General features: G+C 40.1%; 1 protein-coding gene across 1 annotated transcript; it reads right to left on the bottom strand.

Annotated features, from left to right (window-relative positions):
* Positions 1–23,295: 23,295 nt before the first annotated feature.
* Positions 23,296–113,458, bottom strand: cfap77 (cilia and flagella associated protein 77). The gene is made up of 6 exons (XM_060841223.1): positions 113,309–113,458; positions 113,027–113,126; positions 107,500–107,719; positions 69,057–69,162; positions 51,692–51,793; positions 23,296–23,418 (listed from the first exon to the last, which is right to left on the bottom strand). Exons 1-6 carry the CDS (start codon positions 113,456–113,458, stop codon positions 23,296–23,298), a joined length of 801 nt encoding a protein of 266 aa, XP_060697206.1.
* Positions 113,459–144,179: the final 30,721 nt, after the last annotated feature.

Below are 144,179 nucleotides of genomic sequence, written 5' to 3' on the forward strand. Positions count from 1 at the left end.
ATTTCAAACTGAATTAATGACAGATACAACTGTTTTATGCCGTTAAATTATTCACGGCAGTAAATATCATGTGCAATGTACAAAGTGTTTGCAGTTTGTGAAGGCGAGGTAGTGAGGGCTGGACTGTGGCCAATTAAAATCTGTTAGAGCGCATCTGATCCGGTTTGCAAAGCGAGACAGAGACAGAGAGAGAGGACCGGGAGCTCCCTGGGTGTGGGAGTCCGGCTGCCCGGGATGGGGGACGCTACAAGGCTGCACCAAGTCCCACACACACTGGGCCCTGGTTCAGGTACAGAAACTCTGAAAGGTTGGCGGTTTTCTGTTTGCAGCGGCTGGTTTCCTTGCCTTTAATTTTCACTCTTGACAGACATTCATTTATTTCATTTTAAACTCCTTGTCACTTGGCCTGAAAAATCAGGCGCCACAGAAACGGAATCACATTAGAGGCTGCTGCAAGTTTCAAAATCCATGTTCACACCAAACCTGTCCAACTTATTTCATCTGTTCGTTCTCTTACTCCCTCCCCTTAACGTTTCTTCTTATGTACCTACTCGGCTCTCCCTTTTGTTTTGTGTCTGCATTTTGAAAGGTTGGTTCCTGCCTGAACGCAAACGTTTCTTTACTTGGTGCACATCTCCTCGCGTCCGTGTCCTTGCTCTCTCCCTCTCCTCCCCAGCTCACACCCCACCCCCGCGCTCACTCTCAATCCGCTCACTTCCACCTCCTCCCCTGAGTTTCCTCGCCCAGGACAGGTTGTAGTTCTGTCTCTCCTGCAGTGCCACCTTCATTGTCAGCGCGGATTTGGTACATGTCCCTCCCTCGGGAGAATGAGGGGGTGTGTGTGATTGGGAGGCTTCTGGGTGTGTGTGTGTGTGTGTGTGTGTGTGGGACAGTGGGTGTGTATGGGAGGGTATGTGTGGGAGGGTGGGTGTGGGGGAAGGGTGTGTGTGTGTATGTGTGGGACAGTGGGTGTGTGGGGAAGGGTGGGTGTGTGGGGGAGGGTGAGTGTGTGGGGGAGTGGAGGTGTGTGGGACAGTGGGTGTGTGGGGAAGGGTGGGTGTGTGGGGGAGGGTGAGTGTGTGGGGGAGTGGAGGTGTGTGGGACAGTGGGTGTGTGGGGGAGGGTGGGTATGTGGGGGAGGGTGAGTGTGTGGGGGAGGGTGGGTGTATGGGGGAGGGTGGGTGTGTGGGGGAGGGTGGGTATGTGGGGGAGGGTGAGTGTGTGGGGAAGAGTGGGTGTGTGTGGGACAGTGTGTGTGTGTGGGGAAGGTGGGTGTATGGGGGAGGGTGAGTGTGTGGGGAAGGGTGGGTGTGTGTGGGACAGTGGGTGTGTGGGGGTGGGTGGGTGCGTGTGGGACAGTGGGTGTGTGGGGGAGGGTGGGTGTATTGGGGAGGGTGGGTGTGTGGGGAAGGGTGGGTGTGTGTGGGACAGGGTGTGTGTGGGGGAGGGTGGGTGTATGGGGGAGGGTGAGTGTGTGGGGAAGGGTGGGTGAGTGTGGGACAGTGGGTGTGTGGGGGAGGGTGAGTGTGTGTGGGACAGTGGTGTGTGGGGGAGGGTGGGTATGTGTGGGAGTGTGTGTGTGTAGGACAGTGGGTGTGTATGGGAGGGTGTGTGTGGGAAGGTGGGTGTGCGCGGGAGGGTGGGACAGTGGGTGTGTGGGGGATAGTGCGTGTGTGGGGGATGGTGGGTGTGTGAGGGATGGTGGATATGTGTGGGACAGTGGGTGTGTGTGTGTGGGGGACGGACGGTGGGTATGTGTGGGACAGTGGGTATGTGTGGGACAGTGGGTGTGTGGGGAGGGTGTGTGTGGGGGGGGGTGATGGGTGTGTAGAGGATGGTAGGTGTGAATGGGAGGATGTGTGTGGAAGGGTGGGTGTTGTGGGAGGGTGTGTGGGTGTGGGACAGTGTGTGAATGGGACTGGGAGTGGACGTGGGACTGGGACAATATCTGGGGTTGGGATTGGGGCTGGGACTGGGACTGGGAATGTGACGAGTACTAGGAATTTGACTAGGATTGGGAGTGGGAATGGGGCTGGAATGTATGTCATTAGCTGACATTTTGTTCATTTCTCCTATTTTACATAACTTCCAGGTTCTGTGCACTTGTATTGGTCTGCACATATAGACACATATCTGGCCAGTTATACCTGTATTTAATATTTTTGCTTTGACAAGAGGTGTACTTTTATCTGCAAATTATAACAAAACATCTGTCTCATTCCTATGTCTATAGCAGCAGTCTGAGCCTGCTCTTGTTGTAAAGAGGGGTTCAGAATAATTACTGTCACCTCATCACTGCACATCTCTAAGGCTCAGCTGGGCCTGGGATTGGGACTGGGATTGGGGCTCAGACTGGGATTGGGATTGGGATTGGAGCTGGGACTGGGACTGGGCCTGGGATTGGGGCTGGGACTGAAGCTGGGATTGGGACTGGAGTGGAAGTGGGACTGGGACAGCATCTGGGGCTGGGAATGGGGCTAGAACTGTGAATGTGACTAGTACTAGGAAAGTGACTAGGACTGGGAGTGGGAATGGGGCTGGAATGGGACTGGGACTGGGATTGTGGCTAGTACTGGGGCTAGGACTGGGAATGGGACAGCGTCTGGGGCTGGGATTGGGCCTGGGACTGGGAATGGGGTTGGGACTTTGAATTGGACTGGGACTGTGGCTGGGACTGAGATTGGGGCTGGGAATGAGGCTGGGGCTGGGGCTAGCACAGGGGCTGGGATTGGGATTGGGATTGGGATTGGGACTGGGGCTGGGACTGGGGCTGGGACTGGGATTGGGAATGGGGCTGGGACAGACTGTGACTGGGAATGGGGCTGAGACTGGTTGGGACTGGAAATGTGACTAGGACTGGGAGTAGGAATGGAGCTGGGATGGGACAGGGACGAGAAATGGGACAGTGTCTGGGGCTGGAATTGGCCCTGGGACTGGGAATGGGACTGGGACTGGGACTGGGGCTGGGAATAGGAAATAGTCTGGGATTAGGATTGAGGTTGGGGCTGGGGTTGGGAATGGGTCTGGGATTGAGATTGGGGCTGGGATTGTGGCTGGGACTGGGTCTGAGAATGGGGCTGAAACTAGGACTGAAACTGGGAATGGGGCTGAGACTGGGATTGGGACAGGAACTAGGATTGGGGCTGGGGCTAGGTCTGTAATTGGGACTGGGACTGGGACTGGATTGGGGCAGGCAACCTGGGCATCAGGCATTCCTGATGAAGGGCGAATGCTTGAAACGTCCATTCTCCTGCTCCTCAGATGCTGCCTCACCTGCTGTACTTTTCCAGCACTACACTCTCATCGACTCTGATCTCCAGCATCTGCAGTCCTCACTTTCTCCCTGGGGCAGGCAGCAGTGAGAGGTTCCGATCAGAGGAGCCAGCTCTGTCAGAGGAATGGGGAATGTTTCAAGCAATTCTCCAGTTCTCAGCTGAAAACTAGATGAACTACTCAGAAAACTAGAGTAAATGTTAGTAAACTGTTACCAGAAATGAAATATTTCACTAGTTATGCAGGTTCCCATAAGCACCAGCCAGCTCTGTCAATTCTGAGCTTCCTCCACTTGCTTCTAGCATGAGAATCAGCTTGGAACTAAAATTATTTCTAATCGGTATATTCCTTATTCCACAGATGCCATTTGCTGCTGGGCTGAACCTTCATGAGAGGCTGGGGACAGGTACGTATTTGATTTGTCACCTTTCCAGGAGGCTCCTTTCCTGACCGAGGTTTGTATATTTCCACAATGACTTTGTCATCTTGTCTGAAACAGGAACTGGTAGCAGCTCATATCTTTCATGAAACTGAAAGTGCTGCAAAAACCCAGCAGCTCTGGGGAGAGAAAGCAGAGTTAACATTTCAGGTCTAGTGACCTTCTTCCCAATCCTCAGGAAAGTGAACAACCTCAAACCAAAACCAGCCGAAATGTGACAGCTCTCAGCCTGGAGTCTACCTTTGGTCTAATTGCTGAGGTAAAGGCCAACACAGACGCAATAGGTTGCAGGGTCTTCAGGATCTCACTGGTTGGCAGCTCAGTGAATTTTGAAAACGGAACAATTTTTTTTTCAAATTACGAATCCAAGCCATATTTCCAAAGCAGATACCCTGATTGTAAATGGATCTTTTTTGATCCAATTACTGAGGCTCCAACCAATGGTTCCATATGAATAATGAACCAATATTGAGTGCAATCTTCCAGTTTCCATGACTAGGACCAAGTTTGCAGTTTGGAATTTCAGTTTAGCCAAGGATGAGGATTGAGGATCTTACTGAGGTGTCAGTGCCACTCTGGTCACCACATTGTAGGAATGATATGATTCCATTCAAGAGAGTGCAAAGGAAATTTACCAGGGCCTTGGCCGAATGGGTTGAGATATGGGAGAAGATTGGATTGGCTGGTGTTGTTTTCCCTGATACAGAAATAGAAAATTATGAAAGACATACACTAGATGGGTAGAAAGGCACTTTTCCCATGTATAGAGGTGCCAATCACCAGGGCACATGGATTTCAGGAAAGGAGGAGAGTTGAGGAGAAAGTATTCTACCCCGATTGTGGTGGGAGTCTGGAAGTCACCGCCTGCAAGTGCTATGAGTCACAAACGCCTGTAACATTTATGTATTTAATTTGAGATGATGAATCTGAGCAAGAAGTATTGAAAGACACATTCTGCTGCTTTGCAGTGCCAGGGACCCGGGTTCAATTCCAGCCTTGGGTGACTGCATTGAGTTTTCATATTCTCCCTGCATCTATGTAGATTTCTGTTGGATGTTCTGGTTTCTTCCCACATTCGAAGATATGCAGATTAGGCGGGTTAGCCATGCTAAATTGCCTGTAGTGTCCAGGGATGTGCAGGCAAGGTGGATTAGCCATGGGAAATATGGGGTTACAGAGATAGGGCCAGGGGCTAGATCTGAATGGGATGCTCTTTGGAAGTTCGGTGCGGATGGGATTCTGCAGTTGTAAAAAAAAGCAACAGTGTTGCTCGATCTAATGTCAATCACAGACTGGTTGGAAAAATATTTGGAATAGAAATGTGGAGAATGTTTTCATTGCTGTCGGGTATGGATTGCTCTACCAGAAGAGATGATGGGTGCTGATTCCATCAACAATTTTAAATGAAGTTGGAAAGGTATCTGGGGTTTGTGAGACAGGTTACAGACAAAAATTAGGAATATGAGATTAAGCATAATTGTCCTTTCAGAGAATCAGCATAGGCATCATTGGGTCAAATAACTTCTTTTCTCATGCAGTAATTATCCATTATTTCAGAGATTCTTTCTACAGACATCACAACTGTATAGTTATAATATCAATTTTGTAAGAAAATTGAATCTGTTTTTTGAATGGACAAACACAAAATGAGTCTAGATGTCACATAACTATGTTGTGGATTCAGTTAGCATTGGACTGGCCTGTACTTATCTCAAGGATGAAATCGCAAGACACCTTTTGAAATTGAATGAACTGAAACTCTTTGACAGAGATTCCTTTGGAGGTGTAAATAGCTCTTCCTAATTCATTACCTCCTGACAATGACAGCAATCCCAACTATTATAACTAAATATAGAGAATACTGGAAAAACCCAGCAGGTCTGGCAACATCTATGGAGATAGAAACAGATAACATTTTAAGTTGGTATGATTTTTGAAGAAGAGTCATGCTGGACTCAAAACTTTAACTCTGTTTCTCTCTTCACGATGCTGCCAGACCTGCTGAGTTTCTCCAACCTTTTTTTCAGATTTCCAGCATACACAGTGTTTTACTTGCAAATCCAAACTATTGGCTGTTGCAGTGAGAAATGTTAGCAATGTCAACCAAAAGATAATAGATGGGTCTGTATCTGGGGTCTAGGCTGTCTGATTCCTGATATTGAAGCAGGATGCAACCGTTTGGGATAATAGTCCTTTTAAGCTTTTGTCTGTTTAAAACAAGTTGTGAGCAACCAGAGGAACAACACTGAGAGGTGCTATTGAACAGAGAGGTGGAGGAAGGCAAACAAGCTAAAGGACTGCTGTATTGAACCAAGTTGCAGTTCCATAAACAAACTCTAAAGGAGCATTCAACCCCCCACCTCTTAGGACCTGTTCTGCTCAGTCTGATTGTGGGAGCAATCTCGATTTGACTACAGAAGCATCCTAGCTTCTGAAACAAAAACAAAACCGCTGGAGAATCTCGACAGGTCTGGCAGCATCTGTTGAGAGAGAAATAGAGTTAACATTTTGAGATTTTTGTTTTATCTCATAGGTTCTGAATCTGACTTCAAGTTTTCAACTCCTTTGCTTGGAAATAGAATCCTCAAACAAGGAACAGACCTGCAACAATCATACATTCTGATTTTGCATCCATTTTTATAAATACTGGACCTTTTATCTTTAAATGTTTGTATCCATACTTTAGCTAACACCTTTTTAAAAATCTAAATAATTTTCAGCAATGATTGTGCAATAAACTAACCTTTTATCTTGTTTAAAATTGCTGGCTAATTTAAAACTGAAACTCTCACAAACTATAAGGGCACTGTAAATCAATTACTGTATGCAAATGTGCATTAATGAACTACTCCAAGAACATGCCTTGTGTGGTTATATAAAGATCAGCAGGCCAATCAAGCTTAAAGCAAGTGGAGCAGACAGCAATAATTCTTTTTTTCAAAAATCTACAAGGCCTCCAAGGCATAGATCCAGAATGCAAACTGAAAAAACAGGCAACGACTTCTAAACAGAGGAGGAGAAATGCAGAATTAAGGCAAAGGAACTGGAGGCACATCTACAACAGGCAGGAGTTCTGTGAAAACTCAGAGATAGGGCATGTAAAAATGACAATGACGTTTAAGTTGAATGCCTTCAACTATCAGTTAAGGGGATTGATATTTTTGCCATATTATGCAGAATTTGAAATTGTATTGGGTTATTCTCAACCACTTATACCTTAGTGCCAAAATCAAAGATGAATCACAATATTTTAGTTTGGAATACAGTCTTTGCCAAATATTTTTCAATTATGACATCATTAATATTATTTTCTGTAATATTTATAGATAGCACTTTGATTTGTAATTGCAGTGTTAGGTGTCTGTCATTTAATGATTACTGAGTTTATTGGTGCTAGATGGTGGGGATTTTCACCTAATGATAAATCTTGCTGAAAGAAGTTATCGCCAATCTTGTGTCGCATGAAGAAGATGCTTAAGAAACATGGAAAACTAAGAACCAATTAAGAGACTTATTGAACACAAGTGCTAATACAAATGGAAAGATAAAGTTAAACTACATGCATTCACCTGCACTGCAGTAGGTATCTTTTGTAAAATTGTTTCCTGCCCTTTGTGTAGATCCCAAGCAAGCTAGTTCAGAAATTAATGTTGGACTGTAAAGCATTAAACAAGACCCATCTTTGTTGTGCAAAGCTAAGTGATAATCATTGGAGGAATACTTAGTCATTCAACTGATTGGTTACTGCTTTTAAAAAACATTTAAACATCACTTGTGATTGTAGAAGTTACAAGGTATTTCTTGTAATAGAGCTTTGCTCTGAAAAAGTCCAATGTAGCCATCAATGTTCTTAATTCCAATGTTTTGATCCTTACAAGCCACAATGGAAATACTGATAAGATGTGAGTTGGACATTTTACTATGGACCCAGACAGATCACTGTCATGAGAAATAATTAAATAATCATTGCACATTCATGTGTGGTCTCCATCAAAGGACCACTGGTTAGATCACACATGCCAGGCACACTGAATGCAGTGGGTAATGTACAGTTAAGTCCATGTATTTTTAATAAAATAATCCTGGTCTTTCATATTTAAGTTCTGTCCTGTCTGTTTCAGAAAGCAAGCTGATACACATTTACAGATTTATCTAATGATCACATATGGCAGGCTTTTAGTAAACATGGGATGACTGAGGATGCCCCCTCCACCACCCAATCTTCAATTATCGATTGCCCCAATTTCCAGGTGAGGCATAAATAGCTGTCAGTGCAGACCAGGGCGAGAGTCTGATTCTCTGGAACCGACAGAGTGAGTTTGGAAAATATTAGAAAATCTTGCACATTTTATCTCTGAAAATAACTTGAGACGGGACTTCCTAAACACGAATGAGATTCTAACCAAAAAAGAAGAGTTTATAGTATTATCATGGGTGGAACACCGCAGGTGGGGAATGGCAAGGTAGAGGGTTAACCTGGTGAAAAGCAAACTCGGAACTGATTTTAGGAATCATTTCTTTGGGGAGAGTGATTAATACCTGAAATTATGTCCTGGAGATGATAAATGGATGCACAACTTCTGGAGTCAGTTAAGGCAGAACATCAAAAATTATTTCAACTAGATCTCTGAATATATGAAAGCAGACACGGAATTAGAAATTATACATATTGCTTGGACTGCTGATCAGTCATACTTTATTTGAGCATTAAAGTCATTATAAACCCTAAGGGCCTCATTAGGAATGAGCACCTCAGGAACAGTAATGAAGATAATGTACACTGAAATGATAATGTTGCTATATTAGTTTAGTTGGAGTGGTATTAGAATAGTTATCAAGATTCATATGGCTGAACAATTCATATCTGCTTGTGAGAATTCAATGGCATGCCTGTAATATTTTACAATTAAATCTGTAGGCAATAGTATAATGATGTATGTCTTCTCTTATGCTATAACAATTTTATGATGCTATGATTTGTAATATATCATGCAAATCATGTCAGTCGTCTTCTAGGTTATCATAACTTCATTATCTATTTTACAGTCATAATTATTAATTATTGATTAAATCAGAAGCTAAATATTTTAACACTATTAAATGCATGTAGGCATTTGTCAAAGGTAGTTAATTACCTACTTCACGTGATTCCAGTGGTTCTTTTTTGTTTATTTAAAACATGCTGCTGACATAAACTCCAGCAGATGTTACATTTTAAGTTCAATAAAATGTCAAGCAGATGCTCTGAGTAAGGTTGGCACTGATAGCTTTGAAAATCACTTTACTGCACAATAGTTGATATCTTTATCTTTATATTTTGCAGAGCAATAATTTGCAGGTTACAAGTTTATAAATGAAGGAAAGCCAATTCCCACTTGACATGAAACGTATTAATCACAAGATGGGTTAATGCTGAACAGCAGAAACATTTAATGTGGTTGATGTCAGTTTATACATGTTTAACTTTTACATGAAGGAAACAGGTCCTTTGACACATAATTTTGTGGAAATCATTGTGTAGATAAAACAGAACATGCTAAGAGGTAAATACTTTCCAGCCAAGAGCATTGCATTCTCTTTTAAAAACATCTCTAACAATTGCTTCACGACTTGCCTTTTCAACTTTTCTAGTTGTGATAGTGGGTTCACCACGATATGTTTAACCCCTTTAGCCTGTTTGGTATTAAATAAAATCAGGGATGATCCATGAATTAACTCCATATATCCATCTTTGTCCAGTAGCTCTTAATATCTTTGACTAAAAAGACTTTATGAAACTCAGATTTAATATTAACAATAGATAAATAAATAGATCAAGTTGATTGACCATCAATTTCCCTTCAACTATATCTGAATGTATAAATTTGGAAATAATTCAATTTATAAACGGATAGGTTTTTGGGCAGCACGGTGGCTCAGTCGTTAGCACTGCTGCCTCACAGCACCAGGGACCCGGCTTTGATTCCAGCCTTGGGCAACTCTCTATGTGGAGTTTGCACATTCTCCCCGTGTCTGTGTGGGTTCTCCAGTTTCCTCCCACAGTCCAAAGATGTGCAGGTCAGGTGAATTGGTCATTGTAAAAATTGCCCATAGTATTCAGGGATGTGTATGTTTGGTGCATTAGTTAGGAGTAAATGGAGAGTAGTAAGGGATAGGTCTGGGTGGGTTACTCTTCAGAGGGGCAGTGTGGACCTGTAGGGCCAAATGGCCTACTTCCACACTGTAGGGATTCTATAAATGTGACTTTATAAGAATTCCTCATGAGAATTAGAAACAGGAGTAGGCAATTCAACCTTTTGAGCTTACTCTGTCATTTAACATGATCATGGTTGATCTTATGCTGGTCTCAACTTCACTTCCCTGCATGCTTTCCATAGCTCTTTATCCCACATTTCATCAGAAACATATCTATTTCTCTCCTGAACCTCTTGATTGATTCTGCCTCTGGCAGTGAGTTCCACAGATTCACAACCCTTTGGGAGAAGTAATTGCTCCTCATCTCAGTTTTGATTTGACCTCCTCTCGCTCTACATCTACGCCAACTTGTTCAAGACTGTCCCACAAGGGGGTCATCTGTTTAACATCCACCTTATCAATCCCCTTTAGCATTTACCTCAGTCAGATCACCACTCATTCTTCTAAACTCCAGCAACTACAAGCCTCAGCTATTCAAATGCTGCTCATATGATAGCCCCTTCAACCCTGGAATCAACTAGGTCAACCTCCTCTGAACGTCTTCCTGTGTTACCACATCCTTCCTGATGCAAGGAGACCAAAACTGGACACATTACTCCAGATGTGGTCTCACCAAGACCTGATATAATTGTAACAACACTTCTTTATTTTTATAATCATTTACTTTATATTCTTTACTTTTACAAGATTCTTTACTTTTACACATAGTGGAGAGAAGAGAAACTGCAAATCCAATTCCTCACCCTTCTGGATGTAGTACATGTGATTTATTTTTGGAAAGATGGATGTGTACATTTCTAATCTGCATTAGTATGTGGGCAATAATAGACTTTCGTGGGTTTAAATAAAGAGGATTGTTTACTCAAATACCCATCCTGGACGAATTGAAAACTACGTCAGTTACATGACTCTTTTAGAATGATACAATTAAAGAATGTTAAAAATCAGGTTATAATCCAACAGGTTTATTTGGAAGCACTAGCTTTTGGAGCGCTGCTCCTTCATCAGATGATTGTGCACCTTCAAATCCCAATTAACACAAGTGGTGTACTTCTACAAGTATTAAAACCAATTAATTGTTGAAATGTTTTTGAGTATCTACTGCAGCACCCTTCTCACTCTTGACTTATATTTCAGATTAGTTCTAATAGAAGGAGGTTGGATATCTGGATTGACTGCAGTGTGTTTTCGAAGTGATTTAACTTAAAAGAAGCCCTGATTTCCATGGACCACAGTTTTGCCAGGGCTTCTTCATGCCACAGTCAATGAAGTGCAGCCTTCAAGCAGACACTCTCCCCTCACCTCTGGAGTTCAGCTCTTTTGTCCATGTTTGTACTTGGACTGTTATAAGCTCAGGAGTTGAGTGGCCCTGGATGTCAGCAAGTGCTGCTAAATAGAACCATTAACAACCACTTCCATTGCTCTGCTGTTGATTGAAAGTAGATTAATTGGACAGTAATTGGTCAAACTGGATTTGTCCTGCTTTTTGTCCACAACCCGAACAACTTTCCACATTGTCAGGTAAATGCTCGTGTTGTAGCTGTACTAAAATCGCTTGGCTAAAGGCATAGCTCATTCAGGAACACAGATATTCAGAAATTCAAAGTATTATAGAAGTGTTGTCAGGGCCCATGGTCATTGTAATATCCAATACCTTTTAGCTGTTTCCTGATGTCGCTTGGAGTGGAGTGAGTTGGATTAATTGAAGACTGCTGTCTGCAATTGTAGGAACTTGACAACATTTAAAAGACATCTGGATGGGTATGTGAAGAGGAAGGATTGAGAGGGATATGGGCCAAGTGCTGGCAAATGGGCTTAGATCTGTTTCGGATATATAGTTGCCTTGATGAGCTGGACCAATGAGTCTGTTCCCATGCTGTATAACTCAATGACTCAGGAGGAGGCCAAGTTGGCATTCCTGGCTATAGTTGGATGTTTACCTTTGTTGGTGTCCTACATCATTGTGGATGGGGATATTTGTGGAGCTTCCACCTGTTGCTAGTTCTTTCATTCTCCACCACCGCTCACAACAGGATGTGGCAGGAGTTGGGGTGGGGGCGGAGAGGTCAGGAAGAAGATTGCAGGTTAGGAAGGCGGTGCTGAGTTCGAGAGATTTGACTGAGACAAATCCTGACCTCTCCGCCCCCACCCCACTCCTGCCTATCACCCTCACCTTGACCTCCTTCCACCTATCGCATTTCCAACGCCCCTCCCCCAAGTCCCTCCTCCCTACCTTTTATCTTAGCCTGCTGGATACACTTTCCTCATTCCTGAAGAAGGGCTCATGCCCGAAACGTCGACTCTCCTGCTCCTTGGATGCTGCCTGACCTGCTGCGCTTTTCCAGCAACACATTTTCAGCTCTGATCTCCAGCATCTGCAGACCTCACTTTCTCCTATTCTTGATATTATTCTGTGAAGGCCCAGGACTGGGATAAAATACTTTACCCCATTACTAATCCCATTACTAATCCCATTACTAATCCCATTACTAATGTCCATTGATACAGAAGGTAAGATAGATGAGGTCAAAAATCACACGGCACCAGGTTACAGTCCAACAGGTTTATTCAAAAATACTACCTTTCGGAGTGTTGCTCCTTCATCATTACAACGCACCAAAAGTTAATGTTTTCAAATAAACCTGAAGGACTATAACCTGGTGTCGTGTGGATTTTGACCTTGTCCAACCTAGTCCAGCATCAGCACCTCCCCATCAAGGCAGATGAGGATATTTCAGTATCTGAAGACTAGTTTCAGTCTCATGGTCAAAGGCAATTAAAATCTAATTGTAAGTAAATGCTGTTTCTTCACACTTTGGTGTTGAAGTTGCACAGATCATCTGAAAATTTGGCAGCTATTTTAACAGTTCATCAGTCTCCATTTAAAAAAGAAAATATGGTTTTAAAATGTGTGATATCTTCATGGCTCTACCGACATGGCAAAAATAGAACATTTTTACAAAGCACTTGGAATTATCTCGAAGCATGTAACTAAATTCTGGATTAATATTCCAAGGGCCACTCCAGAGAATGCGTATTCAAATCTCACTATGATCACTTAAGGATACTAATTTAATTAAAACAATTTGTCCTGATTTAAAAGAAACAAGCGATTCAAATCTAGTTCCAGAGAAAGCCAGCATAAAATGGTTGTGTCTACGATTCACTGATGCCCTTTAGGGAAGGGTAGGCTTTGCCTACATGACACAAGATTTGGTCAACAGTAACAGATTACAGAAGAGTTACAAGTGGTTTAGTTTAAAGGTTTAAATTAGTTGAGAAGTGATATTTCAAATATAAGTTACTGGATTGAGACACTAGTCCTGTGCACAAATTAATTGCTGAATTTTCCAGCAAGGATGGGGAAACAACAAAGTTTGGGAAAGGGACTGTTACAAATTGAATCCAGGATAGAAGATTTCCGTCTTACAACAACATTTATTGAAGGTCTGCTATGGTATATGAAAACATGTCAAGCATTATAGCACAATTAAATTGCATTAGTTTTAACAGTCACTTTATCATTAAAGTATGCCTTAAATGTTTTGTGTTATGTTCTTTTAGAACAACAGAAAGCAGATGTTAAATTCAGGTCACCATTCATTTTCACTTTTAGTAACAGTACTAAAATAGTTCTGTACTGATGAGCCTGTTTCCCCCTGGAGGAGAAGATTCAAAGACCTGGCCAATAAAAAAAGGAGGAAAATGACCTGAAAAAAATCAGCATATTTTGCATTTTCATAAAAGTTTGTGAATTGCAGATTGGCTAACTCCTCAATTTGACAACATTTCCCAGCTTCATCATCTCTTGACGTCTCAATGATCTTATGCATTGTTTATCAGAACGATTTTCTTCAGGGAAGTTCAGTGGTAATTTCTGAACTCTCCTCTGCTTTGGGGTGACATGGTGGCTCAGTGGTTACTTCTGCCTCACAGCACCAGGGACCCAGGTTTGATTCCAATCTCGGGCGACTGTCTGTGTGAAGTTTGCACGTTCTCTCTGTGTCTGCGTGGGTTTCCTCCCACAATCCAACGATGCGCAGGTCAAGTGAATTGGCCATGCTCAATTGTCCATAGTGTTTAGAGATATGTAGTTTAGGTGCATTTGTCAGGGGAAATGTGGAGGAATGTGTTTGGGTGGGATACTCTTCAGAGGGTTGGTGTGGATTTGTTGGGCTGAAAGGCATGTTTCCACACTGTAGAAATTCTAATTCTAATTCTTTGGGTCTTTAAGGAGACTGGACAAAAGTCAAACGTGCAACACATCGAAAAGCCTTGGAAAGGCAAGGCTCCTTGGCAATGCACTTGTTAGGTGATGAATGGTAGGTGTCTCCCTGAAGAACAATTGGAGGAAAATTGAATATGTCCAGCCAGAATTTTTTTTAAATCACCCTGTTTCAGTATGTTATGACACACCTCCATGACCATCACACCCTGAATTGGTGGACCCAAATCCAGAGTTTCTGGCCAGAGCTAGGGACAATGCCACTGTGTTAAAAGACTCATGTGTCTAGCCTGAGTTGAGAACCTTGTTAACACAGTCAATTAATGAAGACAGTAGTTGCAAACCACAGACTTGTGTTTTAATGACATTTTTGGCTCATTTTCTTTCAACTCAAAACAAACCAAGTGTCTGGTTGTTTCAAGGTCTCACAATGTTCTATTCCACTCTAATTTACTGTGTTAAGTACAGTGGTAAGACCAATATCTATTTAAAAGTTTTTGCATACTGGGTGTAACAATGAAAATGTTGAGCCAAAAAGTGGGTTTTAAACCGCAAATGTGGGTGATTTTGTTTGCACTGATAGTTGCAGGAAAGAAAACATACAAATGTTCAATGAGAAGTTTGGTTGAACTTGTCTTGGCTGAACCAAATTATTACCATCCTCTTCAGTATTGATTGGCAGTTTACTGGTGGGCATTGTCCACCCCTTCATGTGTGACTTGTTGTTGATGGGCACCACTGTTAATCCTCTTTTGTCAATAAGATGCTGATTCCTGCCATGGGTTTAACTACCTCTGTGATCTCTTATAAATTACTCCCAGTAGCCTCTACACATCACCTCCACTACCTTTGCTGCCGACTTCCCACTCTCCCTTGGATTCCTCCTCCCTTCAAGCCCTACTCCTCTCCTCCATGAAATCCCTCATTGGATCATTGGGGGCACTGAAAGGCAATCCATCGAAGGCAGTGAAGAGTTGTTCTATTGAGAATGTGTCCATTTGGAAGGATGTTGGGGTGAGGTATCTCCCCAACACGTGTCTCAGTGAAAAGGATTTCTGTGCTTGCAAGATTATTCAGTGAGAGGGCAGCATTCAAGATTGTAGAGTACAGCCAACAAGGTTTCTGTTTTGATGTTTTGCCAACAGTAAATGGAGTGCAAGTTGAAGGGAAGGGAGAAGAAGAGACACGAATGCAGTGCTGACAGAAATCTCTGATATGGTTTCAATAAAAAGGGTTAAACTACATGCCAGGATATTTGAATTATTTGGAACAAATTGTTGGGACATCAGGGTGTTCAATGGAAAAACTGAGGCAGTCTTGGCAAATCCCAGATGCCTAGTGACATTACTACGAGCAGAGTACTAATCCTGACATGTTGGTTAGTTGTAGAAGTATCATCAGAATGTGCTGAAGGTGCACTTCATCCGGGATGTGATTGGATGACAGCATTGTAGGTTTCAGACTTGAAAATTGTGAAATTGGTGTCAGGGTTGTTATTGCAAATTACAGCTGTAATCCGTGCTGTCAGATTTTGGATGGGAGCAATGAAAGGGTTATATGACTGGGTGAATATTTGGCATAGAGCAACAGTAAATGTGCACCAGATCCCATAACAATTCTTTGTGGACTGCATATGTGAGAGACAGAAACAGACGACAGGCTTACCATTAACAATTTCTTTGAGTTATGGGATCTTCCTCCACATCCATTCCTGCGTTTAGTTAAGTGCAGTGTACAATATTCACCCTGGCTACCACTTTGATCCAAGTAGCACTCTTGCACTAATTTCATGTAATCTCGACCTAAAACATCAAAGCTCCATCACTAACCTGAACCCTCTCTTTCCTGATATAATGCCAGCTATTGAGTAGGAATCAACATTTTTCCCTTTCCCAAACCCCAAGAGAAATTATGCATTTTGAAAATACCTTCAGCCTCTTTAAAGGCCAACACAAGCTCCATGTGCCATTTACTCAAAAGCAACTGCACTCCTATAAACATTGCCAATATCCTTAGCTAGCAGCCTTATTTAGCTGACTGTCCCAATCCCCTCCAGGACACCCAAGTCAGATCTCCAACACTGAAAGCCTACTCTTACAAGTCATCTATTTTCTTTGATGTTGTCTTCGACATTTGGGTTTTGTTCCCCTGTTTAGATTTGATGTGAATTTATTTACAGAGGGAGGCTGGCAGATAGTCTATTCCCACAATTGCTCTTGTGCTTTTTTGCTAAAAGCTGTGTGGAAACTGGTTTAAACTCTATCTATCTTGATGAAGAATTGTGGATATCAAATCATCCACTTATTTCTTCATGCCACATTTTAAACCTGCTGAAGATGGTATATTTATTCAAAGTAATTGTTTGTACTATGAAAGTACTTACACAAAAGTGCTGTTTATCATATGTTGATAGGAAGTACAAAGACTGTTATGAATGTAATGTTTTGTTAATAGGGCCCCAAGGAAATTTGTAGTGAGTTAGTCACAAAGGAGTGAATGTTCATCTTCAGCAGTCTCGGCAGAGAGTAGTGCAGACTGGAAGCACATTGCAGGATTCAGGTGTATTGAGCATTTGGAGCTACATAGTGACAGGGAGCAGTTGGACCACGTTGACTACGAGATACTTATTTGGGTTGTTTACCTGGCCAATTAGGAAAGCCCTGGCTGACCAATATTACCAGGAGATTTTGAATCCCCTCAGTCTAGTGGACTGACTCTGTACTGGCCGGGACATAGTCAGTGTGTTCCTGCTTTTTTTAGGGGGAAACCTGATTCCTGAATTGTTTAGCCAGTTTGTTAACTGGTATGCCTTCTTATTTGAGGACTGATTGCTAACTGCTTGATCCACATAGTCAATGTGTTATGGGTGTAATTCAGTTCTCATTAGGGAATTGTTGTTTTACTGGCTTTATAGCCTGTGTGTTACTCTTTTTCTCTTTTACTTTGAGAAATGGACTATGTTGATTTTGTGGCAAGGCTTAACCCTTGCACTCTGGGTTTCTTTTAATGTGTTTTCACTTTTTTGGTGTTTGGACTGAATTGGATTGAGCCCTTGTGGAAAAATACATCTTTCTAGTTGAGCTGGCCCTGTACAGGTAGGCCTGGCCCTTTGAGGGTGACTAGGCCTCTGTAAAGGCTGAACACCTGTCTGTATGCTGGAATGTGAGCTGCTGCATCCTGGGTAGGCCTGTCCCTTTGTATGGATCAGGCCTCTGAAGACTGAACACCTGTGTGTGTGTGTTGTGTGGACTCTGCCTTTGGGACTGGGCCAAACTCCTGTGAGTTAACTGCAACTTCACAACATACTGTGTTCCTGTGAGTGGGCCTGGTTCTCACTGTAAGGGGGTGTGCATTTGCTGCCTTCAGAAATGGACTCTGCCCTTAGCTGTGGACTTGGTTTTTAGCAATGGACTTTGCAGTTTGGAGTGGTCTCTATTTCTGACAATGCACTGTATACCAGAGTGGAGCCTGTTCCTGGGAATCAACCCTACATTTTGAAGAGAACTGTTTATGATAATGAACTCTGTCCCAGAAGGGACTCTGTTGATAATTGACTCTGTCTTGTTGCTTGCTGGGTTTATCACCTGCACTGTCTTGTGTCCCTGGGTCTGGCAGGTCTTACTGTGAGCTGGGAGGTTCAGAGGTCATCCTGAAAGCTGTCACCCTGAGAGTCGGAGGGTGAGTAGGCCATCCTGTGAACCTGAAGGTGGGTTGGCTGCCCTGAAAGCCGGAAGGTGGGTAGGCCGTTCTGAATGCTGTTGTCCCTAGAAGGAGTAATCAGGACGGGCTGTCCTCGAGGTGGTCAGGTGTCAGAGTGGCCGAGAGCCAGCAGGTCCGTAGGGCCAGGCTGAGATTCGTAAGGCGTGCAGGCTGCTCTATGTGCCATCATCCCAGGGAAGGGAATGGGCTGTCCTAGAGGTGGTTGGAAGGTGTCAGGGCAGTCCACAGGCCGGGTGGTGTTGGGGTTGGCGAGAGCCAGATAGTACAGAGGTGCAGACAGACAGCCGGAAGGCGGGTAAGCCGTCCTCAGTGCTGTCACCCTGGGCAGGTACTGGGGCGGGCTGTCCTAGAGGTGTCCAGAAGGTGGGTAGGCTGTCCTAACCACTGTCGTCCTGGGGGGGTTGGGGAAAGAAGACGGGCTGTCCTAGAGGTGGCTGGAAGGTGTCAGGTGATAGTGCGGACTGAGAGTGGTAGGGGCGGGCTGAAAACCCGTGTATGTGCTGGGAGGTGAGCATTTGGAGTGGACTCTGCCTGAGGCATCTGTGTTCCTGTGAGTGGGCCTGGTTGTCTGTGGGTAAATCAGGCCTCCATGGAGACTGAATGTGTGTGCGTGTGCGTGTGTGTGCACGCGTGTGGGTTGTGCATTTGCTGCTTTCAGGAGTGGACTCTGCCTTTGGTTGTGGATTTTATCTCTGACAATACAGTCTGCTTACTGGAGCAGACTCCATTCCTGGGAATGGACTCTACATTTTGAAGAGACCTGTTTATGGTAATGGACTCAGTAAGAGAAAGGACTCTGTTTGTTGGTAATTGACTCTGACTCTGTCTTGTTGGTTGTTGGGTTTATTACCTGTGTCTCTGGGTCTGGCAGGCCTTACTGTGAGCTGGGAGGCTCATAGGTCATCCTGGAAGCTGTCATCCTGAGAGCCACAGAGTGCGTGGGCCGTCCTGTGCACCATAAGGGTAGGTCGTTCTGGGCACTGTCATCGTGAAGGGGTAATCCGGATGGGCTGTCCTAGAGGTGGACAGAAGGTGTGTCAGGGTGGACCGAGAGCTGGAAGAGGCATTGGGGCGGGCTGCCTTAGTGAGGCAGGATAGTGAGGGATGGGTAGGTTGCTTGGGGGCCAGGGTCGGGGGCGTCTGTATTCTATGCACTGTTTTATCTAACTGGACTGTCTTAATTATTTGCGACTGTTACTGTTTTGTGGTGATTGTTAGTAGGATTTGAGGTTTGTCCTCATTTCCCTGAAAACTGGTTGAACGTGGAGGTTTGGTGTCTGGCTTTGCTGCTCCTCTCCCTTGTAAAAATTGCTGTTTCTCTGTATACAGCTGTTCATGTTAACTTTTTTCTAAGCTATTGTTTAATAAAATTAAAAAGTTACCAAGAGATTTAGAATCTCCTCAGTCTAGGTGACTGACTCTGTGCTGGTGGGCCACAGTCAGTGTGTTTGTTATTGCTGCTGTTGGTCTCCGCCAAGGAGAAGAGTTTCTTTTTCTTTAACTTCTGGTTTTCTTGTTTTTTTTTCCTTTTAATTTGAGCTGCATTCAGACGCACTAGCAGCTACCACCACCACCTCTGCTGTTGCTGCAGCCTGGGCCTGCTCCCACTGCTGCAGCCTGGGCCTTGACTACACCTGAATACTGTTGCTGCCTGGGGCCCCACTCAGGCTTAAGGATGATTGCTGCTGCTGCCCGGGCCATCCATTTTGTCATTGTCACCTGAGGCCCTTAAAGAAGAAGAACACTTATAAAGCAGCTCAACACAGTGAGCCCTAAGACAGCAGGCCCCAGCCACACCTATGCCGGAATAGCTGCTGCCTTAGGCTCGGCTGCTCCAGCCCCGGTTACAACCCCCAACCCCCTTCAAGTACCTGACCACATGCCTGGGGGCTAAGGCTTATCCCCATTCCACCATGACCATCAAGGCCTGCAGTAAGGCCATGGCTAGTGTGGTCAGCCCACTGGCCAACATCGCTGCAGCCCGGATGTACGGGAAGGTCATATTTTTCCTTTGAACCGAGCAGATGTTCCTTACCATTGACCCTTCGGAGGTCATAGCTCAGAGGGTCATGATCTCCAATGTTCTGCCTTTCATTGCCAGCGATGACCTTCTACCCCATCTTCAAACACTGGGGGAAATCCAGTCTGGTGAGCAACCGCTCTTGCTCAGTCTGAAGGACCCTGCCGTCAAGCATGTTTACTCCTTCTGGCACCAAGTTCATTTGCCTGGTCTGGGAGGATGCAACCGAGGGCTCCTTTTACCCTCCTCCACAAGGGCGTGGCCTTCCACATCTCCTGGATAGCAGGCTCTGCGTTGCCACTGGTGCTATGAGGTGGAGCATATAAGAAGGAACTGCCCCACCCAGAAGACTGCCCAGCCCACAATGGCAACCACAGGTGGCACCACTGTACCCACTCATCCCTCCCCCAAGACAACACCAAAGGCCTCGTCAGCGGGGTCTAAGCCAGGGGCTACTAAGGCCACCACTCCCAGGGAGGGGATGTGAGCATCTGGCCGGACAGAAGACGACTAAGCACATTGAGCCTGCCCCATGGAAGTACGTACAAACTTCCTTGGTGCAGGCCTGGTGAGGGTAAGGGATTTCTGTGCCCCTCCCTCATCCTCCCAATAACTGATTTTTAAATGTATCAGTGGTGGTTATACAATACTACATGAGCAGAGGATTTTCAGGGAGAGGTGGGCACTGCAGGGCATGGAGTGTTTTTATTTTGATTAAAGTCCCTGCCCTCCCCTTTCACCCTTTGATCACTCGGCATTGCCCTCTGAGAAGGGCACTGCTTGTCACTGGCCACTCCTGTGTTTCCTTTCTTCCTAGTGGTGGAAGATGAATAAAGACTTAGACACCTGTAGTCTTTCACTGTGTCTGCACACATACACAAATGTATAACCAGGAGATTGGAATCTCCCCTGGTTGTGAAAAAAGAACAACTTTTTATTTGATCACTCAGCATTGCACTGCGTGTCACTGGCCACTTGGGTGTTTTGTTCCTGATGGTGGAACATTTTTTTAAAAATCCAGAGATTTAAGAATCTCCTCAGTTTAGACTCTGTGTTGGCTGGGTCACAGTCAGTGTGTTACTGATGCTGTTGGCCTCTGCTAAGGAGGAGGGTTTCTTTTTCTTTCCTTCTGTCTATGGTAGACATTTAACTTTTGGTTTTCTTTATTGTTTTTCTGTTTCTTTTTATTTTCCTTTAATTTGAGCTGTACTCAGCTGCACAAGCAGCTAATACCTCAGCCTGGGCCTTGCCTACACCTGAATATTGTTGCTGGTGCCTGGGCCTGTATTTAAAAAAAACCCAGGAGTTGAACAGAGTTTAAAACAACGAGGAGATTAGAATCTCCACAGTTGAGGACAGATCTGAGTTGTCCCGCCACAGCCATTGTTATTGTTCACAAACAAAGGGTGATGTGGCGACCAGCCTCTGTGCAGTTATACCTCCTAGCATCCGGAAATGATTCTCCACAATGCATAAACTAAAGATTCTAAAGTGAGGACAGATTTTGCATTCCTAGTAACGCTTGTTCCTAAATTTTAAGCTGATGGATAGCCTACTGAATAGTGACTATTAGCTAAGTGTAATACAAAACTAAAAGGGATATATTACTGGAACTGTGATTTTATATTTTTAGCATACTAATTTGCTAGTTTTGTTAAACATTGTACTTGAATAATTAAACAAATTGAAACACACCACTTTAACTTTTGGCAATAGATAATGCAACTAGCAAGGTATTATTGCAATCCTTTTTCCAGAATTTTAGTCATTGTGTAAGAGTGCTTAGGTGACTGGACTATACACTGTATATCTAAAGATCATCAGGGAGTAAAAAGTGAGGTCTGCAGATGCTGGAGATCAGAGCTGAAAATGTGTTGCTGGTTAAAGCACAGCAGGTCAGGCAGCATCCAAGGAACAGGAAATTCGACGTTTCGGGCCAGAGCCCTTCATTCCTGATGAAGGACTCAGGAAATTCGACGTTTCGGGCCAGAGTCCTTCATCAGGAATGAATGGCTCTGGCCCGAAACGTCGAATTTCCTGTTCCTTGGATGCTGCCTAACCTGCTGTGCTTTAACCAGCAACACATTTTCAGCTAAAGATCATCAGGAGCCTACACAGCTTTAATGTGCAGATTTGTTTCTCACAGAACAGTGCATTGTCCATACAAGCTATGAATCCTTGCTCCAGCATTCCAATGATATGTCCAAAGGGAAGCCTTACAGTGCAGAATCATGCTGTAGATGGAAAGGAGTTGTGCCATGATGGTTTGGAGAAGCTGGCCAGTGGCAGATGAAGCTGTCATGAAGCATGCCCTGAGATGTTGGTAGTGGGTATCCAAATTGGCAGTTTGGAGAAACAAGTGGTGAGCTGCAGTGGGCAGGTAGCTGCCCTGATCTTCTTGTCAGGAATTCTCTTTGTTTGGTTTACAAGTGGTGGGCAGTAGGATTAGAGCCTGTTTATTAATGAGGTGAGATTCGGTGTTTGAATGGGAATGAGCAATAATCCCCATTAGTAGGCATCTTGTAGATCCCTAATGATAAACTCAAATATTACAAAATGCAATGACATGTTGAGAAACGTCTCATCCAACAGCTCTCTCAATTCTCCCAGAATTCCTTCCATAGCCTAAGCTGTCCTAGACCTGATAGCATTCTACTCACTGAATGTCTCAAAGTGCTTTACACCCTATGAGGTTTCTTTGAAATGTAATCAGTGTTCTAATGTACAAACAGCAGCACAGAAATCTGACCTCTAATAACTGTCTCATGTCACAATTGCATTGGGTTATTCAGCAAACTATTTGGGGGACCATATTTGACTATTGCCTGTTACATTTAATTGATTTCAGCATACAGTTGTAATCTTTCTGTAAATGTGGACACAATGTATGAATAAGTGTGTGCTTCTTCACTTCTAGTTAACCAGTAAACAGAATTACCCCATTCTTTATAATGGCAAGCCAAAGTACCTTCAGTTCAGTTTTGTCTTTATGGTTATTTGAGCACCCAATGTCCTCCTCACCTTTTCCTTTGGCCTGTCATGTGGGAACTGAGTTTACATAAGCTCTGAGTAATAGCATGCTACAGAATAATATTTTTTTAATTGATTAACTTAGGAGACCTTTTCTGGTAGTTTCCATCAGATTGTCTTGGATGTTAATGTACAGTAGATGATCATTTATTTTCTCTAAACAGAGGGATGAAAATGACGAGTTCCTACATACAGAATATTAAACTGAGTTTCTTCCTGAATCTAGTGTTGGATCTTGAAACACAACAGATGCAGTCTAGACAGCTAAAAGATTAACTTAATTCCAGTTATGTACTAAAATTGCTACATATTTCAAGCATTGGAAAATATGCACAATTACAATCCCTCTACTTAATTTGCAAGTTAAAGAAAACTATCAAGTTAGGTTGTGATTTATTCAAAGGCATAGACACCATGTCCATGGGGGCCACTCCTTGCTGCAGAATCCAACCAGTTAGCTTCAAGAGCTGCACGGCGAGCTTTCATGCTCCGGAAGGTATCTAGGTGAGGTCCTATCTGCACAAAACAAACCAAAGGAAATGTCAGAGGCAATAATCCATTTGGACAATATTTCAAAAACTATAGTGCCTGAAGCATAATCTCCAACCTCAAACCTGAAGAACATTGTCCAGAATCTGTGGCTAATCTAACTATTAGAGCAATGTTGTGTGGACAGCATGAACTGCAAGTTAAACTATTGATGTTTAGCTATTTTAAATTTACAAAAAAAACTTTTGAGTTAAAATAAATGACAGCAGCTTTAATTCAACTAATGCTCATGGAATGTTAGTGTTTGCTCTTGATCAACAATGCCCTTTAACGAAGAATGAGTCAATCTAGATTTGACCCTTCCTTCTTAAGAGGAAAGGTATTGATGGCATTTCTTTTGAACTTTGTTTTCCTTTACACCATATTTTAAAATCATAAATGGAGGGATTTCATCATCTTTTTTTCATTTTGACACATATCTTCACAAGAATTGGAAACAAAATACTAGTTCCATGAAAAGGTAGTTTTTTGTCAAAAATAATGAATCATGAAAATGAAAATAAATCCCGTCAGAAGTTTCATTTGGATGAAATGATTTATCTATATATCTTTAAAAGAACCAGATTACACAGAACAAAAAAAACAATATTTCTAGATAGAAAGTAGGAATAGAAACATAGAAGATAGGAGCAGGAGGAGGCCATTCTGCCCTTTGAGTCTGCTTCATCATTCACCATGTCCAAATCAATACCTAATCCTGCTTTCTCCCCATAACCGTTGATCCAAATTTGCCTCAAGTGCTATATCTAGCCGCCTCTTGAATATATTCAATGTCTTGGCTTCAACTACTACCTGTGGTTATGATTCCACAGTCTTACCACTCTTTGGGTGAAGAAATGTCTCCTCATCTCTGTCCTAACTACCCAAATCCTCAGACTGTGACTCCTGGTTCTGGGCATACCCAACATCCTCCCGGCATCTCCCCTGTCTAGTCCTATTAGAATTTTATAAGTCTCTATGAGATCGGAATGGGACAATTGGGTGCAGCCATTTGGGCACTGGCATTTTGGCGCAGTCGTTTGGGCACCAGCTGATTTAACGCCAGCCCATTTGGACGTTTTGGCGCTAGGAAGAAAATGTTGATTGATTCATCATCACTCAAAGGAAGAACTTTTAAAAGTTTTAAAACTGTAAGTTTATTGAAAAATAAAAACATTAAATCTGTTAATCACTAAAAACATTAAATCTGTTAATCACTAAAAACTGTAACTGTAATAAAGAAATGTTTTTAGTGCCAAAACGTCTGTCGCCAAATGGGCTGGCGCCCAAATAGGTTTGGCGTCCAAACGGCTGTGCCAAAATGCTGGCGTCCAAACGGCTGTGCCAAAACATACCAAACCCCTGTGAGATGCCCCCTCATTCATCTGGACTCCAGTTACAAAAATCCTAACCAAGTCAATCTCTCCAATACGTCAATCCTGCTATCCCCGGAAACAACCTGGTAAACCTTTGCTCAACTTCCTGGAAAGCAAGAGCATCCTTCCTCAGAAAAGGAGACCAAAACTGCACACAGTATTCTAGGTGTGGCATCACCAAGGCCCTGTATAAGTTGGAGGGAGCATTAGACAGATACATAGTATTGAATGTCTAAGTAGGACAAGATCAAACAGGCTAGAGGTAGAGTGGAGGAGAATGGCTCATTTGAACATAATAGATGAGTGAAAATGACTGGGTCCAGGATGTTACGCTGGCAGATCACTGCAGCGATATCTTGGGGCTGTAATGGCTGATCTCTGAAAGTGCAAGCTTTTTTTTAATATCAAGTATGACTTCAGGTATTGGAAATGTTTCCACTTGAGCCTTATGGACGTCCATTTTCTGAGGATTCCTTGACGTCATACTTCTAATGCTGCCTCAACCCAAAAAGCATCGACTCTCAGCTCTTGTCTGTAGTTATCCTCATGGAACCAGAATTGAATTTACACTAATGAGGTGTCAAGCAAGTGGTTCGGGTGGTCCTGGACAGTGCTACACTAATGGCAGATGATGGTACTATTAAAGGCACCATCCACATTGATGTTGATGGATGAATAGACAGCAAGATTAGTGTGTGGATAGGATGTACTTGGATATTTTTCTACCTACGCATGTGTCAAAATCATAAATGTGCTGCACAGTTTTGACTGGGAGGTGACCAATCCTGTTACACAGATTATTGCCATAATCCACACTGTCATTATAGTCAATGTGTTCAGCAGTTTCTGAATGTTATAAGGAGTGAAGTGAATTAGCTGGATATTGAACTACGTGAGCATGTGGCTACTTTAGTAGCCAGGTAGGAATATCTATATGATGATATTGGCTGCTTGCAAAACCTTCAACCCTGTTTCCCAAATTTATAGGCTGGAGTCCACCATAGTTCAGGAAGGGAATACCTTATGATGCTCCCCTCTCCTCCTTCCACGTTGTTCACCCCAGGTTATTTAAATTGTAATTACATAAGAATATCAAATTTCCAAGACTGTGGAGCACAGAAACAGGCCATTCAACACAAACACTCCATTCTGGTGTATATGTTTCAATTCAGCCTCCTCCAAATTACGATAGTGGCAATTACAGATTATTGAGTTTTAACTTCCATCACCTGATTGCATTATCTGAGACCACACACTTTTATTTTTTTTTAAAAAAAAGAAACACCAACCTAAAATGTGCTGGTTAGGTGAATTGGCCATTCTAAATTGCCCATAGTGTTAGATGAAGGGGTAAATGTAGGGGAATGGGTCTGGGTGGGTTACTCTTTGGAGGGTCGGTGTGGACTTGTTGGGCCGAAGGGCCTGTTTCCACACTGTAAGCAATCTAATCTAATCTAATCTAATTAAAAAATGGCTGCGATGTTTACCCAATCACATATTGAGGAAGTTTTGTGAAACAAAACCATTGGCACTGGAACTTTTATCTAAAGACACAAAACCAGGCAACTGATTACTATCAAGAAATTCACATCTTTTGTTTTAATCTGTACTAGTATGATATTTCACACATTGGGAGATGAAGAGCTTAGCAACCAGGTAGTCATCTTAGAAGCAGATTGAGTTAGACTCAGGAATACAAACTGAACAATATTTCAACAGCTACTTTTGAGTAGCAGAGAGAAAAAGAAAATGGATTTGTAAGCAAACACTGGAAGATTGTCTCTCACTCCTTCTCCATCTTGAAAATAACACCCAGTGAAAAACCAAGTGGAGAAATAACCATTCAACGAGAATGCAAAGGTATCTACAAACCTCGCTGTTGCTGAGGATACCAGTCAACAATCAAACAACAGTGGTCTTATGTTAAAACACTTCAAGGACTGGAAGGACTCTTAAACTCTGTAATCCTTATTCTCCCTGTCTATACCAGACATTCTATTGATAGTTATTATCCTTGTTTGTCTGTGTGTTTGATGCTGCATTTTTGTGATCTTTGGGGTTACGTATTAAAATTCCTCTTACTTTCACTCAAGAAAACTTTTATTATTGGCTCCTTCATTTCCAGCAAACTCTGTTTTAATTGAAGTATGATAACCACACACTAAAAAGAACCAAGAATATTTGTTGTGACTAACCAAGAGAGAGTTAAAAAGAGAAGTGATTTTCCCCTTCACACTTTGCCATAACATTCTAATTTATTTCATCTCATCCCATCTGCACTGACTGTCAACATCAAGTATGTACCTAGCTTCCCCTTAGAGTCATATCTATAGTTTCACATTGTAACCATTCTGTGTAAAACAAAAACTTGATTTCTTTATTAGATATATTAGCAACCATATTAAATTTATGATCCTAACTTATGGACATCCCTATAAGTTAAAACTACCAAACTCCTTTATAATTTAAGACTTCCACTAAGTCACATTTAACCTAGTTCTTTTTCTCAGAGTAAAGGGTCTCGCCTGCACATTGTGTTCTGATATTCATACTGATTATTATATGCACTTACATAATATGAGTATCCCTGACAAGATCCATGTTTATCACCTATCATAAAGTAACCCTCGAGTAGGTGATGGTGAATCACCTTCAAGCCTTAGTATTCTTTGTGTGATGGTGCGCCCACTGTCCAGTTAAGTTTTATAGTAATTGCACATAATAATTGATTATGAATAACTGGCAAACAGAGACTTAGATTCTGGTTCAATGAATGATTGGAATATTTGCAGAACCATGTGCAGAGAAGGAGTTTAACTCTTCAGTCTTCAGTAATTTGTTTTAATTTAGAAACCTCTAAAACACCTGGATAAACTTAATCTCTGATTCTGTGGATTAGTCATTCTCTTATTTCCTATTTTTTGCTTGGAAATCCAATTCAAAAATGATTGAAATTACATTCCAAAAGGGCCATAAATTTGTGTGTACTCTGACAATTTAAAACTCAGAAATTACCTCTGATGTTCTAAACAAAATCTCATAGAGATCTTAAGAGGTGCAATATTCAAATTATGAAATTTTAGTGTTTTTCCTTCCAAGCATGAACAAAGTAATCACATTTACAATGTCTATGATATCATTACAAGTTACACTTGTAGATGTAGGTGATCAGATTTGATAGAAAAGAAAAACATGCAGTAAAGAGCATCTTTCATGACTGAAGGATGCCCCAAGGAGCTATATTTTCAGTGCTGAACTTTTGAAATTTAATCAATGCTGTAATTTTTGAAAGCTATAGAGAGATAAGTTTAGAGGAATGGAGCATTACTCAAATGAAATGCTTACTGTAAAGACTTGGTTAGAGATAAAATAAAACTGCAGATGCTGGAGTCCAAAACAGACATGCAGGAGGCTGGAAGAACACAGCAAGCCAGGCAGTATCAGCAGGTGGCGACCTGAAGAAGGGTTACACCTGAAACGTCAACATCTCTATCTCCTGATTCTACCTGGCTTGCTGTGTTCTTCCAGTCTCTTACCTGTCTATACTGTAAAAACTTGGGCAAAATATTGATATCCTCCAAACTGAGCTTACCCATAATCTTCGAGCCCTTTATGTTCCACCACCGATATCATGTCACTGTGACAATCTATAGTTCTTAAAGTGTGCTCTAGGCATCACTGGTAGTGCATGAGGGTCGTCCAGGTGGTCAGAAAGCTGGTCCAAAATGCAGTTTCCTGATGTACATTAAGGCCATACAAGAGAACAGACTAGACTATCAAGTTCACAACCTTTCTTGAAAACATACTACCAGACCAGTTCTCACTTGCACAGCATGAGTTGTCATAAACAAAACCATATAGTTTATTTGCAGGATTTCTGTTACTATTGATTTTGATTAATTATTATCAATGTAAGACATGAATTAATTTTGAAGATTATTGTGATAATTTAACACAATGGAATCCTTTGATGTGTTCTTTGATGTGAAATATTAATGTTTGTAATAAGAAAATTCTATACTTTTGTTTCTGCCACAAATGAATAATTTATATATCATATTTAAAAATCCACAATATTTTATTACGTTTACTAGCAAGCATTTGATGATTTTTTTTGCAGTAGCAAGTTAAAGCAGTTGCGTAGGAACAGGGTGGGGTGGCCTGCAAGATCTTTCACCCACCTAAGTGGTTCGCAGATGAAACAATCATTCATGTGATTGTAGAAACAGTGCTGGTCATTTAAATAGTCAAGAGAAGAACATTACACCTTGTTCAATCTCACTAATTGTACTCCTTTGTTTTGTTTCCTCACCACATGAAAAGTGAATGAGTGTTGTCACAGGTTAGTGATATCTAGTGCAGCCCATGATACTGGAAAACAAACAAAAGGGAGGTTGGACTGAAAAATTATCAAGAACTCTCAAGAGCTGTTGACAACTTGTTAAAAATAATCACACCCACAAAACCTATTATAGTTAGAATCTTGTTCAGCAAGTGGTCCAGGTTTGTGTCAGAAAGCGTCACAGATATAGAGCCACTCTTATCACCAGTATTCCCTGCTGTGTCCACCATCTGCCACAATGTGTTGGTAGTTTCATAATATATCCAGGAAAAATCTAAAACTACTGAATTCAATTTCTTAGATGGACTGCAACATGGATACAACTCTTTCTTTTCTTCCTTCTATCCGTGTCCTGCATACCCCCCCATCCCCAAACTCCTGCTGCATGAAAAAGCAGCTTTTGGACAAACATTTTCCAAACAAAAACTGACAGGAAGATTGCAACAGTTACTTTTTTGATATAGAAATGCTCTGCAAAAATATGCACAAGGAGCTTAGATGCAAATTACTTAGAAACACATCACTCTACTACTTGACAGAATATAATGAGAATCACTAAATCTTTTATAAGGTCAACACTCCTCTTCCCAAGCAGCTGTCAAACAAAGAAATTCAGCAAAACCAAACTTCCATCGCCTCATTAAACTCAGCAGCCACGGACGACATGTTCCGCCATCAATACAAGTTGTTTTGTGTCAGTAATTTGCAGTAAAAGTCTGATCGAGGGCCTGTGGAGACTGGGGAATCATTAGCGCTCCAGGAGCGGCTCTGCTCCTAATTGGAAGCATTGGGCATTATCAACTGAGGATTTTCCTGGATCCCTGACAGCTACCGGTGCTGGAATGATTGCCCACTTGTCAGTGTAAAAGACCATTAAAAACAAACAATTTTTCTTTAATTGGAGGCTTGCGCTCGGAGCCCAGGTGAGAAGCCTCATCACTTTCTTTGGGCCTATTGATGATTATGGCTTACTTCAAAATCTGTCTGACAAAATTGAAAGGTTTTTCTTCTCACACTGGAAAGTGTTTTCAATATGACTACAAAAAGCTTGGCAGGTGATTTATATTTTTTTCCTCCAGCCTGCAAGGCCTTGATTAACCATCTGTATGTTCATACCACAAGTAGAACTGTTAGGTTTCAAAACTGATCAGCATTACTGAGGTGAGCAAACCAAATCAAGACTGTTTGACTCCAAATGAAATCTTTGCTGCCTTCAGGAGCCAAATGGACCACTATAGAATTGACCCTAAGACTACAGGAGGATACTTGGATCCAAATCCTCTCAAATTGAAGGAGAAATTGCTGATCAAGCTTGTGCTCTTTGACACCTCTTGCATTCCTGGTGAATCAGATGGCAAAGAATGAAGAACTGTGGCTGATATGGTCAAGTTCTTAATTATAAGGGAAAAATAATTTGGGGTGAAAATTAAATGGTATTGGTTCATATTGAGTGCAGAGATGATGGGCACTTGATTATCTTCAGCCAGTTTATCCAGCAAGATCAAAATACTGCTTGGCTGTAACTCAACTAACCACCGCAATAAATATATGAATGATTTTGGTACAACTGCATGCAGATGGAGTTAAAGAGCTTTCATTTTGAGGAAATTGTGTCAAAACAACACTGTTAAATAGACTTTGTTGTCTCTAAAGAAAATCTGACACCAAAAATTAAATGTCTGCTATTCCTATCGTGTGCTTTGTAAATTGTGTAATTGGAGAACTAACTAGCAACAGGCATTTACAGTAAAACGGTGTTACAAGCATGAACATTTAAAAAAGGGGTTAGGATGCCTGGTTTTACATTTTATGATAATAACCTCTTTTAAGCACAGTGAAAATGCAGCTGGATCAGTGCAGAATTCCATTAGTGCTGCATACATGTTAGTCATCACACTTCAAGCTGACAGTTAGCATTTCATTCCCTGTGTCAGCTTGTTAGTATATTGCAACAAAAATCTGGCTTTTCAATGAAATTGGAGGTTGTGAGAGTTGATCAATTATTCTGGAATCCACGAGAACTAGTGTGATCATTTGTAGGGCAGAACTGAAAGTTAGTAGAACTGATTCCACCAATTAAAGGATATAACTGGATGCAATCAGAACCAATTACACAAGTCCTGTCTATTTATAAAAACTTCAGCATTCTGCTTCTGTAACGTAGTGATTATCACGGTCAATTTTCTGTGAAATGCCCAGGTTTGACGTGAGATAGACATATTATAGGGGTCAAATGGCACAGTGGTAGTGTCCCTACCTCTGGGCTAGAAGGTCCAAAGCCCAATTACATTGGAGGTGTGTCACAACATGCCTGAATGGTTTGATTGAAAATATACACAAGAAGCTGAGGCAAAAAGGTATAAGGTGAGACGATACCTAACTGATTGTAGGTAATGTTATTATTTATCCTCAAAAAACTATAGCTTAAAGTCATCCTTTCAGTGACTATTCCTCTTCTTTATTTGAGAGAAGTTCTCAGTTTGCAGGCTGAGTGAAAATAATAAGAGACGGAGACATATTGCATCATGCCTCCAACCTCACTATCAGAACTATGATTTCCAAGGCTTCCAAATAGGGGGGCAGCATTGGACCTACTTCTGGAAGTGTGGTACAGGCCCACTATGGCAATGCAGTTGATTATGATATAATGTGATAGTTCCGTTCTTGTGCAATCTTGCATTATAAGAAATTGTGCAATTACTGCACCATTTAAACTAATGAGGCCTGAATTGCATTCATAGCCAATAGAGGTAAGAAATGTTCGTGTTTTACAAATAACAGTCCAAGTTCTTCAATAGCATTAAAGCCAATATTCATTGAAGAAACACACGTTATCGCAGAACCAACTGTACTCGTAAGAGGGAGAGCAGCTATTTACACTCTTGTCTCACTTATTCTGCACTGACTTTGCCCAAAAGACCAGCACCAGGGCATGAGTTCTCTACTCTATTAATGACGACTGACTTGACACTGACATTTTTTACAAACCCACCGACTCCCACAGCTACCTGGATTACAGCTCTTCCTACCCTACCTCTTGCAAAAATGCCATCCCGTATTCCCAATTCCTCCGCCTCCGCTGTATCTGCTCCCAGGAGGACCAGTTCCACCACAGAACACACCAGATGGTCTCCTCCTTTAGAGACTGCAATTTCCCTTCCCATGTGGTTGAAGATGCCTTCCAACGCATCTCGTCCACATTCCGCACCTCCGCCCTCAGACCCCACCCCTCCAACTGTAACAAGGACAGAACGCCCCTGGTGCTCACCTTCCACCCTACCAACCTTCGTATAACCAAATCATCCGCCGACATTTCCGCCACCTCCAAAAAGATCCCACCACCAGGGATATATTTCCCTCCCCACCCCTTTCCACCTTCTGCAAAGACCGTTCCCTCCGTGACTACCTGGTCAGGTCCACGCCCCCCTACAACCCACCCTCCCATCCTGGCACCTTCCCCTGCCACCACAGGAATTGCAAAACCTGCACCAACACCTCCTCCCTCACCTCCATCCAAGGCCCTAAAGGAGCCTTCCACATCCATCAAAGTTTTACCTGCACATCCAGCAGTATCATTTATTGTATCTGTTGCTCCCGATGCGGTCTCCTCTACATTGGGGAGACTGGACGCCACTTAGCAGAGCGCTTTAGAGAACATCTCTGGGATACCCGCACCAATCAACCACGCCACCCTGTGGCCCAACATTAGCTTCCCCTCCCACTCTGCCGAGGACATGGAGGTCCTGGGCCTCCTTCACCGCCACTCCCTCACCACCAGACATCTGGAGGAAGAACGCCTCATCTTCCACCTCGGAACACTTCAACCCCATGGCATCAATGTGGACTTCAACAGTTTCCTCATTTCCCCTTTCCCCACCTCATCCTAGTTCCAAACTTCCAGCTCAGCACTGTCCCCATGACTTGTCCTACCTGCCTATCTTCTTTTCCACCTATCCACTCCACCCTCCTCCTTGACCTATCACCTTCATCCCCTCCTCCACTCACCTATTGTACTCTATGCTACTTTCTCCCCACCCCCACCCTCCTCTAGCTTATCTCTCCACCCTTCAGGCTCTCTGCCTTTATTCCTGATGAAGGGCTTTTGCCCGAAACATCGATTTTACTGCTCCTCGGATGCTGCCTGAACTGCTGTCCTCTTCCAGCACCACTAATCCAGAATGAGCTCTCTACAGCCCAGAGGGTCTTTGAGGATTCCTAGAGACACCAGAGTATCAATAGCATAAGAAGTTCAGTGAAGGCTAGAAATATATTTCCCCTCATCTTACTCAAACCTTGATAATCAATGGGCATTTGGGTATTTAGATCCTGTAGCTAGACATACAGCTATGATCTTGCTCTTCCTCATCTCTGCTCTCATCTCGGTGCAAGGCCATATCAAGAGGCAGAACAGTAGTAGGATTGCTCTGAGATGCTGTAAATGCAATTCCAAGAGACCTCCCTGCTCACAGGCACAGTTAAACCCCAGATTGCTGTTTCTGTCAGGCACCAAGCAGCTGTTGACTTATGACTGGAGCTTTCTTTTTTTAATGAGAATAAGAGGATGTTTCCTGGTATGAATGTATCAATTACTTATTTCTGGAACATTTCTAGCACTGCTGATGTGGAAATGGCCCAGCTTAGAAATAAAAGAAGCTAGTTTGAGTGGTCATGGGTTTTCTGAACATATTTTTAAAAAAACTTATTATATTGCTCTTTTGGGTTTTATTACTTTTTGTATAATGCACACCACTGTCCTGATTGTGAGCAGATTGTAACATTTAGTTTCATTTTAGAACACTTTTCTAGCTCAATTCCATGTTCTTGATGGAGATCTCTCTTTTTAAGTTAATCATGCAATAGCTGAGGAAATAGCACACATTTAACAGTTCTGAAAGGACCAATGTCAACAGAGAAATGTGAGCATTGAACCGTTAATACAATAACCAATATGTATGTAATGGATTGTACAAACACCAGATTGGTGACAGCCAGATAGTCAGATCCAGCTGTGATCACAAAATCCAGCTGCCTGTGCCTGTTCTGGTAAGCCAGGTTTCTGAGCATTGAAAGCATTCACATGACATTCCTTTCTCTGCGACTTTAAAGACCTAATTGTTTTAAGTGTATTTTAAGGGCATTACATTACTATCCCTAAGAAGTAAAACCATAGCCTCTAAACATTCTTTCAGTATATTTTTCTCTTCTTTATTCTGGAGGGATTTTCAGTTCCCAGACTTGGTTGTATCAAGTCTCCACCTCACTATATTGCTTGAAGATTTCCAAGGCTTCCTAATATATCTGCAAAGGGCATGGCACTGCATGAAAAGTGTAAAATACCACAGTCTGCCCTACCTTTTAAGAGAGATAACCAGTGATGGGTTTAGTTTGAGGGTCACCAAGCCTCTGGCAAGAAGGTGTGACCTTCATAGTGACCTCAGTTGGTACCCAGAATTGGACTCAAGCAGTTAGCACCATTCTGCATTGTAAACCGTATGTCCAGCCACCTAAGCTAACTAATGCCATGACACTGCTGATTAGGTGGGAATGAAATATTCCCATCCTTCCCCACAGCCCAATGTCCCTAGTCTCTCTTCTGACTTTGTCCCAAAGAACTGTGCTCGAACATCAAATAGAGGAACAGACAAGTTAGGAATGCCCACACCCCATGAATCAATTTAAAAAAAAGGCTTGTGCATTGTACAGTTCTATATACAGCACAGAATTTGACCATAGTGATGTTTTTGAGGGAGAAATGTTGAAAAGGACACCATTTTGACTGGGACAACACACAAATCCTAGGACAGGCGAAACAAAGACACGCGCAAGAATTCTTAGAGGCATGGCATTCTAACCAGAACTCTATCAACAAACATATTGATTTAGATCCTATCTACCTTCCCTTGTAAAAAAAAGCAATCTGAAATGACATCACCCACCTTAAGTAACCAAGACCTATAAATAGAGTGGTGGGACATACCACGAGCACTTCACTGGAGACTCTCACTGATGATGTTACCTAGTGTGGTCTCACAACATCTGAAAACAAATCTTCAAGCTCAGCAAGCTAACTTACATACTTACCATCAATCTGAGCTACAAATCTTCTCAAAAATTCCTAACTGTTGAGTCTGATAACAAGTTCTCAATTCTGAATGTTGGCATTTTTCTCAGGCATTTGGAAAGACAGAGTTTTGTTGTCACACTTCTTGTGAAGGACAGTAGCATATCATTGCACTAGATGTCAGCATAGATTATATGCTCAGATCCCTGAATACAACATGTGACTATAACTCCTTTTCTCTAACCATACAAAATGATCTTCTTTTCATCTTGCAACTTGTATACTCTCAAGAACTTATCAATCTTTTTTGAGAATCAAACATGAGCTGAAAATGTGTTGCTGGAAAAGCGCAGCAGGTCAGGCAGCATCCAAAGAGCAGGAGAATCGATGTTTCGGGCATGAGCCCTTTTCCTCCTTAGAATCAAACATAACCACTTTAATATCTTTTCTGCTAAATCACCCTCAACAGTAGCTTCACTTCTATTCATCCATTTGTCAGTGTAGTATTAATTTTTTTTTGCTAAGATCAATAGATTCGCTCGTATTCAATCTACCTTAATTTCCACACCGGATTTATTTTCTCATGCTGGGCTGTTTGGACTATGGCATCATCTTTCTTGTAGAATGTTCTAATATCCAAAAAATGTCAGTATTTTTCTCTTTTTTTTTGCTAAACCTTGATGAGATTGGAAGCAAGCCTCTATATTGCTTCATTCTATTCAACTATTACTAGCAATATCATGCCTTCTTGCTGCCAAGTCTACAGATTCTGGGCTCTTTGAAATAAAAACAACTCTAGTTCCAATGGTTTCATTTTTTTCATCCTTCAGATGTGTGCCTGAAACTTAGCTCTGTTAACTACTGCCTATTCAATACCTTTGCTCCAGATCTATCTCTCATTTGGAATTTATTCAAGCTAATTCTACAGTATTTCTAAAAATTCATCAAATCTCTAAGAAATATCCCACTTACCTTTCTACCTAGCAGCTGATTATTTTTATATTGGTTATTCTAAAGTTCTAGAAGCTCTTTCAAATTATCCATCACATATATCATGAGCCCTGGAACATACTATTAGCTCAAGTTGAATTGAAGGCAAAAGATTGACCTGTTTAGGAAACTGGTTGAGCAGAAAGAGCCATAGAAAGGGGCAAGTATTCTAATTGATAGAATGTAGTGTTCTGTAAGGATTGGTGTTGGGACCTCAACTATTCATGATAGTCATTAGAGAATTAGATAATAGGATAGAAAGTCATTTGTTCAGATTGGCCAGCAGTACAAATACCTGGCTTATAGGCAAAGTAAATTGATGTTTAACACCGCAAAGAAATACTTATTGATTAAGCGATTAGGCAAAAGTGTGGTAATAGATTCCAATGTAAGCAGTGAGGTCATCCATTTGACCTAAAAGGGATAGAATATGCTATTTTCTAAATGAATAGCTAGAACGAGTGGAGATCCAACATTCTTGGGGCATTTAGCTACAATGATCATTAAAATGTCATAAACAGTTATAGAAAATTCACAAAACAGCTACTAAATTGCTGGCCTTTATTTCAAGAGGAATATAATATAGCTGGGTCAATGTAACTTTTCAGCAAAGACCTGGGAGCAATTTTTAGGAAGGAAAAATTGGTCTTGGAGGATAGCAGCTTGGATTTACCTAGACTCCAAGAGTTGAATTAGGAGAAAATATTAGAATTGAATTCCCTGGAATTTGGAAGGTTAATGGTCAATACGATTAAAATCTTCAAGATTTAAAGGGTCACAGCAGTCAAAACTAATTCATCAGGTAGCGTGGTCTTGCAGGCTAAATGCTGGATTAAGGCTCCCGTCTTTTTGTGGGTGTGGGTTTGAATCCTGCTACCGCTACTTAGGGGCAACACGGTGGCTCAGTGGCTAGCACAGCACCAGGGACCTGGGTTCAGTTTCACCCTTGGGTGACTATCTGTGTGGAGTTTGTACATCCTCCCCATGTCTGTGTGGATTTCCTCTGGATAGTCTGGTTTCTTCCCACATTCCAAAGATGGATTGACCATGCTAAATGGCCGGGGATTATAGGTTGGATGGGCTAGCCATGGGAACTGCAGAGTAAGAGGGACAGCATCGGGGGAGTGAGTCTGGCTGGGATGCTGTTCAGAGGGTCAGTGTGGACTTGGTGGGCCAAATGGCCTGCTTCCACAGGGATTCTATTCCACCAAACTGGGGAGTCGAGCTAGGCTGCATGGTCAAACAATTAGAGCCAGACTTTTCAGCAGTCAAATTAAGAATTAATTCAGGCAAACAAATGAGTTGAGGCCGTGATCAGATCAGCCATGGTCTTGAAGGGCTTTTGCCCAAAACGTCGATTTTCCTGCTCCTCGGATGCTGCCTGACCTGCTGTGCTTTTCTAGCACCACTCTAATCTTGACTCTGATCTCCAGCATCTGCAATCCTCGCTTTTGCCTCAGCCATGGTTTTACTGAATGGCAAAGCAGGCTCAAGGGCCACATGATCTACACCTCCTACTCTTACATTCTTATGCAAACGGCAGTAGAAGGTTGGAATTATTTTCTGCAAACGGCAATTGATGTTAGATAAATTATTACTTTTAAAATGAAAATTGATGGATTCTTATAAAAATATTTCAAAAGCAATGGGAAAAGGCACTTATACAGAATTTAACAACAGTTCAGCTATAAACTCATTAAAGACAGAACAAGCTTGATAGGCTAAATGGCCTATTCCTGTTTTTATGTTCCTACCAAGCTTTGGCCGAAACCACAACTGCTCAAACCATTGATCACCTGTAATCATACAGCTGAAAGAACACATCTCAGAATTCTAAACTTGAACACTATGATGAATCATGTGTCATTTTCCTGGACATTTATAAATGTGTTCAGTGAATCTGATCTGGTACACTTCCAAACAAGTTGCAATTACAAAATGCACAATAGTGGATACTGGACACTTGAAATATAAAGACAAAATACTGAAAATACTTGGGTCAGGAAGTATCTGCGAAGAGAGAAAAGTTAATATTTCAGGTCTGTGGCCCTCCGTAGGTCTGTGGCCCTCCGTAGGTCTGGAAAATGGTACAGATGTAACAGGTTTTAAGTGCAGAGAAATGAGAGGAGATGGAAGGATACATGAACAAAGGAAAGATCTGAGACAGGGTAAAAGTCAGGAGAAATTTAAATAACAGAAGACATGATGGGATAAAGCCAAAGGAGATAACAATGGGACAAGTAGAGAAAGAAAAGCTGGATCCAGAAAGCAGCATCATTACCGGCACCAATTGTCTGAAAAATAATGGGCATGGTGGTTATGATCTGAAACAATTGCATCAGAAGACTATAAAGTGCCTATCAAGTAAAGCTAGTAGAAAAAGTTATCAGGTTATCTTTTTTTCGAAGTCTATGTTCATATTTAATCAGTTATTTATCGAATCATTCTCTTTAGTCTACAGTTTATGGTCTTCAACTAATTTTCAATTTAATCAAGCACTGCCAAAACGTTTTCCCTCTGCCTTTTTTAAATCAGATGTACAACATGTAATTCAACCTATCACCTTACTTAACTCTCAGAAAATAAGTTACTGCAATATCAGCAATAGCAAAGTTTCTGTTTGCTTGATGTAATTGTGTCCACGTGGTCACCACTTAACTAAAGCCAGAAAGGTCGGAGATTGCCAAAACGTCTGCTCTTACCAGCACAATTTATTAGAATCTAATAATATTTATGGGATATTAAGCAATTCCACTCTTTAAAAATCAAAATTTTGGCCAACGTTTGGACACCTTTCTCTAATAACTACTTCTCAAAGCCCAAAACATTTTCTCAACAGCAACAAGTAGCAATCTGCATTGATCGTTTGTATAGCTCAATTACACATACATTGAAAACTGGCGAAAGAAGCAACCTCTAAAATAGCTGAGCATGTCATTCAGTTGTATCAAATCAGTAAACTACCTTAAAGGAATAAAACTGAATGAATTTCTTGGCATTAGCAACAGCAAACTATGTCCTGTTGACCGTGCAAAGTCTTCTTTACTAACATCTGGGCACAAATGCTAAAATCAGGAGAGCTATCTCACAGACTTATCAAGTGGCAGTCTGGCATTGTCATACTCATGTTATTATACCTTATGGATAGTCCCAGATATCATCATCACCATTCCAGGCAGGATGGAGCTGTTCTAAGAATCCTTAACATTCATTCAGAAGCCCATGAAGTCTCAGATCAAACATGGCAAAAAAGTCTCCTACTGATCACCATCCAGTATCCCTGCCCTCACACTAGACTGGGTCTGCAACAGATGGTGAAGACCCAAAAAAAAGAGGGAAAAACATAAACAGAGAGTGCCGGAGAAATACAGCACGTCTGGTACTGTCTGTAGGGAGAAAACAGGGTTGATGTGCTACGTCCAGTGAAATGTCTCTGTACAGATGCAGCTAGACCTGCTGTGATTCTCCAGCACTCTGTGTTTCATATTTTCAGTTTGCATAGTTCTTTATGTTTATTTAATGAAGATACCCCTCACTCATTGTTCGAGTAAATCTCCTCTGAACTGCCTCTAATGTATTTACATTCTTTCTTAAATAATGAGACCAAAACTGCTCAAAGTATTTGAGATGTGGTCTCACCAATGCCTTGTATAATTGAAGCATAAGATCTTTACCTGTATGTTCAACTCCTCTCATAATAAAGGATAACATCCCGTAAGCCATCTTGATTTCATGCTGTAGCTGTGCACCTCCATTTTGTGACTCATGCATGAACTTTTGCATCTCAGTATTTTGGAGTCATTTTTCATTTGAGTAATACTCTGTTTTATTCTTCTTATCAAAGTGAACAACTTCACATTTCCCCACATTGTGCTGCATCAGCCAGATGTTTGTCCACTCACTCACCCTATCTACATCCTCTAAAACTTCCTTATGCTTTCTTCATAAAATAATTTCCTATCTATCTTGGTATTGCTTGCAAATTTAGCTACTTTGCCATCATATCCCCCATCTAAGGCACTGATTTAAATTCTAAAATGTTGAGTCCACAGCATAGTCTCCTGGGGACTCCATTTGTCACATCCTACATCAATTAACACTTTCTAAATTATATTTGTCTCACATAGATAGTCACATGGTGATCATGGTCAATTCAAGTTAGTCTATTCTTCAGAGGTGCAAGATAAGTCCAAACAATGCATTTCATATTATATCTCCTTAGCTGATGGGCAATTAATTAAGTCAGAAGAAAATCATAAAACCTGACTGGCAGTTTTTAATGACTTGAGTTGTGATGTAAATATTGATTTTAAATAATGCCGCAACTATCTGCTTCTATTCCAATAGACGTGATGCCTGCCTGTTCTTAATGTGTCGTGTTATTTCATTAAAATATTTGATTTGATTTCCAGGGACCTGAACATTAAAGTAATTCTTGAAAACATAAAACTGAATTGGACAGAGAATGTATTGCAAATAAATAGTTCTCATATTAAATAGATAGATGTGACTGGTAATAGCTGGTGAATTGTGTGTGTAAACATGGATCAGAAGGACTAGTCTTGTGAAATGTTATTGCACAAAGGAAGAGACTGAAAATGTTGTTTGACTATGTTACTCATTAATTAAATTGCAGGTTAACTGCTCATATAATGAAGACGTCTAACATGCAGGTTGACACTGCTTGCAGGGATAGAAAAAGATCCAATTTGTAATGGTGATATTTTTGTATCATGGTGATAGAGGATGACAGGCAAGCTTTAAAAGAGTCTTGGAGTTAGCCAACTGTAGTTTCCCTTTGAGGTTTAAATGACATTTATAATGACCTTTCTTGATAGGCTGATATAACATTCTGAATTCACTTTTTAGTTTTAAATGATGCAAAACCTGTAGCAATTTAATGACAGTCAGCCAGAAATTCGGAAATCTATTTTGATTTTGGTTATTTAATTTTTAACTATATATTTATTTTTCTTCTGTTAATTATTCTGTTGCTTAATCTTTTCTGCATTGCTTTATTCCTTACTCTCACTCTGACCAGCTCACATACCTTCAGTAAATAGGATGTTGAAGAATGGTTATATGACAGAAGGAAGTCATTTGGTCTATTGTGCATGTGCTAGTTTTTTGCAACAGCAATTTAGCTTGTCTCAACCTCCTTTCCCATTAGCCCTGTAAATGTTTTCTCTTCAAATAATTATCTATACTGTTTCGAAGACCTTGAATGGATTTGCCTCTTTTATACTGTCTGACAGCATTTTTCATGATCTGAACTAAGACCTTCCCAATGATGTCTGTCCTGGATAGAGTTTGCCTTCTGATTTTCCTTTCCTTTCCTAATTGGACACCACAAGGCAACACTGCAGCTGAGACTGAAAACTCAGCACTGCTGGAGAATGAATGGACCAGTTTAACACTACAATAATGCAGTATCCCAGTATTCCAAAGGTACTGAATTTCAATGTAGCTATGTTGATGATATAGCTGTGAGTTTCCATTGTATACTTATTAATTCTGAATTACACAATTTAATACTGGCACTATGATACAATGTGCATCCAGGCCTGATCTTTAAAGAAGCCAAATGCATTTTCTATCTGTTGATCACTGGCATTGTTGTCATCTACTTTATTCAAGATAGACTTAAACACCATCAACAAGAAATGCAGATGTTGCATTCCAGCAGTTCTATGATTCTCAAAAAAGTAGAGGTAAAGATAGAGAGGGTGAGGGATTGAGTACAGTGTGTAAGATGCCCCCTCAGATCTCCAGTGATTCACACAATCTGCTGAACATTGAAGGGTCGTGTTCTTTCCTTGACTTTACCTGGTAGAACAGCCTTGGGCTGACAGGCAACTTGTAAAATGATTACTGACATATGCTAATGGGGCACGCACATACTAGGTGTCCTAGGAATTGAAAAATGTAACACGCTGAGATATTTTGAATGGGGCTTGGACGCAGCCTGTTTCCTTCAAAGAATATTCCAATGACATCAATTTTGAAGATTCTATTTTATTTTTACGTTTCCCTCATCTATTTTGTTCCCACTCAATGCGTTTAAATCTGTGTAATAAATGCAAGTAGCAGATTTTAATAAAATCAGCCTGTAATATTTCATTTATGCTGTATTACATTCCAAACTCTTTCTGCTTTGCAATTTGAGCAATACACTTAAATAAATTGAGGCTTGTAGTTTAAAATAATTAGTCTAGGGAAATTTGTATTAATGTATATTCTGTATAGTGTGAAACTATTTTCTTATTCAGAATTATAACAGGTAAAGATCCTACTTGGATAATTAGGTGAATTATGCTGGTCTTGTTTGTTCCTTGCTCTTTGTCTCCACCCCAATTCACATCAACTCACTCTGTTAAATACCTTAGTTGAAGGTAAATGTCACTTGAATTAATAATCCCAATATTTTTTAAGCAGCAGGCACTAAGACCTTGGGAAATCTTAATATGTTCAGAGACCCAATTCGTAACCTCAGTCTGTCCCACTGGGTACAACAATCATTGAGATTATTTACTTCACTATTTAAGTATATGCTGTTGTAGTTCCTACATACATACATAAATATATATATACACACACACATACATACATACACACAATATGTGTGTCAGGCATGGAGTTTACAGCAATGGATTGCACATTTTATTTGATAATCCTAGTGTGATTGCATTGGAATCATTAATCTTCTTGTATGAGCATTATTTTCTAATATAAATGCAGAATATTCTAACAGTTTTTTCTACACAGAAAACAAAAGCAATATTTAAATAAAGAATGATATGTGTTAATAAGAAAATTACCATGTTAATCTAATTTTGAGTTTTAAATCATTGCTCAAAAGCATTCAACTACTGTCTTTGCAGCTTATAGTATTATTTGATAGATTTGAGATGCATATTTATATGACAGACAACAGCAGAGATTCACCTCTCACCTTACATCATTAGACCAAGAAGGGTATCAGTATTACTTTACTGCAGTGAAATTATGAGGCACAATCTTATAATATATTACATCTCTAGTCGATAGTATGAACCAAATTCAAAGCCTTTATTTCTCCCTTCAGTGACATGCCATCAGGAATAATCAAAAATACTAAACCAAGCACATGATAAAGCAAGGAATCCTTATGCCACTCAACATTATTTAAAACTAATAGACTTGCATTTTCTCAACTCATGTATGAATAAATGCTTTGTAATACAAGGTGAATTATCCCATGCATAATGACACTGTTCTGTATCCATCACACTCTATATAAATAAATGCAATATCATCCTCCCCTCCAAGAATAAAATGAATAACTGAGAAAAATGTGTTCCCTTTATTTCATTTTTAAAGCTGAAGGAAATTCTTACTGTTTCTGTGGATGCAAGATGCATCCCTTGCCTGTAGTTTTTTGAAAAGAAAACATTAATACTTATTTTAAAAAGTAGCCATGCATCCTAAGAACTGCTCCATAGAGCTGCTTGTCCTCTATGTGTTCAACCAGCGACAAGCTACATTCCAATGATACCTGCTATGGGGGTCCCTTTGCTTCCACTGATGCCAATGTATTCTCAGACCAACTGGGGACTTTTTTTTAGCTGTTTTACCACCTAACCTTGATTAAAACATAAAAAAAAAATTGGGAGCCATCCAGTGGTAAGTCTTTAATATTCATAGAAAAACATCTTTTTGGCCATGAAGCCGGTTTGGGGAAAAGGATTTGCAAAGCAGTCTTTAAAACATTTTTTTTGAGTGACTATCATATTCAACAGACAGTGCTGAGAAGCCATAGTACTCACTGCCCGAATTTCCATTTCATTAAAATATTGAGAAATAAAACAGTATCTGAAGTAATAACAAATATTCCCAAATGACATCCCCTCTCCAACATGAGCAGCACTTCTAGTCTTCCAAATAAAAATTGCTGTTTTGCTTCCAGTCAAATTCATAGCAATAGTATTGGGAATATAGTATTGGGAATATGCATTGTATTATATATCGTTAAATAAAAGGTCTATGTTGTAATTGTTGCTATATAATATAAAAACACATCACAATTGATAGCCAAGACTGAGTGTTGTAGAGATAAAATACAAGCATTACAATTTGGAAACAACTTTCCAAATTTAGAAAATGTATAATGTGTTAGAATTTACTTATGTCACCAGGTACCATTGTTTGTTCTGCTGTAGTGTGTTGGTAATACTTTTGAAATGTTAAGACTAGTTTGTTATTTTTCTAAGAATGTTTTTTTTAATATAGTGAAATTCCTGTGACTTCCAAAAATCTTTGAAATTGCTTTTCATTGATTGTGTAAAGAACACCAGCTACCATGGTGAAACTTTTTCATATCACCTTGGTCGACCTGCATTGTTGGTTAAAATTTTAAAGATTAAGGGAACATAACTTCCTTGTTCCCATAAAACAGTGGTTAGCACTGCTGCCTCACAGCAACAGGGACCTGGGTTCAATTCCTACCTCAGGCTACTGTCTGTGTGGAGTTTACACATTCTCCCTGTGTATGTGTGGGTTTCCTCTGGGTGTTCTGGTTTCCTCCCGCAGTCCAAAGATGTGCAAGTTAGGTGAATTGGCCATGCTAAATTGCCTGTAGTGTTAGGGGAATGTGTCTGGGTGGGTTGCTCTTCAGAGGGTTGGTGTGGCTGAAGGGCTTGTTTCCAAACTGTAGGGAATCAAATCTCATCAAATACTTTAAATTTTGTAGTACAGTTTGTTGGCTTTTAAGGGGTTGATGACCCCTCCAACACAAAACTATGAAGGTCCTACCTTCTCACCCTCACCCCTTGCCTAAAGCATGGTGATCCTCAAGTTAAACTCATCATGCTCTCTGATGAGAAAGCAGCCCTACTGTCCTCTGGGACTATGGTGACTTTAGCAAATGCAGAAATGTGTATTGCAGTGACAGTATTTTACATGTTTTTGCAAATGATAATGAAATATGATATGAATGCATGGCATTTTTGAGTATACTAGTCAGAGTTGCTGTGCTTCAAATATTTTAATTTAATTAAGTTTAATTATTTTGTTTATAAACCATCTTGTCCTCCATTCACTCAGGCTCCATACCAGCCGTTTCTAGAGATTGAATGCTGAATAGACCTGAATTCAATATAACATAATTCAACAGCAAAATTTCATTTTTTTTACATGTATAGGCAACATGTATAAACAAAGGCCTGGAGTCTTCCTTGATGAAATATGTATGAAAGCAGGAGAACAAGGTGAGATAATGGGCACATTCGCAGAAGTTAGCATTGCAACTTTGAACAAAATGTTGACAGTGTTTTGAGCCAAGGAAGCCATTTATTCATGCTGGTATGGATATGGATTCAGGCTTAACTGTATTGTGGGAGACAGGAGGTGTGTCCTGTGGAAGAGAACAGCTTGTCAAGGTGAAGGGAAAGAGAGGGAAGGACACAATATCAGAGGGTCAGGCGTAAGTAAATGAAGGATTAAGGGCAATGGTTAGGAAGAACATTAAGAATCTACAGAGATAGTCTCAAACTTGGAGGTGGAAAAAATAATGGCATACTCATTCTTGAAGCTAGAAATGATGTTAAAGGGGTTGAGGAAGAGGTTTTGAAACAGCAAAGACCAGAACAAAAACAAACGCACTAATCTCTGAACTTAAAAGTGTGAAGTATAACAACTCACTAGGCAAATGTACTGGACATCAAGCCCTGCTATACCCGGAGGCAGCTCAAAAGTTAAAGATTTTATAAAAGAATGCAACACTCCTCACAATTTTTCTGTCTTTTTACACCCAGGTTGACATAAAGCATGGACTAAGTTTCTGCACTTAACAGACCACTATTACAAATACAGGGAAACAACTATGAACTATTGATGTAAATGCTGCTAATTAAAATTCTAACTAACTAACCCCTTCTAAGTACACATTCCAAGACAGACACAGAAAAACATTGGTATTTTGAGTGGATGGAAAAACTGGGAAGGCAGTTCAATGGTCCTTGTCCAGAGATTTTAATGAGTTGATCCTTTTGGCTCAGTAAGACTTGTTGCTCCTTGATCTAACTTTTCCAGGTACTTTTACCTGCTTGCAGGTGGTATAGACAGGCTGGTTCTTAGAAAGTCTCTGAGGAATTGTTTAAAAGCCACACCCTACAGTTGTGGGGCAAAAATAAACTGGCTTTCTTTAAACTCTTTTTTTTTGACAGAAAGACAGAATCTCCCTTTCCAGAGTTCTAATGGCTTCTAGCTATACTGTTTACATCAATAAGCTGATCAGCTACAGGAAACCATCATAAAGTTGTTGATAAGCAGAAGGCCTTTGTTATTAAAAACTGGTCAAAGCTCCACAGACCAATCAGCCAATTGTTGCTAGCTGAATTTCATTTGTATCCACTCATGGTACCAGTTTGTCTAGTTGAGCAAACTACACTTACAATATTTAGAATCTCTATGGGATCAGGTCATTTGGCCCATCAAGCCCACAATGATCTTCCGAAGAGCATTTTTGCCAGACTAACCCCTGTATTCTATCCCTCTAACCCCTGCACTTCTCATGGCTAACCACTTAACTACACATCCCTGAACATTGTAGGGCATTTTAGCATGGCCAATTTACCTAACCTGCACATCTTTGGACTGTGGGAGTAAATCAGAGTACCTGGAGGAAACCCATGGAGACACGGGGAGAAAGTGTAAACTCCACACAATCACTTGAGCCTGGAATTAAACCTGAGTCCTTGGTGCTGTGAGGCAGGAGTGGTAGCCACTAAGTCACTGTGCTGCCTACTGATAACTTGCTTTTTTAAAAAAAGCACAGCAGTCCCTTCTACAGTTCTCAGTTTTTATAACAGATCTTTTCCCATTCAGTCCACAATCAAAAATACAGAAAAATAATAAGAAATACAGTCTTTACAGAAGGTTTGAATTATACCAGGGAATTGTTACAGTGAGAGATAGAGAGTAGCGTGAAGACAAGGGCATTAAAGGTGCTAGCTGTGGTTAATAGTGAAGGACAAATAAATGGAAAATAAAAATTTGAAATGATTTATTAAAGAACAGGAGAAAGGAACATATGAATAATCAAATGTGATGGCATTAATGTGTTGGACTGAATAGTCACTTGTTTTAACACTAATGATTCGTGAAATAAAATTTGGCGAGGAAGGGAGAGAACACCAAGAATGAAATGATTTCAATTTATACAGTCTTTTATGAATTTTAGACTCTTAAAAGAATATTATACAATAACTATATTTTGATGTAATTTGAGTAATTTATCTTGCTGGAAAGGCCTAACAATTGCATCTGGATACAGATGCTCTACTGTGCTGAGTTCAGACATGGAAGTTGGCATCAGTCAGGCCTGAAGTGTGACTAATAGCTGTCCAAGTCTGGTCATTACAGACTTTACAATATCAGCAAGAGCTACAAATTCACTGTAAAAGTAAAGAATACAGGGTGGAAATTTTGATATGTACCTGTCATCTGAATGCTGAGGCTTGAGATATAGGGCCTCAAGCTTCATTTCAATGGAGTTATCACTGCACAAACAGCACAATCCAGAGGAAACCTTGATTAAATCATGGCTGGTAATACAACAGCCCTCAAGAATTGAAACCTAGATACAGGATTGGATTCTGTGGGAATGGGAGGGGAGGACAGAATGCAACAATTGGAATAATGGGGAGAGAGAGTCAGGAGGTAGGTAAGGTCTCAATATTCTGTGAAATCTGTACAGAATTACAGAATCATACAGTACAGAAAAGACACTCGAGTCCATTAATTCTGTACTGCCAAAACTATGCTAAATTTACACTAGTCCTACTTTCCTGCACTTGGTCCAAGAGCTTTTAAATTTGCAACATTTACGTACTCATCCAAATACTTTTTAAAGGTTCTGAGGTTACCTATCTCTGCTACCCTCCCAGGCAGTGCATTCCAGATCCTCACCACTGTCTGGATGAAAACAATTTTTCTCAACTCCCCTCTAAACATCCTGACTTTCATCTTAAAAGTATGCCCTCTTGTTATTGACCCTAAGAAGAACAGCTGCTTTCTACCCACTGTGTCCATGCCCTTCACCATCTTATACACCTCTATCAGGAGCCCCGTCAACCTTTCCAGCTCCAAAGAAAACAACCTGTGCTTATCCAGCCCCTCTCCATAGCTAAAGCGCTCCATCCCAGGCAACATCCTGGTGAACCTCCTCTGCAACATTCCAGTGTAATCAGAATCTTTCTGTAGGGCAGTAATCAGAACTGCATACAGTACTCCAGCTGTGACCTAACCAACCTGTACAGCTCCAACATAATCTCTCTGCTCTGATAATCTGTGCCTCGACTGATAAAGGCAAATAACCCGTATGCCTTCTTAACTACTTTATTAACCTACCCTGCCACCTTCAGGGGTTTGTGGACAAGGACCCCAAGATCCTTTTGTTCCTCATTGAGTCATAAAGTCCTACAGCATGGAGACGGTCCTTTGGCCCAAACTGGTCCATGCCAACCAAGATGCTGGCCCTTTTCCCTGCACTTGGCCCATATCCTTCTCATCCTCTCCTATCCATGTATTTGTCCAAATAATTTTAAATGTCCAGCTCAACCATTTCCACTGGCAGTTCATTTCATATGCGTACCACCCTCTGTGTAAAAATGTTGCCCCTCTGGTTCCCTTTTATTCTTTCCCCTCTATCCTTAAACTAATACCCCTGATTCTTGATCCCCCAACCCTGCGAAAAAGAGTGAGTGCATTCACCCTAACCATGCCTCTCATGATCTTATACACTTCTATAAGGTCCTCCCTCAGTCTCCTATGCTCTCAAGGATAAGGCCCTAGATTGTCCAATCTCTCCCTATAACCCAGACCATTGAGTCCAGGCAACATCTTTGTAAATTTCTTCTCCACTTTTTCCAGTTTAATAACATCCTTCCTATAGCAAGGTGACTAAACTGAACATAATACTCCAAGTGAGGCCTCACCAATGTCTTGTACAACTACAACATTCTATATTCAGTGTTCTGTCTGATGAAGGCCAGTGTGCCAAAAGTCTTTTTCACTGTCCTGTCTACATGTGACTCCACTTTCAGAGAACCGTGAATGTGAATTCCAAGATTCCTCTTGGAATCTCCATGCCGACCAGATATCCCAACCCAATCTAGTCCCACCTGCCAGCACCTGGCCCATCACTATCCACAATACCTCCTAGTTTAGTGTCATCAGCAAACTTACTAATCATGCTTCATACATTCTCATCCAAATTATTGATATAGATAACAAACAGTAATGGGCCCAGCACTGACTCTGAGGCACTCCACTAGTCACAGGCCTCCAGTCTGACAAGCATCCTTCACTATTACCCTCTGCTTCCGACCATCAAACCAATTTTGTATCCAATTTGCCAACTTGCCCTGGATTCCACGTGATCTAATCTTCCAGAGCAGCCTACAATGTGGAACCTTATCAAAGGCCTTTCTGAAATCCATATGGACTACGTCTACCGCCCTGCCCTCATCAACCTTCCTGGTCACTTTATCAAAGAATTCTAACAATTTGTGAGGTATGACATCCAACTCACAAAGCCTTGCTGATTAGTCTGAATCAAACCCTGTCCTTCCAAATGCATGTATATTTTGTCTCTCAGAAAATTCTTAAGTAACTTACCCACCACAGACATTAAATTTACTGGTCTATAGTTTCCAGGCTTTACTTTGCAGCCCTTTTTGAATAATGGCACAACATTTGCCATTTTGGGACCTCACCAGTGGCTAACAATGATGCAAAAATATCATCCAGGGCGCCCGCAATTTCTTCTCTAGCCTTGTTCCAATTTAGAACTTGAACCTGTGGACGAGTTTTGTCCCCTTCCATAACTATTTTAAATGGTCACTACTCCCAAAACGCTCTCCCACTGTCAACTCCATCACCTATCCTGCCCTATTTTCTAAGAATAATTTGCGTTTTGCCCCTTCCCAAGTAGGACCCTCTATATGCTACTTGAGGAAACTTGCTTGAACACACTTAACAAAATCCACACCATCTAAGCCCTTAAAGCTCTGGCAGTCCAGCCTATGTTAGGAAAATTAAAATCCCCTACTGTGACAACTTTATTGCTGTTGCAAGTCTCCCTAGTCTCCCTGCATATTTGTTCTTCTAATTCCCATTGACTATTTGGGGCCTATAGTACAACCCAAATAATGTCACTATCCCCTCTTTATTTCTTAGCTCCACCCACAAAGCCTCACTAATGATCCTTCAGTTATTTAATCTCTGACTACTGCTGTGATACTCGCCTGAATCAAAAACTCCTCCTCCTCTCCTTCCATCACCTCTATCCTACATAAAGCACCTGTAATCTGGCACATTAAGATGCCAGTAAGGTCCCTCCATTAGCAATGTTTCTGTAATGGCTATAATATCCCAGTCCCATATACTGTACCTATGCATGCCCTGACCTGTCAGCCCTTTGCATTGAAATAAATGCAGTTTAACCCAATAAGTATTTCTTGCACCCTGTTGTGTTCCAGCCTGACCTATCTTTCCAACCTACTATTTCTGATTTTCTCAGAGCTTCTTAGTGTCCTCCCATTCACAGTATTTCCTTGTCTTGTCACTTCCTTCAAAGTGCAACACCTCACACTTATCAAGGTTAGAATTAGAATTAGAATCCTTACAGAATTAGAATTCTGATAGTGTGGAAACAGGCCCTTCCGCTCTACAAGTCCACACTGACCCTCCGAAGAGTAATCCACCCAGACCCATTCCACTACCCTGTATTTATCCCTGACTAATGCACCCAACCTACACATCCCTGAATACTACGGGCAATTTAGCATGGCCAGTTCACCTGACCTGCACATCTTTGGATTGTAGGAGAAAACTGGAGCACCTGGAGGAAACCCATGCAGACACAGGGAGAATGTGCAAACTCCACATAGGCAGTTGCCCGAGGCTGGAATCAAACCTGGGTCCCTGGTGCTGTGATGTAGCAGTGCTAACCACTGAGCCACCATGCCACCCTAAATTCCATTTAAATTCCATCTGTCCGCATGATCAATTTGTTTATACTGTATGCTCTTTTAATATAAGACCTTCTCTTCACTGTCAACAACCTGGCCAAACTTTGTATCATCCATATTATATCATTCCCCCCAGTACTGGTAAGGCATGTAATATATTTAATTTGTGCAATTCATGGAATCAAGTGCTTCAGTAAATATCGTATATTACAATGACGAGTGAAAGGCTGTCATAATTGTCATAAAAGCTGTGGAAAGGCTGTGGAGGAACCAACATATGCTGCAAATTCATGTATCCATACTGGGTTGTTACTGAATATTACACATATATCTCTTTAACAGAAACTTTTATTGCATCTCTGTAAATTGTAGTGGAAACAGGGATCACACATTTATAGTTCACTGCATCATTAAAGAAAGAAGCAATGAGTAATAAGCATAGAAGCTTTATAAATACTGTACAGAGAAACAACAACCTCACCTTTTGGTAGCGTTTTGGATGTACTATTGGTGCAGGGTCCACTTTCGGTACAGCTTTACTCAGCACTGCTGCACGGGTTTGATAATTCTTTACAAGGGTGACCTACAAATGCAAAATGTGGATATACGAAAACCAGTAGAATTAGCATCAACATCATCAAATAGATCAGGGTGCAGCCGATGTTAAGTCAATTCAATCTAATCCAGCATCTAAGTACCTTCTTATCCAACATTTCTATAGATATGGAACCTTGATTGAAATGTTCTTTCATAGTATAATGGGTAGACATATGGGCTGAATTTCTTCAAAATTTGGTTAAGTGTCAATTTTGAGGTGTTTCTTGGATGGTTTCTCTTTGAATGTTCTAGCAAGTTTCCTTGTGCAATCTTACAATGTTCACTTCAGTAAGGATGCATCACACAGCTCTTGCACTATCTTTCACTGACCAGTGATGGGAGTGCTTGTTGGTGCTGGGATCCTTCAGTATTATATTATATTGTCATCATATTACCTACTGCCATACTAAATTTAAATCCCAGCTGTGCCCCAGTTCAAATAGTGCAAGATCTTCATAGGGTTGAATCATGACAAACATCAACTGGGGAACATAGAACATAGTACAGGCCCTTCGACCCTCGATGTTGCGCCGATCTGTGAAATTAACCTGATGCCCATCTAACCTACACCATTCCATTATTATCCATATGTTCGTCCAAGCCCATTTAAATGCTCTTAACTTTGGCAAATCTACTACTGTTGCAGGCAGGATGTTCCATGCCCCTACTAGTCGCTGAGTAAAGAAACTACCCCAATATCTGTTTTCAATCTATCACCCCTCAAAAGGGGTTTAGATTAGATTAGATTACTTACAGTGTGGAAACAAGCCCTTCGGCCACACCGACCCGCCAAAGCACAGCCCACCCAGACCCATTCCCTAACACTACGGGCAATTTAGCATGGCCAATTCACCTAACCTGCACATTTTTGGACTGTGGGAGGAAACCGGTGCACCTGGAGAAAATCCACGCAGACACGGGCAGAATGTGCAAACTCCACACAGTCAGTTGCCTGAAGCAGGAATTGAACCCAGGTCTCTGGCGCTGTGAGGCAGCAGTGCTAACTGCTGTGCCACTGTGCCGCCCTTGTGTTAGCCTTCACCATCCGAGGAGAAAGGCGCTCACTGTTCACTTGATCTAACCCTGTGATTATCTTATAGGTTTCGATTAAGTCACCTCTCAACCTCCTTCTCTCCAATGAAAACAGCTTCAGTTCCCTCAGTCTTTCCTTATAACACCTTCCTTCTATACCAGGCAACATCCTAGTAAATCTCCTCTGAACCCTTTCCAAAGCTTCCACATCTTTTCTATAATGCAGTGACCAGAACTGTATGCAATACTCCAGGTATGGCCTTCCCAGTGTCTTGTACAGCTGAAGTATGACCTCGTGGCTCCAAAACTCAATTCCCCTACCAATAAACGCCAATACACCATATGCCTTATTAACAACCCTATCAAACTGGATGGCAACTTTCAGGGATTTATACACCTGGACACCGAGATCTCTCTGTTCATCGACACTGCCAAGAATTTTACCATTAGCCCAGTACTCTGCATTCCAGTTATTTCTTCTGAAGTGAACTAGCTCCCACTTTTCTGCATTAAACTCCATTTACCACTTCTCAACCCAGCTCTGCATCTTATCTACGTCCCTCTGTAACCCACAACATCCTTCGGCACTATCTAACTCTGCCTACCTTAGTTTCATCCGCAAATTTACGAACCCATCCTTCTACACCCACCTCCAGATCATTTATAACAACGACAAACAGCAGTGGCTCCAAATCAGATCCTCGTGGCACACCACTGATAACTGAGCTCCAGGATGAACATTTTCCATCAACCATCATCCTCTGTTTTCTTTCAGCTAGCCAATTTCTGATCCAATTTGGTAAATCACCTTCAATCCCGAAACTGTATTTTGTTCAATAGTGTACCATGTGGAACCTTATCAATCACCTTATGGAAGTCCACATACACCCAGCAACCACATTATCTTCATCCACCTGTTTTGTCACCTTTTCGAAGAACTCATTAAGGTTAATTAGGCACGACCTACCCTTCATAAAACCATGTTTACTATCTTTAATCAAATTATTCCTTTCCAGATGTTTATAAATCCTATTTCTTATAGCCTTTTCCAACACCTTATCCACAACCCAAGTAAGGCTCACTGGCCTTTAATTACCAGGGTTGTCTTGACTCCCCTTCTTAAACAACGGAACATTTGCTATCCTCCAGTCTTCTGGCACTACTCCTGTCAACAATGACGACATGAAGATCAAAGCCAAAGGCTCTGTAATCTCCTCCCTGGCTTCCCAGAGAACCCGAGGATAAATCCCATCTGGCCCAGGGGTCTTATCTATTTTCAGATCTTTCAAATTGCTAAAACCTCCTTGTTGTCAACTGCAATCCCATCTAATCTAGTAGCCTGTATCTCCATGTTATCACTAACATTGCCCTTTTCCAATGTGAATACTGATGAAAAATATTCATTAAGTGCTTCCCCTATATCCTCAGATTCGACACACAACCTTCCACTACTATCTTTGATTGGTCCTAATCTTACTCTATTTTGGGAAGTTTCATGAAGGGTTTTCTCTGTGAGCTTCACACAATTCTCTGCTGCTTCACCTCATTAAGTATGCACCACAACTTCATGGTGCCACTCTCACCCTATCCTGTAAATAGCAACAGCAAAATGATTGCCTTCTGGAACCTTCTATGTTCATGCCGAGAACTCTATGTATAAAAACCAGTTGTACATCATGACAAATGCTGCCAGCTTGGTCTGAGGCTCTGGCTGGAATCAGGTGAAATGTCCACTGTCTCTATGTCGTCTTTGAATTGGGGTAGGCCTTTTGGCATCATGTCATTATTTGGGAATTGACTCTTCGATCTTACCTTCAAAGATTGAGCCCAGTATGTTATTTTTTCCAGGCAACTGACATTGGGCAGATGAAAAACAATGAGTAATTCTCCTACCAGCTTGTGGATCTGCAGCTTTTTCAGTTTTTAGGAGCTTAACTTTCCCTGAAGCACCAGATACCATAAAACCTTTACAGAGTTCTCAGATTTAGTTAAGAAATATTACAACTTCAAACCTCCTCTAATTCTGAGATACTATTAGTTTTATTTGGCAATTCAAGAACTTCATATTGAGATTTTTGACTAGGTTAAGATAACTTACGATTGGCTTAATCCTTAATGAGATACTGAGAGACTGTTTGGTACATGGGATTAATGATGTAACCATGCAGAACAGCTTACAAGCTGAAGCCCAATTGGACTAAATAGCCACTACAACTGGCTGTATCATTGGAAAATGCGGTGAGTGGAGCATATGAGTTGTAGATTATTCAATGGAAGTGGACACCCTCAGCAGTTTGACTGAGTTTGGGGAAAACCACTTGAGTGAAGGCAATTGCATAGCCTCACTCAGGACATATCCTGAACAAAGGGACTCTAGGTCAGCCCACAGTAAAACTCCAAAACAAAGCCAAGCCCAGGCCAAACGGTTAAAAGTTTCTTCAAGATCCAGGCCAGCAAGCCATTGTAGTTGCTGCTGGTATGCAGACTCAAGGCAGCAGAAGAGTCTCACTCGACTGAAATGGAGTAAGAGAACTCATAGGCCAGTATCCAGGAACGTGCACACCTTAGAAAGACCACCTGCATCTGTTTTAGAATAGTTAAATTGCTTAGCAACATCCAAATCAGAACCAATTAAAATAAACATCTGGTTAAATGGTCAGTCAGTTCTACTGGAGTTTGATATTGGCGCGGCTGTTTCAATGATTGCAGAACTAGTCTTTAACAAAATTCACTGTGGATTCCAATCCTTAGATTTGTGCAAAGACCTCAGCTAGACTCAGAACGTATACCAGGGAACCTCTACACATTAATGGTACAACCTCAGTTTCAGTCTATTATGAGAAGCAGCTGGTTCAGTTATCACAGATTGTAATAAAAGACTCAGGCCCAAGCATTATGGGGCAAAATTGGAAAGATTCACCTCGATTGGCTGAACATGTTTCGATTAGAAAATTGCTGCCTGAGTGAAATTCTAATCAAATACCTGGATGTTTTTCATAAAGGACTATCAAAGGAGTCAAGGCCACCTTGCATGTTGACTAGGAAGCAATTCCACGATTCTGCAAGGCCTGCCCAGTGCCATTTGCCTTATGGGCAAAATTACAGGCAAAAAAAAGGCTGGGAAGTGATGGAATTATTAAATCAGTCCAGTTTAAAACAGGACAGCATTAGTAGTACTGATTGTGAAACTCGACAGTTGGTTTGCCTTTGTGTGCATTTTGAAATGGTAATCCGTGTTTCACAGTTGGATAAATACCCAATCCCTTACTTGGTGGATTTATATGTAAAACTGGTGTGGGGTGGTGGGATGTAGTGGGGGGAGGTGGGGTGTGATATCCGTCATGAAGCTGGACATGAACCATGCATACTTGCAATTGTGACTAGGTTAGGATTCCCAGAAGAATGCTCCAATTAATACTCATTTATATCAATATATGACACTGCCATTTGGGTATCGCCAGCCTGTGCAATTTTTTAGTGGACGATGGAGAAAGTTTTACAAGGTCTGCTCCAGGTCACCATTTATCTTGATGACATGCAAATAACAGGGAAAACCAATAAGGAGCACTTAAAGCATGTTTGGATGTTTCTCCCAGCCTAAGAAGGGAAAAATGTGTGTTTCAGACACCCTAAATGATCTACTATGGCTAAAGGATCGACAAAAACTGGGTTACACCCATTGCAAGATAAAGTGAGGGCGATCAAAGATGCCTTGCTCTCACATCAATACCAGAGCTTAGATCTTTCCTTAGGTTGGTAAATTATTACAAAAGGTTCACACATGACCTGGCCTCCATTCTGGCACCTTTGCATCGTCTCTTAAGAAAGATTCAGCCTTGGAAATGATCACATGGCCAAGCCATAGCTTTTAGAGAAGTGAGGAAACAGTTACCGTTTTCTAAGGTGTTGGCACACTATGATCCCAAATAAGATCTGGTATTGACATGCAATGCCTCTCTGTATGGCATCATGTAGTATTAGCTTCTAGGTAGCCCAAAGGAGAGGAATGCCCAATATCATACTCATTCAGGAATTAAGCTAATGCAGAGTGTAAGTATGGCCAAGTAAAGAAGAAAGGTTTGGTGGTCGTATTTAGAATAAGCAAGTTCCACCAATACCTTTACGGATGTAAATTTGAAATAGTAACAGACTCATAAACCCCTGCTAGGCCTCTTAAAGAGAACAAGGCCATGCTACCCATAGCTTTAGGCCAAATTCAGTAGTGAGCTCTAATACTAAGTGCTCATGATTAAAAATTGGGTGCTTGGGTGGCCAAGTAGCAAATGTGGATGCATTGAGCCGCCTCCAGCTGGCAGATACACCACCACAGGAAGAGTCCATAAGGGTTTTAATTTTTGTGGACACACTTACAGTCACAATGGGCCACCACAACCAGAATTGAAATCTTTTTGGACCTGGAGATCACAGTAGAGACGGCATATTATTATGGGGAGCAAGAGTGATTATCCCGAGCAAAGGTTGCTGCCAAATACTGGCTGCACTCCACCAGGGTCATCCAGGAATTTCCAAAATGAAGATTAGATTAGATTACTTACAGTGTGGAAACAGGCCCTTCAGCCCAACAAGCCCACACCGACCCGCCGAAGCGTAACCCACCCATACCCCTTACCTAACACTATGGGCAATTTAGCATGGCCAATTCACCTGACCCGCACACTTTGGACTGTGGGAGGAAACCGGAACACCCGGAGGAAACCCACGCAGACACGGGGAGAACATGCAAACTCCACACAGTCAGTCACCTGAGGCAGGAATTGAACCCAGATCCCTGGCGCTGTGAGGCAGCAGTGCTAACCACTGTGCCACCGTGCTGCCCAGATGTTGGCGATAAGTTATGTCTGGTGGCCAGAATTGGATGCAGACATAGCCGTGTTGGTGAGGCAGTGTCCAGAGTGTCAACAAGGACAAAGATTACTGTGGAAATGGCTGTGTAAACCCTGGATCTGGTTACACGTTGACTATGCCGATCATTTCATGGGCTCAATGTTGTTAGTCATTGTGGACGGCCTTTCAAAGTTGTTGGATATGCATAGAGTTCATTCATCAAACATGGGGATGACGATAGAAAAACTGTGTGCAACTTTGCAATACACAGACTCTCGGAAATGTTGGTCACAGGTAATGGGTCATCATTTACCAGCTGGAATTTGCTAAAGTCAAATGACATCTGACAGATGATGACAACTCCATACCATCCATCATCCAATGGTCTGGCAGAAAGAGAAATCTGAACTTTGAAGGCTGGCTCAAAGAAACTGCCTACAGCTTCACTAGTTACCAAAATGTCCCGTTTCCTATTTGATTATAGGACCACCTCTCATGCAACTACAAGGATAATTCCAACAAAGTTGCTAATAGGGAGAAGACTTAGCACTAAGTTAAATCTGATCTTCCTGGACCCAGGGGAAATGGATAAAACATCAGAAATGCCAATGCTTGACACAAGTCTCCACTAAGTGAGAGAGTCAGTTTGCTTGGGGACCAAAGTTTGGTGTATGAACTACAAGCATGGGCCTCCACTGCTAAGAGGCATGGTCAACACAAGGTTGGGTCCAATGATGTAGGACTTTCACTGGAGTTAGAAGAATGAGAGGTGATCTAATTGAAACATATAGGATTCTTAAGGAACTAGACAAGAGTAAATGCTGAGATGATGTTTCCTCTCATGGGTGAATTTAGGACCAGAGGGCATAGTCTCAGAAATAAAAGGTTGCCAAATTAAGACTGGCAAGAGGAAGAATTTCTTCTCTCAGAAGGTAGTGAGCCTTTAGAAATCCTGAGAGTCGTTGTGTATATTTAAGGTTGAGATAGACAGATAGATTCTTAAGCAGTAAAAGAATCAAGGATTATGGGAAAAGGGCAGGAAAGTGGACGTTAAGAATGTTTGATCAGCTATAATCATATTGAATGATGGAGCAGGTTTGAGAGGCCGAAAGGCCTACTCCTGTTCCTATTTCTTATTGTCTTATAGTTTCCCTTTCTGGGAGAGTCTCAGAATAAGGGGTCGCACATTTAAGACAGAGATGAGGAGGATTTTTTCTCTGAGAAGATTGTGAATCTCTGGAATTTTTTACTGCAGACAGCTGTTATGACTGAGTCATTAAGCATATTCAAGGCTGAAACAGATTTTTAATCAGCAAGGGAATCAAGGGTTATGGGGAAAAGGCAGGAAAGTGGAGGTGAAGATTGTCAATTCACTCATGATCTCACTGAATAGTACAGCAGAAACTATGGGCTGAATGGCCTATGTCTTATGGATTTATGGGAAATTATGGGTGACACAGTGGCTCAGTGGTTAGCACTGCTGTCTCACACCATCAGGGACCTAGGTTCAATCCCTACCTTGGGTGACTGTCCGTGTTGAGTCTGCACATTCTCTCTGTGTCTAAAAATACTTTATGAAACTTAAGATTTAATATTAACAATAGATCAAGTTCATTGATCATCAATTTCCCTTCAACTATATCTGAATGTATAAAGTTGGAAATAATTCAGTTTATAAACTGATAGGTCTTTGAGCAGCACGGTGGCTCAGTCATTAGCACTGCTGCCTCATAGCGCCAGGGACCCGGCTTTGATTCCAGCCTCAAGCAACTCTCTGTGTGGAGTTAGCACATTCTCCTCCCTTGACTGTGTGGGTTTCCTCCGGGTGCTCCGGTTTCCTCCCACAATCCAAAGTTGTGCAGCTCAGATGAACTGGCCATGGTAAATTGCCTTTAGTGTTAGGTGCATTCGTTAGGGGTAAATAGGGGAATGGATCAGAGTGGCTTACTCTTCGGAGGGTCGTTGTGGACTTGTTAGGCTGAAGGGCCTGTTTCTACACTGTAGGGAATCTAATCTAATCATGTTTAACTAACTTTCTGGAATATTTTCAGGAGGGAATGGAAAGGCTCAATGAAGGTAACATTATGGATGTGATAAACTTGGATTTCCAGGATGTATTTAATACTATAGAATACAATATACCTGTGAGGAAAATTTTAGGTTAAGGTATAAAGGAGAATGTAGCAACATGAATACAAAATTTGCTGAGTGATAGAAAACCGAGAGTAATACTCAATGTATAGTGTTTGGGCTGGAGGAAGCTTTGTACTGGAGTTCCCAGGGGTCGGTTTTGGGACCTTGCTTTTCCTGATATTTATGGATCTTGATCTGCAGGGTACAATTTTAAAGTCTGCATATGATACAAAGTAGAATAGTAAACCATGAGGAGGAGAATGTTGAATTCCAAGAAGACATGAACAATTTGGTGGAAGGAGCAGATGAGGTTCAATGCAGAGAAGAACATTAAAAAAACAAGATAAAATGGGGGGTACAATTGTAAAGGGGATGGAGGAGCAGAGGGACTTAGGTATATATGTGCATAGACCTTTGAAAATGGCAGGACAGATGGAGAGAACAGTTAATAAAGCATACTGTGTCCTCAGCTTTATTAATGAGTGCATGGAATACAATACCAAGGAGGTGATATTGACCTTGCATAAGACACCTGTTTGACCCCAGCTGGACTACTGTGTACAGAAATCAAAGAAATTAAGACTGCTCTCCTTGGACAGAAGAAGGCTGAGAGGAGATTTGGTAGAGATTTTCAAAATTATGCACAGGCTCCTGTAAATGGATAAGGAGAAGTTGCTCCCATTCGTAAAAGGAACAAGAACAAGAAGACAGATTTTTTTTCTTTATTGTCTTGTGGGATGTGGGTGTCACTGACTTGACCAGCATTTATTGTCTGTCCTAGTTGCCCTTAGAAAGTGGAAGTGAGCTGTCTTCTTGAACTGTTGTAGTCCATGTGCTGGAGGTAGATCAACAATGCCACTGGGGAGGGAACTCCAGGATTCTGGCCCAACAATCCTGAAGTGACATGCAAAAGAGGCCAGGATGATGAGAGATAAATTCTTTTCATGCAGCAAATAGTTAGGCTATGGAATGCACTGATGGAAATGTAGTGAAGGCAGGTTCAACAGAGCCATTCAAGAAGGCACTGGATGATTATTTGAATAGAAATAGTGTGCATAGGTATGAGGAAAAGCAGGAGATTGGCCCAAGATAATGATGTTCTTTGAAGAACCAGTACAGGGACAATGAGCCATACAGTCTCCTTCTGCATCGTATCAATTCTGTTCTTGTGTGACTAGTCTCCTTAGATAGTGTGACATGCTCATTTTGTTGAAGTATATTCAGCGTGTTTGCTGCAATAAGCTGTTGACACCTGCTGCAAGTATGATATTGACTTAACACAGTGCTGTACACAGCAGCAGGACCGTCCCCTTGACTAATCATGGTTGGCCAACATGACCAACTGCTTGGCTTTCCATCTGTACTAAAACGCAAGGAAAGACAGAACTGTTCTGAGCGTGCAGATTTTCAATAGCACCAATGCACAAAAAGTAAGGCAGAGATGTTGTGAGCATCCAAGTCAACGCAAAGCAAATGAGTTCTAAGAAAACAAACTAAACGCTCTGAGATGCAACCTGTTCTAATGTTTGAGATGAGTATATCACAGAATATAAAGCAGCCTAGCAGCAGAATTACACTGAAAGCTGTCAGTGAGCTCCAAATTGTAGTAATGAACTACTGAAATGTATTATAAGTAAGTCCAAGATACGCCATGATGATGTGGTGAGGTTGGCTTTTCCAAAACTATCTCCCTGGATGGAGGGTGCAGGCAGTCACTGCCCATGCAGTGTACCCTGGGATGTTGGAGGATGCTGTCCTAGATGGATACCCGAGAAGATGCCGGTGACCTGCAACTACTATTATGAAGATGTGGTTGTACCTTTAAGAGAGTGAAGGACTTGGCAAGTACACCGAGTGCTGGAAAATTTACAAAATAACACTTTATTCAGAACAAACAGCACTTGCTGAGTTTCTGTGAGACAAAAACACAAATTTGAATTCAGCCATCAGTTTAAATTATACCTTGAAAAATATGAAACTCCAATCCAATTTGAATTGAGTATATTGACAATCTTAAGAGTCAATGACACAATCCAATGCTTTGCGGGTACAAGACTGGGGAAACTTTAATGGTTGAGAGGAGAACTGCCAAGCCCAGCGTGCAAACAGACTAATTGAAAAATAGCTCTCTTAAAAGTATCTTTTCGATCGGTAACCTGTGATGCAGAAATTCCTAAGAAAAAGAAGACACAGGAAGATCTGAATAGAAGAATGAAAACTGTCTGGTTTTGAGAGAAGAGGATGGTTTTGTAAATCTTGATTGGAAGTTTTATTGGACTAGTATTATAGAAGGGAAGGTAATAGATAGATAGGTTAGAGTAAGGAATGGTAAATAGTTGTTAGTTAATTATTCTCTGTTATACTTTAAGAAATAAAGTTGTTAATTTTTACTTTAAGTAGTTGTTGGCCACTTGAATTTTTACAGATTACTGCACGGGATAAATCTTTGCTGTGTTGCTGGTTTTAAATTAAGCACTTGGGTTTACCCTGTGTCGCAACACTACCAAGTAATCATTTTGACTTTTATGTCAGAAATTGGTGCTGTCTAGTTTCTGTTCACTGCCTGGGAAAAGTAGCTAACTGTTTATAACTGAGGCAAAGAATTAATTAATTGGAAATGAGACCCTTGCCACTTACTAGTGAGATTTTCACCTAGGCTATGAAACCTTATGTGGAAAATAAGACCTTTTTTTGTTGATGTCCAGAATCTCATTTTTTCATTCTTTCCAAGTTTCCCAACTGTCTTATGATTCATCATTCAAGGCCTGGAAGAATTCTGTCCCATATGTTAACATGGACTAATCAATAGAATCTTTTTACTGATACAGTACATAGTCAAATGCAGATGTAGGAAAGCATATGGAGATTAACTTAATAATGCAAAGATGAAATCTTCCAATTATAATTTACAACACAACTAGTACAAGGGTGGATAATGTACAGTTACTCCAATAGCATTTGCACTGGTGCATTAAAATGCTGATCCATAAGGTGTAGCAATATAACAGCTCTGTTTCCTATCCAACAGAATTCCAATTTGAGTCGTGCTTTAGGGGTGCCAACTAACAAAAAGTAATGTCTTAGGCTCTTTCACTCGTACCTGTGGATTAATAACAAGGTATCATTGGTAAAATCCAGTAAGCCGTTTGGTGCTTATTTAATAATAAAAGGGAGGAGAGGTGGGAGCTGTCAGTGTGTCATTCAGAACAATGCCAACAGTGTGGTTTCAATTCCCATCTTGGCTGAAGTCGACTTAGGACATGTTTCCTCTTAATGTGGTGTGGTGTCCCACATTTATTGAACTAACTGTGTCTCTTTATCAAAGATACTCTATAGTTCCTTGTGAGCTATGGCTAATTACTTCTCCATCTACATGGGAGGGGAGAGAACTTTCTATTTTATCATACAAGTTGCTTAGTTTTTATTTGCAGGTGTTGTTTAGAACTAGTTTTCCCAAGTGTTGGCCTTGATTGCATTGTATGCTTCAGGGAAAAAAAGAAGTTGGTTATTGGACCTCAAATAAGCCCCAGGCTCAATGTTTGCATTTGCAAAGGTCCTAAAGCCACCTTCAGGCATGGCTAAGATACAGTTAGTTTTTGTTGTTCTTCACCCAGCATCACGGCAAGTTTGGTTTTTGGCTGAAAATGGGCGAAGTATTTTTCCTGCATGCCATTTTGGAATTTCAGTAGGATGCTTTGCCATTGTATTGGGTAAACAGGCACTATTTTAATTTAATATTTAACCCAAGGTTGTGATACATACTGCAGAATTCATCATCCCGCTGTTTAGAACTACAAAATCTAATTGCTGTTAAATAGATTGATGTTTGAATTTTTATACTTCTAATTTGTTCTTGATTTTTAATCTGCTCCTGAAGTGTGAGATCACTGCTTTTGAATGCTATTTCTTGGCTTGTGTCATATGACTGCCTTCATTTCTGAATGTGAATTATTATGTTCCCCAAGAGTTTCCTAAGGTTCTGACTCCGAAGCATGACTCAGATATTTGACAGTGACAATTACTGTGGACTTTAAAAGTAATTCCATCAAGGTGGAATAATTTTCCTTTACTGGGATAATAATGTGCATGATTTATATTTGATTTAATATTATTTATTTTAAAGTTTGTATTTTGAATTAGTGGCTTGTGGTTTAGGTCTGTGTCTATGAAGGAATGGAATGTTTAAGTTATTAATATTGCTGTAGCCATAGTGATTTCTTTTAAAATGCAGCATAAAAGACTTCCTGGTTTTATTTTCATTGTATGAATTTTATGACCAGACTAAACATTTGTGCATTAGATTACAGTTAGAAGGGTCCAGAAATTGTAGGTTATTTTTGGGTGAAGCACCTAAAGCTTGGACAGTTTTGCTTTACTTGGCTGAAGTTGGATGTGTAAAACAGTCATCCCAGGGAGATAGTTTAGAACTATAAAGAAGCAGGGTTCCTTGGTGTAAGGAGTTTAGTTTGAAGATTCCAGAGCATAAATATTTGGTTAAAACCCTAAAGGGATTATCTGAAGCTGAGAAAGTCTAAGCTCAGTTGCATAAAGAACACAAGGAAGAGGTGGTTAGATTCTCAAGACCACACTATTGAAGCACATTTAAATAAAGCTTTGTGGGTGTGATAAAGAAGGAAATTCTCTCTAGAGTGTGTACTGTAAAAAATACTATTGGGATTTAGAGGTGTAACCAAATGCACAAATGTTTAGTCCGGTCAAAATCTTCAAACTTCTACCATGTGTTACTGTTTGGTTTATTCTATTTTATTATTCATTTATTTTGCAAAATAAATTTCTATTTTATTGTTAAATCCAAATCTGTAGCACTGTGTTTTTGTATTTCAGTGAAATAACATCTTATTAAAACTAAAAAAACAAATAAATTATGACTAATCAAGCCTGATTTCATTCTTGAATCTGACTTGTCCAGTAATAACATCCTGGGATCATAACAATACGCATAAACTTCATCAGCCATTTAGGATCGTCAATTGATTCCTCCAACCAAACACAAATTATGACTCTAACACTACTTTGAACCATGTACAGTTAAAAATGACTCCAAGTTTGATCTGGCGGAAGTACTCAGAATTTATCTGGTCAAGCCACCTGACAAAGGAGCGGTGCTCTGAAAGCTTGTGATCTCAAATAGACCTGCTGGTGTCATGTGACTTTTGGCCTTGTCCATCCCAGTCTAATACCAGTACCTCCACATCATGAATTTACCTGGTAACAGGTTTCTGGAGCAAAAATATTTTTTCCTGGTGCAGTCACTGATTCTGGCAAACAGCAACATAATTGATTTGGGGTTGATTTGTATTAAAGCTCATCTCTTTGCTTTCTAAATAAACTACTAAGCTAATTTTTAAAAAGACAACACTGCTCTTCGACTGAAACAGCTGGAGTCTTGCTCATAACTTGGCGGGGTTCCAGCAAAGTGATCGGCTTTCTGGGATGGTTAACAAAGAAATATCCCATGTGGTAAATCCGCTGAGCATGATTTCCAACTCGGCTCTTGCCATGTGACACAGTGGCTGTATTTCTGACCAAAGAATCTCCAAAAATACAGGTTTGGTTTCAACTGGATTATTGTGTCCAGTTCTAGGCATCATACTTTAAAGCACAATGCAGAAAAGATTCACCAGGGTTGAAGAACTTCAGTTATGTAGGAAAATTAACGAAGTTTGGAAAATTTTCCTTGGCAAAGAAAAAGTTGAGTGGAGATTTCAAAGAGGCATTCAAAATCATGAGGGATTGGATATTGTAAGTAAGAGAAATTGTCCCCATTGGTGGAAAGATTGAGAAATAGAGAACACAAAATTAAACTAATTGGCAACAGAAGCAATAGCGACTTGCAGAAAAATTTTGTCACGCAGTGAGTAGCTCGGATCTGAATGCACTGCCACAAAGTATGGTAGATGAAGGGTCAATTAAGGTTTTCCAAAGACGGTTTGATCATTATCTGAAAAGAAAAAAAATGCAGACAATGGGGCAATGGTAAGGGCGTGGTACTTGGTGAATTACTCCTTCATGGAGCCAGCACAGGCACAACGGGCAATAAAATCTCCTCTTCTGGTGACAAGTCAGTGACTAACACCTTGTATTACAAAAAATGCTCACAACCTTTCAATTGTCATCCCTGTGTTTGAAAAATTAACTGGATGGACATTCAACTACTTTGAGTGGGTGTCCACAATGACTAAGAACGTTGAGTCCATGAAAGGGCCTACATAGTCGATGTGTAACTGAGTCCAGGCTGTTCCCAGCAATGTGGGAGAGCTGCTAGTGGTCATTTTGTCCTTACAGACACTCTAGACACTGTCCCACCAGTGTGGCTATGTTGACATCCAATCCCAGCCACAGACAAAACTTCTCGCCAACATCTTCATTTTGGAAATCCCTGAATGACCCTGATGGAGTTTAGCTAGTAGCTGGTGGCAACCTTTGCTTGGACAATGACTCTTGCTCCCCATAATAACATGCTGACTTTTCTATGATCTGGTCCTGCCAGATCCAGAAAGGTTTCAATTCTGGTTGTAATGGCCCTTTTGTTACCCCCATCACCACTGGCTGTTTCAGTTTTGCCAGGATAGCATCTTTTAGAGTCCACAGTCTGATATTGTCAGCGGTGACTGGAAGGGTGTCTGGAAAGTTTAAAACCAGAATGAACTCTTGCAGTGGCAGCATCACTGGTGGTGTATCCACCAGAAGGAGGCAGCTCGAGGCATTAGCATTTGCCACTTGGCCCCCTAGACAGGATAGAGGCACATTGCCTCTATTCCTGATGAAGGGCTTTTGCCAGAAACGTCGATTTTCCTGCTCCTTGGATGCTGCCTGACTCTCTGTGCTTTTCCAGCACCACTCTAATCTAGACTCCTAGATGGTGTTCCAGCTTGTAATTATACACATTAGAATAAGAGCCCACTGCAGAACTTGACCTGAAGCTATGGGGTGGCATGGCCCTGTCCTCTTTAAGTAGCCTTATCAGGGCTTTGTAGACCATTACTATTACACACACCAAAGATGATGGGCAAACTATCCTTCTTTATCTGGGCATATCTTTGAACATCATCAGCCAAAGTCCAGGAAGCACATGCTATTGGGCGTTTCTATTTTTTTTGTTTCTTTAATTCATTCTTGTGGAATGTGGGCATCATTGGCTGGCCAACATTTGTTGCCTGTCAATAGTTGCAATTGACAAGGTGGTGGTGAGCTGCCTTCTTGAACCAATGCAATGTGTTTGACCCGTAATGGTGAATTTCTGCAGTGAATCTTGTACTATATACTGATGCTAATGAGTGTCAATGAAGAATAAAGTGGATGTAGTACCAATCAATCATGTTGCTTTGTTCTGGATGGTGTCAAGCTTCATGAGTGTTGTTGGAGCTTTATGCATTCCAGGCAAATGGGGAGTATTCTATCACACTCCTGACTTGTGCCTTGTAGATGGTGAACAGGCTTTGGGGACTCAGGAGGTGAGTTACTGAATGCAGTATTCCTAGCCTTTGTAGTATCCAGTGTCTCCAACCATTTTTTGATATCCTGTGGAGTGAATCAAATCAGCTGAAGACTGGTTTCTGTAATGCTGGGACAACAGGAGGAGGCCAAGATGGATCATTAATCACCCCTGACAATGATAGCTGTTTCTTTACTTCCCTAAAAGCTACATCATGGCTATAAGACAATTCGCTGACCCTTTTTCAATAGCAAATGTAAGGGTGCCAGGATGGAGGCTATGTTATGTATGCATTTTCTGTAATAATTCACCAAGCCAAGGAAACGCCCAAGTTTCATTATGGACATGGGTACTGGGGAGCCTTTGATTGCCTTCACTTTATCTTCCATTGGGTATTACCCTGTCTTTTTGACTCTGTAGCCCAAGTAGGTCACTCGGGGTGCTTGGAACACACATTTTTCCCTCCTCAGGTGTGCCCCCACCTTGGAGTAATGTTTAAGCATTTAATCCAAGTTTTCTGAATGCTCTTTATTGGTTTTCCTGGTTATTAGCACATCATCCAGATAAATGACGAACTGGGGTAGATCTTATAAAATGTTCTCCATTATCTATTGGAAAATGGCACAGCTGATAATACCCCAAAAGGCATTGCAGATGTTGGTACAAACCCTCATGGGTATAAATTGTAGCATACCTCTGGTAATCCTCATCAAATTCCAAATGAAGGCAAGCATGGCTCATGTCCAGCTTTGTGAAGGACAGACTCCCCCACCCCACCACTACCTTTGCATATTAATCCTTTATGCAAGGAGTTAGGCATTTATCCAGCAACAAGAAGCAGTTTACTGCTTGTTTGAAATCCCCACAAAGGTGAACCAATCTGTTGGACTTTACAATCGGTACAACTGGTGCTGCCCATTCTCAAACTGCACTGGTTTGACGATACCTTCGCTTTCCAGCCACTTGATTTAAACCTGTACCTTTGCCTGTAAGGCAAATGGCTTTGGGTGGGCATAGCAGAATTGTGGAATTACTTCTTGGTGAATATGTAAGAGGTGACCTTGGCTCCTTTGATAGTCCCAAAACTTCCCTGAAAATCCTCTGAGTATTTAATTAGGACTTCATTCAGGCAGCCATTTTCTAATCGAAATAATTTGAGTCAATCAAGTTGAATCTTTCTCAACCAATTTTGCCCCATCAAGCATGGGACCGAGCCTTTTACCACCATCAGTGGTAACTGAAACAGCTGCTTCTCATAACAGACTGGAACTAAGTTGTACCCTTCATCTATAAGTGTGTGTGTATGTGAGACTATGTTCCACTTGGCTTGCAGGTACACAAATCTTTCAGTTCTGAAGCCCAACATTTTGCCCTGAATTGAACTTAAAACTATCAAAAACTGCTTTCAGCATCAATTAAATCAGCACAGGATTTATTACTATATTTGTTCAAACTTACAATATTCATCTGTACATATAAAACAAGTATAAGTCTTATTAATATCCATTGAGTATAAGCATATAAGGCTGATGAAACAGTGTAGTAAGTAAAGTATAGTGTTAATAATGCTTAATAAAACTAATTTAAGTAACAAAAAGCAAATATAATTTTTATGTTCTTATTAACAGTATAAACTTCAATTAGAGTTATTCTGTATTGCAATTTATTCTGAAAGTAAGTAAACCTCTTCCACACCAATTTAAATTAGGTCCCATTCCAGTTTTTGTTATGAGATGCCCTGCAGATTTTTCATTTACAAACACATGTTAGGCTGTAAACAAACCTGATGGGTTTTTTTCTTCTGCTTGATCCGGTCTCTTGCTTTTTGCTCGTCCATCCATTCCTTCTGGAATTTATTCTCCAGTAGGTCAAACATGGGGGTTGAGGGCCTGGGGGGAAGCATTACAAGTCAATAAGCACCTTGATTGACTATTAGGATGTTCAAATATGTATTCCCTGATGATGAAAAAAATAAAACAGAAACTGGCTTCTTATATGAAAAACATAATAGGTTAGATTTTGTAACCATTATCTAAGAATGGGAAAATCTTGCAAAAATCTATGAGCAATTTTCATAGGTCAGTTAATAAAGAAGACGTCTCCACATGTGAGACGAACAGAACAAGAGGCCATAAATATAAGATAGTCACTAATAAATTTCATAAGTATGCAAGAATAATTTATTTACTGTAGAATGTGGAACTTAAAATTACAGGGAGCAGCTGTGGTGAATATCATTTACGAATTCAAGAGGAAGCTGGATAAGCACATAAGAGAGAAAAGTACAAGGATATATTGATGAGATTAGATGAAGAGGATTGAACAGCGGCTCCTGTGGTGCATAAACATTGGCATAGACTTGTTGGGCTAAATGACCTCTTTTGGTTCTGTAGATATTTTGTAACCTTATGGTTTTTGCGATTTTACATAAGGTAGTTATATTTTAGCCTCATAAGTACAGTCATTTCACTTCAAAATAATTATTGCATGATGTGTTCCCAGTGTTAAAATGCAAATGTTTACTTATCTCCTCAGCTCTTCCAGTTGTGTTTATCAGAAAGCTGTGCTTTATTACTTAAGATGGGCGGCACGGTGGCACAGTGGTTAGCACTGCTGCCTCACAGCGCCTGTAGACCCGGGTTCAATTCCCGACTCAGGCGACTGACTGTGTGGAGTTTGCACGTTCTCCCCGTGTCTGCGTGGGTTTCCTCCGGGTGCTCCGGTTTCCTCCCACAGTCCAAAGATGTGCGGGTCAGGTGAATTGGCCATGCTAAATTGCCCGTAGTGTTAGGTAAGGGGTAAATGTAGGGGTATGGGTGGGTTGCGCTTCGGCGGGTCGGTGTGGACTTGTTGGGCCGAAGGGCCTGTTTCCACACTGTAAGTCTAATCTAATGTGCAGAAAAGTGTGACCATTATTCCAAGTTTAAATTTCTTTTCTCAGGTGAAACAAACTAATAGTCTTTGGATTACTCTTTACCCAAATTAAACGAAAACTATTGCTGATTTGAAATTATTTTAGGATAAATATTGAAAAACGAGACCAGGCAAGGGTTTTGGATAATATGATTGACAAGAAAGAGTCTTTCAGTGCCATTGGCCCCTAAATTTCTGAGATTGGCGATTGCCTTTGAATCACCTCCTGTAACCTATCACAAAAGTTACACAGCATTTTAATTTTATTTTTGTACACATTTATATTAGATGGCAGGGTGTCTGGAAGCTGGTGGTGGAGAATAATTTTACCTTTGATTTCAGATATTTTGTGGAAGTAACTACTTTTGTGATAAATAACTTGTTTTCTCCACCCAATTTGTTTTGCATTACGTCAGTCATGCAAGAAAATTAAGCTGTACAATGCATATTTATTGAGGAATAAAATCAAATTTATTACTGGGAAATATACTGTGCTATGTATTTTGTTGAGAATAATATATTAGCAATTAGGAGTCATTATTTTCATCAAGAATTCTGTGGTGAGAAACAGTTAATGTTTCAGGTAAATGGTGACAGTTCTGATGAATGTTGATTCACATGAAAAGATGAGTGGGATCATAACATGAAAGTGAATGGTCATCATTAATATTAATTCTGTCTTTCTCCACAGCTGCTGCCTGACATACTGAGTATTTCCAGCATTTCTAGTTTGTATCTCAGATGTTCAGGATTAATGGTATTTTGAATCTCACCAAGAGGCCTGGATGATGAAAAAACTACTTTTGTATAACATGAAAAATTTATAACTACCAACTGAACTCAGGAGTAAGATTATACAGTGAAACTACTCCAGGATAATTCTTATTCCTTTAAAATAATGCAAACTGATGTTACATAGAATTGCCATCAAGATGATATCAGGCTGTGTGCTGAGCATGGTTATGTGTGCATGGGTCTGGATGTATGATACAGTGTTGAAGCACCCTATTCTAAATGTAGCTTGCTGGCAGGAGGAGGAACAATTGTAGCATAATCATCACACATGGATTGAGTGGTAATCTGCACTCAGTTAGCAGAAACATCCAAGTATATATCATGTTGGTGCTTGAAAATTAAGCTTCACTTCCAATATTGAAACACTTTGTTTAGTGATGGTCAAAAATTCCAGATATTTTTCTGTATTTCTCAAAAAAATGTAAATTCTGAATTAAAACCTTTTTTATAAAATGACAGACAGAATCAGACCAAACAGAAAATTGGTGATTGTATCTGACTAAACATTTAAGCTAATTGATGGTTTGTGGATTGAAAATGTTTTTTTGGTTCTGTATAATTCTTTAATTCCACGATTCTATTCACTGGAAAAGATTTTCAGAAAACCTTTTTTATAGATGTATATTAGAAAAACATATGCGCATATTTTGAAAAATGCAGGGGGCTTGAAGAATTAATGTGCTGTTCTTATCTGAGATGTGAAAAGTTACTGTTATTGCAGTAGCAATGTTCAGATTCAAAACATTAGCAGTGCTCACCTTTTGTACTTGCATGGAAAAACTCAAAATCTGTCTATGGTCCATTCGAACTGATTCACAGCAGGAAGTGTGCAATGCTATCACGCTGTTCCTTTGGGGCCAGGTACACAATGCAGGTTTCCACCTCATGCTTCTATTCAGCTAATTGTTCCCTTCTGGCCCAGTCTGTCTGTACTAACAAGGACAGTAGCAGGATGGTAATTGAAGTACTTAGCAATACACACATGAACAGGATACTGTGACTAATTACGGAGGTGTGGGAGGGCCTTTGGCTATTTAATTATTTGTGGTTTATGGGAAAATCTTAAAATGGAGAAGGTTAAAAATATTCATTTTGGTTGTGCAATGATATATTCCTCAGTTGTATTTTGAAAATGATCTTGCACACAATATTGAAGTAGTTATGTTGTGGCACAAGTGCTGTGGATCGGTTGCTATCAAACACTTGTGTCAATCCTTTCAGTCCTAAGATATTTCTGATTTTCAGATGTCCGGTACAAGAGACTACTCTTGTTATATTAGCAGCAGGAATAATACTAAAGATGGGTGTTGAAAGATAGATAAAGTTAGCAGTGACGTTAACAAATGTCCCTATCCAATGTGTTTAGGCTTACGTGTTTCTACATAGTTTTGTAGTGTAGTATTGAGAGTTTGCTGTGTTGTATAGGGTGCTGTCTTTTGATGAGACTCTTATCCAAGGCCTTCTCAGGTGAATGTAAAAGGTTTTACAGCACTATTCAAGGAGGGGTTCTCCTAGTGTGCTGACCAACAGGTGTGATGGTGATAGGTGGATGCAGGTCGGGGGCTACGGTAATTGGCCAGTGGGAAGGGTGGGAGTGGATAGGTGCATAGGAAAATGGACAGATAAGAACAGATCCAGGAGGTGAGGAAGAAGTATGGGGCTAGACATGGGATAAGGCTGGAGAAGGAGGGACTTTGAAGCTGGTGAAGTCGATGTTGAGGCCGTTGGGCTGTAAGCGTCCCAGACAAAAGATAAGGTGTTGATCCTCCAGTTTCCATTTGAAAACTGGGGCAATTAAAATGGATGATAACTTTAATTTCCACTCCCTGAACAACATGTCCATACTTGGCCTCCTCCACTGTCAGAATGAGGCCAACCCATTCTAATCTGTCCATCTTCCTATGCACCTATCCGCTAAGCTATTTTTGTCTCTGGTTCACTATGGCCTTTAGGGAAGGAAACTGTTATCCTGTGAATGGATTAAAAACGACTTTTATCTTAATCAGAAAATACCATGAAATATCACAATAGCACTTACATCATGGAGGTTGAGTGTTTATGGAGCATTTAACAATAATAAACACTGAGAATTCTCCACATACATGAAAACAAGTTAGAACATAGAACATAGAATGTAGAAAAATACAGCACAGAACAGGGCCTTTGGCCCATGATGTTGTGCCGAGGTTTAATCCTAATGTAAAATATAGTAACAACCTACGCACCCCTCAACTCAGTACTATCCATGTGCATATCTATAAGGAGGAAAAGCTGCAACTTGAAGAGAAAAGGGTAAGAAATACAGACTCTAGGATAGAAATATGAAACCACAATCAACGAAGAAGCTTTTCAAGATGTATTTGAAAACAGGAATGGAGATGCCATGGGATAAGGAACTGTATAGGGAATTCCAGATATCGGGGCTCTAAAATGCAAAAATGCAGCCACTAATGATAGAGTAGAAGGAAGAGAATTGAAGAGAGAAGAGTAGCATATAAGGAATATGCTAGGAAGAAATCACTGATCCAGTGAGGCTTTGAAATGGTTTCAAAGCAAGGAGAGGAATTTTGGAATTTCCATGTGTTTTGGGCCAGGCCAGACCCCCCCAAAACATTTCAAGAAGGTAGCCCATACCTTAACTTTACTAATTGGTGTAAAGTGGGTATTCCAGGAGAGAATCAGCTGGTCAAGCCACTTAATTTTCAACAAAACAAATTTATTTACAAGATTGCTGAATAAACACAAACAGAAAACAGAATACCAAATAACTTAACCACTCTGAAAACACAAATGATCATCCCAACTTAAATGATGCTGTTCCAAATACTTGTAACAATCCCCATAAACACCCCTTGGCACGAAAGGTAAAATCAAACACAAGTTCTTACAGGATTGAAGGCAGAGTGAGAGAGTATCAGCCTGATTCTGCTTCTTTGGGTCCAGCAGCCTTTCTTCACACAACTGCTAAAAAAAACTGGCCACACCCCTTTCATTGTTTTTTTTCTAATCTGTTAGCTATTATCAAATTGGCCCTAAAACCCTTTAACCCCCAGACTTTTCGTAGTCTGTGTTATTAACGACCTGTCTGAAAAAAAAGCCAAGGACTGCATAAGCTTGTTAAAGAAACAACTTTGTCACACCTTTCCTCTTAAAAAGAAAGAACCATCAATATCTAAAGATGGCTTCATTTTAAAACCTCTTAAACCTAAATTGATAGTACGTGAAAACATCCACATACATTACATTGACTATAAACATGCAAACATGCACAACTACATTCTGTTTCAGTCTGTTGTATTCCTGTCACCAAATGCCTCCATTTCTCATTTGAGTTTCGACAATGTTTTGGTAATCACATTTTTTTGTCCAGCCGCATGCATAATTTTCAAATTGAATGGCTGTAACAACAAGCTCCATCTAAACAGCCTGATATTTTTGTCCTTAAATTTCTCTACAAACTTCAATGGGTTATGATCAGTGTATATGATTGTTTCAGACATGTTACTGGTAACGTAAACACTGAAATGTTGTAATGCCAACACCAAGCTCAAAGTCTCATTCTTAACCGTTGAATATTTCTGCTGTTGAATGTTCAACTTCCTGGAGAGCATCGACACCCACATCTCTTGCATTGACAGCCACCTTGAATGGCTTTGCGTAATTAGGTGTGGCTAATGCTGGGACAGTGGGTTAACACAGCTTTCAGGCTGTCAAATGCCTTCTGACAGTCCACTGTCCACTGAAACCTCTTGCCTTTCTTTAGCAATTGAGCGAGTGGAGCAGCCACACTGCTAAAATTTAGTACAAATTTTCGATGAAATCCACTCAATCCCAGGAACCGTGGTACTGTTCTTTTTGACAATGGTATGGGAAATTCCCCAATTACCTTTGTTTTTGCATCCTGTGGGGTCATTTGTTCATGTCCAATAACATGGCCCAGGAAGGTGACTTGGGCTTTGGCAAATTCACTTTTAGTCAGGTTAATCGCCAAGTCTGCCTTTTGAAGTCGATTAAAAAAGTCTGATAAATGTTGGAAATGTTCAGTCCCTGTGTGACTAAAGATCATGAAGTCATCATCATATATGACTCAGTTGGGTAACCTGGCAATGACCTTATTGGTTAGTCTCTGAAATGCGGCTGGCACAAATGGCATGACTTTAAAGTGAAACAGTCCATTTGGCGTGACAAAAGCCAAAATTATCTTTGCTCTTTCTGATAAAGGTATCTGCCAGTATCCTGTGAGCAAGTCCAACTTAGAAATACAAGTAGCTTGTTCCACCTTCTCAACACAGTCTTCCAAATATGGAATCGGATATGCATCAGTCTTTGTAACTGCACTGACTTTACAATAGTCCACACGTAACCGTTGGGTACCATCTGGTTTTTGGACCATTACTATGGGTGAACTCCAGTCACTTTGATTACGTCATCTTGAAGCATACATTCAATCTCCTTCTGAATCTGTGCCAACTTTAGAGAATTATGCCTGTAAGGGTTTTGCTTAATTGGAACAACATCTCCTATATCTACATCATGCTAAAATTTGGTACAAATTTTTGATGAAATCCACTCAATCCTAGGAACCATAGTACTGCTCTTTTTTGTCGATGGTATGGAAAATTCTCTAATTACTTCTGTTTTTGCATTAGTGGGGCCATTTGTTCATGGTACTTCCCAGCTTATTTCCACTTGTCTCCCCATGTGATAGTAATAACTCTTTCGGGTCATTTTGATTTTCCTCTGCAAGGTAACTCAATAATTTATCCCAATTTTTGACAACTTCCTTATTGTCTAATTTAATTTGAGGAATGTCCAATTCAGAATCTTCTGAACTTGGTTTCTCCCTCTGTATTGTAATTAATAACACATTCTCTTCTTGCTTTCCTTCCCTATCAAAATATCTTTTCAGCATATTGACATGACACACTCTGTGAGATATCTTTCTGGAGTCCCTATCAAGTAGTTCACCTCATTCAATTCCTTTTCGACTTGATAAGGTCCACTAAACCTTGCTTTTAAAGGTTCACCTATCACTGGAAGTGACACTAATACCTTATCCCTGATGGCAAAATTGTGAATTTTTGATTTCTTATCTGCTTCGTCTTTCATTGTATGCTGTGATACTTTTATATGCTGTCTAGCCAATTCCCCAGCTCTATTTAATCATTCCCTAAAATTTGACACATAGTCCAAATATGTGGTCTTTGAATTCTGACTTACGAATTTCTTCTTAAATCATTTTAATGGTCCTTTCACTTCATGCCCCAAGACTAATTCAAATGGACTGAATTCGGTCAACTTCTTTGGTGCATTTGATCGCAAAAATCACAAATGGTATTCCTTTATACTAATCATCTGGATAGTCCTGACTATAAGCCCTCAACATGGTCTTTAATGTCTGCTATCTTTCTAGCACTCCCTGCAACTCTGGGTAGTACACAGTAGTTTTGAATTGTTTTATTCCTAAACTGTTCATAACTTCCTTGAATAATTTTAATGTGAAGTTTGACTTTTGATCTGTTTGTATCTCGGTAGTCGATATCTAGTGAAAAATTTGAGTAATTCCTCCACCCTTTTAGCTGTGATATCGCATAATGGGACAGCCTCTGGAAATCTAGCCAATGCATCCATTATTGTTAAGGAATACTGATTCCCACTTTTTGTTTGAGGTAGGGGACCTATGCAATCAATTAAGACTTTTGTAGAAGGTTCCTCAAATGCAGGAAATGGTACAAAAATTGCAGGTTTTATTACTGTCTGTGGTTTTCCAATTACCTGACATGCATGACATATCTGGCAACATTCAACTCCATCCTTGTGCAGTCCAGGCCAGTAAAAATGTTTTTGTATTTTAGCTTGTGTTTTTCTCACTCCTAAATGACCCCCAAGTGGTAGCTCTTGCGCCACACGCAACACATCCTTTCTATAATCCACTGGCAATACAATTTGATGAACCTCTCTCCATTTCTCATTTGCCTGAACATGTGATGGTCATCATTTCCTCATTAAGACACCATTTTTAAGAAAATAACATTCAGGGATACATTTGGGTTCCTTTTCTGTGTATGCCTTTTGATACAATTGCTTTAAGTTTTCATAAATTATTTGGATGCGAGCATAAGAGGTACAGTTAGTAAGTTTGCAGATGACACCAAAATTGGAGGTGTAGTGGACAGTGAAGAGGGTTACCTCAGATTAGAACAGGATCTGGACCAGATGGGCCAATGGGCTGAGAAGTGGCAGATGGAGTTTAATTCAGATAAATGCGAGGTGCTGCATTTTGGGAAAGCAAATCTTAGCAGATCTTATATACTTAATGGTAAGGTCCAAGGGAATGTTGCTGAACAAAGCGACCTTGGAGTGCAGGTTCATAGTTCCTTGAAAGTGGAGTCGCAGGTAGATAGGATAGTGAAGAAGGCATTTGGTATGCTGTCCTTTATTGGTCAGAGTATTGAGTACAGGAGTTGGGAGGTCACGTTGCGGCTGTACAGGACATTGGTTAGGCAACTGTTGGAATATTGCGTGCATTTCTGGTCTCCTTCCTATTGGAAAGATGTTGTGAAACTTGAAAGGGTTCAGAAAAGATTTACAAGGATGTTACCAGGGTTGGAGGATCTGAGCTACAGGGAGATGCTGAACAGGCTGGGGGTGTTTTCCCTAGAGCGTCGGAGGCTGAGGGGAGACCTTATAGAGGTTTACAAAATTATGAGGGGCATGGATAGGATAAATAGACAAAGTCTTTTCCCTGGGGTCGGGGAGTCCAGAACTAGACGGCATAGGTTTAGGGTGAGAGGGGAAAGATATAAAAGATACCTAAGGGGCAACTTTTTCACGCAGAGGGTGGTACGTGTATGGAATGAGCTGCCAGAGGATGTGGTGGACGCTGATACAATTGCAACATTTAAGAGGCATTTGGTTGGGTATATGAAGGGTTTGAATATGAGTAGGAAGGGTTTGGAGGGATATGGGCCGGGTGCTGACAGGTGGGACTAGATTGGGTTGGGATATCTGGTCAGCATGGACGGGTTGGACTGAAGGGTCTGGTTCCATGCTGTACATCTCTATGATTCTATCTTTCTGCTGTAACTCAGTTAATTTATCTGAACTAAAGATATCTGAATTGTCATCTATCTGCTCCTCGCTTGACTCAATCATCTGATCAAGCAGGGTCTCTGCTAATTCCACTTCAACTTTCTTAACCTTGTTAAAGGAGCAGCTTCATCACACACGTAAAGAAATGAGAAGCAGAGGAATTGAACAGGATGAAAATGTAGGAGTTAACCTGGCTGAAAGCTTGGTCTCCAGACTGTGGTGCTGGTATAGCGCAGCAGGTCAGGCAGCATTTGAGAAGCAGGAGAATTGACGTTTCGGACGTGACCCCTTCATCAGAATTCCTGCACCACACTCTCGACTCTGATCTCCAGCATCTGCAGTCCTCATTTTCTCCTGAAATTTGGACTGCAGTGTTTTGAATAAATTGAAGCTTCTACAAGATTTACACTCAAGGCACAAAGGCAGCAGATTTCTTCCAGAAAGTTTTCTATAACAATATGCTCCAAACCCAACAAAGACAGAACATACTAATGATTTGATTTAGCCCACTAATGATACATAAACACTTAATTGATATTGACTATAGTATGACAGTACAATGTTATGTTTGGAAGATAGAAACAAAGAGTTGCTACTAAGCTTCTAGACTTAAGTCAAAGCTGACTTCAGGATGAGATAGTGACTGCAATAAACTGGACAAGTTTATTCAGGGGTAAAATGACAGAAAATCAAAAGGAGATCACAGAATTGTTGCACAACAGAAGGGGACCATTTGGCCCATCGTGCCTGCACCAGCTCTTCAAACAAGAATCATTGCCGAGAGACAAGGCAAATGGTACATGATGAATTGTTATACCATAGGAAGTACAGAAGGTCATAGGAACCTGTCTATCCAACATTGAAAGCAACAGAATAGGTGGATAAGATGGTTAAGAATGCAGAAGGAGTACTTGCCTTTATTAGTTGAACCATTGAATACAAGAGCAAAGAGGTTATGATGCAGTTGAATAAGACATTAGTTAGGCCTCAGCTGGAGTACTGTGTGCAGTTCTGGTCACCACACGATAGGATGGATGTGACTTCATTAGAGAGGTTGCAGAGGAGATTCATCGGGATATTGCCTGGCTGGAGTGTTTCAGCTATGAAGAGAGACTACGTAGGCTGGGGTTGTTTTCCTTAGAGCAGAGATAGCTAAAGTGATGAAGTGTACAAACTAATGAGGGAGAACAGAGCGGTCAATAATCAGGAGGCATAGATTTAAGGTTCGGGGACAGATTTAGAGGAGGATTAAGGAATTGAATTTTACCCAGAGTGTAGTTGGTGTCTGGGGCTCAGATACCCTGACTGAAAGGGTGATTGACGTGTGAACCATCATAAATTTTAGAAAATATTTAGATGAACCTTTGAAATGCCATAGCATAGAAAGCTACGAATCAAGTGCTGCTAAGTGGGATTAGAGTAGACAGGTACTCAATGAATATCACAGATACATGGAGTGAAAGGGCCTTATTCTGTGCTGTAAAACTACATAATTCTAAAATGGGAACATGCAAAAAAACCCGTAAGAGATATCAATATCAATTATTTTGGGAAAAACAGGGTAGTTCAAAGCAAAATGTGCCCTTAAGAGCTGACAACAGAGACATTCTAAATGAAAATAAGAAAGTGACAGTGATGATGAATAACTATTTTGCAACAATATTTGCAGTTGAGGAAAAGGCAAATTTATATTTATTCAAATGTGGCATCATAAGAATTAATCTAAACGAATTAACAGCAATGAAGAAAATAATGGCTCTGAAGAGTGACAAACCCTCAGGACGAGATGTCCCTTATCTCAGGTTTTTCAAGGAAAGGTAAGAGCATGGTTGATGCGTCACAATTCAAGAATCATTTCTTTGGATTGGAAAATTGCTTGTCACCTTGCTATTCAAACAAGGCGAGAGAGGGAAAGCAAGGAATTATATTCCAGTTAGTCTAATGTCTTGTAGGGAAATTAGTAGAGTTAATTGTTAAAAATTTGACTGAGCACCTTAAACGTTCAACTATTTGGATTTCCAGAAGGCCACAGACAAGATGTCACACTGAAGGCTGCTAAATAAAAAGAAGAGGCCATGGTCTTAGGAGCAAGGCACTAGCATGGACAGAAGATTGGCTGACTAGATATGTTTCCTTTATTGGTCAGAGCATTGAGTATAGGAGTTATGAGGTCATGTTGCTGCTATACAGGACATTGGTGAGGCCACTTTGGAATATGGAGAAAGTGGGCTCTTGCCTGAAACGTCGATTCTCCTGCTCCTTTGATGCTACCTGACCTGCTGTGCTTTTCCAGCACCACAATCTCCACTTTGGAATATTGTGTGCCATTCTGGTCTCCCACCTACAGGAAGTAAATTGTGAAACTTGAAAGGGTTTAAGAAAAGATTTACAAAGATGTTGCCAGCATTGGAGGGTTTGAGCTATAGAGAGAGGCTGAATAGGTTGGGGCTGTTTTCCCTGGAGCATCAGAGTCTGAGGGGTGACCTTATAGAGGTTTGTAAAATCATAAGGGGCATGGATAAGGTCAATAGACAAGGTTTTTTCTCTGGAGTGGGAGAGTCCAGGGCATAGGTTTATGGTGAGAGAGGAAAGATTTAAAAGGAACCCAAGGGGCAACATTTTTATGCAGAGGATGGTGCGTGGAATGAGCTTCCGGAGGGAAGTGGTGAGGCTGGTACAATTGCAACATTTAAAAGGCATCTGGATGAGTACATGAACAGAAGGGTTTAGAGGGATATGGGCCAAGTGCTGACAAATGGGACTAGATTAATTTAGGATATCTGGTCAGCATGGATGAGTGGGACCGAAGGGTCTGTTCCCATCTGTACATCTCTATGACTGGCAAAAGTAGGCATAATGTAGAGTCTTTTTGAGATGGCAGCAGGTGACTGGTGAAGTTCTGCAGGGCTCCACATCTGGAATATTGTGAGCAGTTTTCAGCCTCATAGAATGTTCTGGTATTGGAGTGGTTGCAGAGAAGGTTTTCAAGAATGATTCCAGGGTTGAAGGGCTTGCTATATGAGGAGTGGTTGACGACTCTGGATCTGTACTCGATGGAGCTTAGAAGAATGAAGGGAGGAATCTGATTGAAATTTATAGAATACTGGAACTAGTGGACATGGAGATGATGTTTCCACTAATAGGAGACACTTGGGATGCCTCTTTAGAACTGGTAATAGAACTTGACTGGTAATGGGATACAGAGACAAGGTAGATGAATGTGTTTGAGAAACGTATCAACCAGTATTGAATGGTGGAGCAGACTCAACGGCCAAATGGCCTAATTCTGCTCCTATATCTTATGGCGTTATGATTAGAAAAGCATTCTTGATTTGGAAAATGTAGGCCATACTGGACAAAAAATGTTTTCAATCTTTGAAGAGATAATGAAAGTAATGGACAGGGCAATGTTGATAAATGTTATTTCTTTGGGCTGCCAGAAGGTATTTAATTAAGACCCTCATGCTGTAGCTAAAGTTGGAGCTCATGGAATTCAAGGCAAATTATTACCTGGCTAGGAGATTGTCCAAATAGCACAACAGACAGAGTGGGAATAATTGGCATGTATTCTGATTATGTGATGCCCCATAGAGATTCATCTTGCCATCTTAATTATTCACCCATTAGGTAAAGGTAAAGTCACCAAAATCCCACCATCTCATTGGAGAGAGATGACTGATAGCGAGTTTAACCTAAGAATTGCCAAGCCGCAGTCATGGTGACCTCAGCGAGGAATTGAACCTACATTGTTGGTATCCAGCCAACTAAACTAACCACTTCCTGCACTTACTACGACTTAGATGATGGAAAGACAGCCACATGTCGAAGTTTGCTGATGGCACAAAGATAGGTAGAAATGTAGATGCAAGCATAAGATTACAGAGGTATTAATAGATTAAACAAAAGAGAAAAATTGTGGAAAATGGATTCCGATGAAGCCAAGTTTGAGGTCATCTGCATCGTACTTGAAGAGTACTTTCCAAATGATGGAAGGAAAGGAGCAATAGAGCTTCAAAGAAACTTAAGGATCCATACACTTAGATCATTAAATGTCAGGGACAGGTACAAAAATAAGCAAAAAGGCTAATGAAATGATGACCTGTATATTATGAGGAATAGAACACAAGAAGAAAGAGGTCTCTATCTGTAAAGAGACCTGATTAGGTCAGGAATGCTGTGTTCATTCTGGGCACCAGGCTTTCAAAAGGACAAAATGCAGAATAGATTTACTGCAATGATATCCTGACTCAAAGGTTTAAATTTAAAGGAGACCGTATACAACCTAGAGTCTTATTCACTGGAATTTTAGAGTCTAATTGATGATTTAAACAAATTTGTCAAGATATTGAGAGAACAGTTAGATTATCAGCAGACAAATTACTTTTGCTAGTGCCATAGTCTAAAAGTTCATTTCAGTGATGATATTAGGAAGCACCTCTAGATACAGAGGAACCTTGGTTATCCGAATACCAATTATCCGAAAATCAGATTATCCGAAGGAGATCTCGATTCCTGATGGAAACATTACATCAAAGACGTCTTTTGTTTACAGTGATTAAACATGCACCGTCTCCCGCCTGACCTCCCGCCCTATCTCCCCCCCCCCCCCAAAACCTTCCCTGGAGTTCTACTGAGGGGTGTACCCTAAACCCCCCTTCCCCAAATAATCCCTCCAACACTGTCCTGTACAGGGCAAAGGTGGAACCTGTCAAAAAGTTGTGTGTGTGACTGTGGCTGCGTGTGTCTGCGTGTGACTGTGTGTGTGTGTGCGCGCGCTGTTTGGAGACTTACCCCACTAAGGCGGCAGCAGCAGCAGCAGCAGTCTTGTTGTTGATGTCCAGTCCAGCTGCCTCAGAGAGGGGGTGGGGTGGGGGGGGTGGGGGGGCAATGTCAGATGGTTTTGGGGGGGGTGTTGCATGGGGGCAGCGGACGGTGTTGGTTGGGGTTGGGGAGTTGCACTGGGGCAGGGGGACAGTGTGGGCAGGGTTAGGGGCAGGGGGTTGCACGGGGGCAGTGGATGGTGTTGGGCGGAGTCTCGCGCGCTGTCTTGTTGCCTTACCTCCTGAACGGTGAGCAGACTTTAAAAACTCCGAGCCCCAGAGGAAAAGCATTTAATTGATTAACCGAATAATCGATTATCCGAATGAAATAGCGCCTGCCCATCACGTTCAGATAATTGAGGTTCCACTGTATATTGGTGAGAGAGTTTTGGAATACTCTTCCACAAATAATAGTTAATGGTGATCAATTGTTAAATTTGAATTAAAATAACACCAACTCATATTGATACAGGGCTTTTAACATCATGAAATGTCCTAGATGCTTCAAAGATGCATTATTAAACAAAGTATGATACTGAGCCACGAAATAAATGAGGTCAAATGATCAAGAATTTGGACAAAGAAGCAGGCCTTAAGAAATGTCTTCAGGTAGAAAGTGAGGTAGAGAGGCAGAGAAACATAAAAATTGCAGAGCCTGGAATCTAGGCAAATGAAGTCATGAATGAAGTAAATATGCTTGGGAATGTACAAGTGGACAGAATTAGAGGGGGAAAGATATGTTAGAAGCTTGTGAGGTGGGAATGGGCAGGATCATAAAGAGATTTCATAATAAGAATGAGAATATTAAAGTCAAGATGTTGCTTGACTGGCAACTAATGTTGGTCAACAAGTACAGTGAGGTAAGTGAATAAGACTTGCTCCAAGTTAAGACATTTGGCAGCAATGTTTTGCATGATCTCAGGTTTATGAAAGTTGAGAATGTGAGAGACCAGCCAGTATTGGAATAGTAAAGTTGTAGATATGGAGAGTCATACAGCATGGAAACAGGCTCTTCGGCCCAATCTGTCCATGCCAACCGGGTTTCCTAAACTGAACTAGACCCATGTGCCTACGTTTGGTGCATATCTCACTAAAACTTTCCTATTCATGGACCTGTCCAAATGCCTTTTAGATGTTGTAATTGTACCAACTCTACTACTTCCTCTGGCAGCTCGTTCCATAAGTGCACCACACTTTTTACACTTTTCCATTTTTAATTTTGCACCATTCAGGAATGAACAATTATTGCAGTTCACGTATGTGATCTTTGAATGTTTGCCATAACTTTTCCACCAGTGTCCCTTTAAGTAACATTCTCCAATCTGACCCAGCCAACTCACACCCCATACCATTGTAGTTTCTTCTACTTAGATTCAGAACCCTAGTTAAAGATTGCTTTCCATTTGGATGAGGACATTTATCATATTATAGTTGCTCATACCAAAGAGCCTCACACAAATAGACTATCACAGATGAGTTGAAATGGCAAGTTAAGCAATGTTACAAAGGACCAAAAAAAGTTTCTATGCACAAATTTGAAGTCAGAGCTTATCTCAGGAACAAATATGATCCAGGGTTGCAAATAGATTAAACAAAATCTGAGATTAATAGTCTTTTGTTAAGCAAGGCATTATGTTTTTGGTTCACTAGAACCACGAACAGAACACAAGGTAGACAACAAGTAAATTTGAACAGGGAACACTTTATGGTGCATCCATCAGCTCCACAGTCAGATTTAAACTGCCTCTCCCATTTCCAGGCCACCTGACCTACTCTCTTAAAGGGGCAGCTCACACCCACCTACGTATATAACACGCCTCCCCACATATATAACACTCCTCCCCTTTATTTAATTACACTCCTTAACCAGATATGTACATCTAACAATTACAACTATTATATAGGCATTGTAGCTAAAGTATATACATCATCAGAAATATTTACAAAAAAAAAGACATGGACAAAGAAAACGACCCTTCCGTAGTTTATGTGGACATGATCAGTCTCTGAGGGGAGGGCAATTCCATGAAGATAGTGTCTTTGTCTCAGGAACTTTTCTAGTGCAGTCTCCTGGGCTTCCAGAAACTCCTGTTGTTTCACCGATATGTCCCTCTCTGATTGGCTTTTGTTGCCCTGTGATAATGCTATCGTCTCCTTCCTGGGTATGACCAACTCTGGCTCAGAGACACATGACTTTGTTGACACTCTGGCCCCATCTGGACTAGCTAGGTGTTCTGGGGGAAATCCTCTGTTACTGAGGGGCAGTGACCAACTGGTCACCATGTCTCCACCAGACTAGTTCATCCCTAGCCCACAGTGAACATGTTAACAGTGCTGTTTGAGCAACCCCCAGGCCCCCAAGTCTCTCCTCTTTGAAATATCTCTGACTGTGAGGCTCCCATCCTTCTGGCCATCTGTCCCTCTTGGTTTCGCTTTCCCACCACTCTGGACTCTTCTAGCTGCAATAAGTCAAACATGATTCTCAGCTGGTGGGTGAACATTAAGGACCTTAGTGAGCACTGAGTTGTCATTGGTGACGTGTTCCTGTACATTCCGAGGAACTTGTTGAGTTGTCATTCTAATGAATGCTCCCCTTGTGAAGCCTTTAAGGCACGCTTCAGGGTTTGTAGAAATCTCCCTGCCTGGCCATTTGTTGCAGGGTGATATTGAGCCAATCTCACATGGTCTGACTCTGTGATTTTCCAGGCATTCTTTATATTCTTCAGTCACAAACTATGGACCACTGTCACTCACAAGGTTCCCAAATCTGGCCAATATTTCATACAGTTGGTCTTTCATTGCTTCCGCTGATCCCGACTTCATGACCACCACCTCAGGCCACTAGGAGTAGCATCCATGACCACTAGTAGCATCTGTCCCTTTACTGATCCCACAATTTCAATGTGAACCCGCTACCATGATGATTGAGGCCATTCCCATGAGTAAAGGGGTGATATTGGTGCACCTTCCATAGGACGCATCCCATACCATGCATAGGATTTGCATGATTCTGCTTTCTTCTCAATCTGGGATTCCACTTCGGCCACCAAAAGTAGCTCCTGGCTATTTCTTTCATATGCTCTCTGCTAGCATGCCTTAAAGTCATCACAAATCCTTACCATGCCTTCTACTTTTAAGACAGGAATGAGTGGACTGGCCCATTCATTCATGGTTACTGGCTCCATTACTCCCAGGTTCACTAGCCGTTCCAGTTCTGTCTACACTTTAGGCCGGATGGTGTACAGTATTGGATGTGCTTTCAGACTCCTTGAACAAGCCTCCCACTTCAATCAAAGTTTAATTTCTGTTCCTTTCACTTCTCCCAGGATTCCCTTGAAAACATCTTTATACCTGTCCAAAATATCTTGCAATTAGTTGTTGAGTCTACCAGCCTATTAACTATGCCCCAATTTAACCCTGATTTCTGTAACCAGGTGTGTCTGAATAATGCGGAGTAGTCACTTTTCATTAGGTGCAGGGGCAGTTTAGTACATTAGTCCGTCAGCTGTGCTTTTAGCAATATATTTACATATATATACATGTGGCACCATTTGTTTATAAATCCCTTGAAATAGGCAAGCACTTTTTAATCTGTTTGCCAATGAAAGAGGCAGTGGTTGACTTAGGTGTCATCTGCATACCTGTGGGAAGTTAATATTGTACTTTCAGATAATGCCACTAAAAGATTAATCATATCCTTGAGGTTTATCTATATAATTTTCCAATGATGTCCAATAAGAAAGACATATTTTGTGGTTTGACATAAAGGGACGATGTGGGTTTGATGCATGTTAGAGTGTTTGCATCAGTTTTTGATGCAGTCATTACTTCTATCCCTTGTATCACCACGTACTCTTGTTATCTAAGTGGTTACTGTGGTTCAAATCAGAAGACGGATGTGCTACTATTACTCATTAATATTCTGACTGCTATGCCGTTAAGTTCTTTCAATTTGTTTTAAATATAATTTTTAAAAACAAGAAACATTTCTTCAAGAAATCTGTCTTAAAATGCACTAAGACCTCGCTGACTAACAAATTAAAATACTATCCTCTGGACTTCTTGAATACTCGATAATGGGCCAAAACAGATCAATCTTCTAGCGAACGTCTTCAACAAACAGCTATTTATACACCTTAGTTGCCAATAATTCCATATCTGAGCCATTTGCATTTGTTGTTAGTAAAACAAAGAATGATCAATATGAAGTTGCAATTTGTGTGCCATTTCACCTCTCAAAAATAAGAAAAGTTCACACAAGTACCCACTGAATGAAATTGATTGTGGTACATTACTAAGGAGTCTATCAATGGCAAGTTAAAAGCAAGGATCTGGCAGAGTTAAGTTTCTAACGATCTTAATCTTCTTGTTCTTTTTGTTTTAAACTCAGCTAATGTGAACTTGTGCTGCTGAATGGAGAAACAGTGTCATTTCTTAAATGTCTGTAATTTGGCTGATGTTTTCTGTCGCAATCTCTGTCATATGCAAGCAGTTCCTTATAAGTGCTAGCACATGAGCGTTGCTGGGAGCTGATTGGAGGATCCCGTGGGGCTGAGACCCTGGCTCATCCTCATTAGTGCTGACCTTGGTAAGAGAAAGAGGCAGCTGATGGATAGAGTATGCGGTGGACAAGTCCCATGGGAACCTCTATCTTATCTATTATTGTACTCTTCCCACCTCTCTGACCCTCGCAGATCTGAACACTGCAGGCATCAGGGAGAGAATAAATCTGTGTCTGATCCTGAAAAAAAGGACAGAATAAAAATGTCCTTTTTTTATGAGGGTCAAAGGCAATATGTATCAAATAGGACATTATCTATGAAATTTTAATAATAAGTAACTTGTAGCCTGTATCTATCTTTGAATACCATAATTTTACTGCTTATTCAACCTATTATTTTGTTTTTGGATTTAAAGATCTATTGTGAGATATCCGAGAAGCCCATACACTGTTTGTAACCATTCAGAACAGTATAGGCTCTAAATACAGTGACAATGTCTGCTTGGCATCATCCAGATCATACTGAGTGTAGCAGGAATCCCATCAACTAGCTGTCATTATAACAAGGTGTAGGTACCATGAGGATGTGCCACTCAAAGAAAATCAGCACTATAAGTGCCACTAGTTAGTGCCTTTGTTGTTTTCAGCACATTTTACAAAGCGTCATTATCTGAGCAGGATACTGAATATCCTGCAATGATGTACTGTATATCAAAATCACAAATATATATTTATACTGTGTTTGCATGTATACATTTAAAGCTTCCCAAATTGTTTCAAAGTCAATATTTGGAAAAGAAATGAATTACTATCCAAATGACTCATGAAGCTATCACAGTATCTATTCTGAGCTATGTATATAGGAAGCTCACAGGTTGAACACCTGGCCCCACATATTGACAAGGACAGGGTTGTGAAGTTGATGAAGGGAGAATTGGGCATGAAGGTTAGAAATCTGGAATTATTTGTATGCTGAGGAGTTTTAACTTCAGACAGCATGTAACTTTTTTTTGAAGGGTCCCGACTTGAAGCATGCCTGATTTGACAGGCCTGGCTTCAAGTTGGGTGGAGAATGATGTGGAGCTGCAGGCGATAAGGCTACAATTGTGACTAAGACTGTTAGTGTTTAGAACTGACTTATGTTTTAACAATGAATAATTTTGCCTTGATTAAGCAAGTGAGGGATTAAATTATATTCTGTTTGGTTGTGGTTAGCTGTAAAACACTTTCCATAAGGAAGAACAGTCATAAGACCGAATTCAAAACTAAGGCCATGGATTTATGATTTTATGGCTGTTTCTATGGGTCAAACTAACATAAAGGCAGTCTAGCAAATGTGAAAATAATTTGATGTACAAGGGTTTTCATGAAGAAAACAGCAGTTTTACGATAGTTTAGTTCTGTAATTTAAGATATGAAATGGTTTTGCATATAGTTTGTGTGAATATTTCAAGTTTTAGACATAAACAATTACTGTGAATTTACTAATGGGTTCAGTTAAGATTTTGATGGGTTTGGAGAATATTTAGATGCATCAGTTAGAACATTTTGAATGGTATTAAATCATTACTGGTGGTTAGCACTGCTGCCTCACAGCACTAGGGACCCGGGTTCCATTCTAGTCCCGGGCAACTGTCTGTGTGGAGTTTGAACATTTTCTCTGTGTCTGCAGGGGTTTCCTCTGGATGCTTTGGTTTCCTCCCACAATCCAAAGGTTAGGTGAAGTTACCGTACTAAATTGTCCATAGTGTTCAGGGTTATGTAGGTTAGGTGCATTAGTCCAGGGTAAATGTAGAGTCATAGGGTAGGGCAATGGGTCTGGGTGGATTACTCTTCAGAGGGTCAGTGTGGACTTGTTGGGCCGAAGGGCCTGTTTTCACACTGTAAGGATTCTATGATTCTGTTCTATATATTCTAAATTGACATATAAATTATTCTAGAGAAAGTGAGGACTGCTGGCATATCAGAGTTGAGAGTGTGGTGCTGGAAAATCACAGCATGTCAGGCAGCATCCAAGGAGCAAGAGAATCGACATTTCAGGCATAAGCCCTTCATTATAAGTTTTCCTACAAATGCTACATTATTTTGTAAAGATCTAAGAAATCGGCAGGTCAATTTAGGCAAGCTGTTACAACAGTGGTGATCTTACAAAATGTGTAAGATGTCAAAGACTTTGAAGCAGGAAATAGTAGGAAGTGATTTCACTATGATGACCATTACTTCTAAACTAACCAGTCAGGATCTGGGTATACAGTGTTTAGCCAATCTAAGATTGATCTTGTGCTATACATTTGTTGACAAACCAATTAGAGTTCAGGACATTTCTGATCATGCACATGATGGAATGGTGAGCAAGGATTAATATGTGGTGTTTTTTAATGGTTTGGCGTTAAAGAAAATGGAATATAGAAGGTCAACTTCAGATAACAAAAGAGAACATGTGTCTAGTGTTAGAACCCTTGCTGATTTTTTAATTATTCTATTGGGTTTATTAAATCATTTTTGGTTTGAAGCTGTGAACTGTAAGATAAAAGGTGACCTATGCATTGTGAGCAGCAGTTTTGTTTAAAAAAAACAGACTGTTACTTGTTCATGTGGCTGGGCCTGAAAGTTAATTGCACAGTTTCTTCTCACAAAGTTCTCTCTATACCCGTTGATTCAGGAGAGGCCTTATACTTGATCAGATAGCAGATATTTGGTCATTAATGAGATCAGTAGCTAAGAATTGGTACCAGCAAGTCAGAGAGAACTGATGATCAAACAGAGAGAGGGGGCTGGCATTTTTAAAGCTGTTCTGAACTCAGAATTTCAGAGAGAAGGAGTTTGGTTGTTGATGCTACAGTATAAAGGTTTGAAAGCTCCCTGTTTAATCTCTCATTATCAGCTATTGGAAGTTTAGATAACAGAAATTAAATTATAAAATGTTATTGAATCTTCCTCAGTGAACTGGAACAGGTGGCATTGATTGACATCTTCAGAAAATCAAACAAATGAGAAAGCTATGAAACAATGCATTGTGGAAACTGCTTAAGTAATCTGACCAGTTTTGTTACTTCTTTTTTAAAGAAACGTTACTCCTTTAACTTTATTTGTCTTTTGTGTGAGTGGGGCTGAAAACAAAGGTTACTAGGTTTAAATCATGGACTTTAAATGACTTTGTTCAATTTTGCTAAAGTTACTGGATTGTTACTAAACTTTTTTGTTTAATCTAAACTTGGTGTCTAGTATTGATTATTCACTGGTTATAATCAATCTAGTATTGATTATTCAAAAACCAGTGGGGTAATTTTTTAAGGCCTTTGAAGGCTCTATTTTTACTGTGCTGTGAATTCAGAGGTAGCTGTATACCTGTGGTAACATCAGCCCACCAGAAATACTACTGATATCAAAAGTAGATCAACTAATAAAAACACTTATTCTTATAGAGTATAATTTCTTTTGTACTTGTTTGGCTAAATGTAATAAAGTCTGTGAATCTTGTGAAAACATACTTGTACCTGGAATGGGTCTTGTGACTTATCAGAATTTGTCTTTTAGATTGGCTGCCTCAAATTCAGTCTATAATTATTATTGATTTAGTTATTATAATTAAAGCAAAAGTGAACCATAAAGTTTTACAAGTCATAGGTCCCCCAATTTGACTCAATTGTGATAATCTGCACACTTGAGTAACTGCTAACATTCACTAAAATGCAATTTGTCCAACTCGGGTGGAACAACATAACACCTGTGCTCAACCTTAGAACTACTGTCCACCATGGAGTCAACAATATGAGATAGCCAACGGATTGAATTGATGGAGAACATTGATAAGGAGAAACTAGGATTGTAAGAAATTTGTGTAGAACAATTTACTTATAAAAGAATCTACAAATTTCTTACTGACAGAATGAGAGAGAAGAGGGGAAAGATTTTAAAAATCCCAATCTGTATGTGCACTCTTACAGTGTTTTCAATAAGCAAAATTTTTAATGTGAGTCATCAGTGGAGCAAATTAGGTTAACCATAAGTCTTCCTTTGTCTATACTGCTAGAAACCTGGCTCTTGTAATTTCAGCTCCCTATCAATGCAGTAATTTTTTTTCAATCTGTAACAGGATAGATTATAAAATCAATAAAAGACAACTTGATCAGATGGGCCAATGGGCTGTGAAGTGGCACATGGAGTTTAATTTAGATAAATGTGAGGTGCTGCATTTTAGGAAAGCAAATCTTAGCAGGACTTATACACTTGATGGTAAGGTCCAAGGGAGTGTTGCTGAACAAAGAGACCTTGAAGTGCAGATTCATAGCTCCTTGAAAATGGAATTGCAGGTAAATAGGATAGTGAAGGAGGCATTTAGTATGCTTTCCTTTATTGGTCAGTGTATTGAATACAGGAGTTGGGAGGTCATGTTGCGGCTGTACAGTACATTGGTTAGGCCACTGTTGGAATATTGCGTGCAATTCTGGTCTCCTTCCTATCAGAAAGATATTGTGAAACCTGAAAGGGTTCAGAAAGGATTTACAAGGATGTTGCCAAGGTTAGAGGGTTTAAACTATAGGGGGAGGTAGAATAGGCTGGGGCTGTTTTCCCTGGAGTGTCAGAGGCTGAGGGGTGACCTTATAGAGGTTTATAAAATCATAAGGGGCATGGATAGGATAAATAGACAAAGTATTTTCATTGGGGTGGGAGAGTCCAGAACTAGACAGCATAGGTTTAGGGTGAGAGGGGAAAGATATAAAAGAGATCTAAGGGGCAACTTTTTCATATAGAAGGTGGTGGTAAGTGTATGGAATGAGCTGCCAGAGGAAGTGCTGGAGGCTAGTACAATTGCAACATTTAAAAGGCATCTGGATGGGTATATGAATAGGAAGGGTTGGAGGGATATGGACTGGGTGCTGACAAGTGGGACTAGATTGGGTCGGCATGGCCAAGTTGGACTGAAGAGTCTGTTTCCGTGCTGTACATCTCTATGACTCTAAATGCTGTGGGTCATATGACAGGTTGGGTCATTGCGTTACTGCATTCAAAATCTGTTGTATCCCAAATACAAGTGTGAACTGATAATTTGTTTTTGCTTACGCACAAAAACACAGTGGCAGCTCCTGCTACCATGGAATTATGTGAGCGAACTATCCTGGTTGTCAGGAAATAGTACATAGTGTTGTTTTTCTTCTCCTGAGATCTGCTGCACACATTTGTAGATAAAGTATTCTTCTGCATATGTAGTTAAATTTATGAGAAACATGACATTTTCTAATAGACAACTAGTCATTAACAATTCCTATGCAACTTAGGGATGTTTGTATTTTCACTTTTTTTGCACTTTAGATTGATCTCAGAATGCTCTATGATAACAATTCTTATTCAGTTCCCATACAAAATATGAATCATTGTTCCTGTCCTTTTCCAATTAACTTGATAACTTTAATCTCGGTACTATCTGCAACATACATTTTGGTTTTGGTGTCAGGTGTCAGTGTGGGGTGTGGGCAGCGGTGACTTGGAATCCCTGATGATTGACCAATTAACTTTTAAATGGTATCATTGGAACAGGGGAGCATTGGTAGGATAATGAAAAAGACCCATTTAGAAACCTTTTCATTGGTTTGAATTTTTGTAATCATCTTTTCTAAAATCAAACATTAGTGCAAAATTTTTAAGCTTGGTTTATGAAAGCATTGGTGAAATGTCATACCTAATGCAGAGACCAAATAAGAAATAAAGGAACTGTAGTTGTAGTAAATCAGAAACAAAAACTGAAATTGCTGGAAAAAACTCAGCATGTCTGGCAGCATCTGTGGATAGAAATCACAGTTAAGGTTTTGGGTCTAATGACTCTTCCTCAGAACTACCAGATATATTAGTCCCTACAGCACTTTAAATCAAACAGCCTACCATGTCAGAGTGCATGAGCATGAACAGAAAATGTAGAGTAGGCATACAGGAGTTTCTAGCTTTATCACAAGAATATCAGAAAGCATAATGTATAGGAAAAGACCATTTATTTCTTTGAGTTAGTCCCCACAGCATTTTAAATCATACGGCCCTATATCTAATCCCAACTGCCATATTGTTTTTTCAATAGCTTAAATTTTACAAAGTAGAACTTTGTAGCTTGCTTTATAATCTAACCACTCATTTTAAATTTCTTGGGTGGATCTCCATTTGGGTTCTTGAACTAGTCCAGAAGGCTTTAAAGAAAGCTGTGGAAACCATACTGAAGTTATGGTGGACAAGCATGAATATTTCTCAGAAAATCGGTATTCATGTTGGAAAAGGGCAGTATTATTGAGAATATGGAGATACAGGTTACAAGATTTGATGGGATTGAGGTTGACAAAGAGGAGGTTTTAGCAATTTTGGAAGATCTGAAAATAGATAAGACCGCTGGGCTGGATGGGATTTATCCTTGGATTCTCTGGGAAGCTAGGGAGCAGATTGACTTCAATCTTTATTCATCATTGTTGACAGGAGTAGTGCCAAAGACTGGAGGATACAAATGTTCCCTTGTTTAAGAAGGGGAGTCGGGACAACCCTGGTAATAATAGGCCAGTGAGCCTTACTTTGGTTTTGGGTAAGGTGTTGGAAAAGGTTATAAGAGATAGGATTTATAGTCATCTGGAAAGGAATAATTTGATTAGAGATAGTAAACACGGTTTTGTGAAGAGTAGGTCGTGCTTAACTAACCTTATTGAGTTCTTCAAGAAAGTGACAAAACAGGTGGATAAAGGTAAAGCAGTTGATGTGATATATATGGACTCCAGTAAGGCGCTTGATAAGGTTCCACATGGTAGGTTATTGCACAAAATACGGAGTTTCGGGGATTGAAGATGATTTAGTGGTTTGGATCAGAAATTGGCTAGCTTAAAGAAGAGAGGGTAGTGGTTGATGTGAAATGTTCATCCTGGTGTTCAGTTACCAGTGGTGTGCTGCAAGGATCAGTTTTGGGGCCACTGCTGTTTGTCATTGTTATAAATTATCTGGAGGTGGGCATAGAAGGATGGGTTAGTGAATTTGCAGATATCACTAAGGTAGGCAGAGTTGTGGATAGTGCTGAAGGATGTTGTGGGTTACAGAGGGACATAGACAAGATGCAATGCTGGGCTGAGAAGTGGCAAATGGAGTTTAACACAGAAAAGTGTGAAGAAGAAATAACAGGAATGCAGAGTACTGTGCTAATGGTAAAATTCTTGGCAGTGCAGATGATCAGAGAGATCTCGTCATCAATGCATAAATCCCTGAAAGATGCCACCCAGGTTGGTAGGGTTGTTAAGAAGGCATATGGTGTGTTGGTGTTTATTGGTAGGGGGATTGAGGTTCGGAGCCACAAGGTCATGCTTCAGCTCTACAAGACACTGGTAAGGCCGCACCTGGAGTATTGCATGCAGTCCTGCATTATAGGAAGGATGTGGAAGCTTTGGAAAGGGTTCAGAGGAGATTTACTCAGGTGTTGCCTGGTATGGAAGGAAGGTCTTATGAGGAAAAGCTGAGAGAATTGAGGTTGTTTTCGTTGGAGAGAAGAAGGTTGAGAGGTGGCTTAATCAAAACAAAAAAGAAAATCAGAGGGTTAGATAGGGTGGACAGTGAGAGCCTTTTTCCTCTGATGGTGAAGGCTAAAATGAAGGTACATAGCTTTAAATTGAGAGGTGATAGATTTCGGATAGATATTGGGATGGTTTCTTTACTCAGAGAGCAGTAGGAGCATGGAACAGCCTGCTTGCAACAGTAATAGACTTGCCAACGTTAAGAGCACTTAAATGGACACTGGACATACATATGGATAACAATAGAACGGTGTAGCGTAGATGGGCATCAATTTAATTTCACAGGTTGGTGCAATATTCAGGGCCGAAGGGCCTGTACTACACTGTAATGTTCTATGTTAGATGTTTTATGTTCTAATTCACTTCATTTGCATCAAGCAGAAAGGAAAATATTTCAAAACTACATGTAGTGTTTTGCAATATGATAAATCATCTTAGAAATGAAGTTTCAGTCAACCTACAATCTTCATTTTAAATTTAATTAAAAATATCCAAATAAATGTGCAATTATTGCTGTGGGCATTTTCAATAGTATCATTATTAATTACTAAATCACCTAGCTTACATGAAGAAAATTATTGAGAAGCACAATGTTTTGATTTAGAAAAATAAAGTTCGAGCCCAAATGACCACTCATGATTGGAATAAGGAATTAGTAGCAGAACAAGCAAAAGATAAGTGAAAAGAAGCAAAAATTATTGTTGTCTATTTAGAACATAGAACATAGAACAATACAGCGCAGAACAGGCCCTTTGGCCTTTGATGTTGCACCGACCTGTGAACTAATCTAAGCCCATCATCATCTATGTGCTTGTCCAAGGATTGTTTAAATGTCCCTAATGTGGCTGAGTTAACTACATTGGCAGGTGGGGCATTTCACACCCTTACCACTCTCTAAGTAAAGAACCTGCCTCTGACATCTGTCTTAAATCTATCACCCCTCAGTACCCCTTTTACAAGCTGACATCATCATCCTAGGAAAAAGACTCTCATTGTCTGCCCTATCTAATCCTCTGAGCATCTTGTATGTCTCTATCAAATCCCCTCTTAGCTTTCTTCTTTCCAACGAGAACAGACCCAAGTCTCTCAGCCTTTCCTCATAAGACCTTCTCTCCAACCAGGCAACATCCTGGTAAATCTCCTCTGAACCTTTTCTAATGCTTCCACATCCTTCCTGTAATGGGGCGACCAGAACTGTACACAATATTCCAAGTGTGGCTGCACTAGTGTTTTGTATAGTTGCAGCATGACATTACAGCTCTGGAACTCAATCTTTCTACGAATAAAACCTAACACACCATAACAGCACTATCAACCAGGGTGGCAACTTTCAGGGATCTACATACATGGACTCCAAGATCCCTCTGCACATCCATACTACCAAGAATTTTTCCAGTATTCTGTCTTCCTGTTATTCTTCCAAAAGTGCATCACATTTAGCTGCATTGAACTCCATTTGCCACCTCTCAGCCCAATTCTGCAGTTCTTCCAAATCTCCTGCAACCTGCAATATTCTTCCACACTGCCCACCACTCCACTGACTTTAGTGTTCATCTGTAAACTTACTAACCCATCCACCTATGCCTGTGTCTAAGTCATTTATAAAAATGACAAACAGCAGTGGTCCCAAAACAGATCTTTGTGGCACACCACTAGCAACCAGACTCCAGGCTGAATATTTTCCATCAACCACCACTCACTGCCTTCTTACAGAAAGCCAGTTTCTAATCCAAACTACTAAATCACCCTCCATTCCATGCCTCTGCATTTTCTCCAAAAGCCTACCATGTGCAACCTTATCAAAGGCTTTACTGAAGTGCACATACACCACGTAAACTGCCCTACCCTCATCTACATGCTTGGTCACATTCTGAAAAAAAACTCAGTGGTTTGGGAGACATGAACCACCCTTGACTCTATCTGCAATCATGTTGTTGCTTGCTAGATGATTATAATCCTATCTCCTATAATCCTTTCCAAAACTTTTCCTACAACAGACATAAGACTCACTGGTTTATAATTACCTGGGTCAACTCTACTGTCCTTCTTAAACAAGGACACAACTTTTGCAATCCTCCATACCTCTGATAGTAAACAATGCAATGCATTGTCTGTAGACAATGACGACTCAAACATCGAAGTACATATATCTGCAAAGGCCAGAATGGTATCATAAGCAAACAACATCGAAAGTTTTTCCCAATCATCTCATTTCAACCTTTGTGGGCCAAATATGCCTATAGCATGTGTAAGTAAACCACTGACAGTGGTATTTGACAGTCGATAACTAGAAGTATGAGTGAGAGTGCCTGCTGCTTTACTCATATTTCCTGAAATATAACATTCCAATGTCAACAGGCAGTGGGCACAATCTTAGAATTAGAGTGGGGTCAATTTAAAATGGAAATGAGGAGACATTTCTTCAGCCAGAGACTGGTGGGCTTGTGGAATTCATTGTCATGGAGTGCAGTGGAGTACGTGACATTAAATGTCTTCAAGGCAGAGATTGATAATTCTTAATCTCGCAAGGAATTAAGGAATACGGGGAGAGTGCGGGTAAGTGGCGTTGAAATGCCCATCAGCCATGATTGAATAGCAGAGTGGACTCGATGGGCTGAATGACCTTACTTCCACTCTGATGTCTTAATATCTTAATATATCAAATGATCTGGAAAAGAGTGAATAAATGTTGTTTCAGCTAGCCATCAAATGGCTGTCCAACAAAAATAAACACAACTTGAAGTTATAAGGCTGATTTTTTTTCCCCCTAAGGAACAGAAAGTATAGGCAGTGTCCAAATGCTGTGCATCAATGGAACAAGGGTCTGGTGCATTTCCAGGGCTTCAGTGGCAGGCCTTAGTAAAGATGGTGAGGAGGGAGCATGCTGGGAATGGATTATAGTGTGAGGAGATGATGGTCTGGCCACTAGGAAGGAACCCCTTATGTCTAACCTGTTGTATCCACACATCCTGCTACAGGTAAATTAATAGGCCATTAAGGGTCTCATTTAGCCAAAGGACAGACAAGCCACATAACATCAACCATGTCCTGGTAAAATACTAGTGGAGGTAGGTAGGCAGTATGAGTAGTTTTTGACCCTCCATCTGCTAGCCCACTCTTGGATGGTCCTTAAAATTCCACCCATTTATATTTTCATGCCATGCAAGAATGTAGAGTGATCTGATCAGCCAAGAACTTACTGAATGATGGAGCAGGCCCAAGGAGCTGAGTGGCCAACATGGTTGATATGTTCCCTGTCTAATTAGGGGTAACAGGTAGGCTCTTGAAGCTGGAAACAGAGGCCTTGCTGTTTAAAAGAAGCAGCATGCAATGATGGCAGGGAAGTAATGAAGTGGACACTTCAACATGGATGCATCTCAGGTTTTAAAAAACCTAACTTAAGAATGGTTCCTGTGGATACTTCTGATGTAGTTGCGAGCATGCTAGATAGGAAAAAGGGACCCCCATTACAGACAGCATGTGGCTGTTGTAGTACCCAGGAAGGCAGGCATTCACAGAGGGTCTGCAAGCCTACCTGGAGCATTGTCTTAATGAAGGCTTCAAGGACTGAGGTGGTGGTTTCCTCAGTGATGCTAATTTCCTGGCAGGGCTTGGTACGGGTGCCATGTACCATAGATTCCTATTGTGCCCAGTTCTGAAACTTTTTTCTGTGCCAGCAGATGGATTTATACAGCTACATTGTCACTATCATGAGAGAGAGCAACATCTGCAACCATCCTCACAGACTATTCGTACTGGGCTCAGGTTGTGAGTGTTCAGGCCAACAAATTCTAATTGAGTCCTGGGAGCCTTGAACCAACATGATTATCAAAGCATAAATGGAAGCTATGGTTGCTGTCACTCTGGATGCTCTTGGGATCTCCTCATAACATTTTAATGTTGCAAAAATCAGCTGGATTATTGCACTTGTTATGGTGTTCCTCATGTTGTTGCTGGTGACTTGTAAATCCTTTAATTTGCCCATTATCTGGAAGCTTTCTGTAGTGCACCCACATGAACTGTGCACCCATAGTTGGGTCAAATAGCTCAGAGAGAAGTCCTATTTCACCATTTCTCCGACTGTCCCAGGAATGTACAAGTGTGCAGGTCCACCATTATCTGGTCTCCACTGCAAGTTAATTATTTTTATTCCATGAGAAAAACAATTGCGTAAGCCCTACATTCAAGAACCTCCTCCTTAAATCACTCTACTGAGTTATCTTTCTTCCAAACATTGAAAAGAAAACCTGTCTCTTCAACCTTAATTTTAATCATACCTCATTTTTCCTGTTCAGTTTAACCTTTGTTTCTGTCTCTGATGCTGTTATTGCAAATTAATTGTTCACCATTTCATTGTATGACAATTTATACAGACCTATTTATAGCCAAGGTTTCATGTTAGCTGTAAGAACATGACTTTTTGGTAGATGTATTTTTGTTTAACCATCATATTTTATTTGGTTACTGTTGGTATTTAGCCATGCCAAGCAGAACTGAAAGAATAGATTTCTTGAAGATGAATTAGTAAGAGTTATCTGAAGTATTCTAGAATTTTGTCACAAAGTTTTGAAATGTTGATGATAATGCAGATACAAACCACCTTTGATGTGTGGTTAATAAAGGTAAAGCTCCGGGTAAAAGGATGCAGAAATATTATATATTAGCTCCAGGTTTTGTTTGCAATGTGTTATGTGTTGTTTGGTGGCTTGGGAATCCCTGGCAGCTATTCTACTGAAACTAGTGGCTAAGTTTCAAAGGAAGACAGCCAAGCTCAGTTTGGGCCCCATGGCAGAAGAGTCTGCCTCTGTTAACCTTTGCTGGCTGAGGATGATGGAGCTTGATGTCAGAACTAATTATCATTTGGCTTGCACTATGCGCTATGTTATTGTATTCTAAGGCTCATACTCCTCTCACAGATTCATTCACCATAGTGACTTCTATCCACTTTCATCTCACCAGGAGTTTTGTATGATAAAAGGAAAGTGTTCCTCTATCTAAGGGAAAATGTTTTATACTATACAGCAGGTTCATGTATGCTAATATGTTAATAAGACTGAACACTCATATTTCTGATTTATCATTACATTACCCATATAATTTATACATGCAATTTTTTTTCTTATTGATTGGTTTTCAAATTAGTCAGGATTATCAATAGTAAACCACACTGGAAATACTATATTCTGGCAAGTTCTGTGCATTTAGCTCAGTTTGCAAAGGAAATATATTGTGCCAAATTTTGATCATCTTCCTTCTTAGAATATTAGACTGTATCCACATACTGTGAACTTGGCTCTTATACACTGCTCTGAACCTCAACAGGTATGGGATCATTAGAATTTTCCATGTTATATTTTTCTCCTCTTTCCCCTCTAAATTTTGCAACTATGGCAGAGTTGGGTGGGGGGGCGAGGGGGGGTGGTGGTGGTGTTGAGCACACTTTACAAACCTTTGCCAATGATGTCTGCAACTACCTACTAAGAGGTATGAGAACAGCCTTGGATGCCTTCCTGTGGTGAACACCTGGCTTATACTCGACATATCCCCCAACAGCAATGCTAATAGCTTCATGGGGAATTGTGGGAGCTGATCCATGTCATTCCATTCTCTAACACATTGCATTTCAGCTCTAGTGCTTTGTATCATCACACCACACAGATTTTCTTGTTTTCCAATAGAATTTCTACTTTAAAATGATCAACCTTCTTTAATTAATCTACTTAAAACCTTACAACAAAAATACTATTAACTATGAATGAAAACTTAACTGCGGCACTCTGTCACAATAAAACTGGATTAGGTGCCACTGCTGCTCTCTTGATTCTTGCGGGTTTCATGCAATTCCAATTGAAATTGAGAGTGCTGGGAGGTGTGCACTGTAGACATATACGATCACGTGGTTGGGAAGGTTTTTATTGGTGAATCCTGCCATCAACTGACAGTACAGCAAGTATGGGTGAGGTAGAAAACAGCAAACCAGAAGACTTTTCATAATTGCCACAACTTTCCTGTCCAACTGCATTGCCATTATCCTTAAGACTTAATGACAGCTGAAAGGTAGCTTTTCAAATGTTTTTCAAATTTAAATTTCACTTGTAAATGTTTCAAATGACATTATTCATGTGTGCATTATCCTTATTTATTGCTTAGTTGAGAGCTAAATGTATTGGTGTACCTCTTGGTTGTTTCTTCCGCAGTAAAGAAATGTCTCTACCTTCCCAATAACCAATGCTGTGATTCTGCATTCATGTTTTATTGGATTTTCCTGTTCATGTCCAGTGTTGTACTTGCTATGTTTTAGGTCATGCTGATTTGCCTGTCTTGTATTGTAACCAAGACTGTATGATAGTGTAAAGGAAATTGTATGATTACCACTTAGCCCCTAAACCCCCCTTCAGCAAGATCAACACTAATCTGATTGTTAACTCAACTCTACATTCCCACTCACTCCCTATAAACTTCCATCTCTTTGCTACCCAAGAATCTATCTACCTGCTAGCCACAACAGCCACTCTTGCAGGCCCTGTATAATTGCTTTCTATATATTTTATTTATTGCAATTTCCTTTCTTAGCAAGAAGCTTCATGTCCATAAACAAAATAGATACTCATTTCAAGTCATAAGGAACAATCACTCTGCCTCTTCCAATTTTCATACTTTCAGTTCTGGTGACTTTGTCCAGCTCTACTGGTGCAGTCTCATTTGGACACATCTATACTTCTATGCTTTTGGAAACAAGAGAGAGTGATCCTTGATTGTATAAACAAGGTATACAACATAAAGGCCACAATAGCGAAAAACAAGAACATTTTAAGATGCATTGCAACCCCAAAACCAAGGCAGAATATAAACAGCTGACAAGAGGTCTAAAGCAATGAGAAGTTGACCAGGTGGGAATTCTGAATGAGAAAAGATCTACTCCTATTATGTAATTGAAATAACTACACAGAGGCTGGTAGCCCGTCCCCAAGTCACCCTTTATTTTGTGGCTAGCCAGCTCAGAGTCAATCCTTGAAGTCAGAAGACTCTCTGAATCTCCTGTTTATATCTGTTAGCCAGGGCTCCCTGATTGGGCAAAGTTAACAACCTCAGTCAAGGATCTCATAGTCAATAAGATCCACCTCATTCTAATCACTACAGTAACCTACCATTCTTCCTTATTTGTTTGAATTTCCAGCTACAGTGTTACAACTGCATGAGATTATTGGAGTCAGCTATCTCTAAACTTATATTTTCAGGTTAGTTTTGAGTACAACAGTTAGAAAACATTTGACCTCTTGAGCAGAAAGGTCAAGTCAGCTATTTTTGAAAATAAACCTAATGGCTCACTTACTCACAATGAAGCACTTACGTCAGAAAAGATGGAAGTAGAATATTCTAGGTGGTGGAATGATTGCATGATGGCCGTCATGCGTCTTGTTCCCAAGTAGCAGTCCAATTCACCTCCTTTTCTGGGATCATTCACACTTTTTTGACCATAGTACTTGCCACACATTATACTTGAAATTCCGTAGGGATAGAGTAGTAAATAGGTAATACTGAAGACCACAAATGGTCTTGTTTAGGCTGAGACAATGTCTGAGATAGAGAATAGACTCAGTGACAAAGGTACAGATTTTATAAAAATGGCCAAAAATTAGAATTTTGCCTTTCTCCACGTTTAACTGTAGGAGACCATACCTCAACCAAAGCCTGACAACATAGAGGTAGAGAGAGTTGAGTTAGGTGGTGAATTTATTGGGCTAAAGTTATTTTGTTTCAAGACTCTCCAAAGCTGCTTTTAATAATACTGATCAATGCATTTGTAGAATTCCTAGATTTTTGAAGTAAACTAAAAGATTTGATGAATTGAACTTCATTTAAAGAAATTAAAACGATTCACATATTTTAGCATTGTGTAAGAGCCCTCCTATGAATGTGATGGAGACCTACTGGCCTTTCTTTGAATGAATGTAAAACTAGTTCTGTTCTGTAAGTTATAATCTGTTTTCAGTTAGTTTACATAATTCACATTGGGTCTCTTTGCTAACATGTAGCATCCTGTTTTGGAAGCTACACCTGAATTACAGTGGATATTAATCACAGGGAAGTGAGCAATAATCTTAGTAATCAACAAAAATATAGCTCATGTTTGAGGCAGTCAGTCCACCTGAGAGCCCAAATTCAGCTCTGTATGCGTTATGGTAAAAAACATGTTTATCTTATTGGCTACAGCATACAAAAATATTTAATCCTAGTATTGGGGCAAAAAATGCTTTGAGCAGAGTCAGAAGAGTATTATAGGCTCAGAATGAATGTTGTCAATAATAGCAGATGAATGCTTACACATTTACTTGACACTCCTTTGCTCAAGATTTAAAAAAAACATTAATCCATGTTTTAACTGAGCAGAGGTATCAATTCATTTAAAAATAATTAGCCACTTCCAGCCATTATTTACATAGCTGTTCAACTAACTTTGATTTAGACACCAAGTGTTCCTTTCAGAAACACACAGGTGCCTTATGTTTAACTAAATAAGACTAAAATGGCAGGAGGATCAGGTGCGGTGTGGCTGCAGCATGTTGAATTCTGTGGCATGCAGTGCAGTAAATAATTATCTGGATACTAATAAAATTCAGTTCAAAGTTGCTAAACTAGATTCTGAGTTGTAGACAATCCAGGGCATCTGAACACATTATTCTGAGAGCAGTTATATATCTGAAGCAGGCAGAATTTCAGAGTTTACCAATAGTCAGAAACTGAAAGGTGTGGATCTGAGCCAGGCAGGAAAAGTATGAGGTGGTTGCTATCTGCACAGATGAAAAATACGGTTGCAAGGTAGATGAACATACTGACAATGGCAAAGGTTACTATTCAAGTGGAGTTAGCAAAAAAAAACATATCGAAGTGGTGGGAAATAGCACGGTTGGGGAATTAGACTGTTCTCTGCAATGTAATAGAGCTCTGAATTTTGTGCTGCCTGCATTATACTAGGGTTAAGACATTGCCTCATGGTGGAGAAAAAGTTGGATTGGGAGGAGGAGGATCTAGTTGTTGTGGTCCACATAGGAACCAATAACATAGCTAGAACCAGAGATGTTCTGCTGAGAGAGTCCCTTAGAAATCAAGACAAAAGAAATTATCATGGGGAATGTGGAAATGACAGAAATTGAATAACTATATTAGGAGGAATCTTATCAGGCCTAGAACAAAGTGGGCCATGGTAAGAAAGCTTGGAGAATCACGTGAGATGTTGGGGAAGCCTTTGTTGATGTCAAGAGTAAATTGTTGATAGTTTGTAAAAAAGATTCTCACTAGAGAGCCGCGAAATGCATGAAAATGAGGATTATTAACAGTTTCACTAACTGTGAATCTTGCCTCATTGATATGCAACTTGCTATCTTTCACTTGCCATGAGGAAACTAAATGTTGACATTCCTAACATAGCTGTCAGATGGGGTGCTGGGCCATTTCATCTTGAACACTCAGCAACAATGCCTCAAGACACAGTCAGAGCACCAGCCACATGTACCCCACATCCACAGATATTGGCATCCAATAACTGCCAGCCTCTCAGAACCGTCATGGCATCTTGCTCATCCACTTGCAGGACTCACTGGCAACTAGCAATCAAATACTGCTTCAGGGATAGGCACTTCAGCCTCTCAGAGCTACTCACTTGTTCTATACCTGCAGTGATGGTAACTTCCTCTGTTGATATTGGGCTGAGAAGTGAAGTGTTCAGAGCATAGAACAATCGCAACAAACTGTTCTGTGTTTCTCACGCATCCAGTGCAATCCATTTACCAAGTGGGTGGCTATCCCAAAGAACCATGAGAAGACCATATCTGGCACTCATTGTTGGGGTACAACGTATCTTGTTGTTTGGAGGTGTTTGTGTAGCTGTTATCTGCAAGGTATGTCAGCACTGAAACCTCTCTGAGGAAAGTACCTGTCTGTCCCTTATGTTCCCAACATAGGTCCTTGGCAACAGGAGTAATAGATGCAAACACAGGTGAAATGTGTCAGTGTACTGAGGCAACTTCAATACATTATGTCAGAGTAAAAGATCCCATGAAAATAATGACCCTAACATGATAGAAATTGGCATTCAGTTTGAGAGGGATAATCATGGGTCAGAAACTTAAATGATTGTAGTGCAAAGGAATGAGGGAAGAGCTGACTGATTGGACTGGGAAAGGCTTTTGGCAGCAAAAATTATTGAGGAACAATGACAGACATTCAAGAAAAGAGTGCATGGCTCACAACAAAGATATATCCCAATGAGAGAGAAGGAAGGGGATAAACCAACCATGGTTAACCAGATAAATTAAAGATAGCACCAAATTGAAAGAAAAGAAAACATATAAAGTTGCAAAAAATAGTGGGAAACTAGAGTCGGAAAGTTTTAAAAATTAATAAAAGATAACCAAAAACAAAAAAGAGGAAGAAAATAAACTTTGAGTGTAAATCTTCAAGTAATATTAAGATGAATAGTAAGAGCTTCTTTAGATATATGAAAAGGAAGAGAGAGGCCAAAGTGAATAAAGGCTCCTTAGAGAATGAGGCTGGTGAAATAACAATGGGAGCCAGGAAATGTTATGTGACTATTTTGTATATTGTGATCTACATACTATAAACTTGTAGCAACTATTTTTGATTTTTTTTTACTCCCCGATGTTTACCAAAAAGAGCTGGAATAGTTCAATTGCGTCACATGGCTCAAGGATTCCTTCCTGGTACTTCTAAGGGCACAGAAATATAGATCTGTTCGGATGAGACTGGGCTAGTGGAGCTGGGCAAAGTCAACATGATAATTGAAAGGGGCAGGTTGATTTATCCTCATGACATGGGACAAGTAACTATTTTGCTAATGGACATGGCTTTTTGCTAAGAAAGAGAGCACTATAACTAGAATAGACAGGGAGGAATTCTATGGGGCCTGCAAGAGTAGGTGTTGTGGTTGGCAGGTAGATAATACTTGATAAGCATTACTGTAAGTTTATTGGGTGTGGGTGAGAATGTAGAGTTAAGTTTGCAATCTGATCAGCCAGATCTTGCTGAATATCAGAGCAGGCTTGAGGACTAAGTGGCTTATTCCTGCTCCGACATTTTATATCTATATGAGGGTCCTAACAGGTGAGGTAATTACTGTCAAATTTGGATCCATCCTTAGAATGTTGACTGACAGAGTTCTACACATCATTGAATTCATCTGTAACATTTTGATTATCCCTGCTGGGAGTGATCTCAGACAATTTTCTTTACATTACAGCATGTCCCACAGCATGGCAAGTACAACACCTAGTCTTATAGAAAGTGAATGCAGGAACATAATGTTGTTTCTTCCACAGTAAAGAAACGTCTCTAATTCCCCAATAGCCTGCGATTGTCAACCAATGTGACACATTGATGCATTGAGCTCTCAACTAAGCTATGCTCAACCATGAAACGGCAAAAGAGTCGAATAATTATTTTGCATCAGTCTTCATGATAGAAGATCCTAATAACATTCCAAAAATCTAAATATTCAAGAGTCAAAAGGAGTCAAGGAAATATATACAACTACCACTGGCAAATAGGTACAAGGGAAAGTAAAATAATGGGCCTTAATGGATGGATGTCTCTTAAGATACTAAGAGAAGTAGCTACAAAAACAGTGGATGCACTTGTAGTAATCTTCCAAGAATCTTTAGATTCTGGAGAAGTTCCAGAGGATTAGAAAACTGCCAATTTAACAACTTTATTCAAAAAGGGAAGGTAACAAAAACAGGTAACTACACTGTGGAATTTAGAAGAATGAGAAGTGACTGGTTTGAAACATCTAAGATTTTTAGGGGACTTGACAGGGTAGATGTAGAAAGGTTGCTCCCCTTTTGGGACCATCCAGGACCAGAGGATCATTATCTCAGAAAAGTGGGTTACCAATATAAACCAATATGAGGAAGAATTTCTTCTCTTATAGGGGTAGTGAATCTGTGGAATTGTTTGTTGCAGAGAGCTGTAGAAGCTGGGTCATTAGGTATATTCAAGGCTAAGATTTTTACTCAATAAGGGAATCGAGGATGATGGGGAAAAGCCAGGAAAGTGAACTTAAAGGGAATGGCCTGTTTGCATATTGTAGGGATTTTATGATCAGATTAGTCATGATCTCATCGAATGGCAGGGGAAACAAAATGTGGCCAAACCTGGAGTCCTTAAATAGATCAGCAAAGCTGCATGGAAAATATATCAGTAGCTTTTTGTTTACTGAATTTAATTTCAGTTCACAGCCAGTTACTCCATATTCATCCATACTGTTCCCCACTGCCCTCATATTCCTTTAAAGTCTTCTGATCAGTTCAGCTCCTTGGAGCAGTACCAAATTTGCTGTCCCTATTCGCACCCAGTGAGTTGCCTGTCAGGTCTTGCATAGCAGTATTGGTCATTGATTTTGTTTAGATAGAATCAACGAAATCAGTGGGGTTTCTTATCGGTGACATTAGGCACTAAATACAGTTAGACACTCTATCATCAACTTGATCTTCACTCAAAATTAAAGCTGGCCTTGCCATCTTCAGGAAATAGGCAGTAAGAGAAGAAACATATTCTTACCTTACGGGCATTCCAAAAGTTATTTCAGGGAGCATGCCTTCTTTTTTTTCTACCTTTTTCCCCAGAATTCCAATGTCGTGCGTTGCCCTAAACTGGTAGATCTCTCGTGGAGTAATCAATCCAGCTTTAATGGCTGCTTTATTTAATGCTGCAAAGTCACGTCTGAGTTTATGCAGAGTTTCCTGTTTTCTGGGTTTCATTGTATGCCAGTGACCAATAGCTGAGAGATACAGTGATAAAAAAAAACATGATTATTAGGATTGAGGATCAAAGTAATACATAGTTTTTTCTGACAATGCATAAAGAGAATTAGTTTCATTCCTTATATTGGTATTCTACCTTCAGTGCATAGACTTCATTCCTTTATTTACCTCAAAGGGAATAAATCATTTTCTGCTACATCTTTCATAAAGTAAAAATACTTGCATACTTTGGACTAATACTTTTTGAATTCTGTTATTAACACTTTGGATTGTGTTGAATTGTTTACTGCTGATACAATATTCCATCAATTTTTATCCTTGCTTAATCAATTCTCTTTAGCTTTCTCTCTTCTTCTAAATCAGCACATTCACTCCACATTGTATTATGCCTTTTCTCTACCTTAACTCTTAAGATTAGGGACATAAATCTTTGAGTACAGCATTCACAAAATTCCAGTTGTGACACTGATGTTGCTACAGTGTTATTGCATTGAGGATTGGTTGCAGGCCATTGAACCTCTCGTGTCCACGATAGTTCTCTTCATGCTAATTCCACTCCCCCACTCTTTTCATGTATCTTTGCATTTTTCTTTTCACTTCAGGTGTTCATCCAATCCCCTTTTGACAGCCTTGATTTCATTCGCTTCTATCATGATCTCAGGTTCTGCATTCTGGATCCTTACCATTTATAGCAGAAAAATGCTTTTCAACAGTTACTACTGGGGATTTTGCCTGACTTTAAAGTGGTGTCCTCTGGTCTTTTAGCCTTCTGTAATTAGAATACAAATCATTCTCCTGTAACACTCATTTCATTAACACAAATTCGCTGTAACATGATTGACGAATCGGGGACACTGTTTCTAAAGCGCGAACTTTTAAAGCGTGTATTGGTTATAACGCGGTTCCAGCCCCATTAGTTTAAATGGTACTGCTATTACGCAATTTTCTTATAACACGGGATTGCACGAGAATGGAACTACTGCCTTAGAACAGAACTGACTATAGTTTCTCTCTATCCTTTCTGTCTGAACCTCTCAGGACTTTGAAGTCACCTATTAAATCTTTCCTCAATCTTCTCTTCTCTAAAGACACTCTATACAATCAACACAGGAATTCTTGGACATCATCAGAAATATAAACATAGACAAGGAAGAAACCATGGTCTCATTTGATGTAATGGCAGTGTTCACCTTTATCGACAAAACCCGAGCCAGAGAAACAATAGCCAACCTGCTGGACATACAGAACAGAAACAGGATGGTGAACCTATCTACAAAGACAGCATACTTAAACTACTGGACTTGTGCCTCACAACACACTTCACATTCAACAACCAAATATACGAACAAATCAACGGCACACCCATGGGCTCACCCATCTCTGGAATCATAGCAGAAGCAGTAATGCAAAGGTTAGAACAACAGTCTTACCGCAAATTCAACCCAAACTCTGGGTCAGATATGTGGATAACACCTTTGTAATCATTAAAAACACAGAAATAGAGAACACACGCCGGATCATCAACGCCACACTCACAGGAACCCGATTCACGAGAGAGGAAGAAAAGGACAACCAGTTCCCATTCCTAGACGTGATGGTACAGAAAATACCGAACGGAGAATTCAGCACAAAGGTATACAGGAAAGCCACAACACAGACCAAGTCCTGAACCATGAAAGCAACCACCCCAATACACACAAAAGAAGTTACATCGAGACACTATTCAAAAGGGCCACAACACACTGCAGCACACTAGAACTGCAAAAAGAGGAAGAAGAACACTTATACAAGGTATTCACCAAAAACGGATACCCGCGCAATTTCATCAACAGATGCCTAAGAGAAAGACAACGGAACGAGGACATGCCGCAACCCAAAGGACTAGTCACACTACCATACATCAGGAGCATTTCCGAACTGACAGCCAGACTACTGCGACCACTAGGACTCTTAACAGCACACAAACCAACAGCCACTCTCAGACAACTCACCAGAACGAAGGACCCAATACCCAGCATGATCAAAACCAATGTAGTGTACAAAATCCCATGTAAGGACTGCACAAAATACTACATAGGACAAACAGGAAGACAGCTAACGATCCGCATCCATGAACACCAATTAGCCACGAAACGACATGACCAGCTATCCTTAGTAGCCACACACGCAGATGACAAGCAACATGAATTCGACTGGGACAACACTACTATTCTAGGACAAGCCATATATACAACAGCCAGGGAATTCCTAGAGGCATGGCACTCATCCACAGATTCGAACAATAAGCACATCGACCTGGACCCAATATACCAACCACTGCAACAGACAGCTGGAACTGACCACCGAAGCGGCTGATTCAAACCACTACAAATGCCGGACGAAAGATCACAGAAGCGCTTCACAGGAGGCTCCCAAGCACTGAGGATGTCACCTAGACAGGGGATGAAACATCTGCAACACAAATTCCCAGCTCGGCGAACAGAACCACAACAACGAGCACCCGAGCTACAAATCTTCTCCCGAACAGAGAACAATCCCAACTACCCACATTTATTCACACACTGAACTCCAGGAACCATATTGACTGAAATGTCGATTTTTCTGCTCCTCGGATGCTGCCTGACCTGCTGTGCTTTTCCAGCACCACTCTAATCTAGACCCCACCATTTTTGTACAGTCAGTTGTGCTGTAATGCGTGTTTCTTCAATGCGAATTGGCTTTAATGCTATTGAAGAATTTAGAACATGAACTTTCCTCACCTGTACTGGTTATAACATGATTCTGTTCCAGCCCCACTAGTTTAAATGGTGCGGCTACAGCGCAATTTTCTTATAGTGCAAGATCGCACGAGAACGGAGCTATCAATTAATATCAGAACCAACTGTAATTCTTTCCTGCACTGTCTCTAAAATCTTTCCATCCTTGCTAAAGTGTGGTGCACAAAATGCTCCAGTTGAGGCCAAACTAATAGTTTATTAAATTTTATTTTTATTTCATTGTTTTGCACTCCATGCTTCTATCGAAAAAGCCCAGAATCACATACAGATTATTAACAACCCTCTCAATTGTGATTTGTGCATACATTTCATCAGATCTCTCAGTTCCTACATTCTCTTCAGAATTTTGTCTTTTTATACTGCCTGTCCTTGCTCTTTCTACTAAAATGTTCCAATTTACACTTCTTTGCATGTCTGACCGTTAGTCTATCTAAGCCTGCTTGAAGTCTCCTCACAGTTCACAATACTTTCATAGAAACATAAAACGATAAGGACAGGAATAGGCCAACTGGTGAGTTGTGCCTGCTCTGCCATTCAATATGATAATGGTTGATCATTGAGCTCAATACTGTAATCCTAATCACCCCCTTATCCCTTGATCCCTCTGATCATAAAAACTATATCTACCTCGTTCTTGAAAATACAAGGTTTTGGCCTCAACACTTCTGTGATAGTGAATTCCACACACTCACCACTCCCTGGGTGAGGAAATTTCTTATCTAAGTCCTAAAATATGTGTTCCTTATCCTTAAACTATGATGCCTGGATTGAAACTCCTTCACCAATGGGAACATTCTTCCAGTGTCCAATTTATTGGTGTCTATGAGACTCCCACTCATTCCTCTAAATTCCAGTAAACACAATCCTAACTGACTCAATGTCTCCTCATATGTCAGTCCTGCCATTCCAGGAATAAATTTTTAAACCCTTGCTGCACTCCCTCTGTAGCAAGAACATCCTTCTTCCGATAAGGAGACCAAAACTGCACATAATATTACAGGTGTGGCCTCAACAATGCCCTGTATAAATGCAGTAAGACATCCTTGTTTCTGCACATGAATCCTCTCACTATGAAGGCCAACATACAGTTTGCTTTCTTTACTGCCAGGCTGTACCTGTCAGCTCACTTTCAGCAACTGGTGCACCAGGATACCTAGGTCTCGTTGAACATTGCTCTCTCTCAATTTACAGCCTTTCAAATAATAATGTCTTCCTATTTTTGTTACCAAAGTGAATAACTTCACGTTTATCGACATTATACTGCATCTGGCATGCACTTGCCCACTTACTCCGCCTGGACAAACCACACTGCAACATCTCTATATGCTTCCTAATTACAGCTCTCCCTGCCACCCAGTTTTGTATTATCTCCAAATTTTGAGATATTCCCTCATCTAAATTATTAATGTATATTGTGAGCACCTAAGTTACAAGTTTTCAAGTGTTGTCTCATCTGTAAATTTTGAAATTGTATCCTTATTGAATCAATTATCCAACAATTTGGAGCACAAATGTAGTGCAATATCAATGGCGAGTATAAAGGTCCAATTAATGTCTTCTGTCACCAAATCCACAACTGCATCAATTTCTGGCTCAATGTCTCATTTCACCTGTAGCATGCCTAAATCATGGAGATGCAGTCAACTATTATAAATTACTTTTACATGATCAACAATGACATTGAAAAACTGTGAGATGCTCAGCATGTGAAGAAATCACTTTACGTCTGTAAGTACAAAAGATGCAAAATGGTTTTCTGTAATCAAAGTAATAAACTGAAACTAGATTTTTTTCCCCTGTAAATTAAATTGAAATTCAGAACATGGATCAAACATTAGAGGCTTGAATTTCTCTGAACAGGAGGATGACCTGACATCAGGGGATGATTTGGCACACAAGATTGGGTGGCAGGTCTTCCCCAACAATATTATTAGGAAGTGCCAATTAAGGGCTGGCAGGCAGGGTGCTTGGCAATATGAGGATGGCTCACAGTTATAGCAGCAGCAGCTTGTTCAGATGTCATTTTAAAATTCACAAATGCAGCATTCAGGCAGTTGCAGGCAGAAATTTAAAAAAAAGTGACAAGGGCTAATAGAACAGAGGGAGTGGAAAAATGGCTTCAACACAGACAAGGGTCATTCCATGATTCAGCAATGCCTCCCTGGAGGCACTCCTGTGGGAAATAAAAAAAACACAGGTCTTATTTCCAGCAGACAGGAGATGCAGAAACGTCGACTCTCCTCCTCCTCGGATGCTGCCTGACCGGCTGTGCTTTTTCCAGCATCACACTTTTCGACTTGAGAAGATACTGGTGAATTGCCTTTTTGAATGCTGTAGTCCATTGGTGCAGTCAAATTGCATTCAGGTGAATGCTGGTTTTGTGACATTATAGTATTGTATGCCATACTTTATAGAAAGGACATTCTAATCATAGTCATATATTTGCAGAAATTTGAATTGTCATTTTGGATGAGATGATTTCTGTGTAATTTTAAAAAGTACTCTCTTCCAATATAATATATAAAGCAGATAATTGTGTCTTATTACCTGCAGGAACTCCACCATCATAGACTCGCTCAATTGTCCCATACACATGAGTAGGTCCTGGTAGGGCATTACCACTTCGCTTTCCCTTGCCAAGTTCGGACTAAAATAAGAAAAAAATAATAAATAGGATTGCAAACTGAATAGTAAAGGACATTTTAGATCCTGCCAAAATCAGTTCTCTCACTATTGACACTGCCCCATTCTCCATTTTATAATGAGGCTGAAGCAGATCATTCACAGTCTGTCATCTCATTGACATTACGAGGAACTTCCAATATTTACATCATCACCAAAATCATGCATTTTCATGTCCGTTACATTACTCATCTCCAGCCCTGCCTCAGTCTCTCTGTTTCCAAACTCAATTATTCCAGTGCTTTCTTGGCTGGCTTCCCACCTTCCATCCACTGTAAAATTCAGCTGTTCTAACATGCTGCTACCTTTTGAATAACTTGCACCCATCAATTTTGTGACCACTGGTCAACTTGGCTTCTGGTCAGCCAATGCCTTCCTTTCCAAATTCTCATTGTCAAATATCTTCAGGCTGAATGTGGTGGTTGGCATGCTGGGACAAAATTACGTTAGGTCTCTTTTCCTACCTTCTCCCTTAACTCATGTTTCCCACACTACTATTGTGTGCTTCATCTACTCATACCACACATCTGCTCCACTTTCAGTTACCCTCTCAATTCTACTATTACTCTTACCTTTTCCTTCCTAGATTTGTTCAATTGTACAATTTTTGCCCCACTTACATATCTCAATTCACTGTTAGCCTTCCGTTTACTTCCCCTCAACCCCAATTACTCCTCTCGATCCAGGTGACTGGTTCACCCTTAATGTTTTGCCATCATCTTTATATCCTAGTTTTCCTTCTACATTTCCTTCCTGTTTTTCTCCCAGGATACAGAGTGGGGTTCTTTTTGTTTACATAATTAAGCTAACTTCTTTAACACAATGGATTGAAAGAGAAAGACACTCTTGTAAATTTGTCTATCTACCATTATCTTTCTAGGTGTTAGCAAATAGAACCTTCATCAAAGTTGCATTGGAAGTCATTTTAAAATCTAATCTCTTAACACTATTTGTGGAAAGAGATAGATAGAAGTGTTATACAGCACAGTCACCAAAACAAGTAGTTATATTGACAGGTAAGTTGTGATAATTTTAACATCAAGAGCTCAAAAGTGGGTTCTATAGCATTGGTAATTTTGATGAGGCAGGTATTGGTTTAATAGAAAAATGTTAGTTGTGTGACTTCTGCTCACTTCTGCTGTGGCTCATACTCACTATCTTGGTGGGGGTGGGAGCATGCACAAGTAGTATGTAGAAGTGGACAAATTGTGACATCATTCAGCGTTTAATGATTTGCTGTTTGACCTACCACTCTTAGCTTCTCTGTTCCAATTATGTTCCTAAACAACTGGACGTGTATTCAGCAGCAGAAATGACATATCACCAGCATTGTTTAAAGGGATCATCATCCAAGCTTCAGAATAGTTGCCCATTACTTTCTACAGGCATTGCTGAGGTTTTGGGTGTTTGCAGGAGTTTTCAAATGTTTTCAGAAGGTGTCAGTTGCTACTATAAGTTCTGAGATCAACTTTTGTGCCTATTCATGCTGGCTACAGTAGCAGTAGTACCAGAATAAGATGAAGCAATTGTCTTATTTGCACTTACGCCAGGTGTAGTGCGCTTGATAGCTGCAAAAGGTCCCCCAGTACTCACTGCAGTACTTCATGCTGGTCAGTTACATCTTCCATCACATACCCACCATGAGGAAACAGCACTTGCCACCACAGATTCAACAAATATCTCAGGAAGAAGAGGTAAAGGAAGGGATGAGGCAGCTGGCACATGCACATTCTAGCCAGGTTGCTTGTGAGCACACATACATTTCTGATATTTATGAATAAAACCCTAGATTGTTATTGTTTACCATTTCCACCACCCTTCACCCTTTCTCTGTTATGAATTATTCCAGTGTTCTCTTGGTCACAATTATGGAATAAAATCCATCACAAAGGAAACATTCCCTCTAATTTTATCCAACAAAACACTTAAAACTCCACATAACACGCCATCAATCATCCTTCTGCATCCCCTTACTGTTGGTCTTGTGAGTGCCTCTGCTTGGTTTTGTGCTCATGCAATGCTACTCTAGTAGCTGCAGCATGACTGATTGAAGGCTACTGATTTTCAAAGGGGAGGTTGCAAGGGGCTTTGCAATATGTCCACAAGATGCTTTGGATTTGAAGAGCTTTAGATTGATCCACCTCAGCCTTGGTGTGAGTAACCTGAGTTGGCTGATTGACTGACTGGGGCACAGAAAGGGCATTGCTGATAGGGAGTGCAGATGCTGTCATCCTGAGAGAGATCAGTAGGTTGTGCTAAATAGTACTACTGCCAATATCCCAGCAGAGTGCCTCGGCCATCTGAGTAAACTATTGAGAAACAGATGGTTGGCCTGCTGTTTGACCTCAAAAAGCTCCTTTAACTGCAAGCATCCACAATTACGATGGCAGACATCTGAGCCTCCTTAGCACTAAGCTGGGCTTGCATGGATGCTGCCTGACCTGCTGAGTATCTCCAGCACTTTCAGTTCATATTTACAATTTCTACCATCTTCAGTTTTTATCTTTGGTATTAGCTTTAAGTGCTGCTAACTTCAGACTTACTAATTCACCATTAGGTTACATATCTTTCTCTTATAATGCTGTAACTGAAACTGATATCAAAAGGTATTTCATGGCATTGTGAACAGCTTCAATGCTCTTCAGATACACAGTTTCCATTTCATTAAATGTAGTACTTATTTGCATTCATGTTTACTTATGGTATTAACAGACTGATTCATTTGAATCAGTGCCAATGCAGAGATTGTAACATGTAGTCTTTGTATTGTGAAGCAAGTTACTGCTGTTCTGTCAGAACTGCTGAAACAAGAAAGAAACAGATACAAAGATTATCCATGTTATTTAGTTTTAAAATGAATTCCCTCTGTGAACATTTTGGCTTTGCAGCATTTCAGGGATTAACTGACCCCCTGTCTGCATCTATATTTCTTTAACCTGTCTCCATGGTGAAGCCATTCTGGGATTCCAGTCACCAGAACTGAAAGGTCTGATCGGATGTTCTCACAGCCAATGCAGTTGCATTTATTTACATGTCATCTATTCTGGGTGCTCAGAAGAGCTCAGGAACGCCTAAAAGCGAAGATTGTTCTTTTCCTGTGAAAATCTGATCAATTAACTTCTTGTGAAGAAATCTGATAAAATACTTTTATCACTGTGTGGCAAATCTGCATTTAACCCTCGAAAGCCTTGATACCACTTTTGGTAGTACCTGTACATCCACAAATAAGCAAGGGTCAGAATTTTCTTTTTTTATTGCCATATCTTGTATTTTGTTAAAATTTCCACACTTGAAAAATTTCACAGAATAAAATTTAGAAATTGAAACTGGTACTCTTTATTCTTTTATTTTTTGAAAATTGGTTTCAGCCCAATTCTGACAAATGGAATGTAAATCTCTTCTCGAGAAGTGTTGAGATTGAATATGATTTGCCTGAAATTAACCTGCAGTCTACTCAATAATTGTCCAAATTTAATCTCATACAGTAACTCTCCATGCACAAGTTTCTACTGCTGCTTAAAGCTGATCGAATCTCCTCTGAATACAACTGCACATGAGGGACTGCTTCACAATCCAAAGACTACATGCTACAAATAGTGGGCGGCACAGTGGCACAGTGGTTAGCACTGCTGCCTCACAGCGCCTGTAGACCCGGGTTCAATTCCCGACTCAGGCGACTGACTGTGTGGAGTTTGCACGTTCTCCCCGTGTCTGCGTGGGTTTCCTCCGGGTGCTCCGGTTTCCTCCCACAGTCACAAAGATGTGCGGGTCAGGTGAATTGGCCAAGCTAAATTGCCCGTAGTGTTAGGGGTAAATGTAGGGGTATGGGTGGGTTGCGCTTCGGCGGGTCGGTGTGGACTTGTTGGGCCGAAGGGCCTGTTTCCACACTGTAAGTCTAATCTAATCTCAGGGTGGGGTGGGGTGTGAGAGATAGACAGATACTAGATGAAAAACCTAAGATGTAAGAACGTAGAGTGAGACTGATTGCAAACTATTTAAAAAACAAGGGAAGATTCAATGCATGGAAAGCCACAGAAGCAGTCACAGCATCAACGCAGCAAGTACTGTACAATAGTCTCTGGTTCCCATAAGACTGATATCCTTTTTACTCAGGAGCCACGTAAAAACCATAACAAATAAGAAATGGAGTAGGTTATTCAGCCCCACAAATCTGCTCTGCCATTCAAAAGGATCATGATTTGATATTCCTCATGTCCACTTTCCTGCCCTTTCCCCATAACCCTGACTCCCCTCCTGAGCAAGAATCTATCTCAGCCTTAAATATACACAATGTCTGTGCCCCACAGCTGTCTGTGGGAAGAAGTTCCAAAGATTCACAATCCTCTGAGAAAAGAAATTCCTCTTCATCTTAGTCCTAAATTGTTGCCCCTTTATTCTGAGATTATGCCCTTTGGTCCTACATTCTCGGGGGTCAAAACTGCTCACAGTACTCTAGGTATTGTCTCACCAGAATATGGTACAATTGCAGTAAGACTTCCCTACTCTTATACTTTAATCTCCTTTGAAATAAGGACCAACATTCAATTAACTTTCCTGATTAGCTGCTATAAAGATAAATACACCAGCTTTTTATGTTTCGTGCATAAGTACCCCCAATCCCTTTTTTTTGCAGCCTTCTGCAGTTTTTCTCCATTTAAATAATATACTGCTGTTTTGTTCTCCCTTGAATTTTCCCACGCTATACTCCATTTGTTGGCTTTCAGCCCACTTGCTTATTAATATCTCTCTAAACTGTTTGCATCCCTCGTGCAAATTGCTTTTCCATCTATTTTTACATTGTCTGCAAATTTGACTACATTACATTTGCTTCATTTTCCAAGTCATTAGTATGTATTGTAAACAATCATGTTCCAGCTTTGATTCCTATTGGGTACAAGTTGCCAACCTGAAAAAGAACCCCTTATCCCCATTTGCTGTTTTCTGCCTGATAACTTCACATCAGCCAATTCTCTGTCCATGCTAATATACTATCTCCACACCATGGGCTCTTACATTATGACTTAGTCTTTTGTCTTATGAATGCCTTCTGAAAGTCCAAATACAACATATCTGCTGATTCCCCTCTTTCCACTTTAGTTGAGACTTCTCCAAAAAACTCTAATAAATTAGTCAGACATAAGTTTCCTTTCATAAAGCTATGCTGACTCTGCTTGATTAGATTATGAGTTTCCAAATGTTCTGCTATTACTTCCTTAATTAATTCCTTTTCCAACAATAGGTGTTAGCTAATCAGCCTATAGCTACCCTACAGCTTTGCCTCCATCCCTTTTTGATTAGGGATCTCACATTGGCATTTTTCGAATCCTATGGTACTTCCAAAAATCCTTGGATTTTGGAGAATATTACAACCAATGCATTCATTCTCTTTGTAGCTACCTCTTTTAGATGCAAGCCATCAGAGCCAGGAGGTTTATCTGCCTTTAGTCCCATTAATTTGATGAACAATACTTCTTTAGTGATGGTGATGGTACTAAATTCCTCCCCACGTATTCTTTAGTATTAATGGGACGTTTGAAGTATCTTCCACGGTGATCACTGATGCAAAGCATCTGTTTAACTCCTCTGCCATTTCCTTGTTCCCCATAATTATCTCCCCAGATTCATTTTATAAGGGGCCTATGTTCACTTTGACCTCGCTCTTCCTTTTTATATATTTAAATAAGCTCTTTATCTATATCAACGGAGCTGAGATGGAGAGGGTTGAAAGCATCAAGTTCCTAGGAATGATGATAACCAATAGTCTGTCCTGGACCTCCCACATAGATGCGAAGGCACAACATCTCTTCTTTCTTAGGTGGCTTAGGAAATTCAGCATGTCCATAAGGACCTCCATCAACTTTTACAGTTAGAATTCTATCCGGGCACTTAATGGCTTGGTATAGCAATTGCCCAGCCCAGGACTGTAAGAAACTACAAAAAGTTGTGTGCACAGCCCAATCCATCAGAGAAGCCAACCTCCTATCCACGGATTCCATTTACACCTCTTGTTGCTGCAGAAAGGCTGGCAGCATCATCAAAAACCACTCCCACACCGGTAATGCTCTCTTTTAATCTCTTCTTCAGGCAGAAGGTACAGAAGTTTGAAGACACATACAAACAGAACAGCTTCCCTGCTGTTATTAGACTGCTGAATGGACCTCTCTAACTTCAAGTAATATTGGTTTTGTTTTGAATGCCTTCTATGCAGCTGTAACTTTGTATGCCTCACTTTGTCTAAGCAGATCTATGATCTATATGTCCTTGTTTGCTATGATCTACCTGTACAGCTCACAAAACAAAACTTTTCACTGTACTTAGGTACATGTGAATACAATAAATCAAATCAAATCTTATTGGCAATTTTTACATTCCACACTAGTTTACCCTCATTTTTAAAATTTTCTTCCCCTTTATTATCTTTTCAGTCCTCTTTTGCTGGATTCTGAGTTTATCCTAGTCTTCAGGACTAGCACTGATTTTTTTTCCTCCTTGTGATCTTGGATCTGAGCAGTAGGATTGTTAACAGTAAAGGGTAAAATTCTAATTCTCATCAACCAGCCTTTGCAGGGCAATGAAAAAAATGAAAGAAGGTCAGGAATATAGGAACAAGAATAGGCCATGTAGCCTGTTGAGCTGTTTGCCACTTAACACAATCATAGCTAATTGAACAATTCAATGTCTTTACCCTTGCTATCCCCTTGATAGTTTATATAATTGGTAATCAGAAATCTAACAATCTCTGCTTTTAAACATAGAGTCATAGATTTATAGAGATGTACAACACAGAAACAGACTCTTTCGTCCAGCTCATCCATGCCAAAACATGTTCAAAGATGGAGCTTCCAAAGCCCTCTGATTTACAAAACTCTGAATGAAAAACAATTCTCCTCATCTCAGTCATAAATGGCATCTGTCTTATTTTTAAATTGTGCCTCACCTCCTGCCCATGGTTCTAAAGCATCTAACCAAGGGGTCAAAAATGCAGAACCCTTAAGGGATTGTACAGCATGGGCTACAGTGTGATATGTAGCAGATTCAGAAAAGTCTGGCAAAGCCCATCTCAACTCTGGGGCACTACCCTTCAGGCTTTTCACAAGAGATATGATGCATTTTCCCTAGGCAGAGGTGAGTTGTCAATTAAGGCAGAATATTGCTTGTTAAATGGCTTGATGACAGCCGAACTCACCTCATTAATTTTCAGAGTGTATTAAAATTGGCTACATATTTAAAACAATATTAATGAGAATGACTAATCTGGTGCTACAGGACCTTACAAAGCAAGCTGTGTGCAGTGAATACATGGTCCATGTTTTTAAAGTGACAATAGAAGATGCGATGCAAGTTCAGAATTACTGGAAAAATCATTAGGGAATTGTTGCTATTTAACTTTAGCTTTAGGTGTGTGAAATTAGTTTGGGTTATTTTAATCCAATTCCCAGATTGATTTATCATTCAAAGAGACCAGATGGATAGACATTGAAATGAAGAAGTCATATTGGTGGGCCAAGCTACAATGCAAGAGTTATGTAGTAGCTCCACACTGCACCTAATTCTGTGATGTTCTAAAGCTCCTTACATATTATCATACTAATGATGTGAGGTAGCTGTTCTTTATGTATACTGGATGACAATAAATACTTATTGGCTATGCATTCATTGCTACTAGAGATGAAACGAGCCTCTGAATTTAGTTTTTTTGTTAGCCAGGTGGATTTTCAAGAGTCAATGCAATAAGAGTTATGTCAAAGAGCACAACTGAGACATATTAAAATGCTTTTCATTTTTGTTATAATCTCACTTCATTATAAACTATATAATTCTAACTATCTCCATTACTTCTCCAGTAAACTTGTAATATCAGTAAACTTGTTCCAATTGTACAAAAATCTAAATGATACAAATTAAGGATTGGTCTCATGTATATTACAAGTTCAAATGGTCTGAAATGGTTTTGGTATGGCACTGATCTACATCATAAAATTTATGTTTCCTTACAGAACTTTTGAGGTATTAATGTTACGATAGTTGAGCTATGTGAGCATACAATATCTTTTCAATACCTGATGCAGATTTGTGACAGTCCACCACTGCCAACTCTCTGGTATAGAAATGATGTCCAACAAATAGACAGCTCCATTCTAAGTGAATGCGTTGTCAGATTTCAATGAAATGTACTCTGTACTCTCCTAGTGAGTATTGCTTGTTCCTGAACACAGTGCTTCCTAGTGAGGAATTTGTGACTCCCCACTCGATAGTTTGATGCTGTGATTGAGCTGTTTGGCTCGAATGTAGAGATCTTGCTGACAGCTGTCCCTTTAGTAGATAGCTTAATTAAGCCTCATTAAGTCATCATCTTTCTGCCCTACTTCCCACCTCTGAGCTCTTAATTTTGCCTACAATTCAAATCAGCTATTTCTTCTTGGTGTACATTTTTCTTTGAGTTCTGTTTCTTTTCTTGTCTTTGATACAATTTGAAAAGGAAAATAAATGTAAGTCATTTAAATACTAACCTTATGCACAAAAGTATGTTTCCTACAAATTTGTGAAGGAAGTTTTAAGATTGTGATTTTTTAAATAATTTTAAATTTGAGTTGAAATTATCTTAGAAAGAAATGCACAATTTGTCTCTGATCTGTTTGAAGTAAAATATTTTTTGGAAAAATATTAAATCTAGAGTATATAAGAACTAGAATCATGTAATTCATACCTAGCTTTTGCATGTTTATTTGCAATATTAAATGCAGTTATAAATTGACTCTGTTTGGTAATGAGCAGCTGAATGGAGCCTCGTGATCTTTACGTAATGCTTGCTGTCATGCAACATTCACTCATTTGCTGTATGCTATAAACTCCATAACATGGGTAACTGAGAGAAACTAGAATATGGAGGCATGTTTATATTTATAATCTTTGGAAATTAGAGAAAAATGTGGTGAATAATGTATTTCAACTACTCTTTAAATACATATTGCAAACATCCTGGTATACAATTCCTTTAATTATGTGGCTTTGTCAGTCTGCCTGCCTGAGTAGAAAGTGCTGTATCCACAAACTGACTCATTTAAAGGTTTTAGAAAAAAATTCCTAGTTGGTGCTGAGTAAGTGGAAAATGGGACAGTATAGCATGTTTTCCATAATTATGGGAAAAGGGAATGAGTTGTGCTTTATATGGGAAGTGAAATTTTGGCTTTGGGAAAGTGTAGCTTTTTTTAACATTGTTTCTCTTTTTTACCTTCTTTATCTATCTCAAATAGAACATATTTCTTTAAAAATTGTAAATGTTGAAATATTTGATCAACCAGTTGAATAGTCCCGGCTCACAAGACTGGATTTATGGTCCCATGCTAGGCTTTCAACAAGAGGATAGGTTGAGAGGTCAATCTATCTCCTTCCTGCCCACCCATGAACTGTTCCTCATATCATGTGTGACTTAGGTAACACACCAATAGGCATCATACTCATGCTCTTTGAGGCCCTTACCTGGCCAATTAAGGGTGTCAGTCCCTGATCACTGTTATAAATGCTGTGCAGAGGCAGGTGGGTCAGAGGAAGCTGTTATTAAAACAGCTGGGGAATGTATCTTGTGATCTTGATTTTTTGATGAGGAAGAGGACACACTCAATTAGAATGCATTAGTTTTTTTTATTCTTCATTTCCTGGATTTTTGAAACTTTTCTGCAAGTCCTTTGCAAATATTTAAATCATTCCTGTCTCAATTTCGCCAAGCTAACAAGGCAGACACTGACATAAAGGTCCATACTTTCCCACCGGGAGCAAGCAAAGAATGGAAAAAAATAGTCATTTCAATTCTTCTAATATACTTCCTAGTGGCTGGAGTCCACCAATGGTTATATATTTATCACACAATTGTAGACTATTATTGTGTGGAAGACCTGAGAAACTAGTGTATGTTTAAATCAAATTCTCCTACGTTTTGGCATGAATAGCTTAATAAACTACTTTTTTCATCATTTTGGACTTAGAATTTACAAAGTAAAGGAAACTAAGAAGTTTCGATTATACTACGAGTACATAACTTTCCTATTTAGTGTGAATAGGAGAGAAGTTTGGCTAAATGTATGCAGTCAAACATAATGATGAAGAGGCATATTGCACAACATGGAACACAATACTAGCTATAATTCTGCCATTTTACCACAAATACAATGAAGGAAAGAAATATAAATTTCATTTTAGAATGTTCTTAACTCCGCAATACAAGATTGCAGAATTTTACAAATTATGTCCATGGGTAAAATTATTTGCTGTGCAGTTTAGTGTTGAATGGCATGGTAAAACATGGGATTCCATGATCAGTTGACCATAAAGTGTAGATTAGATTAGATTAGACTTACAGTGTGGAAACAGGCCCTTCGGCCCAACAAGTCCACACCGACCCACTGAAGCGCAACCCACCCATACCCCTACATTTACCCCTTACCTAACACTACGGGCAATTTAGCATGGCCAATTCACCTGACCCGCACATCTTTGGACTGTGGGAGGAAACTGGAGCACCCGGAGGAAACCCACGCAGACACAGGGAGAACGTGCAAACTCCACACAGTCTGTCGCCTGAGTCGGGAATTGAACCCGGGTCTCAGGCGCTGTGAGGCAGCAGTGCTCACCACTGTGCCACCGTGCCGCCCACAAAACTTGTACTCTCAGTTCTATCTTCAGGAGACAATATTGAGAATAGGTCAATTGACTCTCATGAAGAAGTTAACATGAATCTAAATGCAGATTCATTGTCTGCCCATAATCTTGTTAATAACCTTTAGCAGCACTGGTAAAGTCCTAATACTAGTTTCTACTTATCCTTTCTACTGCAGATTGCCGTATGTCAAGGGAGAAAGGAGAGAAGAAATTCTATTTTAAATTGAGAAAAATACCTTCATAAATTTTAAATTATGTTATTAAATAATGAATATTTTTTCCCTTTATAAGATACAGCTCTAAAATAGATAGAAATTTGCCTTAAATCACAATATAAAGAATCTTAACTCATAAGATGGTTTTCATTTTTTATATTTTCAAAGTAACAGCTGAGACAAAGGAAAGGTAGTATGGATTTGTTAAATACAAAACATGTTTGACTTAATTGAGATTTTTAGTGATGAAAGAATGAGTTGGTGTGGTGTACATAGACTTCCAAAACCTTGGTGCACAAGGCCCAATTTCAAAGTTCGCATGATGACACAAAGGTTGGAAGCATTGTAAACTGTGAGAAGGATATACATTTCAAGAAGATATAGTGAAACTGCTGGAATGGGTGGAAGTTAATATAAAAATATGTGAAGTGATACATGTTGGGAGGAAGAACAAGGAGCAGCAATATAAATGCAAAGTTTCTAAAGAAGTAGAGGGATCTGGAGGTAAGTTTGCTCACTGAGCTGGAAGGTTCATTTTCAGACATTTCATCACCATACGAGGTAACACCATCAGTGAGCCTCCGGTGAAATACTGGTGTTAGAGACCCGCATTCTATTTATGTGTCTAGGAAGCAGATCACTAACAATAGCGCTTCACCGGAGGCTCACTGATGATGTTATCTAATATGGTGATGATACATCTGAAAATTAACCTTCCAGCTCAATGAGCAAACTTAATTCCAAAACCTCAACCTGAGCTACAAATCTTCTCAAAACTCGCTAATAGAGGGATCTGCACAAATTGCTGAAGGTAGCAAGGCAACATTTTGAGAAATTGTTTAACAAATCACATGATGTCTTCGGTTTTATAAGTTGAAGCACAGCACAAAAGTGACAAAGTCATGGTTAAACTTTAAAACATTGGTTTGACTTTAAGTGGAATGCTGCATTCAGTAATGGTCAGAACACTTTTGGAAAGGGTTGTGAAGACATTAGAGAGGATACAGAAAAGTTTTAGGATGAGACACTTCAGTTATGTGGATGATTGGAAAAGCTGGAAAGAGTTTGAGAGGAAGTTTGATACAAGTGTTCAAAAATCAATGAATGGTCTGGACAGAATCGATAAAGGAAAATTCTCCCATTAGAGGAAGGATTATGAATATGAAGACACCAATTTAAGGTCTCAGCAAATAAAAACAGACAACATGATAAAACACCTTCATTACATAATGTGTGTTTTACTTCTGAAATGCATTTCTGGAGAGTATGATATGGACAGATTCTTCATGAATGGCTTTCAAGTAGCTTTTAGAAGGGAACTTGATAATTAGACAAAAACACACTTGCAGAGCCACAGTGAAAAGTGGGAGAGTGGGAACTAGCAGAGCTGCTTTTGCAGAGAGGCAGCACTGGAATAATGAGCTGAATGATGTGTTTCTGAGTTGTAAGCATTCTATGATTTCAGTGGCATTTCCAGGTTTAGAATTCAGAAGTTCCACTGAACTTTGATATGCATCTGAAGTTTGTATCTGCAATTAGATAAATCATAAAGCATGTGAAGTTCAAGAGTACCAGAGGAAATATTAGTGCTTTGCTGAGTATCCTTAATGAGTTATTTAGTTATGAGTTATAGGCAAAAAATCCATGATTTTAGGATTTAAACATTGTGATGGGTAAGCAATGCTTTTCTGCATATGTTACAGACTTTACATTATGGGAGCTTTGTTTATTGCTTCCAACAGGATCAGTTATGAGCTGTCTACAAGTGGGCCACTCAGCAGAATTCATACCTCTATCATGTTTTGCCAACTCAAAGTTATTATAACTGTGAAACTCTTCCTTGAGGTGTTTCCCTGTCTGGTTGATTGTCAGAAGAAAGCTGAAAAAAGTAATATTTTTCTTAAGAGCTTCCATCTTCCTGAAGGAGCCTTGGGTCAATCCACATTCTGCAATCTGCTCTGAAAACTCTGTTTATGTTTTGAAAGACATAAATTCCAGCATCTGAGATAATCCATAACATTCCACAACTATTAACAGCATTCAAAATCAAATAATTCAACATATAGAAGAAAAAATAAATTTGTTCTATATCCCAATATTAACAGATGGATTATTTTTAAAGTTTCAGGCTCTATATCTGGAATTTTGCCAAAACCTAATCATTTCATACGAGGGCGATGCCCTATATGTGTGTCAGGTTTTGTTGAAATCCATCTTTTAGTATTTGAGATATATTTTCTACAGACAAACAGACTAAAATACTGACAGGGGTGAACATTCCCTCAGCTCACTTTCAGTGGGGGAGGTAATAAAAACTGGATGGCAATAAGAAAGCCGAAACAAATTAACGATCCTTGTGCACTTTGCAAACATCTCATCTAGAACAATGTGTTGATGATCTGAATTTATGCCTGGTCTTCATGATAGCTAAGCTACAGTAGTTGTTTTGCTTTAGAGACACACAAAGCTCATGATAAATCAGTGATCATTCTGAAGGGAACAACTAGAGAGAATGCAGAATGCACAGCTGCAAAAGAAAGACAGACTATCTTATTTGGCTATATAAACTTGATGACCTCAAGGTAACTAATGTCACATTGGCAAACTATTCCTTGTGGAGTATACTTACCACTTAACTAAAAATCATTAATCTGAGCTTGAAAAATTTCATTTACAAGAAAACAAGTTTTATAAAATTTGCTTTGTAATGTATGTACATTTTCTAAGTGAAAGTGGAAATCTGGAATCTGTCTTCAGAAGATCTGGATGCTGGATAATATAAATTTTCAAGACTAAAACTGATAGATTTTTGTTGCATCAGGATATAATGGGATGGTGAAGAAAGGTGGATTATGTAATTGAGGCAGAGATCAGATATGATCTAATAGAATACTGGAACAGACTTGAGAAGGTGAGTGGCCTATTCATGTTTCTACATACACTGACAATGCTGGGGGGAGCAAGAACTCATCACTTGTGTTTGAATGAAAATGTAATACTGTATCCAACCACACTAACTTAATCTGTGTAGATTTAAGTGTGAACCATGGGAGATTGTATTCAGTTCAGATTACCTTGATGTAAAATAAATATTGTCTCTGTGGAACTGTCATAAAAACTTGGTTTGTGTTCTGAGTCTGTCTGAGCAACAGTTTTAAAAGCTCTTCTATTTGCCTATTATTAAAGCATATCAAAATATTAGTCAAAAATATCTCAAAATTGGTATTTAGGTGAACACGTTTGGTCTGACTCTACCATCAGCGTTTCTCTTTCCAGTCACATCTGTAAAATTACTACAGATACACATTTGTTTAGAATTTTACAGATGTTTCACTCAGTCTTTCAAGATGCAATTATAGCAAATAACTGCTTATATTGGTGAATCAATATGATTAAATTTATCTTTTCTCAAGGGAAAGCAGAATCACAATTATCTAGCTAAAAACTTGATGGTATCCAACCAATAATCTAGGGTCACAGGAAACCGTGGTATAAACTACATTCAATCAAAAATGCTGTAAATGTACCTTATTTATCAAAGAAGTATAAAAATACCTTATTTCATACATTCTCTACAAGTGTTTATTTTCACCTCTGCTCAGTCATAAATTTTGGCCTGTTTTGAAGTTGTCACCATTCCTCTCTCTTCAAACACCAAATATAAAGAACTAGCATTCCTCAAAGCAAGTTCCTAAATCTTTTTTTTGCATTGTACACCTGTAATGTGTGTCTTTATGTTCTCTAAACTGCGATACAACAATCTGATATTATCAGATCACCAAAATTATGACCAAAATGATTAACCAGTTCAATCCAATGAGAGCAAAAATGCTAATTCCCTTATATTTCTGCAATTCTTCTCCATAATTCTAAATTCCTGATGACATGTTTGCTTCCTAGACTCTATTATTCTAATTGTTTCTTCATACTTCATTTTTATTTCAATTTCCTTGCTCTTGCTTTCTTTCCTTCCAGTTCTTTCTTCTTTCACCACTAGTTTTCTGTTCTCTGCACTAACATCCACTGCCAGTTTTCATTACACCCTCTTGTACAGTTAAGCCGGCCATCATGCGGATATTATTTCTATTGATTTACTGTGCTGCCCGATGAAGTGATTGCAGTGACAAGGCCTGATTTCCCCTGATGATGGCTTTAAACCAACCCCTCATTTGCATTTACATGATCTTGCTGTGCTGCTTATGAGATCTGGATATTTATTTTCCACTTAGCTGATGTTTGATTACACTTCAATAATGCACCGCGCTACAAACTGCCGGGATGCATCTTGTCGAAAGGGCTGGGCTGCACAGGGACACAAGCACTCCGTCATATTTAGGATGCTGAAAACAAAAGCTTCATGGAAATGAAATGTATTCTTAAATCAACATTTTATATTGTTCAACCACAATTTTTAAAAACTGTTTGCATACTGAATTTCCCTGACATTTTGCGAAACATCAATATGTCTGTAGCTGTAACACAGTAATTACAAAAATGTTATGAGGTATCTATACCAGATCTTTAAACTATGGCATTGGAAGTGGAACCCTAGACTCACCCATTGGTTTGCTTAGTAAATATGCCATGTAAGATTAAGCTGTTCAAACCAGTAATACCCTAGTTTTGATTTTGGATTCAGACTAGACATGTTAGGTTGATGGATATAACAACATTACAGTTCTTTCAAGTGGTTAAAGATCCCAAATTGTTTCACAAGACCATTATAAAGCAAAATTTGATGCTGATCTGTATAAGGAAATGTTAAAGCAGATCACAAAATACTTGATGAGTTAAGATTTAAAGAGCATCTAAAAGGAAGTGAGGTAGAGAGTTTAGGGAGAGAATTCCAGACAACGGCCTTGACAGCTGAAAGTAAAGCAACCACTGGATTGACAATCAAAATCCGATTGCTGAAGAAGCAGGAATTTGAGGAGCAGAGATATCTTGGAGGTTTGTGGGGGATGAACAAGATAGCACAGACATGGAGGGCAAAGCCATATTAGGATTTGAAAAAAAATTGGCTTCAATAGTTTGGCAATAAGGGGAAAATCAGCTGGGATTCCAAGAGCCTTGCCGGAAAATGCATGCATATGGATGCCACATGAAGTTTGGCTGTAAAGTTCTTGAAGATTGGACTAATTGCAAACTATCTGGGTTCATACTGATCCATTAGATTAAATATGACAAACTTGTAGTGTCATTGAGACTGTGTTCCAGCAGTAAGTATTTTCTTTAGAAAAGAATATGTTTTTCCTGAAGGAAAATTAAGCTATAGCAAAGTAAATTTGAGTATTCCCCTTGCAGTTTTAAATCTCAGCTAGCCTGTCTTGAGCTAGCTTCCTAACAGCGAGTTAAACAGCAATATCATCTTTCTGATGTTTTTGCAGGTTAAACTGATGAGTACATATATTGTCTGTATCAGAGAGACCCTTGCTTCTATCCCCAGTGCTGAGCAGGCTGATTGCAACCTGCTAAGGTGACCTAAGTGCTTCTGAGTACAGGAGGGCAAAACAACTGAGTTTCCTACTCTTGGTCACTTTTATCTGCAAAAAGAATGTAATTGTGGATATCAGAAGAAAACAGTATCAGGCTTTTCTATAATATTCTATACAGTTGAACAGATCCAAACAAAATAGTCATATGGTGCAGCCATTACTTTTCAAATTGTGCCTCAATGAATACACCCAAAGTGGGAGAGAGTATTGCAGAAAATTAGTGAAGAGAGAGAAAATAGGTACTTAATTTAGAGGCATGAGATTGAGGGTGTTTTAGCGGTTTGGATTAGAAATTAGCTAGCTGAAAGAAGACAGAGGGTGGTGGTTGATGGGAAAAGTTCATCCTGGAGTTTAGTTATTAATGGTGTACCGCAAGGGTCTGTTTTGGGGCCACTGCTGTCTGCCATTTTTATAGATGATCTGGATGAGGATGTAGAAAGATGAGTTAGTAAACTTACGGATGACACTAAAGTCGGTGGTGTTGTGGACAGTGCCGAAGGATTTTGCAGGATACGGAGGGACATAGGGCTAATGGTAAGATTCTTGGTAGTGTGGATGAGCAGAGAGATCTCAGTGTCTACGTACATAGATTCCTGAAAGTTGCCACCCAGGTTGATAGGGTTGTTAAGAAGGCATATTGTGTGTTAGCTTTTATTTGTAGAGAGATTGAGTTTCGGAGCCATGAGGTCATGTCACAGCTGTACAAAACTCTGGTGTGGCTGCACTTGAAATATTGCATAAATTCTGGTTGCCGGATTATACGAAGGATGTGGAAGCATTGGAAATGGTGCAGAGGAGATTTACCAGGAGGTTGCCTGGTATGGAGGTAAGGTCTTATGAGGAAATGTTGAGGGACATGAGGCTGTTTTCGTTACAGAGAAGAAGGTTGATCAGTGACTCAAAAGAGACATACAAGATGATCAGAGGATTAGATAGGGTGTAGCGTGAGAGCCTTTTTCCTTGAATGGTGATGCTCGCATGAGAGGATATAGCGCTAAACTGAGGGGACAGATGCCAGAGGTAGTTTCTTTACTCAGAGAGTATTAAGGGCATGGAATGCCCTGCCTATAACAGTAGTAGACTCGCCAACTTTAAGGGCATTTAAATGGTCATTGGATAAACATATGTATGATTATGGAATAGTGTGGGTTAGATGGGCTTCAGATTGGTTTCACAGGTTGGCACAACATTGAGGGCCAAAGGACCTGTACTGTGCTGTAATGTTCTATGTTCTATTTCTCCCTCCAATCCACACACATCCTGACTTGAAACTATATTGCAATTCCTTCACTGTTGCTGGGTCAAAACCTGAGTGTTTGCTTCGTAAAATTCCTACATCCCATGGACAACAGCGATTCAGGAAGACAGCATATTCTCCTGTAAAATTCATCCTCTATGCCATTGACACACAATGACAGCATTCTGCACCATTTACAAGATGCACTGCTGTAACTCATCAAGGCTCCTTAGCACCTTTTAAATTCATGATCTCTACCATATAGAAGGACATGGCAGCAGTTGCATCAGAGCACCATCACCTGCAAGTTATCCTCCTAGTCACACACCATCCTGACTTGGAACTATATTGTAATCCCTTCACTGGCAGAAATCTCAGAATTCACTTTCCAATGGCACTGAGTGCTCCCATATCCAAAGGACCACAGCTGTTCAAGAAGTCAGCTCACTACCACCTTCTCCAGGGCAGTCAGGGATAGCAGTAAATGCATCCACATTCTACGAACAAATAAAAAATACTTGCATGCCATAACATTTAGAACCAAGGCAATCAAATCTTCAAACACTGGTAAGATGATATCTTTTCAAATATTTCTTAATCACCTTTCATGCCAAATCGTATTAATAGAAAACATCTTAACATCTATATAGCTTTACTGTTACAAAAGAAAATCTAAAGAGACCATTTCATTCCTTGTCATCAAATACCCTTGATTACTCAATAAACCTGCAGTTATCTTCTAATAACATTTTTGCGATTGAACATATTATAATCTCAACATCAGACATTAGAATCCATCATGACATCCACATCTTCCAAAAGCGATTCCCAAAACAAAATAAAATCACCCGTTGATGTCTCAAGGGTATTTTCAAGATTTTCCTTTTAAAAGAGCTGCTGGACTACCGGCTCAACTCTGAAAATGTTGGAAATACTCAGCAGTCTTGGAAGCATCTGTGAAAAAGGAAAGAGTCAGACTTGATCCTTTAACTATCTCCCTACTTTCATGGGCACTGTTTGCTTAATTACAATTGATATGTATATCTATGCAGTTATAATTGCTAATCTTTCCTGATTCTGACTAAAGGAAAAGACCTATAAAGGATGGAAAGTGAGTGAGGTTAAATGGCAATATAGCTGAACAGTGCGAAGGAGAGCTGTAATGGAAGAAATAAAGGAACAAAAGAAGTGTCCAGAGGAGACGTGAATGGCAGAACTATGAATAGTATTAGAATTATACACGTCGTCACATGTATTCAAGTACAAGGATACATGAGCACAGTGAAAAGTATACAAAGTCACCATTTCCTGCTCCATCTTAGGTACAGAACAGCAGGCACAACAACCAAAATAACAAAACAAAATTTTTAAAAATTCTCCAAGAAATTGCAAACAAATTAAGGACTGAAATTATGGTTTGAAATTTTTAAACTTGACATTGAGTCCGGAAAGTACAAAAGTGACTAATCTACAGATCAAAAACAGCATTATGAAATACAGGGAATTCAGATAAGTAATTCCATATTCGGTTTACTTTGGAAATTGCTGTCATGCAATGTAATGTTCTGATGTCTGATCATATTTATATTTATTATTTTTTGTTTTCTTTATGATCTACCTTCTTTAAAAACCAACTCCACCTTTTATGATCTTATTTCTTTTTCCCACTCTACATCCTCAGTTTTCGATAACTTGGTCTGTTTATCTGTTCAGTTATAAGTTTTTTATTGGTTTCTTTTGATTTTATTTCTCTATAATATCTTGATTTGCTATACCAGTTGGTTTTAGCATAAAGTTATTATATATAAAATATTCCAATTAAGATTACTTATAAATATTGTAAACAGCAGGGGTCTACAAAATAAAACATGCATGTATGCTGCTGGTCACAGCTATCCAATTAGAATAGTTGCTTTTATTTCTATTATTCAAGCACTTTGTTATTAAATTTACAATGTATTATTTTATTCCATAGTATTGTCAGCCTCTTGAAAGAATCTTATTAAAGTTTTATTACAAGTTATGATTATGACATTGACATTATCCACAGACTCTTACATCCTCTTGAATTCAATATTTTCAACATGAAATACCTGTCATTAAATCTATGTTTCTTCAAATTGCTTCCATTATGAGACCTAAGTATTTTCATCCCTATGGATCTCCAGCTAACATCTGTATAAAAATCATTCTTTTTGACCCTTTTTAAATATTGAAACAAACTTGGTTATCTCCCAACCTTCAGATACCACTCCCAGTTCCATGCTGAATACATTGTGAAAAGATTATGCTCTCAATTTTGTTGTGGAAATGTGTGCATTAATTTGGGTTGTTGATAGAATTACTTGGGAAAATATCTCTCATGATTGTGCTGCAAGTAAGTACAACGCCTACAGTAATACTAAACCTCACAAAGCAGAGGTATCATATTTAACTCGTGTCTGTGACTTAGAGTCATAGAGATGTACAACATGGAAACAGACCCTTCGGTCCAACCCGTCCATGCCGACCAGTTATCCCAACCCAATCTAGTCCCACCTGCCAGCACCCAGCCCATATGCCTCCAAACCCTTCCTATTCATATACCCATCCAAATGCCTTTTAACTGTTGCAATTGTACCAGCCTCCACCACTTCCTCTGGCAGCTCATTCCATACATGTACCTAAAAACAAAAATACTCAGCAGGTCTGTCAGTATATGTGGAAAGAGAAAGAAAGATAATGAGCGGAACTTTGTTGAGGCATCAGCAGTCATGTCAGCTGGTTGGATAGCTGATGAAGTACCCATTCCACCTCTACCAGGGAAGGTCCACTTAGTCACATACCAAACAGGCAGTAGCAATACCACTGTGAACTTTACCTCCAAATCAAGATCCTAGGAGCAGAATTCCTACCCAGTCAGAATCTGAAACTGGCAGCTCTTGTGCACAGCAGTACCACAAAAGAGGCTGTGGCTTCTAGCTGAATAACAGCTCTGAAGTTTCAGATTTACAGAGTACGCCCAGGACAAAGATAAGTGATGTGGGTCAGGTTGTGGGTTGAAAGGGGTTGCAGGTGTTGGAAGCTAGGGCAAGTGTGGCTTCCAGTAGACACCCATCTGGCTGATATTTAGTCCCTTCACTAACCAAAATGGGCTCCCTCCATGCACAGGCCACAATTTGAAATGACAAGCAGTTTTGCAATAGTCAGAAATGCCACATGGTGGTAGGCCTACCTGTAGCTGGATTATTTCCAGGGTAATAATCAAGTTTGAACAGAGCTCTGGAGTTGGGGAAGGATGAGAAAGGATTGTCCATTTGCCATTTTTTAAATAAACTTTTCACTCTTTTAGAATTGAATTTTCTCTTACCTTTAGGAGTCTATTTTTAAAGGGAAAGGAAAAGGAGCTGAATGATAGGTGACAATAAGTAATTCTACTTTCTACGGATTAATCTTTAACTTAAAGTAAATAGTTCAAAGGAAAGTTTATGGTATGACAGAGTATTTCGGCCACATGGAATTGTCTTCCTGTAGCTTGTAGTGAGTCATGGATACTTCATATAACTTACTTGAGTGCATGTGCTGCAAGTGTCAACCAGTGCAGGAACTTGAGCTCCAGGTTTGGAGCTTGAGCAGCAGTTGGAGACACTTTGCTGTGTCCAGAAGGCAGAGGATTACATTCATAACATGTTTAGGGAGGTGGCTACAATGTAGGCATATAGCAAATGAAATCACCTGAGACAATTTTGCTAGTTAATTGGATTTCTATTCTGGATACTGTTCCTCAGAGCAGTAATAGACCCGCCTATGAAACTTTAGAAGGCTCAAATATACAAATTGCATGGAAGTAGTGTGGGAGAACAGGAACAATAACGGATTCAACAGGAGACAAGACAGGCATTTCTGCAGCTTTAGACATGATTTCTAATGCTATTTGGCCTCCTTTTTGCCAGGTGTTAAGTATGTCACAGGACATTCTTCTGGGCAAGGTCAGAGGTCGAGGTTCATATTGGTACCAATGACATAGGTAGGAAAAGGATGTGCTCCTACAGTCAGAATTTTCAGAACTAGATTGAATATTATCAAGCAGATCCTCAACAGTTGTTGTCATCCAATGCCCCATGCAAGTGATTACAGAAATAGGAGGAAAGCACAGATGAATGTATAGCTGGAAATATAGTGCAAGAGCATGTGCTTTGCATTTCTGGTTCACTGAATCACATAACTGGTTTTGGGTGAAATGGCACCTATATTAGCTGGATGGCTTACATCTGAGTTCCCTGTGGACTACTGTTCTAATGCTATTATGGTGTGTTTAAATTGAATTGGCAGAGGTATGGGAATTAGGAGAGAATATCAGAGAGGAATACCAGAGTGCATAAAACAATTAGCAGTAGAATAAAGAACTGTAGGCAGGCCCAGGTGTTAAATATTCCTGGATATAAGGTGTCCAGGAAAATTGGAAAGGAAGAAAAGGAGGATGTTGGCAGCATCCAGTACATTCAGAAAAGACACACTGGCTTTTGGAAATGAGGTGGTCCAAGTAGATCAAGTGTCAGTGGGAGAATATTTAGGGGACGGTGATCATTGTATGATAAAGCTTAGGACGATAGAGGAAAAGAACAAGAATCCAGACCAAGAATAACTTGTTGGTGGAAAGCCAACTTCAGTGAAACCAGAAAGGAACTGGGCCAATTGAACTGGAGCCAAAACTTGGTGGGAAAAAAATGTAGTTGAATAATGGGTTACCTTCAAAGCAGGGATGGTTCAGGCTCAGTATAGATATATTCACTGAAAGAGAAGGGTAGGGAAAACTCCCTGAATTAAAAATTAGCTATAAGTTAAGGTAAAGAAGAAAAAGGGGTGCTTATGACTGGTGTCAGGTTGAAAACTGAGACTGAATACAGAAAGTTCAGAGGGAAGGTGAAAAAACAAATGAGACCAAAGAAGAATTATGAGAATAATCTTATAGCCAACATAAAAGGCAATACTAAAGTCATCTATAGGGACAAAAATAGTCAAAGGAGGAGTAGAACTGGTGAGACATGTAAGCGGGGAGAGCAGAAGATGTTTCTCAATGTTTCAAGTCTCAGACTTTACATCAGTATTTCTATCATTTTCTGTAGTTGTCAGATTTCTAATATCTGAAACACATTTTGCTTTTGAACTGGTTTTAGAACTTTTCTCAAAAGGAGTAAACTTTGGTCACAGTTTAGTGTTTGCTTCTGGAAAAGCACATACAAAAGGTTTGATGGGATATTTTTTCATGAAAAAAAAAGTCTGCAGACTGTTGTCTATATTCATACAAAGAACAGTCACATGGTTCAGTTTGTGAATTAACGCTGATACCTGTGGAACTGTCCCAATCTCAGCCTTCCTGTTACCCAACCCGGCCTGCCAATATTCAGCTGTACAAGATGGAGGAGGGTATGGTATGTTTTCATGAATGGCAGCACATATCATGAGGCCCTGAGCTTTGTTGGATATTCAAGCAAAGCTCCGGCAGCACCTCCACATGAAAAGTGGAAATAAATTAAAACCTGGCCTCCTGACCCATTTTTGTATACCATATTAAGCTGGCTTAGTGCTCCGCAATAGCAGTTGGGGAATATATTTCCTGCCCGACCTTTAACTGTAAATAATAGATAGGATAGATGGATTGAAAAAGAAAATAAAATGTTATTTTAGATAGAGTGACATAAAAATATTTTTTAAAATACAGGATTTACATTATAACTAGATATTATAAAATTATAATTAGAAATTGCCAACTTAGTAGTCGAAACGTCTTTTTAAAAAAAATAATGATTAATAAAAAGTCACGGTTACTGAAATATAATGTTGATTTTACACCTCTCCTTGTAAATAATTGGTCTTTGAAGCAGTTATAGTTCATTTGTTACCCAAATGTCTTCAGTTCTCTCCAGGGTTGGGAAAGCACACCTCAGTTATTTTGACAGTTCAGCTGTTTACTTAAGCACTAACCTGCATTATGAATCAATAATCCACAGAGCCTGAAATAATTTATGGAGCGTTTAATTTATGGAAAGCGAGTAATTGCATTCTAGGATAATTGTTTGGTACCATTAGTACTGCATGGTATAATGTGAAGCAATAATATTAACTATTTGGGGCAAAACTTCCTCTTGTTTTTAATAAACTTTTTCACTCTTTTAGAATTGGATTTTTTAAAATTAAATACCATTTCCCCCAGCTTGCCCAAATTTAACTTATTATTGTCTTACAACATCTGCATTTATTCAATGATTCATTGCCTGGGTGAGAGTATCATTATCATTGACTCACACCACTTGCTCTCCTTCACAATGCGCAATATCATCCATCGAATAATCAGTTCACCATGCCAACAAATAAAATCATGTGCATTGATATCATGGAGAAAAAAATTCCAAAATAAAAAGGCTACTTAGTTGTCAAAGAAAATATTGGGCCAAAGAATTAGACCAACACATTGGTCAGAGGTGGGTTATGGGAAGATCTTAAGGGAGAATGGAGGAGTTTTAAAGGTAATTGCAGAATGTGTTTTATGTAGCTTAAGGCCTGGTTATCAACAGTGTGGTAAGGGGGATGGAAGAGATAAGGGAATGCAGAGGAGGCAAGAATCTGAGTATGGAGAGTTTATGAGGTTAGAGGAATTTTATTGTAGGACTGCAGGTGATTACAGATATTGGGAGAATCAAGGTCATGATGGAATTTAAACTTTAAGATGTTTATTGTAAGTTTATAATGAAGAGAAAGTGGGGTGAGAAGGAAATTGCATTTTATCAAACACATAATATTTCTCCAGCATTTTGACAACACAAAATCTATGAAAGTGTAGCAGGGCCTCCAAAAATGTGTGGCAATAGTTGGGAGAGCACATCATTTATTCTAGGCTCCTTTCTGCAAGGAAGTAATATCTTTTGTACGTTAGGAGTTGGGGCCATAGTAGGGACAAAGAAGAAGGAACAGATAGTCTGGCATGTAACTAATGGAATCTTAGCCAGACTGTCTGACAGCATCCCTTAGTTGAAAAGCCTCATGGAAACTGTGTGTGCATGCAATTGAGAGTGCAAGACAGCAGCCTTGAAGTAGATTTCAAGGTGGGTCAGTATTGAAGAGTCAGGGTGATGGATAATACTGATGATGGCCAGAAACTAGAAAATGGTAGTGGAGTGAGCCAACAGCTGCAGGAGACCTAGATGAATAACCTGGACAAAATCCCTGAGTTTGAGAGATCATGGAAAGAGAAAAATTCCCTTTGTGTCTGACAAAGTAATTGATGTTACGTGGTCATGAGTAGTAGCTGAACTCCTCCAAGTGAACTAGTTACCAAGCTGATTAGCAATCAGAAGTCCAGTTCCACAATAACATTCTGATGGATCTGCATCCATTGTAATTAGTACATTCATTTATGTTACATGTTTCCATTAATGTCTCCTCAGGTAAAGTCACCTTAGTCCTACCAGATCGTAGAGTTGCTTTCTCATAAGAAAGAGATAACGGGTGGTGGTTTAGTGATACCTCAGGCAAGTGCAGAGGTTAAGAAGGAGAGCCCTTCATGGTAACCTCTGCCACTGCAGGAATTGAACTCAAGCTGTTGGTATTTTTCGGCAAACCAACCATCCAGCCAAGTGAGCTAACCAATCCTTTTATCTACAACAATTCATCGCCAATGGCATGAAGAATCCCTTTTTTATGTCATTGTGCAGTTCATGTGTTTTAATTGCCTGACATAGAAGGGTAAAGAAGAAAGTAAAGTTAGGGGTCATTGCAAACAGTGCACATCTGGAAGTTGACTTCATGTATATATAGTACTGCCAATGAGTAGAATTTTGGGAAGGAAAGCAGGGGCAGGATAGATCTTGTAAAAGACACCAGAAGAAAAGTGTCTGTTTGTTGATACTTCAGGTTCTGTATCTGAGTGTTTCTAAATGGGGTCCAGTTCAATGTGTCTATTGATTGAATTCCAGTTGGAGTGCCAGGCTTCAAGGAATTCTCTGGCATGTCTCTGTTTTGCCTGTGCTGAAATGGTTACACCAACCCATTTGAATTTGTATCATGTGTTGTCTGTGTGGTTGAAAATGAGAGAGTGCTGCTCCTGTCTGGCAGTGGTGAACTGATGTTTCAGCACTCGTATGGTCGGTTTTCTTCCTGTTTGTCCTATGTAGTGTTTTTCGGTCTTTGCAGGGCAGTTTGTTGATAACGTTTGTCTTGTTGGATGTGGGTGTCAGGTCTTTAATCTTTGTGAGAAGCTGGTGGAAGGTGTTTACTGGTTTGTGGACCACTAAGATATTCAGGTGTCTGAGTAGTCAGGCACTGACATATCTGATATGTCTTTGATACCATACATCAAAGTGGTGATGCAGGGTTGTGACCAGCGCTGTGCACAAGGAGTGGTGGGTCCACTGCTTTTCGTCATGTATATAAATGATTTGGATGTGAACATAGTGGGTATGGTTAGTAAGTTTGCAGGTTACATCAAAATTGGAGATATAGTGGACATGAAGAGGTTGCCTGAAAGTACAACAGGATCTTCATCAGATGGGCCAATGGGCCAAGAAGTGGTAGATGGAGTTTAATTTTGGAAAGGCAAATCAGGGCAAGACTTATACATTTAATGGTAAGGTCCTGGGTAGTGTTATTGAACAAAGAGATCTTGGAGTGCAGGTTCATAGTTTCTTGAAAGTGAAGTCCCAGGTAGATAGGATGGAGAAGAAGGCATTTGGTATGCTTCCCTTTAATGGTCAGTGCATTGAGTATAGGAGTGAGGAGGTCATGTTGTGACTGTACAAGACATTGGTTTGGACATTTTTGGAATATTGTATGCAATTCTGGTTTTCCTGCTACAGGAAAGATGTTGCGAAACTTGAAGGGTTCAGAAAAGATTTACAAGGGTGTTGCTAGGGTTGAAGGGTTTGAACTAAAAGGAGAGGCTGAATAGGCTGAGGCTATTTTCAGAGGCTGAGGAGTAATGTTGTAGAGGTTTTTTAAAATCATGAGGGGCATGGCTACAGTGAATAAACAAGATCTTTTCTCTACATTGGACGAGTCCAGAACTAGAGGGCATGGGTTTAACATGAGAGGAGAAAGATTTAAAAGGGACCTAAGAGGGAATTTTTTCTTGTGGAGGATGGTGCGTGTATGGAGTGAGCTGCCAAAGGAAATGAGGCTGCTACAATAACAATATTTAAAAGCATCTGAATGGATATATGAAAGGAAGGGTTTAGAAAGATATGGACCAAATGCTGACAAACAGGACTAGATTAATTAGGACACCTGGTTGGCATCGATGAGTTAGACTAAAGGTCTGTTTCATGTTGTACAATTCTATGACTCTATGAATCTATTCAGTATAATTGAAGCAGATTACAAGGATGGTGAAAATGTCTTGCAGAAGAAATACTATCATTATAATCACTATACACACCCCATGAATGACACAAAACCCATGAATGTACATTGATTTTCAATTTCTTCTTTTGAAGATAATTCAGGGAGAGTTTTGGAAGTAGGAGAAGGCAAAAGTGATGACTCAGATGCTGGAGATCAGAGTCAAGATTAGAGTAGTGCTGGAAAAGCACAGCAGGTCAGGCAGCATCTGAGGAGCAGGAATATCGACATTTCAGGCAAAATGTCCAATGTCCAGTGTCAAACTGTTATTAAAACGTCAGTTTTCTCAAATAGCTCTGTTGTGGTGAAACTGATTTGTAACAACTGAAATAATCTGAATGAAACACAAACGCACATTTTTGTATATACAAAAACCTATTTCAAGAAATTGTTTAATGATTTCAGTTAATTTTAATACGTTTTAATATATCTTGAACTCAGTATGTCAAAATAAATCCCACTAAATTATGAGATCACTCAGAATTAGCTGGTTCAAAAGAAATCAAGCACTGAATCATTTTTTGACAGAAACATCTGTGACTGGAATGTACAAAACACCTGTAGTTTCACTGCTGGTGCCAAAAGCAGAACCAGAGCCTGTGCAGGTGAATGGTAGGACTACAGTAATTGGGGTCCTTCCCCACTAATGTCATCAGTGGTGACTCAATAAAACTTTATCCCAGACTGCCATCTATGTTAAGGCCTAATTTTCAGAGCTGCAAGCCCAGTCAGTGGTAACTATCCTGAGGTTACAACGAGAAGGAGAAGGAGTCTCTGTTAAGACATACTTGCAGATCAAATAAGGATGCTTTCTCTGTGTCAGGACATGCAGACAGGTAGGCCTTGGTAATTGGAAGGGTAGTAGTGGTCAGTAGTAATGTCATCCAGCAGTCGTGTCAGTGCCAAAGGATTAACTATTATCACCAAGGAGTCTCTCTGTGGTGAGTACAGAAAGGAGGGCAACCATGTTTGCATTGAAATTTAATCATCTTTAGTGTCTTTGCTGGTCTGCCATAGTCAGGTGACCATGGGGTAAAGGAGGCAGCTATCTTAAAACCAGTTCAACGAAAACACAATGCAAACAAGTCTTTTGTTCGATGAGCATGTAAGGTAGTGTCAGAGGGGAGCCGAAATTGAGTTTATAGAAGCACAACTACTAAAAGAGTAAAGTGGGAATAATCAGAGCTGCAGAAAGCTGTTAAAAGCCACAGTAAAAGAACAAAGAAAATTGCCAGAACTTGTGTATAGAGTCTGAGGAGGTAGGGGAAGCCCTAATGAGTTTTTTGCTTCTGTCTTTACTAAAGAAAAGGACCTTGTAGTGAATGAAACCATTGAGGAGCAGGTAAGCATGCTGGAACACAGAGATTGAGGAAGCTGATGTGTTTAAAATTTTGACAAACATTAAGATTGACAAGTCGTCAGGGCCAGACCAGATTTGTCCTCGGTTGCTTTGGGAAGTGAGAAATGTGATTGCTTCGTCACTTGTGAAGATCTTTGCATCTTCGCTCTCCACAGGAGTCATACTGGAGGACTGGAGGGAGCAAAAGTAATTCCTCTCTTCAAGAAAGGAAATAAGGAATTCCCTGGCAATTACAGACTAGTCAGTCTCACGTCTGTCATCTGCAAGGCATTAGAAAGGATTCTGAGGGATAGGATTTATGACCATCTGGAAGAGCATGGCTTGATTAAAGGCAGTCAGCACAGCTTTGTGAGGGGCAGGTCATGCCTCACAAATCTTATTGAGTTCCTTAAGGATGTTACTAGACAAGTTGATGAGGGTCGAGCGGTGGATGTTGTGTATATGGACTTCAGTAAGGCATTTGATAAGGTTCCCCATGGTAGGCTCCTTCAGAAGATCAGGAGGAAATTTAGCTGTCTGGATACAGAATTGGCTGGTCAACAGAAGACAGCGAGTGGTAGTGGAAGGAAAATATACTGCCTGGAAGTCAGTGGTGAGAGGTGTTCCACAGAGCTCTGTGCTTGGGCCTCTACTCTTTATAATTTTTATTAATGACTTGGATGAGGAGATTGAAGGATGGGTTAGCAAGTTTGCAGATGAAACAAAGGTTGGAGGTGTCGTTGACAGTATAGAGGACTGTTGTAGACTGCAGCGTGACATTAACAGGAGGCAGAGATGGGCTGAGAGGTGGCAGATGGAGTTCAACCTGGATAAATGAGAGGTGATGCATTTTGGAAGGTCGAACTTGAAAGTTGAGTACAGGATTAAAAACAGGATTCTTGGCAGTGTGGAGGAACAGCGGGATCTTGGTGTGCAGGTACATAGATCCCTTAAAATTGCCACACAGGTGGACAATTTTGTTAAGGAAGCATATGGTGTTTTGGCTTTCATTAACAGGGGGATTGAGTTTAAGAGTCATGAGATCTTGTTGCAGCTCTATAAAACTTTGGTTAGACCGCACTTGGAATACTGCGTTCAGTTCCGGTCGCCCTATTATAGGAAAGATGTGGATGCTTTGGAGAGGGTTCAGAGGAGATTTACCAGGATGCTGCCTGGAATGGAGGGCTTATCTTATGAAGAGAGGTTGACTGAGCTCGGATTTTTTTTATTGGAAAAAAGGAGGAAGAGAGGGGACCTAATTGAGGTATACAAGATAATGACAGGCATAGATAGAGTTGATAGCCAGAACCTTTTTCCCAGGGCAGAAATTGTTAACACGAGGAGTCATAGTTTTAAGCTGTGGGCGGAAAGTATAGAGGGGATGTCAGAGGCGGGTTCTTTACGCAGAGAGTTGTGAGAGCATGGAATGCGTTGCCAGCAGCAGTTGTGGAAGCGAGGTCATTGGGGATATTTAAGAGACTGCTGGACATGATTATGGTCACAGAAATTTGAGAGTTCGTACATTAGGTTTACCTCACATGAGGATCAATGGTCGGCACAACAGCATGGGCTGAAGGGCCTGTTCTGTGCAGTACTGTTCTATGTTCTATGAAAGTACTGTGTAAGACACAATGGTTGCAGATATTCCTCTCTAGTTGAAACAAAATGCGGTATGAAACAGAAATGGCCGTTTTCCCACTTGCAATGGCAAACTACAAGATTGTGAAGATTTAACTGACAAGCTGGAGAAATATGAGTAGCACTTTTAACACTGATTAGGAGAGACTGTTATAGGTCGTATTCCAGCCTCAAACTCCCTGAAGAACAGGAAAAATACACTACAAAATTTTAACCACTTTAAGATGAATTTGCATTTGAGTGTAAATTGAAAGAAAGAAATGAGCAGAATGTGTTCAACATTGAAGCTCAAGGTGAAAAAGAGCCTATTAATAGAGACAGAGGAACCTCAATTATCTGAATTTCGGATTATCCAAAGAAGATCTCAAGGCCCGGATAGAAACATTACACCAAAGAGGTATTTCAACACTGATCACGTCTTTTGTTTACAATAATTTAAAATGTACTCAGCTTACTGAAATGCTGCCGAGAACAGTCCAGGACATCGATGGGAGAGCATGCACCATGTCCAAATGACTAACCGCTCGCTCTCTCTCTATCTTTCTCCTCCTGGAGTTCTACACTGGGGTAAAGCCTAAACCCCGCTCCCCAGATAATCTTTCCAACATATCCTGTACAGGGCAAAGGAGGAACCTGTCAAAAAGGTAGGGGTGTGTGTGTGTGTGTGTGTGTGTGTGTATATATACATGTGGGATGCGGGGGGACTCACCCCCCCCAAAGGCAGCAGCAGTCTTACTGTTTGGTCCAGTCCATGGCCCGGAGGGGGTGGGGAGCGGACGATGGGTGAGGGTGAGGCGGCTGGGTCAGTCAGGGGTCAGGGGAGTAGACGGTGGGTGGGATGGACGGGGGAGGTGTTGGGAGGGGATGGATGGGAGGCGGGGGGTGGGGGCAGACAGTCAGGTGTGGGCAGATGGGAATCAGCTGTGGGGGGGCACAGGTGGACGGGGTTGGGGGTGGATGGATTTGTTGGGCGTGGTGTTGGACAGGGCTGGGGGTGGACAACGGGAGGGGGCTTGTTCATGGTGTGCTGCTACATAGTCTCCTAAACGGAAGTGGACATAGCAAG

Source organism: Hemiscyllium ocellatum, chromosome 21 (genome assembly GCF_020745735.1).
Source record: "Hemiscyllium ocellatum isolate sHemOce1 chromosome 21, sHemOce1.pat.X.cur, whole genome shotgun sequence".
Lineage (NCBI taxonomy): Eukaryota > Metazoa > Chordata > Chondrichthyes > Orectolobiformes > Hemiscylliidae > Hemiscyllium > Hemiscyllium ocellatum.

Bases quoted from the DNA above. Each gene is read 5' to 3' on its own strand.
- cfap77 (XM_060841223.1), bottom strand. From the start codon at position 113,458: ATGTTAGAACAGCTGAATTTTACAGTGGATGGAAGGTGGGAAGCCAGC. The intron at 113,127-113,308 runs GTAAATATTGGA...TTCTTATTTTAG, and splicing joins TGCATGATTTTGGTGATGAT to TCCGAACTTGGCAAGGGAAA. The intron at 51,794-69,056 runs GTTTGTTTACAG...TTGCATTTGTAG, and splicing joins AGAAGAAAAAAACCCATCAG to GTCACCCTTGTAAAGAATTA.